The sequence below is a fragment of the Centruroides vittatus genome, unplaced genomic scaffold (genome assembly GCF_030686945.1).
Source record: "Centruroides vittatus isolate TY-2023 unplaced genomic scaffold, ASM3068694v2 contig_329, whole genome shotgun sequence".
NCBI lineage: Eukaryota > Metazoa > Arthropoda > Arachnida > Scorpiones > Buthidae > Centruroides > Centruroides vittatus.
Genome location: NW_027122113.1, coordinates 4,334,154 through 4,478,332, shown reverse-complemented (window position 1 = coordinate 4,478,332; position 144,179 = coordinate 4,334,154). Strand labels below are relative to the sequence as shown.

The 144,179-nt window shown below is 31.7% G+C and overlaps 7 protein-coding genes across 10 annotated transcripts; 3 read left to right on the top strand and 4 right to left on the bottom strand.

Annotated features, from left to right (window-relative positions):
* The first annotated feature begins 13,968 nt into the window (after window positions 1-13,968).
* On the top strand, window positions 13,969-19,635 carry LOC136973822 (cyclin-dependent kinase inhibitor 1-like). Of its 2 annotated transcripts, XR_010880556.1 has the most exons (4): window positions 13,969-14,444; window positions 15,711-15,805; window positions 15,895-16,041; window positions 19,122-19,635. XR_010880556.1 is itself a non-coding variant. In XM_067268601.1 (3 exons), the coding sequence occupies exons 1-2, from the start codon at window positions 14,102-14,104 to the stop codon at window positions 15,794-15,796; spliced, it is 429 nt and encodes a 142-aa protein (XP_067124702.1). In that variant the 5' UTR covers window positions 13,969-14,101; the 3' UTR covers window positions 15,797-15,805; window positions 15,895-17,561. The 2 variants fall into 2 exon arrangements, 1 of the variants encoding a protein (XP_067124702.1); XM_067268601.1 differs by lacking the exon at window positions 19,122-19,635 and having other exon boundaries at window positions 15,895-17,561.
* On the bottom strand, window positions 18,583-21,939 carry LOC136973821 (kielin/chordin-like protein). The gene is made up of 5 exons (XM_067268600.1): window positions 21,098-21,939; window positions 20,661-20,780; window positions 20,377-20,580; window positions 20,138-20,224; window positions 18,583-19,307 (listed from the first exon to the last, which is right to left on the bottom strand). Exons 2-5 carry the CDS (start codon window positions 20,707-20,709, stop codon window positions 19,096-19,098), a joined length of 552 nt encoding a protein of 183 aa, XP_067124701.1. The 5' UTR covers window positions 20,710-20,780; window positions 21,098-21,939; the 3' UTR covers window positions 18,583-19,095.
* A 122-nt stretch (window positions 21,940-22,061) lies between these two features.
* LOC136973820 (glycoprotein 3-alpha-L-fucosyltransferase A-like) lies at window positions 22,062-25,167 on the bottom strand. Of its 2 annotated transcripts, none has more exons than XM_067268598.1 (2): window positions 23,972-25,167; window positions 22,062-23,346 (listed from the first exon to the last, which is right to left on the bottom strand). In XM_067268598.1, the coding sequence occupies exon 2, from the start codon at window positions 23,328-23,330 to the stop codon at window positions 22,176-22,178; it is 1,155 nt and encodes a 384-aa protein (XP_067124699.1). In that variant the 5' UTR covers window positions 23,331-23,346; window positions 23,972-25,167; the 3' UTR covers window positions 22,062-22,175. The 2 variants fall into 2 exon arrangements, with proteins under 2 accessions (XP_067124699.1, XP_067124700.1); XM_067268599.1 differs by lacking the exon at window positions 23,972-25,167 and adding an exon at window positions 23,514-23,693.
* Window positions 25,168-25,440: 273 nt separating this feature from the next.
* LOC136973824 (zinc finger protein 593) lies at window positions 25,441-50,698 on the bottom strand. The gene is made up of 3 exons (XM_067268602.1): window positions 50,437-50,698; window positions 49,527-49,589; window positions 25,441-25,659 (listed from the first exon to the last, which is right to left on the bottom strand). The coding sequence occupies exons 1-3, from the start codon at window positions 50,622-50,624 to the stop codon at window positions 25,521-25,523; spliced, it is 390 nt and encodes a 129-aa protein (XP_067124703.1). The 5' UTR covers window positions 50,625-50,698; the 3' UTR covers window positions 25,441-25,520.
* Window positions 50,699-66,469: 15,771 nt separating this feature from the next.
* On the bottom strand, window positions 66,470-100,473 carry LOC136973819 (uncharacterized). Of its 2 annotated transcripts, XM_067268596.1 has the most exons (11): window positions 100,297-100,472; window positions 92,260-92,341; window positions 87,741-87,788; window positions 87,620-87,663; window positions 86,382-86,494; window positions 84,318-84,483; window positions 82,359-82,579; window positions 78,354-78,464; window positions 67,079-67,205; window positions 66,864-66,972; window positions 66,470-66,794 (listed from the first exon to the last, which is right to left on the bottom strand). In XM_067268596.1, the coding sequence occupies exons 4-11, from the start codon at window positions 87,620-87,622 to the stop codon at window positions 66,655-66,657; spliced, it is 990 nt and encodes a 329-aa protein (XP_067124697.1). In that variant the 5' UTR covers window positions 87,623-87,663; window positions 87,741-87,788; window positions 92,260-92,341; window positions 100,297-100,472; the 3' UTR covers window positions 66,470-66,654. The 2 variants fall into 2 exon arrangements, with proteins under 2 accessions (XP_067124697.1, XP_067124698.1); XM_067268597.1 differs by lacking the exon at window positions 78,354-78,464 and having other exon boundaries at window positions 100,297-100,473.
* LOC136973892 (protein GVQW3-like) lies at window positions 95,475-96,062 on the top strand. The gene has a single exon (XM_067268670.1). The coding sequence runs from the start codon at window positions 95,475-95,477 to the stop codon at window positions 96,060-96,062; it is 588 nt and encodes a 195-aa protein (XP_067124771.1).
* A 21,758-nt stretch (window positions 100,474-122,231) lies between the features above and the next one.
* LOC136973891 (neutral amino acid transporter A-like) lies at window positions 122,232-133,111 on the top strand. Its single transcript, XM_067268669.1, has 10 exons — window positions 122,232-122,261; window positions 122,761-122,959; window positions 123,085-123,295; window positions 131,596-131,638; window positions 131,717-131,828; window positions 131,929-132,055; window positions 132,127-132,360; window positions 132,439-132,633; window positions 132,710-132,850; window positions 132,941-133,111. Exons 1-10 carry the CDS (start codon window positions 122,232-122,234, stop codon window positions 133,101-133,103), a joined length of 1,455 nt encoding a protein of 484 aa, XP_067124770.1. The 3' UTR covers window positions 133,104-133,111.
* Window positions 133,112-144,179: the final 11,068 nt, after the last annotated feature.

Genomic DNA, 144,179 nt, shown 5'->3' with positions numbered 1-144,179 from the left:
CTACTTAAAAAAGAGCAAATTTCATCTAGAGACGAACGTGGAGTGGATATTAGTATGCCCTTTTATACCGTAAAGAGTGTATCGGGATGTCTTTCCTTGTTATTAAAAGCAAAAATATGACCTGATAGAAAACAAGATAGGATTTTATGACTCATTTTTTCAATATAAATCTAATTTTACTCTCGTCAACACTTCTATAACTATTAAAGAGCTGTTTCTATTAATATTTTCTAGCCCTTTAAATTCTGTAAACATTAACAACATCATTTTTTATCTTCGTGAATTAAAAAAAATGTATTTTTTAAAGTTTAGCTTTAATAAATGCCTAACAAATTATGCAAAAAATATAATTAAAAAAAATAAAAAACAGAAACACATCTGGAGCTGCAGCTTCAGCCGGGTAGAGATAAGGAAGCTGGAGAAGCAGAGATGAGATCAGATGAGAAATGCTCCGAGAGATCTCTAGTTGAGAGATGTTAAACGATGCGAAATTTATTTTGAGAGGGAAAAAAGAACATTTACGAGAAATTAATAAATTAGACTATAGCTTTAATTATTTAATTTTTAGATTTTTAAGTCAAGTAACCTAAGGATGGATTCTAAATACTTTAAAACTCTCTTCTAGCCAATTTAAAAATACTTTTATCGATTAGACCTAGTCCAGATCAAATAGTTAAAACAGATAAGAGAATAAACAAATATAAATTTTACTATCAAATTATTTAATCTTATATATAATGAACAATTTCCGGATTTGGCGGGAAAATAAATGGCAGAATAGTATCATACTCTATACACAATATCATCGTGATTTTTTTCTTCCTTTTCTCGTCGCACGTTTCTGTTTCCTCTCTTCACTTTATCAAAATAAATGAAAGACGAAAAATTTGGAAATAATAATAATCGCACCTAGTTTGTCAGGGTGTCCTTGACAGAAGAATGTCGGTAGGGAGAGATGAGTCATCAGGATATATCCTAATCGCGATACAGGAAACGCTCTGGACGCGATCCACTGACGCGATTAATCGACAAATAAAGTTGTTACACTCTTATTGACAAACAGATCCGGGTGGCACACTTCCACACTAATTTCCAACTTTCGTTCGAGAAAAACGATGGCCCTTCTGGGATTTCTATAAAAACCACGGGGAACAACTCTTAAATCATAAGAGTAACACGTGGTAACGATCTCGATTTGGTACCGGCTGTAATAGCTTAATCTCTAAATAAATAAATGCTTAAGTTTTAAATTATTATTTATATTAAAATAATAATAATAATAATAATAATAACTATTGGAAAAATCATTATACGCGTAACAGTCGAGCCGTGTTTTAACGCGTAACAGATGGGAATGCTTTTAAACATGGTAAATTTTGCTACAAGTCATAGAACTTCTCCAAATGTTAAAGTTATCACTTCTGTTTCAAATTCCACAAAGCATATTTCACTTGGCTCTGCTCGGCTTCAAAGTATAGGAGATTCACCCTCCTCTTTCTCCTCTTCTTAAATCCTCGGATATTCACTCCCGGTTGCTAAATCTCTGGGATTTGACTGGTCTAACTCGTCCTGGAACGTTTCAAACGCTAAAAATTTCACCGAGAAAAATTCAAGATCTTGCATTTAAAAATCGGTATTTGGGAAAAATGCAAGCGAAATCTTACGTAATAAATATTTAATTTTAATCGATGGAATTATTCCCCCCTCTTTTCCTAATAAGGCAATCGACTCTTAAAACAGGTGCAGATAAATGACTTCACTTTATAGGTTACTCGAAGCTTAAAAGATGATTGCAACCTTAGCGAAGAGGAAGCGTCATTCTCAGATAGCATTACAGAAATACGAGAATATAAATCTATATAAGTTTAGAAAGAAGGGGGGAATAATAATAATAATAATAATAATAATAATTCTACATTTTCCGAAACGTGTCAGAACTGGAAGCATTTCCGCGTCAGATAAAGTGGGCACGGCATACCCAGAAATGATGCAATGGCTTAGGAGTTACCAGGTGGGTACGTGAGTAAAACTTGAATTTCTAGTAGAATGACTCAATCTTTTGATAAAGAAACAAAATTCGCGTCATGCCGAAACGTCACAGGTCTCCAGTTTTCGAGTGATCCAATCCTCGAACGGTACAACTTGAACAAATTATTTTTTGGCCTATTTGATGTTTGGCGCAACGATGACCTTTAAAATGAAGAGTAGAATTTCTGTTGTTTACGACGGATGACTCAGATATCGCATGTTGCATGACTCATGCAAGATAGAATTGATCGGAGAAGAGGATATCTTGAGTAGAAAGGAAGTTGACAAAACTCTAACCGATTAACTGTGTTAAAAAAAATAATAATAAATAAATACTAATATGCATACGTCGGTGATCATTGCACCAAGAAGACATTCTTGCTCCAAATTCCTCTTTATCTTCACTCGAACTGATGCTGATGGCACGAATAAGTTTTAATAACCTCTGTCAACATTAAATTATAAAAAATAACCCTTATAAACTCGTCTATAGTAAACTTTCAATGCGTGAGGCACGCCACTCGACGTGGATATTGTACTCTATTGTGAAATCGACCCGTATAACTCTATTTTTTGAAAAGCGGAATTATATAAATACATACATATTTATATATTATGCTATCTTAAGAATCATTTAATTGTAGATTTTGCGAGGTGGGGAAATTCCTAGTTAAATTATTCCAGGGACTTTTGCAGGTCCCATTGTAAATCTTTCATCTAGGCCTACTACGTGCGTTGCACGCTAATGTCACCCGAACGAGTCTTTCTCTTTAGATATTAAACACAAATTTAAAAAAAAAAGTCACTATTAATACATTATGCAATTTTTCTGTATATAAAAGTTTTTCTATTAAATTATAGATAAGGCATGAATCACCTGTGATCTGATTCATAACGAACTTTGCTTTCTTTGTCTTTATTTTTATTATTATTATTTTTTTAAAGAAGCTTCCAGTTTTATTCAAAATAACTCCAAGTTTATCAATCTTACAGTTGTGATAAAATTTAAATTTTTATCTAAGGTAAAGTAAGGGTTTTTCCCGACTTATCGCGGATACAAAATTGCCACTGGGAGAATACAACTTGGTCGATTAGATCGCAGAATTTTACAAGTTTTTCATTTTTAAATTTAATTTTTAAAAGATAGACCTAATCGTGCTTTAGCCCTTGTTCGAGTCCAACAATAGATTTAAGTCTTGTGTTTATTAAACCAGGATGTTTACGCAGACGAAATAAAAAGTGATCTCGACCGGAGGTTCCCCATCCCTGATTTAAATTAGGAATATCTATTTTTGTGACTTTTACTTTCAAAATGTATTCGCACTAATTTATTATAGGGTCTGTTATTCTACTAATTTTTTGCTATTTTTGTCTCGTCGTTGATCTAACATACGCTTACAACGCACCGAAGCAAACGAAAACAGGAAAGTCCTCCTCGCCATCTAAAGCCTGCTAAAATTTTATTTATTTATTTATTTTAATTTTTAAGAAAGAATTTCTCTCGGAATTTATATTATAATTTACCAACCTTTCAGAGAGTAAACATAGAGCATTTGACTTGGGAAAACCAAATTTGGAACGTTAGAGTTAACCCACCTACTCGAGTTTTATCGGAGACGAAAAACAAATTAACTCGGGTTATGAGCCTTTAAGGCATTTGGAACGATGTCGTAAATTTATTTTTTCGAATTTTTAGACATGTCGAAGACTCCAAAATATTCCTACTTGTATGCGACTCCTACGCGGGTCTAACGTAGAATTATCAGTTTTAAAAACGGCCCGTAGAAGCACCCCTACGTTTCGGGCATTCATCCAGAATGTAGCGAAATCGGTGTATTGCGATACTGTTTAAGGATTTTCTGAAGCCTTCCCACGAAGAAATTTCTACATACAAAACGTTCTGCGGGTTGTAAATTACCGTGAGGGATATTTATTCTTAGAAATATGGCGACGATGATGAATAAACAAATTAATTTTCAGGGGTATTGCAGGTCGTTCATCCATTTTTGTAACGTTAGGTAATCCTCTTATTAATTGCTGACAATATAAAATGACAAATGCCCGTGGAATTAGAAAAATTTGAATTAAACGTAGAAAATTACCTTTATGTTCGTGAAAGAACGGGATTAATTGGAGGATAAACAGAGGAAGAAATTACAAAAAGTGAATCTTATTGGGCGAAAATGATGGAAAATATTCCTCATATTCCATAAAGGAAAAGTAAAATTAAATTGAATAGGAGTTTTGCAAAAAATAACATAAATCTAAGTCTTGTGGGGGGGAGTGTTTGAATCAAGTTTGGTTCGGAGTTCGTTTTGCTCGACCTCCTTTCAAAACTAATTGAGGGGCTTCGAGTTAGGATGTAGCATTTGGGCGGAGCTTAATGGTATTTTCGCCTTTTGTGCATCGTCAGAGTTCGGGCGGAGTTTAAATATTATTAAGTGGCTATCAAGGACGTGACGATTTTTATCTATCATTGGTGAATTATTTTTAAAAATTTCGTAAACAAGGCGAAAAAATAGAAGCAATCAAAATATTTCCGTTGCGTTCCCGGTTGATGATTCATAAATGACTTTATTGATATCGAAAGAGCGATAGTGATCGAAGATCGATGGCGATAAAGGTCATTCACTTGTTTTTGTCTGGCGTTACGTCTCTTTCACTCCATCGCTCGTTTTCGCGTGAACTCTACCGAAATTTGCCTCATTATCTCATTCGATTGTAGGTAATGGCTATAAATAGCTATAAAAATTACTCATTAGACGTAAAATAAAACCATTTACTACAGAAAAAAAAGTCTAAAAGTACAGCATAAAAATGCCGATAGAAGAAGGAGCGTCAATCGAATTTTCAATTTTCGTTAATTTCGAAGCGAATTAATTAATTAAAAATTACAATTTTTTAATCATTTAAATGATTTTTTCTGTTTTTTTTTCTTCTTAAAATCGCAAAATTATCCAACTTAACTCACGTGGATAGTAGCGCGAGTTGGACACTTTTAAAAGTGACGTCAAATGACTTCACTTTATAGGAATGCGGCTTGGGTCACAACGACACAATTTTGTACAGAAAGAAGAATGCGAAAGGCTCCCTCTCAACACACCTCCCGCCTGCCACAGAGGGAAGAGAGAAGAAGAAGAAAAAAAAAAAAAATTCTCGACCAAACAATTCCTCAGTAGGTCTAGGTAAGTTAATTGATGCCGTGTTAGCGTCTATAGGATGACGGTGACTTTACACCAAATTTGGCGGTTTTCTAGAAAAAAAAAAAAAACGAAATAAATTTACACATAATTCAAATATCTGGATAATTATACAGTACTACAGAACGGTGTTATTCTTACTTCAGCAGACACATTATAATATATTGAAGAAGAGTGTGGATTCCTACAGACCTACTAATAGCCTAAGGTGTATAAACTAACATAGTAGCCTAATGTTTATTACGCTATTCGGTGGATTTTATATTGACCTAAATGGACAGAAATGATATTACACTTGTCAAAATATGTCAGCGGAGGAATTAGCTTCGTAAACTCCAGACACGAGACTGGATCTATTCGGTTTTTAAATGAAATATAAAGGCAATTTTATAATCAATATTATTCAATGAATCAATATATCAATGAAGAATTTTTACAATTTTTGTCTAATGGTTTCTTCGTCAAATCTGAGGAAATAATACAGTGAAACCTCTGAACAATGGCCAATGAAGAGAAGGCAGAAATGAATGTTTTTCGGAGATGACCGTTGATTGGAGGTTATTTTGTTCAAAGAAAGAAGAAATTCATGAAAAATGGCCGCTGTTTAGAGGTTATTTTATTCAAAAAACAATTCAATAATACTCGATAAGACACGGCCGCTGTTTAGAAGTGGCCTTTATCGGAGACTCGATTGTAATAATAACTGCCGTTACTCATTCCAATTGAATTCTCATTCCTCGTCATTTTAACTTATCTATCCTTTTAAAATATTTTTTAATTACATACATCTGTCAAAATCGTAAAAGATAAGAACGAACGACAAAATCAAACTAATTGAACAGAAATTTAAATAAAAAATAGGCCTATTGTTCGCTACTAATTAACACAACTGACGTGTTTTTACCAAATAAATAGCGGGTAAATATTATAAAACAAATTATTTAACTTTATTTTTCCATTCTTACAATTAATTATAATTCATAATATTAAGTTATAATAAGCTAAATTAATTTATATATTATTGTTCTTTGTTCAACCGTACGATTAAAAATAAGCACAAGCCCGTGTCATACGATTTACTATCAAAATTCTAGTCATTTACATAATTTAACTCTGAATTTATTAATAAAAAAAATTATATTTAATTTAGTCGAGTCGAAATTTATAATTAATGGACATTAAACGAGAAAAAGTAAATTCAAGTTTTCTCGTTTCGGCTCATTAATTATGGAGAATTCTAAGAAAATAAAAGAAGAAAAAAATTATTTCTATTCACGAAACGAATTTACTTGCCCACTTTACCTTTTCTCCTCCTTTTAATTTAATCTATAATATTTTAAATCAAATTCTACGGATAAATTTCTCTCCTGTCGCCTGCAATGACGTAAGCTATGTAAAAATCCTTGGAGTAGAACGACAAAATATTTAGTTTCTGACAAGCCGAACGACAAAAAAACAAATTCCCGAATATTCCTGAATATTCTCTGGTTGAATGGCATATATTTTAATACATTAGACTAATACAAAGGAGCCAATATCTAATATTATAAGAAACCGAATCTCTTAGTACATTCTGTTATATAATAGGGCATCCATCGAGGCAGAAAGCCGAATATCCGGACATAAGATATTTAATTATTTATATATTACAATCTTCTTCGCTAGTTAAAATTCCAACGTGGGATATTAAGCGCCCGAAAATTTAGCAATTTTTATCGTTACGGTGTAAAATATTCGTCAAATCGAAATCGAATATTGTAAATTGGACAGACAATGGATTTCTTAACCTATTAAATATCTGGATATTCATATATGAAGGCTAATTTTACAGTGAGATATTCATCAGCCGAAACCGAATATCCTTAACGCTGATATATTAAAAGATATCAATCGAGTAGACGAGATAGGAAGAAAAATATTCACCAAGCTAATGAATATTTATTCTGGTTTAGGATATTCGACAAGAGAAAAGGAATATATCCTGTCATTTTAACAAACTGGTCTATTTATTAATGTAAAAAGGGCCTACTTTAACTTATTCCAGGCCTTCAATTAATGGTTTTCTTGTAAAATAACCGATAAATGTGGCTTAAAAACGAGGGCTGGTACAGAATATACGTCAGACCCAACTTAATCCGGTATTAATCTCGAGTATAAAGTCATTTAGATCTACGAAATTATTAATTACATAATTTACTTTTTTTAAAAGCTTGGAAATAAATATATCTGTGCAGACATAAACTTACTATGACTCTGTCCGTGGACATATCTTAGAGAGATAGATGGCCTCGCTTCATTAAAATCACGAGTCTAGTGACGCTAATCCATCAATAATTACGTGACTCGGTACCGATGTCACGAAAGGCACAGTCACGTGATTTTGTCCATTTTGGCGTGCTTCCAGGTAATTATAATCGGAGACGTTCTATTAGGATAGCCTGAAAAATTCCAAGGGGCCTCATACTGTTAAATTTGCAGATCGGTTCCGTTCGAGAGGCTTTCACTTTCGAATGCAGACGAGAAAATCCTATAATTTAATCCTAGACGGTCGATTATGGTCACCTCCGCAATTATATATGGCATTTAAGTCATTGCATCACTTCTAATCGTTTTCCCGAGACGTCTGCACGATTATTATTAATTCTTTTCTAGAATTTAACAGACAAAAATATCTGTAATTTACCAACGAAATTTTATAGATTTTTTATACGCCGTTTTGTCTAAATAAAAGCTAACTTTTCGGTACTTTTCTAGACCGGAACTGCCAGGATTTTCGAGATAACCTCTAACAAAAGTAGACCAATTACGTACTGTATTTATAATTAAGGATCACTATCCAGGAAGAAAAAGTTAAAGGTAGGTTACGGCTCCGTTCTCGAAACAGCTGTTGTCTACTCTTCTGTAAAGGAAGTTACGGTTGTTCCCCTATCACGACTTCACTCATACTGTTCTAATGTTTATTAAACAACGGAAACAAAGAGAAGATTTATCTGTGTTTTTTTCCCCTACAAAAGAATATTTAAAAAAATTTAAGGCCTTAAAATTATAGTTTTGCTTAATAAAAGAGTAGAAAGTTACTAAAAAAAACACAAACCCCCTTCTCATTCACAATCTAAATCCTTTCTTTTCCTCTAATTTTGTAAAGTAACAGAGCAGAACGTCCCTAATTAGTGATGAAATTTGTGAACACTCTTTGATAGTTACAACCGTCTTAAAATATGAAAGCAATTCGCCTGTCTTTGGCATCATTTTTATTGGAGTTATAAAACAATTCCACCGTTTTGTTGCTTTCGGTTAGCAAAACTATGGTGGAAAATTAGGGCTTTGTAGTTTTCTTTTAAATTTTCTAACCGTCTTTATCTCTCTGTTACGACCATAATATTCAGGCTATTTACATCTTTCCTAAATGATTTTTATAATAAACAGATATATAAAGACACGGTCGTTAGGCTAAAATACGGTCTCGTAATAGGGGACGTGGATATTATAAGGCCTTTAACCTGTCCGTCTCGCGGGGTCATAGAGGTTAAGAATGGTTTCCCGGTGTGTTACGTGGGCCTTATCTTACGAGAGCGATCCAGTTTCGAATCGAAATCACGAAGACCCCGGTGAGATACCTGCCGAGACTTTTATAATTGCGTTGGTTGGACAACAGGGTAGATTCCATCTTGCTTCTCGTTTGCTTCTTAATGTGAGATAACGAGTGTTTCCGAGATACAATTAATAAGCAAGAAGAAAGTTTCCCAGACGAGGGCTTTAAACAGTTTGTCAAGTGTGAAGCGTAGTGAGCCATTTCCTGCGCCAAGTAAGAAACCGTAAAAGCGACCAACCTGCCCTTCCTGTCGTGTCAGCGCAGACAGGATATCCCAAAACCTTACAAAATTCCACTTCTTCCCTGGCGTTTGGGTGCTTACCAAATGCTGCCTGGGTCGTGACGTACCGTAATAGCCAGAGGGGAGCAGAAGGGATTTAAATCCGCCGTTAATTGGCTTTGGGGGTAAGCATGGAGCAGGTGTTTTTTTGCCAATCGCTTTCGATCATCGACGCCGAGTCGAGCCAGTCGGAGCCATACGTTGATGACAAGAGCATTTTCGTGTTAAAATCGACAGGCGACGAGCCATCTGCCAACAGGGTAACCACAAACCATATCCTTTCTTGGCTACAATTTGACGGTCCAGATAATGTGTTGATGGAAAAGCAAACAAAGGCCCTGTATCTGTAACGTCTTTTATTTGCTTAATATTTTGATAAAATTACAAAGAAAAGTAACAAAGTGGTACCGTTCATTCGCTTCCATATTCTAATCATACTCCTTCTTGTGTAGGGACTGTTCCATATCGATCGTCATTGTTTCAGTTTAATTAAATAACTAATGTAGGCCTACCATTATTTAAGCTTCATTGCTTCGTTTCGCTAACAACACAATCAAAAATTTCGATTGTAAACAATAATTTTCAGAATTAACGTTAAAATTTCCAGTTTAAGTTTAGATTTTCACTCAATTTAGTTCTATTTATAAGCTGTTATTATCGTTTAAATTCGTGCAAACTTCATCCATCTGTGAATGAACCAAAAATAAATGGTGGCCTTTCAAACTTCTTTTTACTAAAGCTTCACTTTTAGTAACATAAATTACTCATAGGCCTTCAAAAAATAATAATTTTATTATTTTTTTGTTATAACTCTCATTAAAATACCGTACATCTACCCGAAAATCGCTTTATTTTCAAACATTTTACTTATAATATAGAATAAATTAAGGTTTTGTAGCTTGCTTTATCGTTGAAAAGCTTGTAAAGCATCATTACTTCTTAATGTAATAGTTGAGTAGGGCCTATCTTCTGACTAAGATATCTTAGTATTGCACTCATTTTTTAATCTTTACCCAAATGGAAAAGAAAGATAGGTTATATTGAGATATTGTGTTGAATATTTGGTTATATATCACAGTAAGAAATAGGCCAACCTGTATGGTCCCATTACCGTCTACTTTATGTTCATTCGGCTGCTAGATAAAAATTATTTCGAGGCCTCCTAAATAGTGATGTGTTATTTATTTATATAAAGATATATATATATATATTACATTCTACAGTGATATTAACTGATTTGACAATGTTATATATTCAAAGAAATGGATAGAAATATGCCTCATATAAACACAGGACTAAGACAGAGGTGATCAAAGATTTCTCTCTGTAACTTGTGTATTAATGTGAAAACAAGATATTTCAGCATCTAACTTATCAAAATTTCTTGAGAACAAAGGGTTAAACATGAATATGCGTTTATACTCAATTATCTTATATTTCTAGGTTTAGTCTGATTGAAATCTAATGGAATAATCAAATAAATTTTAATTTTTAATGATAATTCTCTGTGTATATTAGTGTAATATCATGTAATACATTGGCTTCTATCGTAGGCCTCAAATAATTATAGGTCCCAAGACTTGTCTTGTTTGCTTAAGCGTAAAATAGGCCTGTTTCCATATGGTTGAAGCATATATTGATATTCTGTTTTAAAATAGATTTAACAAAATAACCGAATTGAGTAATTATTCTTTCTAGGCTAAGGCCTAAGAATAATTGTCTCATTTTCTGTTTTTGTAAATTAAAATTAAATTAAGGGAAAATATTGAATGGCAATTTCTCTCCAAAGCGGCCCACAAACTGTCGGTAAATATAAAAACGTGACCAAGCAACCGACCCGCAAGGCCCGTGTACCGGCCCATTAGTCTCTCAGCCCACCGCGACTCGCCCAATTTCCGATATGTCAAGCTGTTCCCGGATGGAAGTACTAGTGCAAGCTATTTGTCACCTGAAACCACACTTAAGAATTATACATTTTCTGTGGTGTATAAATAAAATAATAAACACTATCGATCAATATTGACGCTCACATCAATGGTTTATACCCATAAAACCCATTTTTTAGTAACAGGACTCAACATTTGTGTCCTGTATAACAGGGAATATTGCCTAACTTATAAAAGTAGGCCTATATTTTATCATCTGCCTTTGTACAAGAGGGCAGATGATATTTCTATACAAGAGATATTAAAGAACAATATTCCCTGTTTGAGGAGGGATATATTATCATCTGCTTTAAAGTCACTATATGATCTAGGCCTATATTCGTAGAGTTAAGTTACATTTTTCTCGAACAGATTAACAGTAATGCAGTCTGCTTTTCACAGATGTAGAAAGCTGTTTCTAAAACGACTCATTCCCTGTTTATTTTTCTTTTATAACGTCGAAGATACTGAAAATAAAGAAATAAATTGAAAATTTAAAATGAACAAATTATCTACTCAACGTTTAACACAAAATAAATAAATTTTGAAAGATCATCTGCCCATTTTCCCATAAAACTGATATTGTCTGTCACAGTCTTTCAACTGAATTATTAAACACATTCAGTTTTATTCTGTGCAAACTATTGAATTGATAGTGTCATTTTATTTATTTATTTTTTTTATTTATAACTCTTCCGCTTGTTTTAGAATTATTTGCAGCTGCATCACTAAAGTCGATAAAATGTAAACTTAAATATCTGATTACTCTCAACCTTGTTTTTGTTTCGTCTATTGGGGGTAGGCCAATATTTTATACGTTCGACAAGAACACATTCTTTATGTATCTTCTTTTACTTCACTCAAACACATATTTCTGTGCCGTTCAAGTGAAGAATTTTAGGCCTACATTAGTTTAAATTGGATAATTCTAATTGCTATAAACCTGGCTAAGATATTACACCTACTAAAAGCCCCACTAATTAAGAAACAATTAGAAAAACACTACGACTTTCATTTAAAACTCAGAGGCCCTAATTAAAAGTAAAGATATTTTTACATCTTACTTTACTGTAACCAATCGAGGAGAGCTTTCCTGCCACATATGTCTACGAAAACCTCTAATAACGATGCTAACAAAATTAGATATTGGCAAGATTCCACCTACGCAGATTGATTCTTCGTATGTCATTTCCTGTATGGCCCTTATATGTCACTTTCTAGTTATAGGCCTACTTTTAAAACAAGCGGCTTTTGTCTGCATTAAAGAAAGAAGAAAGAATAAATACTCGAGTTTTCTTAAAAGTTTTATGCAAAGGACAAAAAGCTTCAGTTGGTTGGAACATTCTATCCGCGTGTGGCTGTCGTCACGTCTCTTACTGGGGATGCTAGAAAGATGTAGAAGAGGGACCACGCTACTAAATTTAGTATCCGACTTTCTCTTAGTAATGGGCACATTTATATTATTTTTACTTCGAAATTTTCGCCATAAATCTAGAAAATATTGCGGGAAAGCCCTCGATCAGTCGATCAATTTTCTTGCTTATGTCCTTATAGTGTAGGCCAGTGGTTCTTAACCGGTGTTCCGCCAACTTGTTTCGGTACTCGGCAAAATTATGAAAGTGCCGGGCTATTTCATGCCCATTACGAATATTATTTACTGTTTGTACGGTGTTATATCCTTTCCGAAACTCGTAAAGCATATGCCCAATATGCTTTTTATTCGAACAAAATGTTAGCAATAAAGTGTTAAATTTCGCAATTGTTATAATTAAGAATCACTGGTGTAGGCCTACTTATTATAAGTTATATGCAATGGGCTAAAAGTTAGAAGGAAATGGGAAAAATAGAAATACATTTTGACGTGAAGGCAAAGCTATGCTCAGAAGGAGACGACAAAGGATAATGACGAAGATGACACCGGAGGGTAAGATGATGATGTCCCGAGGAAAAAAAAATGGAAAAAGTGATAAGCAAATAGATAAAAAGGTAGATAAACGGTAGAAAAAAAATAAAAATATGTAATCTAAAAGAGGATATCTGGAATAAACAATGCTTCTAAGAAAAATACGTGTTTCCCGGGAAAATAGGCTACTCAGATAACAAATATAACTGAAAGGAAAACAAAAATATGTCCAACGTTCGACGAGTAGAATTAAACGTAGTTAATTCGATTGGATGGGGTTCGAACTCGTTTAGGAGAAATGTAGGAACATATTATTTTCATAAACCGATTCATTTATCTTACGAGCAAGCGATAATTAAATTGCATTATTGGAAAATTGCTCACACACACAGAGAGAGAAAATCGCCAGACTGTGACGTATTCTGCAATCTCGCCGATCGATTTTGGATAGAGAGGCGAATAAACGATGCCCGTCTTCTAGGAAAGTGAGTAGTGCAACAGTAGAGGGTGTATTTAGTTTACGAGCTACGCGTACACATGGTTACACCTGTCCCTATGGAAGTGGACGGTATAAGCGTACCGTCTACCAACGAGCATTTCTGTAATTCCGAAGAGAAAACGGATGCTAGCGGCAGACAAAGAAAGCTGCAGTTTCTGCAGAGAGAGACTGGGTAGATAGCACGAGCGAGGCCCCTCTCGGCTCGTGCCATATGGCGCGTGCCAGTCGGGGTGGGGGAGCCGGTACGTCACGTCGGCTCCTCCCAGAAAACGTTTAGGGGGCCCCCGACTAACAGCAGCATTGGGACGTCAAGGGAGGAGCCACCGAGATGGAATTTCGGCAGACGGAAAGTTTAATTTATAATTAGTCGTTGGCAACGGTTTTTTCGTGACGTTTTTCAAAAATCGGATCCTTCCAGGGACATTTAAAATATTGTATATCACATCATAGACGACGCTTAGGAGATCGTCCAATAGGAGGCGCCCGTGCTGGAAGTGGATTGGCTGCGCGTCGCCCTATGACCCGACGCTGCGTCGGGAGGAACGCCATTGGTAGATAAAAATAACGTCAGCCTGGTGAAGCGAGTCCATGTTACGACTTCGACGCAGATCGAAAAGTCGACACAGACGCGAAGGTGTTGCTAGTTTAACGTGTCCAAAGCGGGAGTTTAAAGCATGAGCACGGAGGTAGCGGGTCCCATTGGGATGGAACTGAGCAGGGTAACGGAGCTATCGGGAAGACGAAGCGTGCGACGTGTGCTGTTCGGCCCGGTCGATCACGATAAAACCAGAAGCATCCTAGATCAAGAACTGGCCAAAATCGACAGAGAACAGCAGCATCGATGGAATTTCGACTTTAAGAAGGAAAGACCTCTTCAAGGTCGTTACCAGTGGAGTAGAGTGGATTCCGAAAACGTACAAGTGACGTTACGCGTCACTAGCGTGGCGCCAACGCCGCTTAGTGACGTCTCTAGTCGTAAACAGACGTCCGGCGACCAAAACCAGGCGAAAATAACAGGTAGGTGATGATGTTATAAGCGACGCGGTGTTTACAGCCATGGCTTGACATCCGGGTATTAGCGTGATGGCGTCGCGGCCCAACCGCCACTACACGGTCGCTTTTTAAATAACGTGGCTGCACCCCGGCCGCTCGTTCGTCGCTCGGGAGGATGCTCGCAACGCGTCGCGTCGGGCCGCATCCAGGTAACAGCTGTGACGTGACTGCAAGGCCCGGGATGCGTTTCAAACAGCGCTGCGCCAGAGACGGAGACGACTATTACCTGTGACATATGTGTCGAAGAGTGGGTGCACCAGTTTGCGCGCGATTACCGCCGGCGTCCTTGGCCCAGTTGACGATTTTTTTCTCCCGTGCATTTTATTTCCAAGCTCGACAGCCGCTTTAAAAAGTGCTCTGCACTCATTTCTTCGCTCCCTTTCGCCCTTTTTAAAAATGCCAATCGCTGGTGCGTGCGCGATTTTGCAATCGGTCTGGGACGGGGAAAAAGATAAACCCACTCCACCCACCACCCTCCGTGCAAGGTTGCGCGCCGTGCAGAAAATGGCGCTGCACTTTGCTACCTCGTCGAGTCCCCCTCGACAGTTAGCGGGCTTGCGCGGCACCAGATGCATATTTATTTAGCTGCGTAATAAAGACTGCATCGAGTCGTCGGGGGATCGATCCCTCCGGGCTGGAAAAGGCCGTTAGTGGGCCAGTCCACTTGCCGTTTCGGGGGGTGGCGGCTCACGGGTAAGGCTACCACCCTCTTCCTACTGTCCTACAGACCGATACGTATCGATCCCACGACATATATATATATATATATATTTTTTTTTCTTTGTCGGGCCGGGATGAGCGCGGTAATCGTAAAAATGCAGAAATCCTACAAAAATTTCGGGACCTGCAGGAGTATTGTACTTGGAGAAAGAATACAAAGCGGAGCCAGGTGCGAGCTACGACAAACAGGTAGTGGAAGGGGCGGGTGAAACTTTCGGGGACCTAGCGTACCACCTGCCGGCCCCCGAGCAAACTGCTCTAGGTGGCCAGTCGATCCGGCAACGTCTTAGCACAACATATGGCCGAGAATAATGCAAATGCGTTTCATTTTCATGCTCGTTAGACCATGCCCGTGCCAAAAAGTGTCACAGGATTGATTAAATACGTTTCGCCCCAACGATCGTCTGCTTTTATTATGAATGCGGTTGTCGGCCCCCCGTTTACAAAATCTCAACTTTCACTCGATTTTTCTCTTTGTTGTTTTATTAATCGATGTACGTTACTTGGCAGATTATATGCGGAAAAGGAAACCCTCCACCAAACTCAGCCTTCCCCCTTCGCCCAAGCTGAAAGTAAGAAGAACGGCTCCTTCTTAATAATAACAGGTAAATGAACTAAACAACCGCCATTGTTTTACTTGGCAAAATATTGTTTTTGTTTTTCCTGTTACTTATTTTGATTTCTTGTATCTTAGGAAAGGACTTGGTCTCCCCTCCTATCAATATTTATTAGAAAAAAGAAGAGCGAATGCTTAAAAAAGTGTACAAAGTGTAAATATGGCTATTTAAAGAAGAAGAACGAGAAAGGAAACCGCTTTCTAATCTTCGAGATGTTCAATAAGGTCAGCTTACTACGATCTCATGTTTATTTATCGACTTAGCCCGTCACCCAGGGCGTCACTTCAGGTTAGGATAGAGCTTGTAAATAGAAGAGAATATATATTTCGGAGATAACAAGGATCTCTTAAAGGCCCATAACAAACCCTCCCTAGTCACGTGCGTCCCCCCTTTGGTAATAATCAAAATCCGAGTCCAGGCAGCTTCTGGACAGACGATCTAGACCCCACTAGTCCAATGATCTCAACGCTTTTTAATTATTATTAAATGTATATCCCGTCGAATACGTAGTCATTTCTCCTTTGGCAGCCTTTCGATAAAGGTAACGCTGCCCATAATTTGGCCTAATAGAGATGGCCAGCCCACACCTATTTCCTTTTAAAAGGTTCTGAACCAATGGGTCGGCTTCCTGCTATTTTCACAGGATGTTTGCAAGGTTGCACAATTTCTTTTGTTGCTTTCTGCGGATTTCCACGTTTCCACACTAAATTATTTAATAGATAGCAAGGTGGATAGGGAGAAGATCGGGCAGTCACGTGAGTGTGTGAACAGAGCAGGTGAGCAAAAGCGGTGCCTTACTCGTAGGCGGCACGACGCTGTCAAGTAAGACAGTTCCACGCTAGGCCCGCTCCACAGGATTTCTGCTCCACTGACAGTTCAACGCACAAACACCTAAAAATTTTTCCCAACTTATGCGCAATGATTCCGACCTTTTTTCTTCTCGAAAAATTAAATTCGGCACCTTAGCGGGAGGCCAACCTCTACTCCAATTAATTCTTACAAACTCATTCTGTGCTGTGGGAAAAAACCAGATGATGACACTTCTGTAATTGTTATGATATTTTTACATTGTTCGGGACAAAAAAATAAATAATAATGTTTTGCCATCAACGAACCAACTTAATTCGCACGCCAAACGAAAAACAACATTCCCGGTTTTAAAATATATAAAATAACGTTCAAGAATGTTTTGCCTTCGTTTCGGCCGGACGTATTGTTGGCGAAATCCCATTTTCTACCTTATCACTGAACACTTTAACGAGTTCAGCATCCTCGTCACCTGATTTTTCCCCACATTATACATAAATAATTAAGTAAATCTATTTATTTTCGATCAGTATCCCGTTTTAATTTACCAATTTTCCTTTCCGGATCTCTTATTGAGATGAATGTATGCTGGAAAGGAATATACAAGAACTGATGATGACTTTATGTACGATTTTATTATTATTATTATTATATAATTATAATTATTATTATTATTATGAAAATTCATTCCATCTACAGAACACGTGATTATGTGCCGGTGAAAAAGAGAAAAAAAATCAGAAATTTGTTATATAATTGTAATGTGTAGACTATTATCATAATGTTATTGGGTGCATTCTTGTCTTTGTAACTTGTATCAAACGGACTTATACCATGTGTTTAACATAGAATGGATATTTATTGATAAATATACATGTTTATTATTTATAAGTGTACAATATACCGATCAATACTAAAATTAACGTGATGAAATCTTTATGGAGTATTTTTTTTTCTTCTCCTTTGTAGCGCGTGTGTACCTCAAAGTAAACATTTTTAACACAAAAAAACCGTTAAAAAAGGAACAAAATTAAAGTATCTAACGACTCCTATAGTGGTAAATGACCTTCGGGAGCGGGGGTGAGCTCTTTCCCTTTTTTTCTGTTCTATAGAAAACCACGCAGGTTCACCACTCGGATGACAATGTAAAACATTGTTTCCCGTTACCACGCTACACTTCTGTTGTGCTGTGTTTTGTTCGATTAAAACCTGCTCCACAATGACCCCGCTGCGGTTACGAATCCACATGCAATCGTGATTTAAATGTTTTAAAATTTAATACTTAAAAAATAATAAAAGTAATCGCGATAATCTTATCTCCAACCACCGCATAATTTACGAATAACGTCATTTTATCTACGCCTTTATTTATTTAAATATTATATATATATATATATATTATAGTCGCAATCGCAATTCGAATCGAAACGCTGATAAATCTCTAAAGAGATTTAAAAAAAAAAAAAAAAAGAGAGAGAAAGTACGCGGAAATGTTTACGATACAGATTTAGTGGCATAAATTATATATAATGCACGTGTCAAGTAAACCGCGATCCTTATTGTTAAATCCGCTTAATTTCCATCGAAAAGTATGGGAAATTTATCCCGAAATGTCATTTTAACGGAAATGCAAGATCCTGTCGACAGTTAAGTTAAAACACGAGCGCCTACAGTACGTTAAAGATGGCTAGACGCGCGTCGCGTCTATTCACTCTTCGCTCATACACAATTAAACGCATTTCGCGAATAGTCAAATTTAATATTTATTCCTGGCTACAACGAATTCCGGCTTAACTGCACGAACTCCAATTTCAGTGTATTACGTCACGCGTCAGGTGCATCGAAACCCGATCATGTGACAGGACTAGATATGCCACAAAACGCGTCGCAACACGTGCGTTTGTACGGTACGACAGAAAACTTTCTATTCTCCCGGGAAATAAGAAAAAAAGAAAAAAATATGTACGCGTGACCAATGGACGCATCTTCTTCGGATCGTCAACCTCCAGTACCTCTATTGTTCCGAGTAATGAGACAAGAAAGAATTTAAGCTCAATCAGTTACGCCAAGCATTGTTAAAATATAGATTAACTTACTCAATGAGAGTCGTAATGTCGCTTATTACAAGCGAACAACAGAGAAACAATGCCGTTCTCTATTGGAAATCTTAATATATACTAATTACCGTGGCTTTACTGCTGTTTGGCGAGGATGCACCTTTCCATTATCATCGCAGACGACTTCCGGAGTTGCACGTTCATTCCACTTCCTTTACTTCCGAAAGGATTATGGGAAGGTGCGATTAATATGACGTCATTAGCGGTAATTGTTTCCGGCGGTCATTGTTCACCTCGAAGAAAATACACAATGCGATTTGGATTTACTATTAATATTATTATTATTATTATGTGTTATCTTACGTTCGGTAATAAAATAGACGATAATATATATTTTTAATGAGTACATATAAATTAATAGATGTTTCTTCTATGTCTAGCTGCCTTGATTTTGATGACGTCGGAAGACAAATGGGTCCCGGCATCCGGGGATTTGATCTCGGACGGGCAGGGACGGGACTGACACGAGATTTGACCGTTGGAACCGCAGCGACATAGAATGCACGGACCGGTGGCCGAGGAAATCACTTGGCCCTTTTTGTAGACTGTTCCGTCCACTAAACAGTCTAAAAAAATGAAATAAGAAATAAAAAAAATTAATGGATTAGGCGAGAAGAGAATAAGAAAAAATTATCTCAGTCAATTCCGTTAACATTATCTTGATTGTTGTTAAGATTGCGCATGTTCGAAGAATCATTTGGAACATGCGCAATCTTAACAGTCAGCAGAAGACGAGAGTAATATATTATTAGATGAATTATTGACTTTAATATGCATGAATTGTAGTCGAAAGCGAATGAAGAAAATAAGTTATTATAAAATTGTTTGTTAAATATCTGAAGTAGAAAAATATAATAAAAAAAAGAAAAAGAAAAGAAGTTATTTTCATCGGCAGATGGCGGCATTCGATTAATAAAGTTTACATTATTAAATACAATAAATTAACGCAAATAGATAAATATGAGAAAATAAATTGGATAATTTAAGTAATTATATAAATATTTTAGGAACGAATTGTTTTTTTCCTTCGGTAGCGCCATCTGAACGCTTGAAAACGAACCAAAATATAATTATCATTTAGCATCATTAGATACGATTCTTCCTCAATATTAATGACCCATTTATTCATTAATTCCACTAAAAATATTTTAAATATTTTTAAAATGTACAATTTTAGTGAAAACGAGTTTATATCGTATGAATTATAAGTGTATAATCTGCACTCGAAACCAAGACGCGGGAAGCGACATACATATACGTCACAGCCGATCTCATCAGCGGACAATTACCGAAATGAGTTTATACAAAAAAAAAAAAAAAAAAAAAAAAAAATATTAAAGGAAAAATGAAGAAGATTTTATAAATAATTTTCCTTTTTTCTGTATTTAATACTTACAAGAGGGTGTATCAGTAGAATCTCGAATTTGGTCAGAAGTTGCGGGTTTACCTTCAGACGAGGAATTTTTTCCGATGGAAGATATCGCTAGAATAAGAAATTGTTTCAGACTAGGATCGAAATGTTCTAAATTGAGTAATAAAATAGTGTTATTACACGGCACCGACTGCTGCATGCGTCACGTTGGCCTCACGCAGAGATGAGTGCCATATAATAAAACACCTAGATGCGGTACTCACGACATTCGTAAATAGGACAGCACACGCCTTTCAAATAAACGGGCCTACATTGAATTTTATCAGGATGTGTGGGGCAATCGGTGCTCCAACAAATGATGGAACTCTTGAAACAGAAGCAATTATCGCAAGGTGATTGAGTTTTTACAGATTCTCCATGGCGATAAATTCGATCTTCTAAAGCGCACGAACTTTCTGGACCTTTACCTATAAGTTATAATGTAATTATAAAATATTTGCATTGTGAAAAAGATCCAGCGTCCAAAAACAAATGGGTAATACCTTACCTAGAACGCATACGACGAAACTGAGTAATAAGACGACTGTTGCTGCCATCTAGCAGAGTAAAATACGTTTAACAGAGTAACGGATCTAAACGTATGGTGAAGCTGATGGAAATTTGCAACCTTTAACGAAGCAATTAAAGAAGTTAGAATGAGAATAAGATAATACGAATTGTGTCATACATAAATATTGTCAATATGACGGTTAATAGATATGATAAGCGGGTCATTGTCGGTCAGTGGGGCATCTCTTCTTCCTCATTCCTATATCCGGGAGAAAGATAAAATGTTCACAGAAATTTTCAGAAAAGTCAAAAGTTACGAAAACTTGGCAAGTGCATCTTTAAAAAAAATGCACAAGATCCAAATTTTGTCTTTTGCTGCGACAGAATGTGGACATGATCTAAGTATTTACACCTGAGATGATTTGGAAATCTTACCTTTTCGGCGGATGTTTTCGTTGTGAAGAGTTCTTGTCCCGAAGTACCTAGATTAGAAGGGGGAGTGACTCAGTCCCTCATAAAAACTTGTTTGCATCGCTTCCGAGATGGCCTTTTATAACAACAAACTAGTATTTAGACTTTCTTGTTTGCTTTAATTTTCAAATTCATCAACCCCACACAACCGAAAGGGTCTCGGCTAAAACTATAGCTTGAGGAACCTTTTCGAAATTTATTGACATTTTTCCCATGAGGTCTTTGTTTTATGAAGTCACCTCATCGTCTTCCTTTTGTCGTTTACTCCGCTTCCGCATTATTTGACTATTCGAGCGAGAAATGAACAAAAGGACATTTCCAATTCTATTGATGACGTGTGAAATGTCTTCCTAATCATTCCCTTATCATTAATTGATAAAATTATAGTTTTTCTCCAAAATTTTTCTTCATTTTAATTCAAAAAAAGGCTTTTTCGTTACAAAAATTATACTTTAGTCTAACAGACTTTCGTGCAGGAACACTTTTTTAAAATCTTATTTTTTTTTGTAAAAGTTTAACCTTACTTCCTGGAACAACTTCAGAATACAAAGATTTGTTTCTTTTTTATGTATTTTAACGACTTTCCCACTAAAAAACTGAATTCAACAATATTAAAACATCTAAGAAATTCCAATTGACTATACAAAAGTTTAAAGTTTGAAAATATTAATAAATTAAAATCAGTTCCAGTTACAGTAATCCTAGAACTGTTCATTATTACAAAATTTAAAGAATTTTTTATGTTTATTTAATTATTCATTAAAAGTTATATAACTATTCACAAAATTTAATATACATTTTTCAGAATTAAAATCATAAAATAATATTTTCATTAGTTGCTTGTTATGTTAGTAAAGATGGAAATTAAATTGTAAGTGAAGCGATCGTGATTAAAAATTTAATATATTAATATAAAAAGTATTCTAAATTACTTCGTGATAATTTAATATTAAACATAGTTACCGAAAAAGAGATAACTGCATTACAAAACCGGGTGTAGACTACCCTTTCGAGGGAAGCTGTAGCAACGAATATACACATTTCAAATTTGCCAAATTGGTGGACGGCAATCTTTTGTAGGATTCCAAAAGTCCTCTAGTTTATTATAAACTTTAGGAATTTTTTTAGGATTGTTTAAAGCTTCGCACATTCTACAAACATGCAAAGATGGAGAACCTAAGTAACCGTGTTCGTTTGAAACGCGATATTCTTTTTTCCATTCAAATAATTTATTATAAGCAGTTTCATTAGAAGACAGATATAGTAAAGTTTTGGACAATTCTAGTGGAGAAGCAAAATCGTCGACGTGCAGAAAAGAATTCGGTGGGCACAATTTCACGTAGTCCTCTTTGGGTGCACCCATAACCACAGGTACAGTATTCTTGTGATAAGCATTCCACCAGAGTTTTTCCGTGATGTATTCCCTGCAGTCTGAATTTTCGAATGCTAGATAAAATTTATAGTTTTTCATCGGTTCACAATCTTTCGTAAAATGTCCAGGGCACTTCAAATTTCCGCAGCCTCCGTATACATCTACCTGCAAGTATTTTTTTAATTCGCGGACATAATGCCACCTACGATTTTTACCTCCGCAATTACTCCCCAAAATTGACACCATGCGGTGGTTCTGCTTGAAAAAATTTGGCAACGGCGGTAAGTTTCGACGTTCTTCGTCCGTTAACCTAATCGTCCTCCCGTAAGGAGTAGGAACATCCGAATCTTCACGATAAGTCATGCTCCAGTTAAAATACCCGTTATAATCCTTCATCGAATACTTTCGAGTAAGAAGAAAGGTGTGTAATGGAGATTCGTCCGTAAAAAAAATCCATATTTGATTAGGTAATCGCAATTTAGGTAAAGTATGGGGTCCTTTTGTTTGATGCAAGTGAAACATAACAGCATCACTCCTGCTCAAGTCTTCGTGATGAATTGTCAATTCACAGTTTCTCACAGAGCAATTTAAGAAAGGATCGAGCTCAGTCTTCCCGTAAGAATAGAAAAATCTCCTCAGCATCCTCTTTCCGTGTTCCCATATCAAAATAGTATAATTTTTATTCACAGTTTCTTCTGAAGAATGGAAAGGAACATCTACCTTTTCTGACGAATATAATAGCAGATATAAAATAGAACCGATGGTTAAAAAAACGACCAAATATCTAAAATAGAACTTGCTTCTAAAGGTAGCAACTTTCATCATTTCGCCATTTTTTCACCTAAAACGAAAATAACACAAACAAAATTATTATAGGGTACAGAAAGAATTTACTCTATTAAAATAAAACACAGGAAACAACTGTCCTTCAAATATGTATTAAATACCAGTTATTTCATTGATATGTATATTTAATTATTACGTAAATTTATTTTTCTAGAACATTACGTACACGGTGTGTAAGAAGAAATGCAATACGGGATTAAAGGGGAGAGCACAATAGGCTATAGTGTTCTCTCATAAAGGACTTAATAAAAACACGTATATGTGGACCCGACCTTGTCGATAACTTTAAAAAAATTCATTTACAATTAAGTAACGTTACGGGGTAATAGTTTCCGTTTCTAATATTAAAACAAAAAGCCTCTAACAGATAAAAATCGGAACATCGCTTAGCAATTTAAGTAAAGTGATCGGAGTAATTTTTTGGTGTTACTTGCAGGTTAAATGCTAGGCTAGGAACCGAGAACAGCGAAAAGATAACGGGAAAATCGATATATATATGGCGTTGCTAACAATTCCGGGCAACTTTAACCGGCGTGTCTTATTGATCTAGTTCTGTCTACATTGTTATTTAATAATATACATATATATTTTTAGTTTTAATTTTAAAATACTTCACGTACCTGTTCGTTAAACAGCAACACAACCAGACATCATAAATTACAAGAATGGATATCAGACAACGGAAGGCCCGATGACGTCGCTGTGTATTACTGCCCAATGCGCAACTCAATTGCGCAAACGATAGTTCACACGTTTATTAACCTTTCGCGCGCCGGACGGACTTTCGTTAATTAAATATTAATTGCGTTTTTTTTAAAATTATGTTTAAATATGAAATTATAACATATTCTTAAATAAATCTTTGAATTTTTAAGAAAATAATTCGAAAAAATACATTTAAAAATATATATTTAATCATTTACTGCACGATCGTAAATCGTTTATTTTTCCAAGAAACATGACTGCTTAGACCCAGGGTCGAATGATCACGAATCATTGACAATTAAACTTAACGTCATGTCCATTTTAGTTCCGTTCTTCATTAAGGTTTTTGTTAAAGCTTAATCTTGCAGCCGAAAGAAAGAGAGAGAGAGAGAGAGAGAGAGAGAGGAAAAAAATGGTGATTAACAGGAAAGAAGCCTTTACACACAATACGTTTTTCATTTGGCTTCGGGGCATCTCTTTTATCTATCAAATTATGGTTAACTATCGAATTATACGAGGTTTTTTAAACGAATTTATATATCGTGCCGGTAGAATTTTGACTTCTTTTATGACCAGTTAAGTTTTAAAGGAAAATTTAGGTTACATTAATAAAAACACCCTTTATAAGTTCACAGGACAATGACGTTTTGGTTGGAAAAAAAGAATAATCATTCCGCTTTGCTATTTTGGTTCGGCTATTTTAACCTTTTTCTAAAACCAGGAAACTTTTAATGTTTAAAATATAACCAATTAAGGCACAATCCCTCGGAAATATTTCCGTTTTATGTTAAATGTATTATAAACCAAAAGAAATACTAAAAAATTAAAAGCATAATTCGGATAAAATGTTATAATTCTTTATTTTAATGTGAGCTGCAGTGTTTGTGTTTAAAATCATGTATTTTTTACAGTTTGAAACTGCTTTTTTAAAAGTAATTTTTATTGCTTCAAAGGCTGAGAAACAGAATTCATGTAACCATTTTACAGATGTTAAAAAAAAAAACAAAAATAAAGAGCAGTGATCTGACAAATTTATTCCTTGAATTAAAACATTATTTAAAGATACACAATTTATTTTGAAGTAGAATATTTTATGATAAAATCTATATAAAATTTCAACTTTATAATTTTTTTTTTAAATCTTAGTTAAAAAAAAAATCTAGTTTTTATATTTGACTAATGAAACATGTCTTTGGGTTAAAACTTGTCCAGGCAGTATATTTAGTTGTATTATATTCAATGATTCCTATTGTTTTTGAATTTTCGTACAAACAAGTTAGGAGTAAAGAATAAAACATATAAAAATCAATTGCTATTTGTATTATTAGATTAACTTGAAAAGAAATATACAAGTTTAAAAATTTTAGTAAAAATATAATAAATATGAGTTTTAAAATGAAAAATTTATTAAATTAGAACAGGATTGGAATTAATGTATTTATTTACAAATCAATAAATCTTTTTTTAAGTAGTACACATTGCTTCAGACTTAATGTGTGGTTGCGTTTCCACTTTTCTTGTTTTAGGCTGAACGTAATTACCCATGCCTGCAGCAGCTTCGGCTTCTTCCTGGGAATATGGTTCCACTTCTAAAGCTTTCAGCCTAAAAGAAAAAAAATGTTACAATTAAATCTGAACAATTTTTTAAATGTGGAATGACTTTGCGTGATTTATAATAATTCTAAATATCAAACATTTCTTTACAGTTTCTAAATTTATGAAAAATTTAAAATAAACAATTTGAGAATTTAAATATGATTTTATACAGAAATAAATGTAAATACCATAATATTTTTGAATATTTTATACATTTATGAAAATTTGATAAATTTAAAAACTAACTTTCTTTAGAATTTATAATATATATAAATTTTATGAACAGGGTTCCTACTCAAGTTTTTGTTTTAAATTCCCCGACACGCACATCCCTTACAGTGATGGAACATTGATAAAGTAAAATAGCATTTGACTTACTACATGCATATGCTATTGCTTCTTCAACTTTTTAATTAGTTATTTTTTCTAATTAACAGTTACATAATTTTTTATAATTGCTGAATTATTAAAAATTAAAATCAAATGTTCTATTAAATTAAAGTAGTTTATCCTGTTATTAATTCACAACCATAAATCTATGTGGCTTTGAAAAAAAAAGAAAAAGCTATTATTTCTGATTCGTTAACGAATCCTGTATAATCTAGTACTGTACAAAAGTATATATTTATTAAATTTATCCCTTAATAAATTTCCCGAACTTTATAGAATATTAATAAACTGGAAAAAAATCAGGAATTGTTTTGTTATACAATCAAAATTATTAAAATGAAGTATATATATTAGCATTTAAATTAAAATTATTTATCATTTTTTTTTATCAGTTCATTAACATTTGTTCTCAAATTGAGTGTGTAAATGATAACTGTGAGGAAGTTCAGAAAAAATTAAAATATTTCAAAAAAATTTTAATTAATGTTAGATTATTAAGAGTATTACAGACTTTTTCTCAAATTCATAATACTGCATAAGTTACATACTAAACTGGAACTCTTTAATATATATGCCAGAGGTGGGCAAGCAAGAGTTCGATGGAAGCCGAAATGTAGGTTTTTGCAAAATGCACGGGAGCCGCAGTTCTGCACTGACGTGGCGGATAGTATGGTAAGGCAGGGAAGGATAGGGTGTCCCCCATCCGGGTCGAGAACTTGTTTTAAAAGAATAGATTCAAAATGTCAATTTAATTTATTGCACCAACTCGGAAATAAATTATTAAATATTACATGTATATAATTACATATTTTCACAAAATTGTGAAAATAAAATTGTAAAAATAATAATAAAAAGCAGAAATTAACACATTCAGCAAGAGCCGCATTTGCCCATGTCTGATATATGTGCACACAGTGACACCTTTCATACTTATCCAGCAACTTTATTCAGAAATATAAACGTTTTCGGTCACCTTTAATGACTCTCAGAGAAACGTTCTGTAGGTATGATTTTTTCAAAAAACATTCTATATTAACCAATAACTGTTTCTATCCTTTAAATGATTGATAAATGGAACAGCTTGTAACCTGAACACTGTATAATTAATACAGCTGTTTTACAATTTACAAATGACAATTGATATTGCCTTATATTTGAAATAGTTTGATTGTCTGACATTTCACAATGCTCTCCTTCCTGTTACATTTTATAATAGTTCTTCACATATATAATCAATATTAGGCTTTAAAATTAATTTGCACTATCAGTAAAAGAAGTAAATGTCTTGTAATAATTGTGTGAATATTAAACAAAATAAAAAAATAAAAAATACACAAAGTGATTACAATTTTAAGGTCTGATTTTGAGTGATTTTAAAATATCATCTTACAATAGATTAATAAGCTGTAATTATTAAGTCTAAAATTGTAAAAACCTGTAAAAATTAAAATTAGCTCATTTGATATCATTGTACAAAATTTAAAGAACTGCTTAAGAACTTGGTCTTTAGGTATACTAAAAAGAAAAAAAATCAACGAATAGCACTTGTGTGTTCTTTAATTCTACTCTTATTATAAACATCCCATGCATTAAGTTAACATTTCACTATAATAGTTTTAACATTCTTATTATCAATAATGCATCTTTTTTTAAATTGTAAAAGAAAAATAATACAATTTTTGAAAAATTGGAAGAACTACATGCCTTTAACTACAAATACCCAATGGCATGCATTAAACCTAGTGTTTCTCAAACTTCATCTTCTGATAGACCTCTTTAATAAAAGAAAACTTTTGGCATACTCCCTAGTGTAGAATTTAATTAAAATATATATAAAATATTAATAAGTGTTTCTTAAAATAATGTCATTATTTTAAACATTTTAATTTAATTTACATGATTTTATATGTTTTTATTAATATTTTAAACTTTAATAACTGTATATGTTATCCTATGATGACATGACACATGCTTAAATTAAAATGTTTTTAATTTGAAATGTTTTTATGTTAATTTATGAGTTTGGTGTTGCAAGGTAAACTGTACAGTAGGCCTATTTAATTATATGTATGATTTAATTTGAATATTCCAAACTATGTAATAATAATTATTAACTTGTTCATAAATTATGGTTTTGGGAAAATTTTGTGTATGTTTGGGTGAAATTTTTTAAAATAGTCTGCACCACTTTTCATAAATTGTATTGCACCACGTTACTTCTTGTCCACAAACAGCTACACTTGGCAACCATATTGTGAGCAAAAAAAATTAACAAAGCAGCCATGGAAACAAATTCCCCGACTTTCCAAGACTTTTTTCAAACACTAATGAAAATCCCTGACTTTCCGGGTGAGTAGGAACCCTGTATAAACATATTTTAATTAGTTAATATAAAACAGCTTTTATTATTCATTTAGTGAATTAATTAGACTAAAAAGGAATAAAATCATTCGAAATCAAACATATCATTCATTAATATTAAATTTTTATAGCATCTTCAGTATTTATTTTATATATATACACAATGTATATAATAAATACCAAGAATGATATAAAATTCTTTAATTAACAAACGATACAGATCTTAATCAAATTAACTCATTAAACTGATAAATAACTTCTTTTACATTAATTAATTAGAATATATTTATAAAAACAAAATTTGATTTTAATATAAACTCCTAAATTGATATTAAATTTTAAAATTAGATAAAAAAATTAAATTTCAATTGTACAAACTATAGAAAAACTTAAACTATTAACTGATTAAACCAGCAATGGATTGCTGGACTTTCCAGTAACGTTTAAAATTTTGGTGGTGCCATCTGTTATCATATTTTATTTTAAAAACGTTTTACATTTTTAACTATTATAAAATGATAAAAACTATAATTTTGAGAGTAGAAATGAGTTTCATAAAAAATTGTAAATGCTAATAATGAGTAAAATTATCATTACCATTAACCACCCCTTGACCATTAACCACCACAATTTAATAGCATCAATTTTCTTAATAAAACATACCTCCTTGCAAAATTTCAGAAATTTTCAACAAAAAGCAGAGGAGTTATTAAGCTTCAAACAGGGTGAACAAAATCATGTCTCATCCATACATACAGAAGTTACCCTCGAATATTTTTGCATTTCTCAAAGTTTCAAGGTGTCCTAAGTAAAAAAAAAAAATGCAAAAATCTGGGGAGGGGAGCATTTTTTGTCAGATTGCCATATTTTCTCTCTGTATAACAACTGGGAAAGTAAAGATGCAGGATTATAACATCTTAATTTTGGTAATTTAACATTTGATTTCTTTTAAATAGAAAATTTCTGTAATAATTTTTTAAAGAATCACATACAAAATTTAACAGCTGTCATACTTATTGGGCTGCAATTTGAAAAAATCATAGATCTATAAATTTCCACTGTCGTCTGTCTGTCTTTCCTTAATCTCGAGAATAGAGTACTCAAACCTGTTTTTGTGCGATTTTTTATTTGTGCAATTTGTTTTGTGTGATTTTTTGTGTGCGATATATGAATTTCAATCAAATTGGTATACTGCACAAAAATAATTGCACAAAACACATTGCACGTATAAAAAATCGTACAAAAAAAGACCGCACAAAAACAGGTTTGAGTGTATGTATGAACTTTTAACACAAACCACAAGTCATGTTATTTCAATTTGAAAATTTTCTCCTGAAAGGTATTAGATAGATGATCAGCACAACGTTGCTCTTAAAGGAAAAGTATGATGTACAGGGGCAAGCCACTACTAATGAGATGGAGAGCATATTTTTAAATTAAAAAATATGATTAAAAATTTTAACCCAGCATTACCTAAAACAAGCAATTATTTATTGTGACATCATCACAATGTCATCATAATTGCTTGTTTTAGGTAAGAATTTATTAATACTTTGATTAGTGATTTAAATACATTATATCTGATTCCATACTATATTTCTATTTATGAATTAAACTAAAATTCCTATATTTTTTTCATTTTGATATCTATTATATATACTATTCATTCAGCTAAAAAAAAAAAAAAAAACTAAACTAGGGAAGTCTACAGAACTTTATCTCTTTAGGAAAAGTTTAATATAATTTGATCATGGCCGAAGTTTTCAATGTGAAAACATGAATGTTGGACATTCAAAGCCACCATCTTGTGAGCCTAGAAATTTAACAGTGTTTGGAACATCAGTGGAATCATGCTCAACGTTCCAAACATCATTGTCAAACTTCTAGGCTTACAGGATGGCGGCGCTGAATGTCCAACGTTCATGTTTTCGCATTAAAAACTTTGGCTGCAATCTTGCTAATATGCCTACCTCCATTCAAAAATATTTAATATTTAATTATTAACAGCAACACATTATAGCTTGATTTAATCCAGAAGATTATTTGGCCTTAATCAAAAAATCAAGCTAATAGATGTTTATATTTGTAAAATAATTTGAGCACTATTAGCTCAATTCTTTTTTATCGTTTCTAAATGTGAATTTTATCTTGACAAACTAATTTCTTACATCTAGTAAATGTTTTCTTATTGTGGAAATTAATTTAATAACATGATGATTGAATTTACAAATCTAATAGAAATAAAGTCTAATCCAGCAACTTCAACCTTTAAATTTCCGGTACAAACGACGAAAATTAACAGAAAAAACTAACGTTTTTGAATCTCCATCGAGATTCCATTAACGAACCTGAAGAAGATCTCGATGGAGATTCGAAAACGTTAGTTTTTTCTGTTAATTTTCGTCGTTTGTACCGGAAATTTAAAGGTTGAAGTTGCTGGATTAGACTTTATATGTACCGGTAGTCACGAGTGAAGTTTGTTTCCAATAGAAATAATTTTTATTTCATAAGAAAGTTTCTATCCACATGGATTTCTTTGTCAAGTACTAAATATTTTATATATAAAATATTATTTTACAAAGCTTTTAAAGTTGATACCGATAAGAAACTAACTTTTATTGTCAAAAATGCAAAAAAACTATAATTAAAAGAAATAATTAGCTCTTACAGAGCTATAATGTTAAAAGTAGCCTTTATGAAGACATATCTTAACATTGATAAAGTTATTAAATCATAATGTATAGCTTTAAAAATAATGCTGTAGGTAATTGTAAAATTGAAAATTAATTTATATTCTGTACACAGAGGTGTTGCTTTTAAAATTTTTTTTTCTTAAATAGCTTTGTAATTTCTGAAAATATAGTGAAAATAATATTTTCACAAATTATGAAGATAAAGTCAGAAACTGGATAGATATAAAAAAAATTATAATAAAGAAAAAAGTAATTTTCAGAATCAATTTTTTCTTCTATTCATTCAAGCATGAAGAGAAGAACATCACCATAAGACTGATCGTAATCAAGGCAACTGATAAAGCATACTATGGTAAGTTTTCTAAACATCGTGCGCTCTTCAATCAATATAATTACAAGTTACCTTTTGAACAGGTCAATAATAAAAATAAACTACTATCAATTTTTGAAATCATTCATAATTTTATTTAAATAATTCAAAAATATATTTTTTTGAACATATAATCATCTTTCCTTTTTTGAATTATAAATTATGGCTGTCTTTTCCATTAAGTATTATTTTATGCAAATCACTAGTTTTTTGTTATAATATTTCAGTGATTAAAAAATTAAATAACAATTTTATGTGTCAAAGTTTTTGATGTTTAGTGACATCAAATAATGTCATCTGTTGCAATCTGTATCATTATATAGATTAATTCATTTAACAGTTTTATTTATTAAATTCATACTTGATCAAAGATATATTCCATGATGTTAGTTATTTAGGATCACTTATCAATAGCATATATTGGAATAAAAATATAAACACAGAAAAAAGGGCAAAACTTTAAAATTATGGTTTCCAAGAAAACCTGTATGAAATTAGGTTATTAAAAATCCTGAATTTAAAAGGTGCCTTTCATGCTTAAATGATCAATATTCTTATCATAAGATAAAGAAAACCATGCTTTTATGAAACAATTATACTATTACAACAATTTCTAGTACTTTCAAGATACCTTGCTCATCATCATGGAAAAGAAAAGTCTAAATTCTGTTGCCATGAGAGCAATATATAGTGAAAGAATTGTAGTAATTAGTCCCATGATAATCCCTATGTTTCATTTTCTCATGATAAGCAAAATAGCTCAGAAGTATTAGATATTGTTGTAACAGTATGATTTTCCATTAAAGCATTGATTTTTTTTTAAATCTTATCTTAACTTGTGGAATCAAAACTATTTACTCTGTTATCACAAGCAATCTTTTGTGTATGTACTTTTTAATTAATGCAGTTATGAGCTTGTCTTTTCACAACATACTTCTCATGCTTGAATGGTCTTTACATATCTCACTTTTAATCTATCTTTTCTCTCAAATTCATTCATTTAACATCTTAGTGACAACATCCTTGCAACAGTACCCTTCTGATCTATCGCCACTAAATATTCTATACGTAGAAAACTATCAACATTTTCAATCATAGTTTAGGTTATTCAAAAATATGTCAAAACAGATTACTTGAATCATAATTATAAAATGAAATAAACAAAAAAAAAAAAAAATCTGCTTCTTCAGTTTAAAATTTTAGTCTTCTTAATGTTTTCTCACAAGCTTCTTCAACAGAGTCATATACATGTATATCTTGCTTTAAGGCACTTTTCTAATACAACACTTTCCAATTATATTCATGTTTATTTTTAGTATTTCCTTGCTCATCAGGGTGGCTTTTAGAGATTGTTTTATATATTAATTTTGCTATTTTACACTTAGTAAATGGATAGCATAAATATGATTTTAAACTTTTATATGCACTAGCAAGTGAAAAAAAGATGTGTATTAGTTTTATGGCAGTGATGTGTCTGTTTATGTACAAATCCAAAAACATTTGAATTACAAAAAATATCCTATGAGTCAGATATTAGTTTTTTATCAAATGCCAAAGACTGAAAAATATAGCATAGTGTATGTTAGACTCAAACAACTAGTCTAAAAGAGCAATCCAAAAGTTTACCATCTGAGCTAAGCCAACTTAATAGCTGCTGAAGAATTTAATACTTTAAATCAGGGGTGTCCAACCTTTCAGATTCTCTGGGCCACATTGGACGAAATCATGGATTTATGGGCCGGAGTTAGCTAAAGAGCAAAAAAAAAGTAGCAAAATTTTCTAAAAAGTAGCCCAAAAATAGCCATCTCAACAGTATATATATAAAGTTTTACGGCTTTGTGAAACTTCTTTTTTGTGGTTGATGCCGTTGAAATAAATAAATAAATAAATAAATAAATAAAATAAACTTGTCAGTTTTGTTTACACGTTCATTGGGCCGCATTGCAACTTGCGTTGGGCCGCATGCGGCCCGCGGGCCGCGGTTTGGACACCCCTGCTTTAAATGATAGCATATAACATTGATGCCTTCTCTTGTACACAACTAACATTGTGATTGTTTAATGAAAAATAATAATTAACATTTCAATTATAATACTCAATGTTTCAAGTTAATAAGCCAACAACTATTATATCAGGTTATTATTTTACAATTATTTAAAATTAATTACTAATTTGTCACTAGTGAGAGGCATTAGGCATCATCTCTTATTGGATTTAATAATCATAATTAAATTAAATAATTTACAAAATTCTGTAAAAAAGAATCGGCCTGGAGTGGCACTTGAACCTCAAAACTTATTAGTCTCATCTCAAATACAATGAATTTCTTCACCATAAATGATTTGAAAAAATAAAGATGTAATTTCTTTCCCTTCATTTACTGCTATATGCTATGTATTGTACCTCAACTCATTTTTTTCTTGTATTGTCATATTATTTTAACCAAATTATTCATCATATTTAAATACCCAAATTTCCAATCCTCAACTGATAATGAAAATGTAATTGGTGATTTACCATATCTAGCCAAAATCAATGAGAAATTTTTATACTAATTATTTTTACAATCACCCTTTTGCTTAGCTAATGTTTCTAGCTTGCCTTAAAATTTTTTTAAATATTTGCAAAGCAAAAAGCTTAAAAACAGAAGCTCTGACTAGCTTTGTCTCCAGTTCCAAAGTCATGATGACCAGGCCACAGCAGGTTAATGGCCCTTAGCTGCCAATGTCACTTTGGAATTTTGCTCTCAAGAATCAAATTGTTTGGAAGTGCAGCATAAAAACTTGGTAAATGCCACGTAAGACTAAACACAGCCATATAAACAATAGCAAACAAATACCATGCTGAATTAAACATAAAAGACATAACCTTCAAAAAACAAAACAAAAAATTCAAATTTATGCTTTTGCATGTAAATAATGTTTGCTAGATTTAACTGTTAGCAGCATGATTTTTCTTACTGTATGAGTTAGTTTAATGCAAAAACAAAAGTTATTAATGCTTTTTGTTTTTTTTTATTTTTAATTGTTATGACTCAGAATTTCTTAGAGTTCTACTTTTTTAAAATATTTTTTAATGTTTACATTATTTTGCCCTTCATGATAGAGATACAATTCATATTTCTTCAATCAGACAATGAAATTAAGTTATTAAGTAAAATGATCTTTTTTTCATATGTTTTCCTCCTTTTACACATTATAAAATTTTTGTAATACTTTTACATTACATCAAATGAATTGCAAATTTCTCAGCATGAAAGATTTCCTGTTTTCATTTTGATTCAGTTTTTTGTTTATTAATATCATGCTCTACTTGTATCTTGATTTCATAAGACTAATAATATATTATACATAATTAATAAATAATTTTAAATTATATAATTTAAATTATTATTAAAATCATCATCATTATTATTATATTTTAATACTTTTCAATTTCAATAACTTCTTAACTATAATACTGATCTTTATTACAAATTTATTAGAAAACAAACACTAAAGTTTTGATTTATTAAGGAATTTTGATTGTTGTAATAAGAAAATTAGTTCATAAAATAACTCAAATTCTTATATTTATTATTATTATTATTAAAATGAATAAGAGTTCTACATTCAATATAGTTGTTCAGAATTCTGAGATTTTAATAATTTAAATTATTCTAAAAAATTGCATCATTAAAATGTATAGAAAGTTAAACTCAGTTTGTTCATGCAAAATCTGTCATTAACTAGATAAAAAGCTGCCAGAGCATTGGATAGGACATGCATCTGAGAATAACCAACACCTGATGCTATGGATCTCAAGATCACTGGACTTCACACTGTGATTTCTATTTGTGGGGTTATGTAAAATGTATAGTGTTTGTCTCATTGTTACCACATAGGATGACTACGGATTGCAATCCAGCAGTGTTTTCAATCCAGCTGGATCCAGTGCGGATGTATTTTTGGTGCAATAAAGTGTTATCTATCTATCCAGTAATTTATGGTTTCTCTTAAAGCAATAAAACATTTTTTTTAAATACGTAAGAAACTTTTATTATTTAGACTGGTCACTATAAATCAGAAAAAACTTCTTACATGTTTGGGTAGTAAACTTAACTTTGGTTTGGTTTAACACTTGAGATAGAGATAATTAACTTTAAATGTTTAGTTATATTATAATTATAATGTAATCTTTAAGTTAAATAATAAAAAAGGTAATTCTACTAATTAATTTATATTAATATATTGTAATAATGTAAGGACGGATAATCAGTGGCTAAGTGGCTATCAGTCTTACCAGTTTTCTTGTATAGGCTGCTACATATCAGTTTGTAGTTATTTATAAGTAATTTAATTATTAGTGTTAGTAAAGTAGTGAGTAAGTAATTAGTAGTAGTCTAGTAGTTAGTTGTTGTTATCACAATCATGAATCACATACATTCATATCATCATATATCTAAGATACTGATACTCATTAATTTAATTAACTATTTAATTAACTAGGTAGTCTCAGTTTCTCACTAATTTTCACAATAAAATTGCCTAGCCTAGCCCACTAACCACTTATAGAATAAAAGTTAAAAACTCTTACTTAATAGAATTAGAGTAGAAGTTATAAAATATTAGTCTTGTCTTGAATAAAGTATTTTAAAGGATTAAATAAAATTAAATCAATCACTTCTGTTATTTTTTTGACTTTTCTGGAAGTAGGATCTCAAGAAACAAATGGTATTGATGGTGTTGTCTCCCAACCTACTTCTTAATGAACTGCATATATATCCCGCTACAGAGACGGCCCTTTCTGCCTCTACGCTAGTTGGTTTCAGGGTCATCAAATAATCATAAATCGTTCCGCCATGTGATTCATTGATGTCACAATTGACCGTAAATTAGAATTATGCACCAGGACTAGGAGAGGAATTACTTATTTTATTTAGTGTGAAGACACTTTATTTAGCGAGAGTGGAAAGTCAACTGGCAATTAGATCAGCAGAGGTAAAAGGGTGGGTGGTGCAATGTAGAGAGGGGGTGTAGCATGTGCCGCACTGACTGTCAACGTCGCTCCCACCGCCAAGTGATAACACAAGTAGCAAAGCGGCAACGCCAACAACGTAGACTTTTTGCCATTATTTAGAAAGTTAATTGTGTATTTGTGAATCCACAGTGCTGGATCCAGCAGGCCGAAGAATGCACTGTATCCAGCTGGATTGCTGGATGAGGGATCCAGCAATTGCAATCCCAAGAAATGACCAAGCTAACAAATCTAGCAATGAGAGTTGCAAAAACTTTTCCAGCTGTTATGAGTTATTAAAAAAATATTTTATATTATTCAGCAAAAAATAAAACTGTATGGAACCATCTGTTATCAGATTTTGTTATAAAAACTTTTATATTTTTGATTACTATAAAATGTCAAAAAGCTTAATTTTGAGGATACAGTGAGTTCTATAAAAAAAGTGTAAATGTTAATAACAAATAAAATCTTCATTAATTCCTACCCTTTCTCAAGATACATGACCCTCCTCTATCTCACACCTTCTCAACCTTTCACCACCAAAATTTAATAGCATCAATGCCCCTCATATAAAAGCCACCGTGCCAAATTTTGTTACTTAATCTTTACCCAATCCTGAGATATTACTATTATCATATCAATATATGCCATGTTACCCATGGTGCTCATATTGAACATTTTAAATGTTAAAAAAACTGCTTGAGTTCCTGCCCCATCCTGTCCAGTGCTGGCTTTGTTGAGGTGAATTCAGTGAATCTGAAGTGAAAACCTTCTCTTGCAGTGACCTTTGGTAACACCAAAAAGCATCATGAAACATCCTGTATAATAATAAATTTTTATGCATTTTTTGTTAATCTTACTTTTTTAATATGCATTAATTTGCTTTAAATGTTTTGATTTCATTCAATAATGTATAATTACAATTATTATATACAGAAACAGTTCATTAACAGTATTATGGAATAGCTTCTATTATTATCCCACTCAGACATTCCAACTCAATCAAGCAATCTACCAACTACATTAAACTTGACTGATAGAATAATTGGTTGAAATGTCCAATAGGCATGATTTGATATTCAAAAGTTAATTTTAAACTTTTTCAGCTATCTGAAATTACTTGTTTATTTCCTTGTAATTTTTTTTCTTTTTAAATAACTATTATTATTTTCTTACAGGGTGACAATAATTAACCCGTACAAGTTTTTTGTATCATAAATTTATTAAAGAAATGAAAATTAGCAAAACAACAGCAAATAACAGTGACAATACTTTACGTATTAATCGGATATTCAGCCAGTTTTAAAGTGGCCTACTTTTGCTTTGATGCAGAGCCCCAAACGCGTTTTGAAATTCTCAGCGATGGGCCGCGCTCTTCTGGAGACAGTTTGTCTCACTCCCAGCGCAAGGATTGCTTCAGCGACTCCAAACTTTCATGGCGCTTAGAACAGACCCTGGCCTCCAAAATGGACCACACACTGTAGTCCATTGGGTTCAGATTCGGCGAGTACGGTGGCCATTCCGCAGACGAGATGAAATCGGGAAAATGAGCCTTGCACACTCCTGAGTCTTCTTCGCCCTGTGTGTCGGCGCCGAGTCCTGCTGAAACGTCCATTTCGCACTGCCAAAATGCTGCTGAGCCCACAGAAGTACCACAGCCTCGAGAATGTCATGGTGGTACACATCTTGATTGATTTTGGCCCCTTGATCGATGAAAACAAGGGATGTCTTGCCGCTCGCACAAATTCCGCCCCAAACCATGACTGACATTGGATTTTGTGATGTTCGATGACGGCTGAGCGTCCAGGAGCCCCCGCGGACCAGTTCCTGTCGTTTTGATGGTTGTACGGAGAAAAGCTTCTCATCTGTGAAGAGAATGCACTCCCATTGTCGACCTGCGGCCGACGCTTGAGTTAACGGGATCTTTGGAGTCTCACGCACTTGTTTTCATCGGTGAAGAGCTGAATCTTTTGGAACTTGTAGGGCTTGAGTACGAGTTCCTTTTTCGCCATTAACCGCACCGATTTGTGATTGATTCTGATCTCCCGAGCAGACGAACAATTTCACATTAATGCTTTCCTTGCCGAAATAGCTCCAAAATTGCACATTTGTTCGACACCATTAAAAAAATAAAGAACTAACCCTTATTACATCAAAAGTATATCTACACGAACAGGAAATCATGGAGAATTAAACAATATTATGTAAATTGGTGACAGTAAAAAAGTTCAGGTGCAGCATTGCTACAAACTTTGTACGGGTTAATTATTGTCACCCTGTATACAGTAAAACCTTGCTAATTTGGATTTTAGCAATTATTACCTTAATCTTATACAGATGTATCAAGATGTGGTCAAGGAACAGTTAGAAAAAAATTCATTAACAAAAATTAATTTCATTTTTTAAAGCCCAAATTAGTGAATTGTTGACAATGACAACAACAATGCTACTATTTCTTTTGCATTGTTGAAGTTTATCAAACATCACTGCTAAATCTTTACTTCTGGTAAGAAATAAAAAGATTGTTCCAGATCGACTACATCAGGGCCCCGGAGACCCTAGAGCAGGGGTGGCCAACTTTTGTGCACGTAAGATCTACTTTTTATCGTAAAAATGTGTCACGATCGACTTGTTGTCATAGGCATAGTCTAAGTGGGGAGGGGGAAGTGTGAAATACATACTAAGTTTATACACTGTTTCAGTACGAAGTGCACTCACTGCTTATGAGTCGAGTCATAACTGCATGCACACAGTTGCGTTCGGTTACAAATATAATACATTAAGTCAAGACATCGCTAGCGATCGACCAAAATTGACTTGGCGATCACTGATCCGACTTGTTGGCCACCCCTGCCCTAGAGATATACAAAGCTAGCATGACGAGGAAGTGTATTAATTTCAAGGACAGTAACTCGATATTATAAGTCTGGCGATATGTATGTGAGGAGAATGGCCACCATAACCATTAATCATCGCATATTATTCTCCTGTTGATGTGGTCTCCCATTAATACACACATAAGGGTAGGTCTCTGTCTATATATGTATAATTAATTTATCATTTTGGTTTAAATCTCAGTTCTTAATTACAAACTTGTTAAAAGAATTTGTATTTAAAAACATTCAAATCCCTGCATTCCATAATTGGAACTCAAATGATCCAAAACCTGAGGCAGATCTTGATTAAGATCAAAAATGTTTGTTCATATATGTATCATTTCTTACTGGAAGTAAAGGTTTAGCTGAGGTGTTTACATGTACCGGTAATTGGTCTAGTAGTTTGCTTAAAGTTTATCAAACCATTGTATTTGCTCATTCAAAGTGCATAATAAAATTTGACTTTACATAACAATGACTTATGACTGTATATAATGCACACACACAATATAGAATGCAATGTTATGGTATATAGATAAAAGTGAATCAGATAATTTCATTTCTTGTTGACTGAGTGTTATGTTTATAATGTAATATATTTCTGTAACAATATATTATAGAGAAACAGCATGGATCTTTTAGGCAATCAGTATTTAGATTCTGACCAAATAAAGAGTTACGCATCCTAGATATCTTGGATTGGATGTAAAGACAATGTCATAAGATGCAGATATTGAGTCATTGATATATTCAAAGTTGGTCATAATGTACATTAATTTAATACAAGACTACTGTTATGTGGTACCAACAGTCAGACATTAGCAAGATAAATGACAACTTACCTTAGAGCTTTCTATAACAAATGGTTGAAGGGATAAGGCAATACAATATAAGGGTAGTCTGCTAAAAGGGCAGAGCCAGGAAGACTTTCTATTTTAAACTGGCTCCCTTGTTTAGATGTGAAGAAAATCCAGAAAAGTCCATTCTATAAAGCCAAACTATTGACAATGCATGAAATGGAAACCAACTACCAGGGTATAGTAAATTTCTCTACTTCTCTTAAATCATTGGTGGGACACCTAAATCAAATAAGTGAACAGTTTACAAGCAAGTGATATACAGAAGATGTCACAAAATAATACTTTATGTGAGACAACTTAGTTTGCATACCACTCATTCCTTGTGTTCACAAAGAGATTTGGCTAATCTGAAAGAGAAAACACTGGGACTGGAATGAAAACTAACAAGCTAATATTCTCTTCTGTAAAAACTGAGTTTTGTAGAAGGATAATTATCTCATTTATAGAGAATTCAGAATGTATTATCACCTCTCCAAAATCAAAGAAATGTACCATTACAGAAATGAAGAATTAATAATATGGAATAACATTGTCACATGGCTACATATTGCTGTATGTTTTTTTGCAGAGGCAGTCTGACAACTCATACAGATGTGGACATGCCAAACCCTCTAACTGTATTCAAGAGAGTTCTTTTCTACAATTCTTTATATGGATAACAGTATGTATCCAAACAGAGCTATGTTAATAAATATTTTTCATTAACATAAAGATATCCAATTTACTGAAACTGAATCGTGCAAAACTTATACTGTATGAACATAATGGAGAGATGACAAATTTCAGTTCACTAGCTTCCTCCCCAGAGTTACATGGAGTTCAAATCTATTCTTTCCAGACAGGATTTACTGCTATAGAATTCTCTTACAACAGTATTCAAAATAACATTAATGTGACACTTGAATCATTATAAGGTATTATTAGACACCTTACATAATCCTCTTCCACTAAAAAAATGCCTTTTTTGAAACTCTTTCATTTTCTTTGCATTGTTTATGTATATCATATGTTGAATGCTTTCTTCCTAATCATATGTTTTCACATCATATTCTATTTGCACTGCACAACTCATTTTTAGCTGTATAGTAAACACTACACAGCAAAAAATGTCCTTGCTATATTTCTCGTTTTTCACATATAAAATGCACTTAATTTTTATATACCAATTTATTTAGCATGTGCATTTATATTGAAAGAAAAGGTTGAGATCTAGATCATGCTTTACACAAACCTACTGTTTATAGCATTCAAAGATAAGGTAATTATTTTCTGTACAGGAGATGGCTTTCTAATTTGTTGTCTGTAAAAATTTTTGATCAATATTAATTTTAAATAAACATCTATCTACAAAAATCTATTAAATATATTTTTGTTAAAAATAACTGCTTAACTACAAAATTTTTGTTTACGTGTTACATATATGTTTGTTTTTCATTGAAAAATAATTAAATTTCAGAATAACAAATATAATAGAAATTGAATAAGGTTTTGAGAGCATTTGTTGGACAATTTATTAAATGTTTTTTGTTACTGGACATAAAGATTCTTCAAGAGTTGTCATTAGCACAAGTAATTAAGTTGAAAGATATCTTTATAATAGAAATTTTCATATAGTTATTTGTGTTTGGAATGCATTATATTGCAATATAAAAGTACATTTCTCTCATATTTTAGATACAATTATGTATGTTGTTATATTTTTAACTATAAATAATATTTCACATTTATAATTTTCTCATAATTAACTTTTATTATATAAGCAAAAATATTCAATATTCACAATAGTGAAAGTTTTCATAGTGATGTGATCGTTTTTACTTTTTATTAAAATATCAAATTACGAAAACAAAGATACCATATTACCAGATCAAATTTCAAAGCTTGTTATTTTTTTCTTTAAAACATCTGCATGTAAGTTTGAAAATAAAAACTAAATTAATTTTCTATGAAAATATACCAGATTTTTTAATAAAGTAAGAAAAAAAAATAAAAGAAAAAGAAATTATAAATATAAAAATAAAAATACTGCTTTACAGATAAGCTATTCACAGTGTTGTGAAGAAGTATTGAAAAAATTGACAAGTATGCTGTTAATTAAGCATACTTCACTTCCAAAATCCAATAAAAGTGTTTACATTATTTGATTCTCTCAGAACATGTAATAAATCTAAGAATTTAACTTAAAATCAAACAGTAGAGCGTTGTTTATCCGAAAGCCGATCAACCGAAATGTCGGTTAACCGAAAGCTTTCCAGTCGGACTGTGTCATGCTGAATCGAATGTTTTTGATACTAGATTAACTTCTAAAGTATAATTTTTTTGTTCTTATTTTTTTCAATATATTTATTTTGTTTGTACAAAATAAAGAAATGATTTTTAACGGTACAATAGCCACGATTATTATTATAAAAGTTTTTGTTAGGCTTAAAATCGAAGAAAATTCAACACAAAGCGACATGCAACGGAGAAAAATTTCAACATGGGATAGGTTAATATATTTTTTCGTACATAATTGGTTATCCAAAAAATAAGTTATCCGAACAACTCCAGTCCCCAACTGATTTGGATAAAGATGCTCTACTGTACTTCTTTCAAAACAAATAGTTTCAAAAATTTTAACCAGAAATAAATTCACAAAAACGATGTGATGTCCATTTTATATATTATTTCATTAAATATAAAATCAAACAGATAAAGCTGCACTCCAAAAATCTGAACAGTAACATTTAGTTTCAATTATTTTTATATTTCAAATAAAGTATAAAAATATGTAAAAAAATTCAATTATTAATAAAAAAATCAATTAAAATTACATAAAGCTAACAAAATATGACAACTTTACTGACAAATTTGTTAAATTATTAATTACTAAAACAGCACAAAAATAGTCTAGTAAAATATGGTAATCTATAACATTTCCCGGAATGAGAATGAAGTTGATATGCTGGACCTTGAATATGTATAACATAGCTAACCTTCAAAAATTCAAACACCATGTCATATGACATTGTATGACTTATTTTGTTTTTTATTCATTTCCAGTACATTACAACAGTTTAAACATATCTTATAATTTTCTAATGTTCATAATAAACCAGGGCTATGGAATTGTGTAAAAATATTCTGACTCAGACTCCAACTTTGCCTTACCATCTGACTGACCAGGGGTGAACTTGTTACCAAATTATGCCTGGGAATTCCGTCATCACGTGATCTCAGAATAAAAGCTCCAATAAATAGAATTCTAATAAAGATAGAATGTAGAAACTTTTTATTTCAAAGCTAAAAGACTCCTCTAAGTAATGACAGTCAATATATAAATATGTATTCAATAATTTTTACCTTCCTAGCTGTTATATATAACAGTGGAAAAATGTAGTGATCGGTCAAAAATGACTCCCCAAATTTTTACATTTTTGGACTCAGGACTCCTTGAAATGTTGAGATATGCAAACAATTCAGATGTGGGGGGGGACAATTTTGTTCACCCTGTTTACAGCTTAATAACTTCTCTGGTTTTTGAATCAGAGTCGGAAGGTTCAAAACCGGTGTTATTAAGCTTCAAAATGGTTGGATTAAATCGTGTCCCCCCCACACATTTTAAACATCTGTGCATACAGAAAAAACACAAAGGGCATTCACGCATACCTGTACCCCTGATACATTGGTCATGGAATTAAGACATATAGAACAGGTAGCCAGGGCACGTGGTTACACCAACGTTATACAAAGATTGTGTAAGCATCACTGACATGCATAGACAGGCTCCACCCTCCAAACGGACCAGTCAATAGATAAACAAGAGGAGACACTGGAAAAGATTCCTCTTATAAAATTGATGAAAACTAGTAAACAATGACTCCATATTCATTATAAAACACAACATCAACCTTACTCAAGGAAACTAAATACATTTATTTCCGAAATGTTTTGGGGAGAAATTTCCTCCTAGCTTCAACAGAATTGTGCAAATACAACTTAAAGCAATGACAGCAACTACAAACTTTCAAATTTTCAGTTTTTTTTTTCAGATACTTTAACATCCAAATTCAATTATTCTACAGTAATGTAAAATTCAAATTCTCCAGTAAATCACAGCATACCATATCTATATCTGCTCATTATCACATTGCTGTTTTCTTATAACTCTCATCCATCTTAAATCATTCTTCTTACTCATTCCTTTACCTTGCATCTTAATTCTATCATCATTACTTCTTTACTTTTATTAAATCACTACTATCCATCTATCCAATAAGATATCTGAAGTGGTGATTAAAAAGAAAGAAATGATGAGAAAGTTAAGATTAAAATTAAGGAATAAGGAAGAAGAATGATATATGATGGATGACAGTTATAAGAAAATAGTAATAATGTGCTAAGGAACAGATGCAGATATGATGAACAATAACTGGTTGGAGAATTAGAATTTTTCTTTAATATAGAAAAATCAAATTTGAGCATTAATGTTCAAAAGAACTGAAAATTTGAAAGTTTGTAATTGTAGCTGTTACTTTTTGTGTTTGTTTGATTTCACTGAAGATGGGAGAGAATAACTCCTAAAAAACATTTCAGAAATTACAATTTAACCCAATTATAACATCATCGGATGTAACAACAATAATGTCAATTTTTATTGGTCCCACGATTTTACTATACAGTAATACCTTGGTTTTCATTGACTTCGGTTATCGTCGATTTTGGTTTTGGTCAATTCTTTCCTCGAAAAATTTGTATTGGTTTTCGTTGGTTGCCTTGGATTTCATCATGCCCACATGCCCTCGCTGCTAATTTTGTGAAAACAAGAGGTGACCCATGCATTTTCTGCTCAGTGTGGCATTGTTTCTCGTTGTATGAACATTACCTCACGTGTCTAGCCAAACAATTCCATTGCTTCTCTTCCTTTTAGTTTCATCATGGACCAAAGAAAGTTTCCAGAGCCAGTAGCCCTTTGAAGAAGAAAGCCAGGAACAGTTGAAGGAAATCATTGAAAAATACAAGAGTGGAATTAAGATTGCTGAAATTGGCCGCACGAATGGGAAGTCGCCATTCACAATAAGTTCCATTGTGGCGAAAAAGGAAGAAATAAAGGAGGCTAATGTAGCAAAAGGCGTGAATGTGCTACGAAACAGATCGCAAACAACTGAAGATGTCGAACAGTTATTATTAATTTGGATCAATCAAAAGCAGTTAGATGGCAATTCTGTTTCGAAAGCCATCGTATTAGTCTATTATATTCATTTTATATTAATTTCTTATTGTTTTTAATATTAAACACTATATTTATTCTCTATAAAATGTGTTTTTGGTTTGTATTTTGGAGTGTCTAGAACAAATTAATTGGATTTGCATTGAATTCAAGTGGAAATAATTGCCTTGGTTTTTGTCTGTTTTGGATGGATTATTGATGAAAACCAAGGTATCACTAATGTTAAAATACCCACTTGTTGATAATGTTAAAAAACCCACTTGTAACGACAAAAAACCCTGTTTTAACATCATATTTAAAGCTTTCCCAAATTTACAAAATTAGATTACAAATTTTATTTAACAAAGAAAATACTAAGTATTGAGTCCCTAGGGTCAGTCCAATTCCTAGAACGACTATAAGTGGTACTCTCACCACCTGACTTTGGTGGGGTGAGATTCGCCACCCCTTTAAATGATGTGATGATCAGTTAGTCTGCATAGTTACTTGTGTTGTAGTTTAGCATCAAATCAGATGAAATGACTAGCTTAAAAGGAAAGCTTTAATGCTAGACTGCATCAGAAATAATGAACAAAGTGTATGATTTAGAAAATGACACTGATAAACAATTTTTAGGTGAAAAATGCCTACAATCTAAAATAACTGACTTTTTAAAGTGAATATTGTTATTGTCTTTTAATTGGCATACATTAGTTTAACCTTTTGTTACCTTTTTATTGACATTATTCTCAAAACCGAAAGTGCTGCCATTATTGAAACTTAAGACAAATAGAAATTTCTCATAAAAAGAATTTTTTAAAATTTTTAATTACATCAATGTAAACTTAGACATAATAATGTAAATGAGGTTGATTTAAACATTTAGTTTGCACTTTTATACATACAATAATAAATTATTATTACTATTAAGAAATAATTTTACAATAATACATATGATGTTAAATTAGAATGGATTTTATAATAGATTCTTAAACACACTTGGTACTTTTTATGGGACTGAAATTATGATCCTGCAGATAACGACACTTGGTTATAACGTCAAAAAATTGCCGGTTTCATAGATGATGTTATAATCAGGTTAAACTGTAAATGTATTTAAATTCCTTGAATGGAATTCAATCTATATTTTATAAAATTGATTGTTTTTCAAAAATTCATCTTATTGACTTTCACATTTTTTCTTCACAAGAAAAGTTCCAATTTTTATTATTTAAATTCCTTCCTTCCATTTATAAGTCATTTCCACATTGTACAATGTGGAAATGACTTATAAATGGATCAAGGCTTTGGAACCAGAGCCAGTCAGAGCTTCCAGTTTTTGTTGGAGTTATATACTCTTTAAAAAATTATTGGCTCCAGCTCTCCAGCTCCAAATCTACTTTTTGTTTTGGAGACGATTTTTTAATGCGAATTTTTAATTTGTGCGGTATAGTTGGCGACTAGTCTCGTGCGATTCGTCATGTCTTACGTTGACTTATTATAGCTAAATAAACTTATTATAGCATAAATGCACTTATTATAGTAATATTATTGCATGAATATGCGAAAAATGAAATAATTTACTTTTAAGTCAACAAAACACCACCTGGACAAAAATATGTAAAACAGACGATAGACCAGACGATGCAGTCAAGTGCTGACATCTATTGTCAATAAATTCTATTTCGTACGGTTTTGAGTTATTTTCTATGTGAGACTTTTTTTATGCGGTCCCTGTTGACCGCATAAAAAAATTATTTTTTAATTGTGTTGCGAAAACTATTATTTACAGCCATTCGTGAAGTTTCGTGAGATTTTTTTAATGCGTTTTTTTAATGCGGTCCCTATCCCCCGCATAAAAACAGGTTTGACTGTATACTCTTTAAAAAATTATTGGCTCCAGCTCTCCAGCTCCAAATCTACTTTTTGTTTTGGAGACATGTTAATTTCTTTAGCTACTCACCAGAAAGTTTTGAGCTTCACAATTAGGAAATATTTTAAAAAATTTTATAAATCTAACTAAAAGTTCTCTAACAATTTACTTTTCTAACATACTACCAAGGATATATTCCTGACATATCTGTTTATTTTTTCAGAAAATTTTAAAATTAACTGTAATCAATAACACCATAAAATGGATAATATTTTAGAACTTTCAAATAATAATTAAAATGTTATATTAATTTTGTTTACATGTTATAACCTTTCTAATATAAGCTAGCAATTGTAAAAGTAGACTGAACTATTCTCATTCAGGTAGAGTAATGATAGTGAATTAATGGTAAATAATAGTTATTAGTTAATTGTTTATTGGTATCTCATACTCTTTTCTATAATTTCCTCTCCTTTAATTATAGTATAATGGTAAATAATGGTAAAATTACATATTGTTATACGTAATCAAAAGAACTATACTTCACTCTAAAGCCTTATATTATTTTCCAGTAACAGTTAATTTGGAACATTTTTTTCAACTAACGTTTTCAATCTTCAATTGGAGATCTTCTTTAGGTCTTGATTCTATATTTGTTGACGGAATGCTTAAATCGAACAGTAATTTTTTTTGAAAAATTTTAAATTATTTTTAAATGCAGGAGATTCTCGGGATATATAAAATAGAAATAAAAGTAATGATAAATATATAAAATCACAAAGTACACAATTAAAATCAACATTTAAAGACCATATAACAAAACTGAGAACTTTTCGTTATATTGAACTACATCATTATTTGGTCATGTAGTCAAAAACTATCAAAATGCCATGCGTATGATAGTTTTTTGTCTCTAAAATTTATGCAATGTACCTTTTTAAAGATTTAAAAATTTCTGATGCCTCTAGTATCTTGATGGTGTTGGCATGTCTTGATATTTTGATGATGATGGCCTTGTCATGGAAGTCTTACATTTCATTATCTGGTGCATATGTGGCTAGGGCAGTGTTTAGTTTCTTTTTGTCGATATCGTATTTATGTTCTGCTAATCTTATTTTGAGTGATCTTGTGGTCAAACCAATATATTCAAGTTTATAGCCAAATCTGTTGTCTTTCAAAGGAACTTTTATACCCCTAGTACCCTAAGATTATCAGTCTTAACTTTTCTATTCTTAAGGATGTTAAAGATGGTAGCAACATCTCTGAAAGTTATTTTTACTTCTTTTAAGTTCACTATTTCTTTATAGCAAACCTAAGTGTAAGGTTCTTAGTTTTGTTATATGGTCTTTAAATGTTGATTTTAATTGTGTACTTTGTGATTTTATATATTTATAATTACTTTTATTTCTATTTTATATATCTTGAGAATATCTTGCTTAAAAATTATTTAAAATTTTTCAAAAAACATCACTGTTTGATTTAAGCATTCCATCAACGAATATAAAATCAAAACCTAAAGATCTCCAATTGAAGATCAAAAACATTAGTCAAAAAAACTGTTACTGGAAAATAATTTAAGGCTTTAGAGTGAAGTACAGTATTTTACTATATCATTCAAGTCCAATAAGTGGTGTTTTATCTCAAAAGATCTATTTCTATTGTTTATATAAAATGATATAAATAAATTAACAAAAGTAAATGGTTTGAATAATGTATTTCTATCTCAAACAATTGTACTTAAAAATTGAATGTTTGACTGGAGGCCAAAAGATTCATGTGGAGTGGAACCAAAGCCAGAGCCATAATCAGAACTTTTGTTGAAAAGCCTTTCTATACATTTTTAAGTTTGAATCTTTACCTATACTCTAATTTCAAAAGATCTAGTATGGTATAGTGCAGAAGTGGGCAAGCGTTCAGTGGGGGTCGAAATGTAGGTTTTGCAAAATGCATGGGAGCCACAGTTCTGTACTGTTGTGGCGGATAGTATGGTAAGGCTGGGAAGGATAGCACTTTCAGCAAAAGCTGCATGTAACTCAAAAAGAGCCACATTTGCCCACGCCTGGTATAGTGTATGTTTATTTATTACATGCTCCAGTAAAAGCAGAGTTTTCTTCACTTGAAAACTTGAAGTTTTATTTAAATGTCAAGTGTTTTATTGTGACTAAAGGAATTTAATAATCATTGTTATTCTTCAAAAATGTAATATTTCTTTAATCTCAAAACATAGATTTTATGTTAAATATAATTGCATAGAAAAGATCTTACCTTCTTTTATGCACTTTTGAACGAAAATGCTTGGTAAGTGTTTCATTGTCAATAAAATATCTCCTAAAATATTAAATCATATATGAGTTTAAATTATATTACAGAAATATAAGTACTACCAATTAAAAACAAAATAACATATAGAAAGTGTATATCAATTGTATAAGAAACTGATTTAAGACTATTAAGTTAGCAACATTCACTAAGTAGATTAAGAATAAAAAAATTTATTTCATTATTATTTTAGATATACTAAAATTCTGAAATTTTGAAACTATCCATCAAAAATTAGATATAAGGTCAAGATTTGTAACCTTATAGTGCAAGTTATAAGCAATTGCATATTTTAACTCAAACATGGCATTGAAATAGTAGTATGTGCATATTGAAATAGTAGTTAAAATGCATATTGACATCTTTTATAAAAAAGTTTCTAAATACTATTAATATTAATTAATAAGACTATCATATATCATCATCATCCTTTATCAATCCACTGCTGAAAGGCTCTTCAAGGTTTCTCTAACTTCTGTGATCAGTTACCTTTCTTTTTCAAATTATCCCTACCTAAAACATAAAACGGTTCAACCGTAATCTAGAAACCATACTACATAACAAACCAGATATATGCAAGACGGCAACGCTACGTTAACTACGAAAACACCCGTGAGTCCCGGAATTGCCGATAGGATAAGTAATCTATAGTACACCCGTAAAATCTTTTAAATACCCGTCTTTTTTGGGTTCTATTTCAAGGACAACTGTATCTTTGGTTATACATTCTATTTTGAATGGCATCATTTAGATTTTACATGTATCGATTATCTTTAAAAATACAGGCGTATTAGCCCTATTGGAAAATTATAATAACTGCTTTCAAAGATATGGATTATATTCAAAGTATACGTACGCACAGTGAAGACAGTAAAATTGGGCATTTCCAACTTGATCGTGATCAATCTCCTGTTTTAACATTTTCGCGGCATTTTTCATGTCGCTATGGATTTCATCCAGATCCTTCTTTCTTCTTTTTGTCTTACACTTTTTATGAAAAGCAGTATAACCTCGATTGTTCTTTTTCCTAGCGTAACGCCCCATAACCAAAGCTTGTAATCAAGTAAATTATTGTCACTAACAAACACGAAATACTTCAAGATGAATTCCACATGCAGGACGAGGTTTAATGAAGTGTTGCCAACCACCAAACATTCACAAAATAATTATATAAAAATTTAAAACGCATACAAGAAATTTTAAAATTTTATAGCTACGTATCATGTTTTACAGTAGACTATAAAGAATTAATGGATTGATGAGATTTTATTTTTATTCTTTCCTCCTTTTATCGAGCCTTTCGTGGGTTCGGCCAGGCCCACGATTCGGCGGCCGAGTGTTGAAGGACGAGGCCCGACTTATTCGAGATGGACAACCTCCTGAAAAATTCTTACGCTTTTGAACAATACTGTGAAGTGATTATGCTTTCCGGAGAAACAATACTATGAAACCACCTATACTATTCTAAACTAATGACCTATACTATGGCCGAACCCATAACGGACTTGCTAAAAGAGGCCCTCTTAGTGCTGTTAGCCGAGTATATGAAATAACAAGACCCTGAGAGTCGTCGGCTTGATGCAATTCAGTGATAGTCAGAGGCTACGGTTTAGGTCATCCATATCTTCAAGACATCGAAGTATTTACATACTTCCCTGGATATAAACATACAGACACGGTCATCTAAGCGAAGGTCTCTGGAAACTGCAACTGGCACAATACGCTGGAGATAACGCACAGCGGAGATAACGACTGGTTCAACATAATGCTAAAGAACAACGAGGCCTTGTCCCAAACATACCTATGTAAAACGGGTTCGGTGTATTTGCCTGAATCTTTGATGGTTTGTAACTCTAGTGGCCCTGATCAAAACTCTCCGTAGATAAAAACTCGAAGAATGGGCAGTTACCGAGTGTCTAAGATGTGCTGTATACAAAGGAGACTTTTGGTCGGGACCATCAAAACTACAAAATATCCACCCAAATCCATCCGGACCCATTTCTTGTAAGATCTGTTACTCTAGGTCGAACCATAACCGCTCGATCACATTTTATGAATTGACGAGGCACTTTTTTCCCCCGAAATAAAGTGTGTAACTGTCATAATGTGCACCATCAGGCGCAGTGTGCTCCACGATGCACACGAAATACTCGACACCGGATGCATTTTAAATAAGCTAACCAGATTTTGGTACCGTACATTTTAATGGTAAGCGGCAATTCGAAAAACCACTATGCAATTTTATTTTTATTAATTATTATTAATTTTGTTTTGCTGACAACAGCCTGCCCGATTACAAAGCAAAATACGCGCCTCCAACAAGGAGCAGGATGCTTAAAAGTTACGGCCTCACCTCTATATTTGTATCAGTAGTAGCTAATAAACTAGCATCTGTTTATTTTTTTTTTTAACTCTTTCCGCCCTGTGGGCACTAAGAGGGCCTCTTTTAGTAGGCCCATTATGGGTTCGGCCAGGCCCACAATGGGGCGACCGGGTGGTGAGGGACGGGGCCCGACATATCCGAACGAACCACCCCCCGAAAAATTCCTGGGGATTATTCGACCCGTTCGGATTCGATTCCGGGTCCCCCAGAGCGGTAGGCTGCCACCTTTACCGCTCGGCCATCCGGCCGTCGCATCTGTTTATTTGGATATGAAGGCTTTCAAAATGAACCGGGATTTTAAACAAAGAATTCCGGATTCCCAAAGAGAATTCTTTGAAATACAGGATATTTTTTGGGGAAATCTGAAATACTGGACATTTCCTAAAATAGGACAACGAGGCCTTGTTCCATGGAAACCATATTAGTCAGCGGGCCGTCGAGAGCTTGATGAAGCCCGGGAGAGCAGGCCCACTTTCCTCCTAGAGGACCCATTTTCTCGTTATTTTTGAACAAATGAAATACCGCACGATATTTCTATTTTAATAAAAAGAAATATTGTATTTTATTTTTGCTAGTAAAAATAACATTAATATATAGGAGTAGAAAGCACTACGGGTTCCCAAAGTTTTCTCCTGGCTCGGAGATAAATCATCAGCTCCCTTCTCTAGACGGCTCTGTTCGCCAGACTTGACCACACTGTTTTTTTTCTGTAGGTAATCACTTAAAAAGACCAGCGTATGTATGACACGTTCCCGGAACTCCGCATATTGACGAGCTGGAGAGGCAAAGACGAGAAACGTGTGGGACGGTGACATCAGGTATGCTAAGTGCCACTCTGAACCGTTTGCACCAGCGGTTCTCAAACTGTTTTCACTGGCGTACCATCTGAGCCTTCCTACGTATAGACTTATAGCACTAACAGGTTCTTAAGGTACCCCCGGCGGTACGTGTACCACTGCTCGAGAACTACTGGTCTACACCTTTATATTGCCTGTGAAAGTGGTCGTTTTAAGCATGTACTGTAGCAAAATAAAGATAACTGTTTTTGTATTAATTTAATTTAAGTAATATTGGTTTTTATCTTATACAACTGGAGATCCTTTATACGTTATGTTAATGTTATATCAGTAGTAGTAGTTTGGGTCATACTGATCACAAATCTTACTGTTAATTAAATTAACAATAAGTTTAATGTATTCCGTATAATTATTAAATGTTAAATTAATTTCTTTTCTAAGATACTAGGTTTTCTAACTTAAAATCGGTTGATTTTTATTATAAAATTAAGTTGCGGTAATATTTTTTTAAAATAAAAATGTTATAATATCAGAGTAAATTAAAACACAATAATCTAAATGATTTAAACTATAAATCCAACTGTCGCCGTCTGTCCGCCTGTCTTCCATTAATCTCGAGAACGGACTTAGATAGACGAAAGACGAGATCAGATAAGAAAACTTCAGGGGCAGGAGGCCCCGATTAAATATATACGAACTACCGATGTAAACCGGAAGTCACTTTATTTCAATTAAAAGATTTTCCCCGTTCTATTCTATTGTTAAAGGAAACCAGATCCTTAAGTGTTAAGTAACATTTCCATTGTTACTTAACACTTCCATTGTTGATGGAAGTGTTAAGCCTTAATCCTGTCCCTTTCCCCCGTGGGGAGGAATTTTGAAAACTCTATTCTATTCTATTGTTAAAGGAAACAAACTCTAACTCTATTGTTAAAGGAAAAGTATGATGTACAGGGACAAGCCACTGCTAATTTCAGGCGGAGAGCACATATTTTAAATTAAATAAATTTTAAATATAATTAAAAATTGCAGCCCGGCAGTTAACATTTTTCGACATCCCTCTTTAGTCTATAAACGATAAAATTGTTTTGTAGTTTACAGTTAAGCATTTTTTAAAACAAAGATATAAAATGTTAAAATAACTTAAAGGTACAATCTCCGGCATCAATGGCGGTCGCGTAACATTGTTCTTTTATTTTTATACATGACGTGCTTCCATACATCATCTATTAACAATCCGCTATTCAAATTAATTAAGTTATCATTATTTTTAAACGCTACATATTCTGTAAATTTGTTGGGAACCGCTGCTTTAGGAGAGCGGCGCTATTTAGAAGGAGGCTATATCAATTGTATCCTTGTCGTTCAGAAATATTGAAAAAAAGGTTTATCTTCTTAGAGCTACGAAAATACATAATTTCTTCTCGTTTGTGATTATTTCTCTCGGTTAATGTTACCTATGGTAGCCAAGATGGCGACGGGGAAATTCTAGAGGCCGACGGGTGAGTGTTAAAATATTTTAAATGTCCTTGTGAAGGTATAAAACGAAATTTCTAAAATTAATTAAGTTCTGCGCACAACAGGTAACAATTGTTGACGCGCGCCAACAATCTTTCTTTTTCGATTATTTCGAAGCGCTTACGTTTGTTGGAGAGTTTTCTTGCGATTTTTGAGAATGAGTAAAAAGAGGAAGTTTTTGGAGGTGGATTGGAAGGATCTTCGGACGAAGACATCCAAGTGAAGAAAAGGTTGAGGAGAGAGAGGAAGAGGCTAATGGTCCTCTTCCGGACGAGGAAGTCAGTGAGCTTCCGCCGGAATCTTCGGAATATCCGAAGGTTCCAGAAGATGGAGGACTTTCGTCAAAGTCCTCGGAGTGTCAGAAGGATCCAGGCGTCAGTGGGCCGTCTTCAGAGTCTTCTTCCGAGTCTTGGGAGTCTTTCGAACCTACAGAGCGGGAGAATCCCGAGATTTATTGGGACAAAGCCAAGTTAGCAAGACTCAAACAGGCTTTTGTGGAGTACGAAAAAGAGCTGGAAATCAAAGCCAATTTCCAGCGCGCAATGTCCAGAGGTCCGCCTGAAAGCAAAGAGAAGTCCAAATTAAACTCGAACTTCTCTTTCTGTTGTTTTGGCAGAGGCGAGAAATCCAATGCTGACGTTTATCCAAACAACTTTCAGCAATATTGCAACCAGGGATACGATAGCCAATATCTGGGTAAGTGCACGTTTTGGCAGATTGCGCGTTCTCTTCATTCGATTCTTTCTTTGACGAAATATTTAATTTTGGATTTAATTTTGCAGACATTGCAGAGTAATTTGACAAGAAAATGGCATATATTTTGAGAGAAAGAGATCTTCTGGCACAGTACCTCCGCAGACGCCGGTCAAGTGGATAGAATTTTATCGATTTGTGACAGACTCCCGGATTGGACATTTAACCCAAACTTGACATTAACACCCCGATTTGACAAATAACCTGAATGCGACAGTTTCCCTCCGATAGATGACGTTAAAATCCCGGATGTGACGTAAATGGATATTCGAATATAACAGCAATCACTTCTGATGTTTATTGTTTAAAGACGAAGGATGGACGGTTCTCTGTCGTCATTTTACATCAGCCAATGAATTGATTTGATAACGCTTCAAATAGACTGTAAAGTCATAAATTTCGAAATTCGTATATAATTGTACATAGATGTACAGTACATACAGTATAATAAAAAAAAGAAATTCTGTATTTCTGCATTCTGTGTAATTTTTAATCCAAATTTAAAGTATTCAGAAGGAAATTATTAATCATCGGGGAGTATGCAATTTTGAAGAATTTTGTCTATATTTTTGATACTACTACATAAAAATTTCATTTAATAGCAATCAAGTGAATCGATAGACCAAATTCATGTTCATTTGTTGTAAACAGATTTTAAGTAGCGCTTATTTGGCGATGTAAAATTTTCTACAGGCTATAATAATTTTATTCTCGAGGATCCTTTTTCTTTGGTTTCGATGCCCTCTTTTTAGTCACGTTACTAATTCCGACCAATAGTGGATATTTGTTGTTAGTTCCTGGTGACACATTCGATGTCCCCAGGACATCGAGTCACCTTACGTTTTAAATCGAATTAAACCTATATGGAATCGTTTTAAACCTATATGATTGTTTTCGATTTTTTCATTTTAAACGTCAAGCGCGGGGTACCGTGCAAGTGTCCCGATTTCCTGGCTCTGACGGCGGTATTGTATATATAAATACATATACTGGTACATTACCGCCGGGCATCATATTACCATTTTATGATACTGTAAGTATATATATACCTACAATATCATAAAAAGGTATGGAGTAATTTTCGAATTTAAATTCAAAACTATTTACGGTTGAAATTGAAATTTCAACCGTATCGAAAGCGAAATTTCAATTTCCGAACGTTAAATTTGCGAGAAAATCGGTTAGAAATCGTTTAACAGTCGATACCAAACTTAACGAATTTCATTTGTAATTTTGTGCGAAAGCTTTAAGAAGACGAAAATGATGCTAATCGAGGGAAATGGTGTAAAGGTTTTAAAGAGTGCAAAAAGATAGAAAAAGGTATAAAATAGGGATTAAAAATTCTATTTAAATGGATCTGGAGATCATTTTCTGATGGTTATGGTTCCATCGAAATAAGATTTGCATTAACCTGTAAGTATTGATTTGCAGTCCCTGGGATAGCTTGTTTTTAAAATTCCGTTTCCTTTCTTTCTTGATATACGGAAAAGGCCAACATCTCAGTAGCTTCAAGTCATGTCGAAAGTACCTACGACATTCCATACAGTTAGTGTTTCAGAAGAGATTAGATTTTTCTTTATGATAGACACGATCCTAGAGACCGCACGTAGGTGTTGACGTAACTTGACCCCGATATAGGTTTGTGCACGCATGTTTTATTATGAGTCAGTTATGCATTTTGTTCCAGATCAAGTGACAAAAAAGCAAAATGTTATGCCAAAATTGTAACCAACCTAAGCGCGAGGAAGACAGAGTATTTATATGTGGAGTATGGACAAACTATCAGCAAAATGATCCCACTACCATTAGAGGCATATTTGCACCGATTATACATATGATATAGTATATTTAATATGTATTTAATATATCTAGTTTAATATCACAATTATAACTGTAATATCAAACTAGATTTAATAATCTAGTTATCTAATTATCATGGGGTCACAGAAATCCCAGTGTGTGTTCCATTTAAGAGAAAAATTGTATGTGTTGCGAAGGTTAAATAATACGAAAGTTAGAATTAAATTGAATTGTTACAAATTTAATTCTAATCGAAAGTTTTATTACACACAAAAAATTTCACTCGGCTACCATAGAACTATTTTCATTATAAATTACATGGACAACAGTTATGGGTCAATATAAATTATATTAATACTGCTGTAATTTATGTAACATTGGATAATGTACATTTCTATGTCAGTTGGACTTCACTCATTTCTGACGACAGACGTTGAAATGTACATCATCCTGTAGAATGGATGTATTTTTAATGCTGACCTAAAATTATCTATAGAAGAGCTACGCGACAGAACAATCCCAAAAACTAAAATTCTTTAATGAAACAAGAAATCGTAGAATCTGCCAAGGTATTGATGGAGGCGTACGGTCCATTCCGCTAATCGGAAATTAATAAACTTCGCGTCACCCACGAAACATAAGTTTGGCAGACTTTGAATCCTGAAATCATTATTTACAGGTGGAAGTAAAAGTATATTTTGACGTAGATTACCGGAAAAGTAGAACTGAAATTCAAGTAACTATGAACAGATTGACAAGCGTCGAACTTCTGGGGCATTATAGAGACCCCGGATTTGGCCCAAATTTAAATTTCGATATTCTTACTACAGTAATGATTTTATAAAAGATTGGTTTGGGCCCTCGTGAAAAGGAGTCGAAACCAATTTCTTATTAACTCATTACTGTAGTAAGTATTAGCAATTTCCCTTTCTGCCCAGAAGAACGAGCCACTGGATTTTAATCACACAAAGACGTTGTAAACAACACACCAATTTTAAGATGCGCCTGTAATTCAATTACATTAAAATTGGGTAAAGCATCATCCAATTTTAATTTCGAAGATGTAAAAATGTACATTACACCTTCAATTTCAATTACAGTACGTAATTTCCCAATATAAATACCTGTACAATAAAAATATTTATACGTATATTTAGATAAGGGCAACAACAAATTCAGGTCGTAAAATTAATTTATCATTTACATAATTTTAAAATATATTTAATTTATGACAATTTATACTTTGGAAAAATACCATTTCATAAATAAGTGTCATTCAGTATCTAGCATTTCCTGGTAACAAACATTAAACTTTCATCCTCAAACGCATTATTCAAACGGGTAAATTATACTTTTGGATATTTATAAAAGTAATTTTTCTCCGTCATAATTTAAAATTTTTAATGTTTTAAACAATTTTATATTTTATATCTTTTCTTAAAATATTAATCGAATTATCAGAGTCAAAAGATATTTTTAGATATTAACTATGAAATTATTTTGATACGTTTTGATCGATGAAAATCTACTTTAATAGATTTAATAAACCATGAACCATGATGCCAAAGAGGTGCCGTCGAGATAACTTTCAATGGGGAAACTAGTCTCTGTTAAGATGTTAGACCATAAAACATCACGAGCTCGAAAAACACTTGGCCAACCCGTCAGGTGCCAATCCATTGTTCATTGGTGTTATCCACTCGGCTACTGGTAGGCCCAATGAAGAAAATTGGAAAACGTCTAGTCTAATAGTCGAGATTTAATACGTTAAGACCCTTCCCATTGTCTATTAGGGCGGCCCATCTGTATAAAACTTAAAAAAATGAAACCATATTTTTACTAAAGATATTAAACTTTTAAAACTAATAAAACAAAATTCACTTCTCCCACTAAAATCAGCTAATGAATGGGACTCGTTTCTCGTTATAAAATAGAATAAAATTCGAAATAATAAGCAAAATTTAAATTTATCGAATTACAAATCTTTCTCATAGATTCGCCTTTTCAAAAGTCTCCGGGAACTCTAAAAGAAAGTCGAATCTATGAGAACTGCGCCAGTGGCGCGTTATGGCTTTATGGGGCCTAGTAAAATTTGAATTAGGAAGCACCATATACAGTCTTTACTTCAGACATTATTCTTCGAGAGAATTTTTTGGGAATATTTTTTTTTACAAAAGATTGGTTTGTGGGCTTTGTCGGTGTCGGCCCAGGCATTTGCCTGTTTGCCCATAGGATAACGCGCCACTGATATTTGAGGATATGAAGTATTTTTTATATGCGGGCTGTTGCATTGCCCTCTCATAAAACTTATGAGAGTTTTATGAGAGGGCACTACTTATTGTGACCATGTCACAATAAATAATCGCTCGTTTTAAAATGCTTTTTGTGTGTAATTAAATAAACAGGTTTTTTTCAAATCAGAGTCACGGCACTTAAATTCACGCCATAACGGAAGCGTCTTGATATATCATCATACGAAGTCGACTAAATCATTTTTTTTTTTTTTGTAATTTTGTGAAATTTAATTTTTTTTCCTTTTTAAAAATTTTATCTGTTTGTTTAGTTAAATACAAAACTTAGGATTCAAATTGAAAATTGTGAGGAAGGGGACAGGTAAATATAATAAAAATGTAATTATGTTTTTATTTAAAACTAAGCATCGAGTGCCATGACGTCGCCAAAGCCCTCAACGCAGAATCCGAATATTTTTTATAGTGTATCCGCCATAATTATTTTTTTCGCGTACCTCGAGGATACGCGGACCCTAGTTGTGGACCGCTGCTTTAGGAGAGCGGCGCTATTTAGAAGGAGGCTATATCAATTGTATCCTTGTCCTTCAGAGATATTGAAAAACAGGTTTATGTTCTTAAAGCTATGAAAATACACAATTTCTTCTCGTTTGTGATTATTTCTCTCAAAATACATTACTATTTTCTTTTTGAAATTGTTGGAAAAAATTTGTTAATTTATGTTAAAAAATTTTAAATGTCGTGCATGTCCTTGTGAAAGTACAAAACGGAATTTCTAAAATTAATTAAGTTCTGCGCACAACAGGTAACAATTGTTGACGCGCGCCAACAATCTTTCTTTTTCGATTATTTCGAAGCGCTTACGTTTGTTGGAGAGTTTTCTTGCGATTTTTGAGAATGAGTAAAAAGAGGAGTTTTTGGAGGTGGATTGGAAGGATCTTCGGACGAAGACATCCAAGTGAAGAAAAGGTTGAGGAGAGAGAGGAAGAGGCTAATGGTCCTCTTCCGGACGAGGAAGTCAGTGAGCTTCCGCCGGAATCTTCGGAATATCCGAAGGTTCCAGAAGATGGAGGACTTTCGTCAAAGTCCTCGGAGTGTCAGAAGGATCCAGGCGTCAGTGGGCCTTCTTCAGAGTCTTCTTCAGAGTCTTGGGAGTCTTTCGAACCTACAGAGCGGGAGAATCCCGAGATTTATTGGGACAAAGCCAAGCTAGCAAGACTCAAACAGGCTTTCGTGGAGTACGAAAAGGAGCTGGAAATCAAAGCCAATTTCCAGCGCGCAATGTCCAGAGGTCCGCCTGAAAGTAAAGAGAAGTCCAAGATAGGCTGGAACTTCTCTTTCTGTTGTTTCGGCAGAGGCGAGAAATCCAATGCTGACGTTTATCCAAACAACTTTCAGGAATATTGCAACCAGGGATACGATAGCCAATATCTGGGTAAGTGCACGTTTTGGCAGATTGCGCGTTCTCTTCATTCGATTCTTTCTTTGACGAAATATTTAATTTTGGATTTAATTTTGCAGACATTGCGGAGTAATTCGTGAAATAAATTGGCGTATCTTATGAGAGAGGGGAAAGAGATCCTCTGGCCCAATACCTCCTTAGGGCAGACTTCGGTCGTTAGATTAAGAAGAGGATCATTTTATCGAATTGTGTCAAACTCTCGGACTGGACATTTTAACCCAAACTTGACAGAAAACCCGAATGTGACAGCTTACTCCCGATATATGACGTTAAATCCCGGATGTGACAGATGGATGACACGTAAACGGATATTCAAATATAACACTTCTACTATTTGTTGTTTAAAGACGAATGATGGATAGTTCTGTCTCTGTTCTGTAATTCTACATCAGCCAATGAACTAATTTTGACAACTTTAAATAGATTTTACAATCATAAATTTCGAATCTCTTATATAACTGTATTTATAGATGAATATACAGTATAATAAAAAATAAATTTTGTATTATCTGCATTCTGTGTAATTTTTAATTCAAATTTAAAGTATCCGGAAGGAAATTATTAATCATCATTGTGGAATATGCAATTTTAAATAATTTTGTTTTCTGTTTTTCATATTCCGACTTAAAAGTTTCATTTAACAGCAATCAAGTGAATCGATAGACCAAATTCGTGTTAATTTGTTGTGAACTCGATTTTAAGCTTTTATTTAGCGACTTTTTATACAATTTTATTCCTGAATTACTTGTAAATATAACTTTTATATCTATTAAAATTTTTCAGCGTGTTATGTTTGAGTTACATATCAATTGGTGTGTTGTTTGTATACGGGAACGCGAAACGTGGGCGATCTGCCGAGGGGATTACTTCTCGGAGACTTTCTCGGATTCTTTGGGAAACTGCCCCTATTTAAGTGCTACAAACGTGAAGAAAACCCGGAGAATTGCATGTAGGCTGGTCACGTAGTTTCGCTGATTTTGTCAAAGCATGAACCCATGACCAACTAACTACCAAGTGGTTTTATCCACTTGTCCACTGTTGGACACGTTTTCGATTTCTTTGAATACAACAGGAATTTTGTACAAATTTCATTTGCTGAAAATTTTGATTTTAAAAATTTATTTTTTCTAAAATTTTTAAACATGATTAATCTATTGATTCCTTTAACAGTGACATTACTAAACTTAAATCAGTGTCAATTTTTTGCATGTTTATTGCAACGTATTAATATTATCATTAATTACTTTAATGTTTAGTTTTTTTAAATCTTTAAAAATGAAAAACACTTGGTCAATTGATTGAAAATGTGCACAATTAATTATCAAATCATTGTAACATTTTTTGCAACCTTTGGGGTGTACTATAGATTACCCCCTATAGAATTTCAGGACTTTGATTATATATTGAAACTCAGGGGACCGAGACGAGTTCAACGGTACCCTATTTTTGGACCGGAGACGAAAAATAAAAAAAGTTATCATACTTTTTCACTTACCATACTTTTTTAATGCTCTCATGAAGACGGCACCATAGTTGCTAGTACTGCCATCTTGCGGTAAAGTCTGCAAACCATGACGTCGGACTACGGTCATCTCCCGGAGGGTTAAACACGCGATACGAGAGCGGAGAGAGCGACGCGACTTCCGATCATCGCGCGATCGCCATTTCGGTTAATGTTACTTATGGCAGCGAACATGGCGGCCCGACTGAACTCTCGTATGGGCGCCACCACACGCCGCCATGTGCTAAACTAGTGATCGATTCACGGTAGTTCTTGAACAAAGTAAAAAACGGGGGGAAACGTCTACTAAAGGCAATTTTAACGGCAAGCGACGGGACTCCCGATTGCGATAGCGAGGCCGACTTAGCGGAGAGCGACGCGACTCCCTATTATCGCGCGATCGCCGAAAAAAGTATGATAACTTTTTTATTTTTCGTCTCCGGTCCAAAAGTAGGGTATCGTTGAACTCGTCTCGGTCCCCTCAGCTCAGATATATACTCAAAGTCCCGAAATTCCATAGGGGGTAATCTATAGTATCCCCAATCTTTGTGCTAATACACTGATTGTCTACTGATTCCAATTCATTATTTATTATATTAGGAATGTTATTTTTTCAATAATATTTGGCGATTTTGTTCGTTTTTCTAATTCATTCAGGTTTGTACCTGACAAATTAAGAAATTTTTACTTTAATAAACTTTTTATTAAATGAGTCATATCATACATTAAAAAATCTTGGATCCATTCCTTAATTATACGAGTACTTTCTATTTGCAAAATTTCCTCAACCTTAACATAAAATAAGAAAAAGTGAACTTTTAAGAAATTTGCGGGATTTCCCGGTTTTTTTTTTTTTTTTTTTTTTTAACTCTTTCCGCCCTGTGGGCACTAAGAGGGCCACTTTTAGTAGGCCCATTATGGGTTCGGCCAGGCCCACAATGGAGCGACCGGGTGGTGAGGGACGGGGCCCGACATATCCGAACGGACCACCCCCCGAAAAATTCTTGGGGATTATTCGACCCGTTCGGATTCGATCCCGGGTCCCCCAGAGCGGTAGGCTGCCACCTTTAACATAAAATAAGAAAAAGTGAACTTTTAAGAAATTTGCGGGATTTCCCGGGTTAAAAAACACCCAGGATCCCGTTTGAGAAACCCTAGTCCTAACTCACACAATGAAAATATTTATAATTTCCTCTGAAAACTTCAAATTCAAACTCACCTTATTATTTGTATACTATCTAAACTAATGGATGCAATATTACAACAACTAGTAATAATGAAAGAAAGAAGCCCACTAAGATGTCAGGTTGTAATAAAACGCACGTTAGGGCCACAAAATTTACTTCAAACTCATATTGAACTTCAATGAATAAAAGCAAAAATACTCGCCCTGCGCGAAATTCAATAAGGCTGAGACACAGAAAGCCTTCTCTGCGTTTCTACGGCGTCTCCTGTTTTCACCCGAACAGACCTTAAAGCTCCGAGATACAGAGAGTGCTTTTCGCCTCCGTACATTACTGAAGTTTACTTAATTAATCACAATTTTCCCGGAAAATCTCAAAGAGGAAATACGCGGAATTTTCGAACAAATTTACGCTTAACAATGGTCACCTAAAATAGAAAAAGCGAATAATACGTTGTAACAATTCGTTAGGTATTGTTAGAATATATGTTTAACAACGCGTGACGTATTACGATCACATCGTGTTTTTACGTCACGTCTTATGTAAATATATTAATTGGTTTGAAATATTTCAGAAAGGATTATTTTATTAAAATAATATTCATTAGACGGAACGGCAGGGATTTTTCCCCCCCCCCGTATATTGCACGCGGCGACCGCGAAATTTTTTCTTTCTACCGTACATTTAAACGGCGACGTGAAGGTTATTTCTACCCGACGGTCTATATTAAGAATACTAAAAAACACGAACGAAAAAACAAGAGCACTTACTTTGTTACTGAGCCTTTCCTCTTTTTCTTCGCTTCCCGTCGACTGAACTTGATTCTCCGGCATGAGAAGAGGATCTCTTTTGCGCTTTTCTTTTAACAATGTTCTCGTTTTTTTCCACCTTTTTCTTCTTGGCAATAGGTGCGGGAGCGGCCGGAATGGTCTCCGGTTCTTTCCAACTAGGTACTTTTCCGCGACCGGGAAATATCATTCTGACGTGTTTGATAAAGGTGTGGAATTTTTCGCCGGGATTTTTTAACGTCCAATTGTGATACTTCTTATACATGAATGCGTACATATACGAATCCGACAAATCTTCTGTGTAATGTTTCGGCAAATTCTTCTTGTTTTTTAAGTGACCCCACAATCTTTCGATATTCTGAGTATGAACGCCTGTAATCGGGTTGACAAAATTTTCAGAGTGGTTTACTGTTTTATGAGAAATTTCTATACCTTCTAAATCGTCGATGTGGTTATATCCCTTCCATTCGTCTGTGAACACTGAGCTGCCGGAGTTAACGTATTTCGAAATGATCCAATTGAGAGTTATTTCAGATCTGTCATTAACCTGGCATATAAAACAAGTCTTGTCCTCCCGGCACAAACCTCCGACGACCCATTTAGTGCTTTTCATCTTTCTTCCTTTCTCGTATTTTCGTTTACATATCACTGTTTCGTCTATTTCCACTGTTTTGCCGACGCCTCCTATTTTAAACGATGTCAGATTGTGTAAGGACACTAACATAACGAAACGTACGTGGTTAGCCCAGTCTATTCCTGCCTTTTTAGAAACGCCCGAGGAAATTGCCGAATTACTCGTCGTGCACTCCAAACCAATATAGTGCCATATGAATGCCAACAGCTTGGCCCACGAAACATTGCCGCATTTCCCTTTGAACGTTCCATCGAAAGCCGAACTATTCCGCCTGCATTTTCGGCAACGCATCGCGCAAGAATTCCGGTCGCTGCGATAAATCAATTTGCATGTTTGGCCGCATTCCTCGCAAACTTCCTCGGCGTGTTGGAGGCCTAATTTCACGGCGAATTTCAGTCCGCCATCAATTCTTTCGTCTAATCCCAACTCGGAATACTCCGCTTCGATTAACTGATAAAAACGTCGTCCAGTACACTGTTTCCAAAATCCGTCCGATTCTAAATCACAATCCGCCATGACTCGGTTGCGAAATATCTATTCCAAAAATCACAGAAAACGCTTAGCCTACTTTTCAATATAAACAACTTTTCCAACAGCCTAAATTCGCAAATAAAATTAAGAACATTACAAATTACCTCGTAATAGAAAAATTCCAGAAGTAAGAAAAACCCAACGAAATCTCTCGGCACGACAAGACGCCCACTCATACTCGGAGGAAAAATTTGCATAATTCCGATAACACGCAATTCGAAGAATCAAAGCGCCCTCTACGGATATCTTCAGTTGATGACGAAATCATGACGTAATCGCGGTCGCAATCTCGAACGGAGAGTGAAAAAATTTCCCCACCGCGGTCTAGAATTTCCCCGTCGGCCTCTAGAATTTCCCCGTCGCCATCTTGGCTACCATAGGTAACATTAACCATGTAAATATATTAATCGGTTTGAAATATTTCAGAAAGGATTATTTTATTAAAATAATATTCATTAGAAACAGGATTATTTTAACTTTGTAAAAATAATGCTTTTTTCTAATAAATAAAATTATAAAAATGAAATTTACAGATGTCCAATTATTCGTTTATTCTAAAGTAATATTATCAAACATTTCATTCTAGACATATATTTTAATAATTCAAACACACTACTAGTGTGACACTAGTAAGTGGTCAATTTGTAAGTGGACATTTGTGATCAATATGGCCCAAACCACTTGTAGTGGTTTGGGCCATATTGATCACAAATGTTAATTAATTTTTCAAAAAAGATTTCCATGAATCTTTAAATAGAAAAAGTGCTGTCCTACTCTAAAGATTTGAACAGAGAGAATTTTAATTAACTCTATCTGTCATTCTAAACTACATTATCAATATAAACCCCCAGGCAGTAAAAGTACTACAAAGTACTTTTATTACCTGGGTTTATTTGAATAGCAGGTGTAATTGAGAAAATATGGCATTTCTAAATTATGCTTTATTTTTAAATTCTTTTTGAAAATTAATATGAATATTTGGCAATAAAATCCTAAAGTTAAAATGGTTATTTATACAGCAATACTTGTGTTCTTTTAGTACAAATTAATGTAATATTTATATAATACTAAAAAAAATCTGATGTTCTTTATGATAAATTGAAAAAATAAAGTATTTTTAAAATAGATTTTAATGCAGATCATGAATTAATACACATTTTACGAATTTTGAATGATTCACTGTATAAAGTCCAGTATTAAAATCTTATAAATACACAATTTGTTATAAATAAATGCATTGTTATAAGTCAATGCATTTATCTCTAACAATATTAATAACTACACAAATCACTAATTCATACTTCTTTACTGATTCATAAATAAATCTTAAATTTCTTAAGAGTATCATAACAAAATAGCTGACTCATATAAACAAAAATAACAAGTTTGACAAGAAAAAAAGGACACTCCATTAAAAATCTATTATTCACAACATTGAAGTACGACGTAATAAAATGGAACTTTACAATTCAATTTAATTGAAAAACTCCACCACTTCGCCCAATTCTCTTTTCTTTGCTTCGTGATGTGCCCAGCGAGCTTCCGCTAGTTGAGGAGTTACCTTCCACTTTTCGTGATATATTCTTTGTTTGCAACCGGGACACTTTTTCCCTCCTGTGGTCATAAATTCATTTTCATCACTTTTCACAGAATATTTTTAAACAATAACTTTCAAGTGAATACCTTGAAATGGTGGCGTTTTCATAAAACGATTGAGACACCCATTATGAAAAAGATGATCACAGTACACCCTTTCTATATGCAAGTCGTTAGTTACTTCTGTCATAATATCCTGTAATAAAAATAATTTACCCCATATTAAAATTCAAAATACTCTATGCTAAGGGAAGAAATGTTTTTACACATTAATTTATAGCAATCATATAAATCATGTCTACCTTAGGATCATGTGGAAAACATCTCTTCTTGCATAATTGGCAATTTTCAAGAGGATAATATTTGACTCTACTTATTAAAAAGCTAACTACTGGCCATAAAGATGGCTTGGGTTCAAATGGTGGGCTTCTGCAGAAAAAATAAGTTACATGTAATTTTTATAGAAAATATTTTTACTTTACTTAAAAATTTATTAAACAAAAAAAGAAGTACTAAATCTTCCAACACCAACAAAACCTTCAAAAATATATCAGCAAATATAATTTAATACCGTCATAGAAAATTTATATTAAATGCACAAGCATCATTGACACATTGCAAGAATTAAAACATATTGAAGAAATAGCAACAGCACATGGTTACCCTAGAACAGTGGTGCAAATATTAGCAGAGAACTATATTAAGGGAATGAATGATCACACTATTTCCTATCTTAACAAGGGTGATAGTAAAGATTTAGAGTGTACAGACAAACATATACTAATTGATTATTACCAGGAATTACAGGCTTTATACAAAGAAATTGCTACTAATAGAGGGTGGGCAATAACACACAGATGTAACCCATCTGTTTATTCATTATTAAGAAACAGCAAAGACATCATTAACACTTACAATGCACCAGGGTATATAGTGCACTTGTGAGAGATGACAGATTTCACAGAGATCTTATGTACAGCACATTGGTTTGACTAAGAGGTCCCCTAAAAACGGTTGGCAGAACATAAATATGATATACAAAACAAAAAGCAGACACCGCCCTAGCAATACATGCTTCTGAAATGTGTGAAAGCTAAACTACAGCAAGCCAGTGTAATTAGATGCACCCTTCACACTGATCAGATCAAAATTTTGGAAGCTCTTAAAATTTGTAAAGTCGAACTAAAGGGGGAATGTATCAATTTTAAAGAGGAGGCAAACATCTCATATGCTTTGCAGTCCTCTCTTGACAATCCTGACAACATTAATAAGAAATAAAAATCAATTAATTCTGTTAAGATTTGTAACAAATATATTCATTAAATTTTTACATTAATTTTATTGTTAACACATAAATATAGAACAAGTATAAAAATCACATCTAATTGTTCCAGCAATTTTAAAAATTTTAATTTTATCTTTTAGCATTCTAATTCTATCAAACATTTTGACCTAAAGCAGATCCTATTCAAATCCAAAACGTTTGTCATAGCATATTTATATTAAATTATATTTGCTGGTTTATTGTTGGTGTTATTTATTGAAAAAAACGTAATGAATATTATTAAATTTACTAACGTTTTGAAAATGATTAATAGCAGTTTATTTGAGATTATCATCAAATTATCTATAAATTTTTTAGGTTAATGCTACCCTAGGTATACAAAATGGCGGTTCGTCTCCGACTCCAGCATACAGAAGCGAGGAAACAGTGGGGATGCATGTTTTCTAAACCTAACGTATTCTAATAATTTAGTTGCTAATACCCTTTTGATAATTTATTAGAATAGGTTAGGTTTAGAAAACTTGTGTCCCCACTGTTTCCTCGCTTCTGTATGCTGGAGTCAGAGACAAGCCGCCATTTTGTATACCTAGGGTAACAGTAACCTTTTTTTTTTTTTTTTTTTTTATAGCTATATAAAACTACAGAACTTCTCTAAAACAGATCCCACACAAAGTAGAGACCTATCTAATGCAGAAACAAAAGAGTTTTTGCATATCAACTGCAAAATGTAAGCTAAGTAAAGTAGAATTTTTCAGCATATCAGTGGCTAAATTCTAAATCATAGCCAATACTGTAAGTTGTGGCAGCCTGCAGTAATGGATTATATCTTCTTTCATTTTTTCAGTTTATTTCTGAAAAATAGCTGTGACAATATAATGCTGCTGTTTCTCCTCAACTCTCTTAAAAGTTAAATGATAAGAGTTAAATGATTTTCTGGGAGTAATGACTAGTTAAAAAATACAAACTGTTTTTGGAAAAAAGTCAAATGAAAAAAAATGCTAAAAAGCTAAAAATGTATTTGCTAAAAACACAATTTTCAATCTATTATTATTTTTTGTACATAAAAGTTATCAAATAATTATGACAAATAATAATTATAAAATGTTTTAGGATGTAATGCTTCTCATTTTCCATGCTAGCTACAGTAGCCAGTTACTGGCAAAAATTTTTAAAACTAGTGGAAAATCAGTATAATATTACTGACATGAGAAATAAAAACAAATTAAATCTTTTTGAGAAACTAATCTTATAGACAATGTAAAAGTCATTTTTAAAGTTCATTTTTAAATTTTCAAAAATCTATTTTAGTCTAATATGACAACAGTTCATTCATTAAATTCTGACTAGCAAGTAGTATATTGTAGAGTAGGCTTGACCAAGTCAATTGTAACTTCATTTTTTTTAAATCAAATGTGGAAAGTATGGCTTGTAAAAATGAGAAAAACATTTGTAATTTTTATGAGAATATAAATTCCAATTACCAAGTTGTTAATGCTGTGCTGTAGAAATAACAAGTGATCATCTTATTTCTGATTGTGGCAGGGGGAAGAGAGCATGCACAGATACTGAACAAGATATAAAATGTAATGGAATATGCAATGTTGACTATCTTGTGTTTATTTTAGAAATTGCTTTGCTGTACCCTAAACAATTTCAGTTATGTGCAAAGTGAGTGTGCCAAAGAGAATCTGAACTTATCAATTGTTACACAAATGACAATAAAACTGCTTTGTTATGGTGAATAATAAATACTGCTGTTTAGTTTATACCTGTGTCTTCACTCAAAAGACGTAACCTAGAATGTCAATTACTGTAAATATATAATTATATTTAGCAGCATAATTTTATAAAAATGGGTTAATAAACTTTTATAAAAATTTATATTAACTCTATATATCACTACTTTACTTATGAAAGTTGAAGGTCACTATATAACGGACAAGCTTGTACTAGAGAACAAAACAATTAAAATATGTTCTTCAAGTACTGGGTTTTTACATAGATTTTTTTCCTCTCTGTGTATCACAAACAATTTCAACACTTTAAACACCTCTGAAACATAAGATACTTACATTGGAGGAATAGCAGCTCTAAATATTTATTAACTTTTCTGTATTCATAAAAACAATTTTCTATAAAATAGAAAATTTTGGTCTGGATCATTGCATGCCTATACATCTTAAGTTTTATTATATTAGGTTATAATCTGTTTAGATGATTGAGTGACAACAAAACTTTGTGCATCAGCAAAACAAGTTTATTAAACTGAAAAAAGTAATGTTTCAGTTTAATAAACTTGTTTTGTAATAAACTGTTAAATAATAATGCTTCAGTTCATATTTAATGACAGTCATCAAGATGATGTTCCAAAAATCATGCTGCTGCCTAAGGTTGTGACCTTGGGCAGCAGCATGTGTAGTTGATTAAGTGATTCACTACTGAAGCAGTTACTTTATGAATTATAGATACTTATGTATCTGAAAACCCAAACATAAGTTTGTAGTTGTAAACAATTCCTGTTATAATCTATTTTGTATATGAACAATACAGCCATCTAGAGTTTTACTAATTTATACAAATCAGTTGATTATAAATTCCTCATCTTAACTTAATGTCTGTAAAATATGCAACGTCAAAATCAAAATAAATTTATTACAGAACTCAAATTTAAGTCTTAAACATTATTTACCAGAGAAAATAAATAAAATTCCTATTATTATTATTATTATTATTATTATGTTGGGTTAAGTGAGATATACTCGGTTAACACCGGTGGCTGTGTACTATGCCAGACCAAAGTCAAGGCATAGTAACCAAAACAGAAATTAAAGAAGTGTATCAGTGTGTGTGTCTATATTCAGGAATTTTCTCACAATATGACATGTATTCAATATAGTGGCCTTCTGTAGTGTGATGTATGTGTTTCTATTCAATTGTAATGTGCCCAGGCTTTTGTGTAGTGTGTGTGGTATCACACCTGTAGAGGAGAGAACAACAGGTACAATAAGCACCCTATCCATCCTCCACAGATGCCTTATTTCCTGGGCGAGTTCTGTGTACTTGCTAATTTTTTTCAGTGCATGCGTTTTGTATATTGTGAGTGTTTGGAATGGATATGTCTATAATGTATGTGATTTTATTGTGTTTGTCAATGAGTGTGATGTCTGGTCTGTTGTGGTAAATTGTTTTATCTGTGATTATGGCTCTGTCGTAGTACATTTTGTGCGTGTTGTTTCCAATACTGTTTGTGGAATGAATTTGTAGTATGGTTCATGGATGCCTACTAATTTGTGTTTCTTTGCAACCTCTTGATGTATTATATTTGCTACTTGATTATGTCTGTGTAAATAATCTGTCTGTGCCAAGAGCTTGCAACCAGAGGTGATGTGTTGTATAGTTTCTGGCATGATTAGATTTTATAAATAATAATAATAATAATAATCTATTTAATTTAACAGCTAATTTAAATGAATTTAAATTAGCTGTTAAATTAAATAGATTAAATAATAAAAATTATACAAATAATATTGAAATTTAGTGGTACCATGATTGTAAGGTCTTAAATTAAGAGATTAATTATAATAAATCATTTTAAAATTTACATAAGGTTTCTATTCTTTCATAATTTTTCTTCTTGAACCTTACCAACATTTTATAAACATTATTTTATCAGAAGACTTTCAACAAAGTATATATTATGTCATTATATTCAATTTTTCTACAATGTGCACATGTAAAACTGGTCCCATTTGCAAACTGAATAAAATGGGCCACCTTAAGTTGCTGGCTATGCAAATTTCCATGTTTTGTGAATAAAACTAAGTTTTCAGAGTTTCTTTATCTAATTTTGTTTTGTCTCATTTCTTCCTTTTTTCTGAATACAAAGATTACAATAATTTACTCAATCAATGAACAGGGCTAGTTTTATGAGGGGGCATTCTATACTATAAGAAAAGTTAGAGCTCTGAGCAGAAAAGAGGTCTACGATATATTGTTAGTTTGTATTAACTAGTCCCATAGTAGGCTCATAAAATTATACTAGTCCCTGTTGTAGGGCTCATAAAGTTATGTGTATTTGAAATCTGTATTACTTTTATTGAGCATGTTATGTTAGGGGAGTGCATGATTCATACTTACCATTGATGTGAAAACAAATAAAGATTACTAGAAAATGATAGCATGTTAGTAGGTAACTAAACCTAACTTTTTCTGGTTTGTCTAAAGCTGTACAGAAATGGAAAACAGCAATAGATAAATCACTGATAAATGGCTCCAACAATTTTGAAGAAGTGCCACAATTTTGACAAATTAATAAAAATAATAGGGAAATGTTGACAAAATTCAATTTTATGGGGACACTGGCACGACTGCCAAGGACATAAGGACCATGTATGACAATAAAAAAAGTTATTTGGTATCTTTTAGAAACTATCTACTAACTGAAATATCTAAGCCTCCTTGATTCCAATCACCTCAGTTTCCCTAGATGTAGACATGTATACTAAATCTTAATTTACCAAAATTTAAGGATAAGAAATAATATTAAATTTATAAATCATATGTTATTAATTGGTAATTTCATTTCACATGTGGAAGTTACAAGGATTTAAATCTATTTATAATTATTTTAGATCACATGTTACATACATGTTAACTAGCATAAGGCCACAAAGGGAGTAGAACCTTTACAGCCTTTACCTTTTCTAGCCATGTATGAAGAAGAATAGACATGTAACATGTGAGTAGAACAAAAGTTGATAAATGCAGTAGGTGCAGCTAAATTAGCTAAACCATGTACTATTGGATACCGTGAGTTAAAGCCAAGGGAGGCAAGATGAAACAGGCCTGTTGCAGACTGCTGATAGCAATACCAGAGTACAACCTGCCACTGCTGATCATCTCAGGCATCAAGTCCAGCTTTAAAGTGTACTTAGGCTTTTATCTGGAAAAAAAAGGCCAAAGCATGACACTAGAGTGGCTCACCAGATAAACCACACACCTGGAAAACCAACTGGACAATGAGTCATTTGGCAATAACTAATCTCAGTTATGCCTGGAAATACTGGCCTGAAGAAAGGCAACCCCATCAATTCTATTTGCATGCAAGATGCAGAAGAAGTAGATAAGAGATAGAAAACATCTAGTAAAAATGAAAAATAAAAGAAGTTGAATACAGAGTAGAGATGGGAGAAAATGAAGCAATAAGAGTTAGAATGAACCAATCATACTACCAGTTATAACATTGGTGGCATTGTTATCTTGAAGTCCTGAGGTTCAGACAAATCAATTGCCCAAAGTGGAGAAACAAAAAATTTGAAATGGGTAAGAAAGCAAGAAATAGATGATGCACAAAACACTCACCAAAATGACTATGTGAGTATCAAGTGCATGAAGAACACTACATCCTGTACTGGGAATCCTGTAGTGATCTGTTGAAGTGAGTCAATGTCTATAGATCAGTAGCTAATACTTATTAGCTACTAAATTTATATACATGGGTTGTTCAAAAAGTTTGGGAACTTGAATAGTGCATCTCCAGTTGGTTATTTTTTAATCTGCTTGGAGGTGTTGTGTCCACAGAAACCTTCTGATATGCTTGTTGATATTTTGTTTTGATAATTAGTTGTGGCCATTTATGTGAAGTGATGTTTGTGGGGTTCAGCAAAAAATCAGATCCGTTGAAATGAGCTCTTTGAAGGAGCAGTGTTGTTCTGTGAAATTCAGTATGAAACTCAGGAAATCCTTCACAGAAACTTTTGAGTTGATTACCAAGGCTTATGGTGAGGGGGGGTGAAATATCCCTCGCTCCAAAAAAGCTCGACAAGTTTGCTCAAATGTTAAGGTGATGTGGACTGTTTTTTTCGATGCAAAGGAGTTGTGCATTACAAATACCTACTTACAGGCCAGACAGTCAACACGGAGTACTACCTAGGGGTTATGAAATGCCTAAGAAACAGAATCAGGCAAAAACAGCCCGAACTTTGGAGGAGCAGTGAGTGGTTTTATTCACCACGACAATGTGCTGGCTGATTCGTCCCTCAGAACTTGCGAGTTTTTGGCCAAAAACAAGACCGCTGTGCTTCCCCACCCACCCTACTCACCTAACCTGGCCCCATGCGACTTTTTCCTGTTCCTCGAACTAAAAAACACACTCAAAGGAAAAAGATTTACCACCATTCCAAAGATAAAAAAAAACGATGGAGGAGCTTATGAGCATTCTGGAGAAAGCATTCCAGGACTGTCTCAAAAAGTGGAAGCACCATTGGAATAAGTGTATATGTTGGGGAGGAGACTACTTTGAAGAGGACCCTGACAAATAAATTGTAAGTGAAGTATTTTTTTTGTAATAAATAAAGTTTGGGAACTTTTTGAACAACCCTTGTATGTTAATAATTCTTGTCAGGTGTGATAAGATTTAGCCTTACAATCCACGGGATTTTGGGCTAGGTCCAGTGTTGGATTTTCCATTATGCTCATTAGGCAAGGGTTTAGGGATGGAAAAGTTTGGATTTGCAAAAATTCAAAATTATAATAATAATTTTGCTCCTTTGATATTTAAAAATAAAATTATTGCAAATTAAAATTATAAAATAGAATTATTCAATGTAAAAATGGCAGTATTAGTTTGAGAGGTGTCTGCATATGATGGGCCTAGAGGTACTATCTTTGTAAATTTACAACTGGCCAGACCTTGTATGAGTGTGGTTAATTATATTGTTTAACTAGGAATAACTAGTCAAACAATACAAATAGGAATAAACTAGGACATCGCCCAACTTTGTCGTATCTTAATAGAAGTGAGGTGGAGCTAGATATTGTGTAAGGAAAAATCAATTTAAATATGCTGCAAAATCTTGTTAACTCTAGGAAAGATGTGGTCTACAATGTTGTTTTGAAAAATGACAGTTTCACTGGCTATAAATGCCACTGGCCTTATATTTTTGCAACACCATTATTTTTGATTTTTTGAATAAAAAAAATTATATTTTTATTTTTGATTGTAAATAGAACAAGTAATTCTTTTACATCTATATTTATTCCTGTTGCTAATTTTTTGTTTAAGTGTAATAAAAATTTATATTTTTGCAACACATCTTATTAAATAAAAACATTTGCCAAGATTGAAATAAGCTGCAATTAGTAAAATAAATTATAAATTATAATTGAGTAAAATCAGGAACAATCTCAGGAACAATTTGGGCTGAAAGCAATTTACTGTCAAAAGATGGTAGATCATGTACAAAATTTTAATTTGTATACAGGCTTTAAATGCTCATGAAAGTGATTACGTATTAGTTTTAGCTGATAATGTAATAATTTGCTGGCTGCAAAAAGAATGATGCTATTTGTGATGTGGATATGGTTTGGCTAGACCACCAGGACTTAAACTCCACAGACAGGTGAGGGCATCCAAGGTAGTCTATCAAAGGTACAGACTATATTGTAATTAAACAGTTATTAATTACTATTAAAATTTTTACACATTATGTTCTACTGTATATATAACATAATGCATAAAAATTATATATATATATATATATATATATGTATATACTGTATATATGCAGCTGACTCTTGCTTACTAAAAATAGAAGGAATAGAGAAAAATTTTAGAGTTAACAAAATTTCATTGAAGAAATTATTATTTAAATGAAAATGTAAATATTGCAATACAAATATAAGATATATTCAAATATATTATATGTTTATTATTTCTTAGGTACATGCACACAAAATAATATATTGATAGCATTAGTGAAGTTTGACATTGATGATCTATTGCTTCCAGCTCAACAATGGTATATTTAACTGCCTCAAAAACATCATCTTTTACTTAAGATGTGGCTTCTTGAGTCTTTTTTAAATACAAGAGTGTGCTATCTGTAAGATTTAGTTAGCCAATCTGTATTTAAAAATAAATTCATTAATGATTATTGCTGATTTGTTTTGAAACCGTGTTGTATTGTCTTAGAAGTGTTGAACACAAGATCGTGTTAATAACAATCGGGCCTTGTTGCCGATTGTTATTACAATGTTAATAACAATTCGGGCCTTGTTGCCATGTTATACAATGAATAACAATTCGGGCCTTGTGCCCTCATCAGTTTTCCCCAGTGGGGAAGACTGATGAGGGGCACAAGGCCCGAAACGTGTACCGTATCAACTAAATAAAGGTGGAAAAAGCAATGTGATTGTTATTAACACGATCTTGTGTTCAACACTTATAAATTCATTATTTTAAGAACAAAACAAGCTTAGCCACAACACAAAATACTTTTGTGTTGTGGCTTTAGAGATGCTAACATGTCAATTAGCTTTGTATGTCTCTTCAAAGGTACATAATTAAACCTGTTTTTATTTCAAATTTGTCTTAATGTGTCCACTCCTTAAATATCCAACAGAAAACATACAAAATTAGATATAAAATAAATTCACCAAAACCCTAAATTTTGAGCTAGCAAAAGATGCATGCAACTGTTTGGACTTAACAGCACACAAATGAATTGAGTCAAAGTAAAAATAAACTTTGACTTATCAAGAACCAATTGTATGTGGTATATATTGTATAATATCAACTTTCTATATAAATAAACGCTAGTTTCTAAATTTGAATTTCTATAGAAGTTAATGGATCTAAGAAGTTTTAGGATATTTTACATATTTCTCTGTTTACATATCGTAAGTAACATGAAGAATAAATTTGATCTACTGTAAACTAATCAGTTTTAATTCTAAAAAAGTGAATTTTATACACTGAATTTACAAATGGAAAAATATAAAAAACTATCAGTTTTCATCAAAAAATAATATTAAGTAAATACAGTTTACAATATTCATGCCTATAGTGAAGAAGCAATTAAACTGTAACTGGTTACTTAATATATCAAAATAATATCTTAATATAAGAAACGTATGCAAGAATATCTTAAATATGTTACTGCAATATCTGAAATTTCATAAAATTGAAAAAAATAATAACTAATATTAAGTATAATCATTTTGCTCAAATAATGTACACTATTACATCAATTTGACATAAAAATATATGCTGTTTAGATGAAATGAGTAACCTACTGTAAGAAAAATTTTATTTTTTAGGCTTAATAAATTCAAGTGAATATAATAAAAATTAAGCTTTTTATTAAAATCTTAAATGAAAAGCCTTAAATGATGCATGATATTATGATTACTTATTCTAAAAATAAGAAAACAAATAAAAACTTTGTTATATATGTATTAATAATGCAAACTAGAATCAATGAATTATTAGGATTGATCAAATGAAACCCATTCGTGCGATGTCATGTGGTTTGGCACAAGGGGAGAGGAATGATACCACTGTGACATGATAAGCATACACTAATGAACAAGAGGGAATAAGATTAGTCATCTTGCATGTTTTCTTTTTGGCATAGAGTAGTGAAAACATGGCCAGAGTTATTCAGAATCCATCCAAGATCAAAACATGGTGCCACCACTTTGAGGCAACCAGTACACAAGTGAGCATGCAATGGAAATACCGTGGCTCACCAATATGCAAAAAATTCAAGTCAGGCCTCTGCCTGTAAGGTTATGATGACCATATTTTTTGACATTACAAGGCCTTTACTGGTAGACTTTAAAGACCCTCGTGTGAGCATCAATGCCAACCACTACAATGCAACACTGGACAAGCTGCATAAAACGATAAAGAATAAGCAATCAGGCATGCTATCAAGTGGTGTGATTTTGTTGCATGACAATGCTCATCCACATGTTGCAAACATTGTGCAGGATGCTTTAGCACAAGAAAGTTAAGAGGTTCTGCACAACCCTTCCTAGAGCCTTGATCTATCGTCATGTGACTTTCACTTGTTCAGACCTTTAAAAAAGCTCTTAAGAGACAACTTTAACTCTGATGTGGTAGTCAAGGAAGCAGTCACCCAATGGTTCAAGGACCAACCAACAATGTTTTTCACACATAATAGTTATCATCTCCCTGAGCAGTGGGATGTGTGTCTAAATACCTATGGTGACTTTTTAATGAACAAAAGTGCATTCCGGCTTCATATATTGCTTTGTTTAATTATGCCATACCAATGGATATACTGTTTTGTTTGTCTTAGTAAATTTACTCAAATGGGTTTCATTTGATCAATTGTTGTATATATAGATGTTTTTTATAAACATAAAATGTCATCAGTCATAATAATTAAATTATTATTAACTTATGATTGATAATTATTTATTAGAAATTAAATATATTTTATTCCAAAACTTTAAATATTTAATATTAAATTACAAAAACTAACTTTGAATCTTTCTTCAAAGGTGGTTGTACACACTGTCTTGATATTTCTTTGGCTTGAGCCATAAGATACTTTTTAAAAATCGCAGGAAAATTACAATCTTTGTATTCTAATCTAACAATAAGATAATATGAATATCTATAAATTGCTCTATTAAATTTTATAAATCTTAGAAAATATTTTAATTTTTTTATTTTCAAATAAACAATACTAGAATATAACTACATATTCCAAAAGCTCATATTTCATTAATATTCAATTATACATTTCAGTAGGATATATAAATAAAATTTGAAAATAAAAAAAATCAACATTTTTCTATGAAGAATATTGATTTTATTATTCTATAACATTCTGAAAGTAAATAAATTTTAGAAATGATAATTATAATATTAATTGAATAAATAAATTAACAAAACTTGACAATGTAATACAGTGTGCTACAGTGTAGTAGTGCTATGATATATTGTGTGCAGATTACTATAACTAAATACTATAAATATAATTTAAATCCATTAAATATTTGAAAATTTCCAAGATATTATTGAGTTTTAATTCCTGATAATAGATATAATTATAACTATGACTTCAATAACGTTGACAATGTAATACAGTCTTGCTAATCTGGCCATTCCTTGCACAGAGATGTATCAGATTATTTAGAGTGTACAGCCTAAAGCCTACCTAAAGACAATGAATGACTTGACTTATCATCATCCTTTGGACTGGTTATTTTTTGGAGGTAAGTGTGCAAATAGTACAGTCTGCTGACATGCAATTTTATAAACAGAAATAAAATCCAAGAGAAAAGAAAAACAGGATCTATGACTTAACTAACATTTTCATAAAAATGGAGGTGAATAGGCAGTGTAATCACGTTGGGGATACCAGTGTGATTGCCTATGCCAAATTATTAAGGGCTAGATCCACAAGAATGTACTATACATTGATGTATACAATATTCACACCTAGTCTGTCAAAATGAATTAACTTTTCCCTTTATCATTAGGAATCTGAAAATTTTATAAACTTCACAAATATACTTGTTTTATATACTCTAAGAGCGTAAAATATTATATATTATTAAGTTGTAATGTTTGATTTAAAAAAAAGGCTAATAAATGATTAATTAAATGATGATAAATTGGATTTATTTAAAATTAGAACATTATTTCACTTGGACTTCTATTCCTATAACAACTTTCATTGAGATGTACTTTCAGTAAGAATATGATGAATTATTATTTATTACAACAATAATATTTATTTCCAATTTTAAAATGAATGTAATGATTACTTTTCTTACAAAACAATTATAATCATAAATACGTTTAACAAATTTTGTTTACAGATTTGGATTAAAAAAGTTACTATAAAAAGGATAAAAGAAAACTACTTTGCTTATAAAATGAAAAGCTGGTAACTATGTTTATCAATGTATAAAAATGTAGTATGCATTAAAAAGGTAGTTAAGCTTTCTATAAAATGATAACTATCATTTGGAATTGCAATTTTAGATAAAGATTAATTGTTGTTAAAATAACTTCACTGTATTTTAAAGTTTAAAATATTATCAACATTTAATAGGATTATTAACAACCCATAGAATCTTTTGTAAAATAATATCTTTTGCAGCTTATATTATGAGAGAAAATAAAAAAGTTGAGTTTATCATTTTTCAGATTTTTACAATAGATTCCTAGAAAAAAGGACATTCCAGGTTCCTCATTGACATGTATGAAATGTATTATTGAAAGTTAAAACATAATAATTTAGAAAGTAACTTTACAATATAACAGTAAATGTTAAAATAAATATTTACTTACATTTTATGTACCAAGGATTATAGAATGATTAAATGGATAACACTTAAATTCAAAGGATACCAAACAATTAAAAATATGACATTAACATCAAATTCTTAGAATATTACTAATTATAAAAGTAGCAAGACATTACTTTAAGTTGCTGAATTATGATAAATAGCAATTATTATTTAATAAATGAATATCATGATTTTACTAAAGGAAGTAAGAAATGTTGTAAAAACTTTATTCTGTTTTGATAGGTTATTGTAGTAATGACAACTGCAGCAAGAAGTAATGTAATAAAAAAAAAATGAAGCAACAGCCATAACAATTGTAAAATAACAAAGTAAAAATACTAAATAAAAAGAAAAAAATAAAAGAATATCCATCGCTGCTGTTGACAAAAACTCAAATGTATATATACAGAGTGGTGTACCAGATGTTGAAACATTTGTTTCTCGTTGTATGGCCATACTATTAGAATTAGATATTTCAAACTTCACATGTAAATGCTGTGGTTTATAGAAAGTCTACTATGGTTCAGTACAGATCGATTGGTAAGATGGCTGACAAGAGATGTCTTACCATTGAACAAGGAGTTGGTGCTTTTTTTATGCCAGATCAAAGAGTGTAATTATTACAGAGACATATTTCTATCAAGATTTCAACATAAGGTGGGCTCCCACTAAAAACACAATCTATAGATTGTTATAGCAATTTGAAAAGAAAGGAACAATGTTAGAACTAAAATGGCATGTTTCTTAAGTCTTAGCATTGGAGAATGTGGAAACCATTACTGGCAATACAATGCAGCCCTGGCAAGTCAACAAGAAGGGTCACAGCTCAACTTGGAATTTCTGATCGCTCTATTCAGCAGATTTTCCATTCACACTTTCATTTAGTCTCTTACAAAATGACAGTGCTGCATTCTCTAGCCAAGCAGGACAAAGAACAAATGCTTCATTTGGCAACTTGGATAATACAAATGGTAAGCATCTACACAACACCTGCTTCTCAGATGAGGGTTATTTTCATGTGAATGGCATACTAAATAAACAGAATATCAGGTTTTCGGCCGAAGAATATCCATAGAACTTTCGTGAAAGGGGCAATTACAGCATATTCTGCACCACTCATCTATCTGTGTCAATGAGTGGTGAAGAATGTAACGTTTGTCTTGAAGAGTTTGTGTGACAAAACAGTGGCTACATTGAACACATTTTCCATTAATAACAAAATTTCCATGTTTTTATATTTCAAAGTGTACGTAGTTTGTAAATTTATTTGGCATAATAGTGAATTAAACCTAGATATAAATGGTCAACATCTCATATGCCATCCTGTATAAATAATCATCATAGAGAGTATTGACAAGTAAATTTAGATTTGTATTAAAAAGGGAATTTCTGAATATTGACAAGAAACAGTTCATAACATATCAACAAATGCAATAAAGTATTGTAATTTCAATATATTGGTGAAATTTAATATCATCTATCAAACATTGACATTCATCTACTTAGATATATATATTTGATTCTTGCTTATGCCCATAAGACATTTTCTTTGACATGCAGGAAATAGTGAACAAGCCGTTTTCTTGCTTTGTAACAATCAAAGGCAACATTTCACTCTGAATTCAAGGAAATTTCTTCATCACAAACAGTAAATTTACTATGAATATTAACTTTGATACAAAGAATTACTATATAACAAATAAAATTAGCAATATTGAAATAACACTTGCATAAAATACAATGCCAAATATCAATGATATTTTTGAGTTATATTTTCTCTTGAAATATTCATTAGCATCCTTTTTAGAATTTTGGAATATGATTTACTTTCTTTGTTTGCAAATATAGCAGTTTTTAATATCGAGTTGCTATCTTTCATTATGAAATGCAAACCAATAACATTGATTATGTTTTTGGGATTAACAGGGAGAAACTTTAGATAAATTTTTCTACAAAGCAAGATAAAAATATAAAACTTCATTATATTATTTCTTTTTCTTCAAAGCATTGTTTCACTTTAATTGTACTATATTGAAAACCACTCTGTATATAGTATATAAGCACCCAGAGAGTTTTATTCATTTATTTAATGCCAGGAAAAACTATAATAGCTGGTTGCAGTTTGGTTCAAAAGCCACATATGAAAATATAATAAATTCTTCAATGTAAAAATCAATACTTACTCTATTTGTTTCAATGGATAATTTTCTGGTATTGTGATTTTGATAGCTAAAAAATATAAGTCCTGAAATACTCTTAAAGAAATAGAAGAATTTTTTTGCTTTAGTTTCAGTTCATCTTGTTTATCAATTAGTTCTTTTTTGATATTTGTAATTTCTTCACTGCAAACACACAATGGATTATCATCAATAAAGTTTCTGATAAATTTTAAAATCTTCAATATCTGTAAAGTAAAAGATTTTCGTAGAAAAATTTGGATTAACAGAAATTTAAATTATATATTCATAAATTTAGCATATATTTTTCAAGAATATATGCTAAAACATAACAGAAATGAAATTAATTTATGACAAATTAATTTTTTAGTTCATTTCAGCCTTTGATGCAAAAAAATTAAATTAAAAATTTTTGATTATTGAAAAAAAATTACAAAAATTCACTAACAAAACATTATTAATATTAAAATATGCTTAAATATATTTTAATAATTATTAAATAAAAAGTGCTTGCAAAGTCTAAAATTTTATCAATGCATTTTATAATTCTGTTTTAACCTATGGTAGACACAATAACAATGACTACATCTTAAAGTAAATCCAATAATGTAATTACAGTATAACATCATTTAAAAGAAATTTTTATCAAAAAATTAGGCAATTTACTTGAAAATCCTATTAAATCATATTTATTAAGCCTAATTGAAGTGTTTTCTCATTACTTTTCTATATATTTTTAATGTGGATATTTATGTTTTTGATAGCATTTAAAATTTCTGAACTGCATAAAAATTGACAAACCAAATATCTAAAAAAAAGTGAGCAATAATCGTTAAGCACATTTCATAATTATTTTTTATAATTTATTTGTTATCTTTTATTGTTATTCATATTTTGTAAACCTGTTAAATAGCCCTTATATTTATTTAATTTTTAATTTAAATATAGTGTTAAATTGAATTTAATGTATGATATCTGCTATGTAACCATTCACTTTTATTTTTCATTCTCTGCCGCAACACTGATGAAATAAGATGATGATTGTTTATTCTTTATTACAAGCCATGCATTTTTATGTATTCTAAGAAATTATATGTAAAATAAATTTGCTCACAGGTGTTGATGTCTGTTTAATAATAATAATAGGTTAGTGGCATTACATAATTCTATTAATAGTATCATATCATATGTTTTTGAGGGGAATAACATTTTGGTGTGTTGTGTTAAGTCATGGGTGTGTCGCAAGTAGAAAAAGGTTGCAGAACACTGATCTAGATCACCTAATTCATATATATACCAGTTTTATTATGTTTTAAATTTATGAATATTTATATTAGTAAACTGAAAAAAATATCAGTTTAAAATAGTGGAACAGTATTTTCTTAAAATACTTAAAAGATATAAAAACAATCTTGTATAATGGTGATCTATTAGATCCATAGTTCTTATACTCATTTAATACATTGGCTTTGGATTTTGAACTAGGAACCATTACAAGATTCAAACTTTATAAACTGATATTGTGAGTTTCTCTAAAGTAGATATTTTGGTTTCATTTCATCATAAAAGTATTAAATTTTATAATAATAATCACATGTTTTAATGATAAATTTATATACATTAGTAAAAACACACTAGAATTTTAAATGATTTAAGCTTCAATTAAATATTTGTATAAACTAGTGACTGAATCAATTTCTGTCTTTTCTTTGAAACAAAAAAATTGTTGTTTTCTATTATGTAAAAAAAAAAATAAGTTTCTTAAGTTTCTCTACATCCATTTGAATTTGAATTTCTTGTGAAATGGCTATCTTATAATTTTATTTTAAGGAGAGAATACTTTTATTGCAATAATTATTAACTATATTATAAAATAATTAATTATCATTCAGTAAATTTTTAACAGCAACAATTAATTGATAATAAATGCAAAACACTTTTATTATAAATAAAAATTATCAATACCTGTGGTTTCTCTATATATTTTTTGCATTCTTCATCACATATTTTTGTTAAACGATCTAAAAGTCTTTCTGAAAGATATTTACTTTTAAGTTCAATAAGCAATGGCTGCATAGGATATTTTTCAGGAAACTGGATACAAACAGTTATTTGTTTATGTTCTGTACATCTGAAAAAAATTAACTTTGTAAGTTTCAAATATAAATCATTTCAAAAATGCAAATTTCAAAATACAGTGATACCTCGGTTTTTGTCGATAATCCGTCCGAAAACAATCGGCAAAATCCGAAACTGACGAAAACCGAGGCAATTATTTCCATATGAATCAATGTAAATCCAATTAATTTGTTCTAAACACTCCAAAATACATACCAAAAACACATTTTATAGAGAATTAATATAGTGTTAAATACAATAAGAAATTAATATAAAAGACTAATCTAAAAGAAAGTGATGGAATTGTTTGGCTAGATGCACAGGGTAGAAGCTAGTTGGACATGAGCTTCTAGCCTATATCACACCGTGGTAGAGTGTGACGTAATTGTCATGTAATAGTAGTTGTATGCGTTTATGATAGTCGTATCAAGGGGAATAATGCTTTCCAGGAAATCCGTTTAAAGGTAACTGGCCCCTATTCAGGCATTACAGACATAAAGAAAACCCGGGAAACTCCACGCAGCCAGTCTGTCGTGGCAAAGTGCAAACCCACAACTGAACTCCCAGTATTCAGGGAACAGAAACTTTGGCCAATGATGAACCGTCGTGGGGTAATGCTCACACAACGAGAAATAACGTCATACTAAACCAGAAAACGCCCTTTGTTTTTGCAAAATACCACATTCATAAGTTTAGTTTAAAAAATGTTCAGCATATTATAACATTTACTATTATTGCTATTGATATTTTTGAAGTTGGATGTGTTTTAAAATCTTCAATTTTATTATTTTTATTACTATTACATAATAAAAATTTATGATAGCCATAAAAGATATAAATATGTTTGTTAAAATAAATCAGTGTATTTAGAATATAATTTTAATATATAGTATTTTATTTTTATTTATATAATTGATATAACTATAAATATAGATTTTTAGGACAATATGTTTAACATGTTCATTTTTAAAAATATATAACAATATATTAATTCTTATCTTTTTTCTTTTTTGAAAGTAAATTAAAACAATTCTGTAGTAAAAAAATAAAACAGAATGTAGCAAAACATTTTAAAAATTAATGGTTAATAGTCTCCCTACAACTGTGTTGGTTTGTCATCATTTGATTATGCAATTAATGAAATTACCATACTGAATTTTTGATGATTTTTGTGATGAAAATGCCAGCAATCTTGTAAAAAGTAGTTTACAACAAGAAAACATGCCAATATCAATAAAGTATTTTCCATTTTGCAAAGTCAAATAAATTTGTAATCCCAGATAATATAATATACAGTACAACTGATTATTTTTTCTTTATGACAGACAAAATTTTAAAAAAGATAATGAAGATAAAATTGATAATAAAGAAGTCAAATATTTATGCAGAATAATTATGTCAACAAAAGGAAAGTTTTGTATATCTTAATGGACACCCATAATAATGTCTAAGTTGAAAATATTTTCTATATTGATTTTATCCATAGAATAATATGAACAAATATAATGCAGGATTATTAGAAGAAAGACTACTTATTCAATCATTTGTCTTTTTCTAACTAAATAAATCTTGAAAGATAATGCAATGTATAAATTTTGTAAAAAAAATTCAATATAAAAATCCTAAACCTGCTAAGTGACTTTTTAAAATTAGAGCTACACAATTAAGTGATATAATTGGAATATTATACACTCATCAATATTTATTTATTTGATAAAATGTCCAGGACAGTAAGTATAAACTTAGAAAATTTATAAAAAATTCTTAAAAAAGACAATCCAAGTGTCTTCATCTTGTCCTTTATCACATCTCAGGAAATAACAGATATTCAGATTTTAGGAAATAAACATGAGACTAAGTTTACCCAATGCATACTTTAAATTGTCTTCTTATTTCACAGTTAATACTTACATAATATCTACTCTAACCATTGCTCTTACACTTGAAATCACTTTGCTGCCTTTTATTACATCTTCACAATGATGTTTAATATCATTTAATTCTTCATCAATTACATCCATTGTCTAAAATAAAAAGATATATAGATATTTTATATATAATTTTCTGAACAGCATTAAAAAGTTATAAACAAACTTTCATTAAAAACTTAAATTTTATAAAAAAAAAATCTATTCCCAAATAGTAGTAATGGTAAAATCTATTGACAAAACTAAGAATTTATTATTAAATTTTATAATATATTTAAAATAAGTTTAAAAGAAATTTTCTTAATCAAATTATTAATAGCAAGAACATAACTTATGAAAATATTCAATAACTGAGATATTAATGGTGACATTAAAAATTAAATCATTTATTTTATTCAAAGCTAAGTATTTTTAGTAATATGAAGGATAAAAAAGTGTTGTTATTTCTTTGAAAGGTGACAGATGATATTACTCAAAATATATTAATAAGAAGTAAATATAGTGCAATTATTATATACATAGAAATACATTTTTGTAGCATATATATAAACAAAGATTCATAAAAATTAAGATAATTCCATCAAATTACATGAGTTTGAAAGGATATGTTCTGTGAACGAGTAAATATTTACAAATAGAACAATTTTTCAACTTCTTTTATGTGCTGTACATAAATTGAAATAATGATTTTTTAAAATAATTAATAAAAGAAAATTAATTGAAATTTGTACAGAAAATGTATATATACAGTGTAAGAAAAAAATATTTTCTTACAACAAATTAACTGAACTATATTACAAAAGTAATGAAAGTTAAAGACCAATATACTGAACTTTTTTGACCCTGAATGAATATATAGAAAACAATTTTAATTTTTATCTATTTATTAAGATTTATTTACTTTTTATTAATATAAGATTACTTTATTTCAAAATCATATAATAGAGGACCTTTTTAAGCCATAATCGCATTGTAAATATCATCTTTTAAACAGGAATTTGACAGAGAAGCAAATTCAATAAATATTTTTCAATTTTCTTGCATAAAATATAATGTTCATAGAAATATACTGATTATAACAAAACAACAAATGTAAAAATATTTGTATACAATACAGAATTTCATTATCAAATATAATAAAATTCAAAATAGGTTATTAATTAAATATCATAAAAAATATTCATAGATAAATAATTAGGATAATTATAAAAATAACCATACCATGATAAAATGCTGTATTGTTTCAAGTCTGCAAAAGCATGAATCTGAAATACATTCAAATTATAACAGTATGAAATTAAATCAAATGATGATAATCTGATATTAAATAAAAGTACTTTACCTATTTGACAGAACCAGTTCAAGAATTATGATTTCTAAATAGTTGTGTCTATAATACATTTAAAATTGTTTGATTATTCTTAAATAAAAATAACAATTTAAATTAGTTTTTTTAAAATAATTTTTATTAGTCATAAAAACAGAAATTTTAATTTGTACAATTATGCAGTGTACATCATTTGTAGTTATTTAAAATATCATAATCCTCATTTATAGATATATCAAATAAAATTATTATGGCATTTCTTTGAATAATTAATTTCTTAATAAAGTCTCAAAAAACAAAAAGCCATTTGAAATCATTTGCTAATTAGGTTAGGTTAAATTAGATTAGGGTTTGTTAGCTTTAGTCGTCTGGTTAAGTTTGTCCTAGGTTATGGTAGATTAGTTTAGTTAGTAAGCTAATGTTTAAAAAAAAAATAAATAAATAAATACCGTATTTTCCGGCATATAAGACGACTTTTTAACCCAGGAAAATCTTCTCAAAAGTCGGGGGTCGTCTTATAGGGCGAGTATATCCCAAACTCTATATTTTAACTGTAAAAGTCGGGGGTCATCTTATATGCCAGAAAATACGGTAAATAAAAGAAAAAACTAAAATAATAATAATAATAATATTTTGTCTCTGCCGGTCTGTTTGTCTTGTCTAATTTGTCATTGTGTTCGTTTGCTTTTCACGCTGTTTGTCTAGCTGTTAAGTAGTATTAAGATTCATGATCATGCTCAGTTTTATTAGTATTAAGTAGATATAAGTCTTCCTACTAACAGCCAGTTGGCATTAACTTCTACATTTAGCTTTTTGTGGCAGCACTCAATTATTGGTGTTTGCTACACTCAGGTTTTCTTTTAGACCCTTCGGGGGACTACAGCCTTGCAGCCTAAACTGCATGCCAACATCAAACATAGAGGGTACTGTAGCATGTACTCCTTTCAGAGGAATATTACCTTTCTCTACTGTCTATCTCCTCTTCCTCCTCCTTCCCCTCCCCTTTCCCTTACCCTCTTTTCTGCCAGCACAAAAACACTTCATGTATGACCGATGTCTTTCTTGTACGTATGTATGTATTGGAATGCTTTTTTCCCAAATGTTTCTGAAACTATTTGTTTTCATATTAAATAGAGGAGAAATGACATTGTGCTTAGAAAACTAGTTTAACTTTTAAAACTATTTTCATGGTATGTTAAATAGTCTAAGTTTAAAATTATCTCCTTGTTTCTATGACTTTCATAATTATAATCTCAATGATAAAATTATTACAATTCTCCTATAACAACATATGATGAATATAAAATATTTTCTTTATGAAATATTTAATTTGTCTTTTATAATAAATAATAAAATTTAAATTCAGTCTCCATTTGATCTTATATAATCTTGATTTCAATCTTCTTTAGATGATTCAAGTTCACAGAAAAGTCAACTTTAATACCCAAAGGCATTTCAAAACTATTATGAATAGAATCTAATGTTTATGGTAGAAAATGGATGATGACTAGGAAACAAATCTCTTTATATACATTCCATTTTACAAATATCAAATTTTTTAAGAATAATATCATTTGTAATTTAAAAATTATTTTCATTCAGCAATCAAAAATTATGCTGAAAAGAACCAAATTTATCATTAATGTCATTAATTTAGAAAAAATGCAAGAATATTTCGAGAGAAACTTCAAAAGTTTCTCCCAAAATATTCTTGCATTTTTTCTAAATTACAGCCATTAATGCTAGTGTCATATTTCATTAATGATAGTGTCAAATTTATTTTAAAATATTTTATATACAGAATGAGAGATAGATAGATATGAATCTATTTAAAAATAGATTCATATCTATTTATCTCTCATTCTTCCACTTATGCTTTATCATCTTTATTTTCAGTTTTATTTCATATTAATGAGGTCAATGCAAATATCTCTAGACTTAACATATGCACCTGACCCTGATCAAATTCCCATTGTTCTTTTTATAAAAATGTACAACCAGCTGTTTCATTCTTTTTGTCATATTTGTTTAGCTTTTTTTTTTATAATTAATAGTTATCTTCTTTTCCCCAAAAAACTACCCAATTCTTATACCCCTATATCCAATTCTTCTTCTGTAGCCTACTTGCTTTTCATTTTTTTTTTTGTAAATACAACATATATTTAGATGGATGAAAAATTTTAATATTTCTTCCTGATCTAATAAATTTATCAATAAATATATCAGTTTCTATATTCCATGTTTAATTCAGTGGCATAGCACTATTGAAGTTACGGAAGCTTCACCCTGGAAATATTGTAATGTGTACAGATTATTGAACTGATATTCTAATATTAACTGTCCATAGTCTGTGGATATGTTGTAAAAATTCTGGCAAGATTATAATTTATTAATTCTACTGTGAAACTTGCCATTTGGAAATGCTTTTAGAATATGCAGCCATTACCTAAAAATGAATTAGTCTAAGTTAGCAGTCCTGAATCACATATGCGTGAGTAAAACTAGCTACCTGTACATCCCAAGATTTCCTTAGTGACTTAACCATTCATTCTCTGATTTGACATAAAATGTTAGCGTATTTATGTATAAATAAATAATTCTGCCATTATTCATTCATTTTATCCAGTACCCTTTCCTTTAAAAGTTTACCAAATAGCTCTAAATTTAAAAATTTTTCCAACGATATTGTCTTTTGGGGTAACTACCGCTATACTCACTGCTGATGCTGCTCAATCTATGAATGGGAAAATACCTGTTCCTATTTCTTGTCCTCTATATCTTCACCTTCATAAAAAATGATACTATGCCAATGGTTTAATTCAATATTTAATTAAATATTCCCACACTTATAAGAAAATAGATCAACAAATATATTTTTACTACTCAGACACCTTATACCTCTGAGAAATTATTAATTTAATTATGCAAACGTTTTCCACCTGTTCCACAGGTCATCTTCAAGCAATTTCTTACTTCTGGAATGTTATCTTGTGCAGGTTTGAATATATATGCGCACGATATTTCAAAATTTTTACCAAAAAAAAAAAAAAAAAAAACCGTTGGAACATTCCATGTAAAATATAAAATATAAACAATAATAAAAACATTAATAAAATTGATTAAATAAACATATTGATCCGCTAAATAATAATTTAAGGGACGTAAACTAACATAATATATATCTATATTTTTATACGGGATGAGGATATGCTGTATGCTTGATTAAATGGGGTGTTTGTCAATTATGAATTTCCACGCAGTTGGCAAATTCGTTGCGTCTTTATAGTTCAAACATCTACCTGTTGTCCCTGATTTGTATATTTCAAATTTTTCCATGGTTAATGCTAACGATGGTGAGCGTACTTGTTGAATAACTTACAAACTATCGGCGTTTAGGGCCATTATTAGAAGAGCATTTGCCTATTGCTCCAATGTGTATGACAGAATACAAGAGTTGAATAGAATTAGAACCATTGAAACAACCCTAGGATTTAAAAAGTCAATAGTCGAAAACCTAATAAAGTCTTACATAACACCTAATAAAAAGAAACCGAAAGGGAATGCAAACGGGGAAATAACTAAATTCACGTACAGAGAAGGATTGTCCACGATAATGAAGGAAATAGCCAAATGTAAGAATGCAAAGCTGATTTATAAGCACGCACCCACCATCTACAGTGCCCTCAGGAACGACAAAGATAGCACAAAAGCGGATGAATGCTCTGGGGTCTATAAAATCCCATACGAAAATGATCAATTGGACCTGAATAAAGAATACATAGGAGTCACTAACAGAGGCTTAAACAAAAGACTAAAAGAACATATGTATGACATCAGTAAAGGGCACTGCACTACCACCTTATCAAGAATGGCACAAACGGAGGGATCAGTAATTAATTGGAATGAAGCCAAAGTTATCCAACAAGTACGCTCACCATCGTTAGCATTAACCATGGAAAAATTTGAAATATACAAATCAGGGACAACAGGTAGATGTTTGAACTATAAAGACGCAACGAATTTGCCAACTGCGTGGAAATTCATGATTGACAAACACCCCATTTAATCAAGCATACAGCATATCCTCATCCCGTATAAAAATATAGATATATATTATGTTAGTTTACGTCCCTTAAATTATTATTTAGCGGATCAATATGTTTATTTAATCAATTTTATTAATGTTTTTATTATTGTTTATATTTTATATTTTACATGGAATGTTCCAACGGTTTTTTTTTAAAATTTTGAAATATCGTGCGCATATATATTCGAACCTGCACGAGATAACATTCCAGAAGTAAGAAATTGCTTGAAGATGACCTGTGGAACAGGTGGAAAACGTTTGCATAATTAAATTAATAATTTCTCAGAGGTATAAGGTGTCTGAGTAGTAATGTTTTAAAACTCTGAGCATTTTATTCGAGTATAAATATATTTTTAGAATATATTTTATTTAATGTTAAAACTTTACTCTTAAATAGTTATTATGAATAATTATTATTTTACTAAAAATAATAAATAAAAATTATACCTGGAAAATATCCTGAACAGGAAAGTAAGGAAATTATCTTTGAAGGCTTGCATCTACTACAATTTCCCCATTAATATAATTTCTGACAAAGAATGATAAAAATCTTAAAATAAATATTCAGCAAACAAGAATTTGTTAAATTATAAAATTATAATCATCAATAATTTAATAATTAAACTTCGATAGATTAATTTTACAATAACTTAGAAAAGCAGATATAAAAATTGATTTTATAATATTATTGGATAAAATAATTATTATTTAATAAAAATATTAACTCCTTGATAAAAATTTGAATTTAAATATTTACTTAGTCATAAAATCATAAACTGTTAACATTTAATGATTAGTAATTATAAGTAACAAACTGAAAAATTCATTTGAGCTAAGCATTTTTATTTCAATGAAACAAAATATCAAAATATCAGTCATTGCTAAAAATTGTTATGTACCAGAGGCATTGCAATCAATGAAACATTATTAGTATAAATGTAATTATGATGATAATAGGTGATTAAAATATCATAACAATGGGACAACTATCTGTGGAACAATGATAAAATTTAAAACAATCTTTAGTACTGTACCTTGTATGACCTTCCCTTCCTCTGCATACTTGTGGCAATAGTTGGATATGGAGGCATACAGGCACTTTACATTCTTCTCTAACATATTTGTCCACAGATGTTGCAAGTCTCTCTCTATGCCTACAAATGGCTGAAGATTATCCTATCTGTTTTAAAAATGCTTGTTAGGCAACAAATCTGAAGACTAGGCATGCCGAGCACATTTGGCAATATGATGGAGATATTCCTGGGAATCCCTAGCTGCAGGCCCCTAGAATATTATCTTGCTGGAAAAAAGGCTGTTTGGATCCTTGCCATATAACACGAGGACAAAATTTCCCAAACATACAACTGTACTATCAATGTCCCTCATAACACTACTAAGGATAATCATTGTCTTACAAGATGGCTCCTTCAGACTAGCACTCCAGCAGTGGAGACATTGTGTCACTCAACAGTACAGATAGAAATGAAGCAATTATCAGTGGTCCTCTACACTAACACAGTGGTCATCCATTTTCAAACAGAATCTAGATTCATTGCTAATGAAGATATATTGTCACTCCATAGCACTGCAAGCGCCTCTGTCATGAAACACTGCAAATGAAGTTTTTGAGGACAGGACATGTTGTGGTTGCCTTGCATGCAAATTTGTCTCTGTTAGTTATCTGCCAATGGTACGGAAACAGATAAGGTTCTATAGGGAGGCTTCCACCTGTCTTTGAATGGTGCTGCTGTAACTATTCATGCTTATCTTACAATCAGATGATTAAGATGATCTTTTCTGGTGATCTATCTGGGACAGATAGCTTGCTTGCTATGTAAGTATTTTTGTATATTCATGCCCCAGGCAATTTGAGCAGGTGTTGACCTGCTCAAATTGTCTGCCATCAGATCAAAATGACCAAATAGCAGGCAATTTTGTGAAATGGTTGTCCTGCTTCTTTGTCCCAAAGATGAGGTCTTTCTCAAACTTTGTCAGTTGTGTGTAATGTCTTGAACTGCATCTAAAGGCTTACCTAGTACCAGTATAGTTAAGTTTACATAGCTAACTACAATTTCATTCATTATGGCTTATTCTAAAAAGAAATTGGCTGGATGGTGGAGTCAGTAAAGGTATCAGCCTCTGCTCTGGGAGACAAAAGATCAAATCCAGCTAGCGTTGCCACCTGTCCGGTTTTCACCTGGACAGTCCGGTTTTTAATTCATTGTCTGGGTTAACAATTAATTTTGCCTGGGATTTCATAGAAATTGTGAAATTATGATGAAACAAAGTACTAGCAAATATTTTTATACATATACTTTATTTTAACAGTGAAAGACTTCACACTCTCACCGAAAGTTAATTCGCCATCTTACACAGACATACATCACAACCTGTCGACCTTTTTTTTTTTTTTTTTTTTTTTTTTTTTTTGCTTAGCTCTTTAAAGCTAAGTTATTTCATCAATTTAAGTTGCTCCTACACAAGTCCCAAGTCCCTAACTGGTTTAGAACTGGCGTGCACATTATTCTTCACATGGTAAAATAACATTGTACATGCATCAGGGACTTCTGTTTGAACAAACCTGACCTGCAGTCTGGATCAGCAATTTTGAAAAGGTGACAACGCTAAATCAGGCCAAGAATCCTAAAAATTTTTCATGAACAGTCTGTCCTGGATATGTAGGGCTCCACCATCCAGGTGTCCCATTGTGGGCCTGAAAAAAAACAGGATAGAATGAGAGAAAAATTTAAAAAAAAAAGAAACCCACAGGAGACAGTGCCCACAGGACAAAATGAGAGAAAAATTAAAAAAGAAGCCTGAGAGGAAAAAAATTTTACAATTTAATATAAAATCAGCTTCTTTAGTTTTAAAAAGAACAAAATTAAAATGTAACCCAAAAACTTTTAAATATAGGACTACATATATTTTAAACATTTATAATATTTTCTTTAAAAGTGTGTTTTAATGTTTACAATTCTATATATTAAGTAACAAGAAAAGCATATTTAAAAAGATTAAATAATTGGAATGCATGAAGTATCAATTAAAAAAAAAAAGTTAAATAAAGTTAGCAAAATGTTACAAAGTTTTTATTTAATTGAATAATTTTTTTAATTTAACATTTTGATATGATTTTGTTTTTATACTTATAATTATATGTAGCTATCATTATATTTAACAAACATGGAACAACTTAATTCAATACTTAGAATTTTCTTTTTAGATTTATAAAATTCGATACTTATTGAATTTTAGAAATCTAAATAGAAACAGATAACACAGTCCCAAATATATTCAAATTAACATTAAGCCATATTAAGATATGTGATATTCTAAGAAATAGATCAGTGTATATTAACACAAGAAAAATTTAAATTTTTTATAAAATATTTTATTTTGTGGTTAAAATATTCGTGCACAAACCTATTACCGTAGTAACAACAATTCTTAACCGAAGACAAATTCTGGTTTCTATGGTAATACAAGGGCTGTTCGGAAAGTTCGCGGTTTTGCCTATATGCGGCACTGCAATCAATTTAATTTTTGGCGGGAATTATTCAGCCATCTTTGCTAAAGATACGATACCAATTTCCGCTTGATTTGTCGTAAAGTTTTGCCACGACAGCTTAGCAGATAGTTAGTGTGCAAGTGCTTTGTCAAAAATGGAGAAGACTGAGACTCGTGCAGTCATAAAATACCTGACAAAAAAAGGGCTGACCCCATCTCAAATCAAAGCTGACATGGATAAAGTTTTGGGAGAGTCTGCTCCTTCGTACACCACCGTGAAAAAATGGACAGCCCTTTTTAAATGTGGCAGAGAGAGTGTGGAAGATGACCCTCGCAGCGGATGGCCGTCAACTGCTGTCACTGAAGAAAATATCGACAAAGTTCACGATTTTATGTTAGCAGATCGCCGTTTGAAAACGTGTGAGATAGCTGAGACAACAGGCATCTCTGTCGACCGAGTGCACCACATCTTAACCGAAAATTTGGGTATGATGAAGGTCTCAGCAAGGTTGTTGCCGCATCTGCTGACCGCCGAGCAAAATTCTGTTCGCACTTTGATGTCAAAAGAGTGTTTGGACTTCTACCAGAAAAATCCACAGGATTTCTTGCATTGGTTTGTGACTACTAATGAAATGTGGATCTATTACTACACTCCTGAAACAAAAGAACAGTCAAAGCAGTGGAAACACCACAGTTCGCCACCACCAAAGAAGGCAAAGACAGTTCCATCAGCAGGAAAGTGATAGCTTCAGTTTTTTGGGATGCTAAAGGCATCATCTTTATTGAATACCTAGAAAGAGGAAAGACCATCAATGCTGTCTATTACTGTGAACTTTTGGAAAAACTGAAGAAAGAAATTGAAGAAAAGAGGCAACACTTGAAGAAGAAAAAGGGTTCCGTTCCACCATGATAATGCACCTGCATATTCCGCCAGAATCTCCGAACAAAAGATAAACGAACTTCGCTTCCAATTAGTTCCACATCCACCGTACTCACCTGATTTGGCCCCCAGTGACTTCCACCTCTTTCCAAACCTAAAAAAATTTTTGGCTGGAAAGAGATTCCACTCAAATGACAAAGTCATCTCTGAAGTGAATGAGTATTTTGCACACCTTGACAAATCGACCTATTGTGATGGCATAAAAAAGCTAGAACATCGCTGGAATAAGTGCATTGCTAATAAAGGAAACTATATTGAAAAATAAAAAAGTTTTAACATTATTTTGTTTGTTGTTCTATTTGAGGCCACGAATTTTCCGAACAGCCCTTGTAGTTCTATAGCAATACTTGCATATATTGTATTTGTCATAGCAACTAAACTTTCAGGAGAAATTTTTGCTTATTCCGAATTGCTTTCTACAAATGTTTTTGGTAACTTCGAAACAGTTAGGAAATAGAAGTTAAAAAGCTTTAGATGCATTAAATATTTCAAACATTCCTGCTTCATAACTTTTGTAAAACACTAAATAATATATTTCTCTTATATTATTTATTACAACATTACTTTGCAAGTAAAAAATTATATATCCATCTATAATCATCTATATTTTGCATTGAAAGACTGAAATTGAATCACAGTGAATATAAAGACATTATTTAAATTTACATATGAAAGTTTTTGGAAATGCATTTCATTCAGAAAAAAAAAAAATACTTGTTATTAGAGTAGTGTGTATATCAAATATTTATATTTTAAACATTAAATGCATACTTTTATATAAAGCATTTTGGATTATTAAACAGAATTATTTTGTCTTTATTCTTTAATATGCTTATAAATTATATTATAAAAATGTAAACAATTTTAGTAATAATAAACTAACCTGATTGAAAGAAAAATGACAAAAGTTAATGATCTGCACAATCAACTTTTACTCTTTACTACAATTAACTGTATAATTGATAATTGGCAGATATAATACTTAAAGTAAGATAAATTTTCTAGGAATTTAAAAAAATAATACAATTTATCACTGTTATTAAATTAGTCAATTCCAAAAAGAAATATAACTGTACTGTACACACATTGAATGTGACAATGATTTATGTATATAAAATTTTATTTTATATCAGTGACATTACTTTTCAAATCCAAGAGAAAGTAAAATATTGCACACTAATTGTACATTGAACTTTTTGAGAACAAAAACACTTTCAAGCATTATAGTGTCATGACTTTCTATGAATGATACAAGTGTCTAGCAACATAATAATACATAATAGTATATTATTTCAAATGCAGACATTCCAGCTGGAGATGTAATCTTTCATAATAACTTTTTGCTAGTTTTATATTAAACTTTCTTATGAGTCATATTCTTCTTATGATTTACATATTCTATTATTATTTAAGATAATGTATCTGTACAGAAACACAGAAATATATAACTAAATATTTGAAATTTATTTTTGGATCAACTGTGGATCAATTGTGTTAATTACATCTGGATACAATAAAGAAAATAAAACAATAATGATCGCACTTCTGCATTTACAGCATATTGCCAGTACTTTTATGGAATTTTATATTATATAACAACTAAAACCATGCTCAAAGAATAATTTATCACTTACATCTTTGGCTGCTGAGAAACATTTATTTGCTTATACACTAATGTTTTCAATCTAATGCATAGGCTATCCTCAGGTGACTGATTTTATATATAAATTTATAATCCAGTATAATAGAATCATCTAATATTATTCAAAATAAACAAAATTTATATGTCTCTGTGATGAAAACGTTATTATCATCATGATTTAATTTCTTATCATAAGAACTTAGCAAGGTAATGATGATTAATTAATTACAAAATATTGTCAAAAATCACTGAATTATAATTAGACTAATTGGAATGCTCATCTGTAGCATAAATTCTTTAGTCATTAAATCTCTTAATTAGTCCAAATAACTTAATGATCTTTAGAATTTTTAATAATTAATTTATCATCTTACATTTTTCAATTATTTTTCTACAGGTTATGACAAAGAAATGTTATAGTATTCATGTAATGTTATACCTCTTTTTTTTTTATGTTTTTGCTTTTGTATATGAAGTATACCTAAAAAAAAAAAGGGAGCATTGTCAATCATTAAATATAAGTTTCAAAGATAAAATAGGTAAGTTTTCAATTTCAAGGAATAGAAAAGTTAAAATTTTAAATTATAATATTCATGTCTACTGTTAATGCTAAGAAATAAGCAAACATCTAAATTAGCAGGTATAAGAAATAAATTTAAAATATCATAATAAATCTATGAATTAAATTGAGCTTCAATAATTGAATAAAATCATATAAAGAAAACAATATTTTGGAAACAAAGTTCTACACAAAACTTCTCTATATTTGGCCTAAAACAAGATAAAGATATAGGAGACCGAAGATGACATAATTCATAATTTGCTATAAAAATGACAGTATAAATCAAGCAGTAAAGAAAAAGGAATTAAAATGGACAGGCCATGCAATCCACACAGAGCATTACAGACATCTTCAACAAATATTAACTGGAACTCCTGTAGGGGAGAATACAATCTAGTAGACCTCACTTCAGATGGGAAGACTCAATCACGACTGACTTCAGACAAACCACGGAGAAATTACTGATTAGAGAAACCAAGCTCTTAACAGAGAGGAACAGAATATTTGAACAAGGCGGTTATGGACACTCATAGCCCAATCACTAATAAATAAATAAATAGAAGGTCTATTAAAAAATGATTGAAGGTTGAATATATGAAAAGTATAAAGTAATAATATAATAGAAATCTAATTATACTAATTGTCAATCATCATCAAATATTTCATAATTAATCAATTATCTCAGAATATATTATTATTATTATTATTATTACAGTAGCCCTTTGTCATATCAGCATATTGGGATATAAACCAAATGAGCACTATATCAGATGGCACAATATAGCTGATGTATCTATCAATGTGTTTTGTCTATTTTGATCTCTGTGCCAACTTGCCTTTTTGTAGGTTGTATTTCATACAATAGTAGTTTCAATGCCATTGACTGGAATAAAATAATATTTCATTTCTTTGCCAGTAGAAATTCGACGGCAGCCAATTTTTAAAAAATTATTGGCTAAAGCACTTTTATATTTGGAAGACAAAAACAGTGCGATATATCCAAACAAGGGATATTGTGAGGCGCAATATTTACCTTCTAGAACCCGATCAAATAATTGTTTTCTCCTCGTCGGTCAAATATTTTTGGCAATCTATTCAAAGCTATTTATACAAATTTAAATTATTTCAAATTATTAAAAACACCAATAAAATTTATTTGTAACGTATTACATAAAATAATAACGGACAGAATTAAAATAAGACAATTTTATAGATAAAAATTTTCAATAAATTATCAACGAAACATTAATCATCGTCGTAGGTATTACACGACGATAAATTTTAATAATTTGTGCAATCGTTAAACAATATATAAGTAATATATCGAATTTTACCCGGTAATATTTTATAACATTTCTTAACTTTAACTCCACATGTTACGTAATTAACGACTTTATACAATAAATACACAAAATCCATACAAATTTTGCTGATTATTATTTACTTTGAAATTAATTAATTTTCAAACTTATTATAATTATGTATATTTATTTGTTTACTTATAATAACCTACAAGAAATTTCATCATTATTTATACATTTTTGAAAAATATATGATATAAAATTCAATAAATAGAGAAATTAATGCAAGTTCTCTTCTTCTGACACTTCTATAAGTTGGTAAATGTTTTTATGATTAGGTAAATCTCAAAAAATGATTAATGAATTAATTATAATCTGTAAAAATCTCATTAATTTCAATTAATTATTCCATAAAGATATTGTGCATGGGTTAGGCGAGTTTATGTAATAGATTAATTGCCGCGAACGGTAAAAATGTCCATTTCAGATACGTCAGGATGTGGAAGTAAGCAAACTGTCAATATCAACTTACTGCTTATATCGGAGGCTGGAAAACATTCACCTGAAGTTAAAGCACCGATCCACAACATCCATATTTACCAAATAGCGAGTGACATCTGTTTTTAAAAAACAAACTTCCTTCTCTTACAGATATTCTTTCGGAAGTTCTCTAAATATCTGTTCGTCTACATTTAGCATCTACATGCGTTAATATAATTATTTCGCATTTTTTTTAATATTAAATTATATATTTTTAAAATTAATAAGTAAAGATTATGTAGTGTAAATGATTAGAAAACTGAATTAATGAATAAAAACATTGTGTAGCATTAATAATTAATATTATAATGAATTTTTTTTCGGTATAATATGATAAAATATGTAGTATGCCTTCTTTTCTTCTTTTTCTTATTAATGCGAATGGTCTGGGTTTTGAATCCCGACATCGTTGCGTGATTCAAACTAAGATCCTTCGATTCAAGTTTCCATTTTATATCTTTTTTTTAGCGATGAATGACTCCAATATGGGCCGAAATGTGCAAAAAACTGATTATAGTGGTCTTTGTTTGTTTGGACACCGGCAGAGCGACACGTGAGCGATGTCGCTTTGCAGTATACAAACCTGGAGGTTTTCTACGAGGAAACTGGCCCCTATCTAGGTGTTACAAACGTCAGGATATATGTATTGTGAAACCAACCCGCTGGCCAGGCACGAACCCACTACCAATTATTACCAGTGTTCGGTGGTTTTATCCACTCGACCACTGATGGACGATTATGGTATTCCGAAACCGACAGTCAGATGGCCGAGGCGGTTAAGCTTCAGTCTGCCGCTCTGGGGACCCGGGATCGAATCCGGAAAAGCTATCGAAAGAATTTTTCTTAGGGATGAGCAGTGCCGTAACTAGGGCGGTGCCAGCGGTGCCCAGGCACAGGGCGTAGACCCTGGGGGGCGCAGAAATAACCTAGACCAAGTTTTGGGTGATAGTTTTGGGGCGTAGTTACAGATGCTCGCACCGGGCGTATAAAAGACTAGTTACGACGCTGGGGATGAGCCCTATATATGTTGAAGAGATCCTTTGCATCCGGATGTCTCCATCGTGGACCTGGCCGAACCCATGATGAAACCTAGAGCCTATAGAAAAAGATTTTAGAATCGTAGTGCTTATAGGGCGGAAAGAGTTACAAAGGAAAATGAGGGTGTTCTGAACCAAAGAAAAAAAAAAAAAAACTCAATTAAATTTGAATATTACTTACTTAAGACATCAGAAATAATTAATTTCTAAAGCTATTTGTTCCTTGTTTCTTAGGCAGAATGAGCATCTCCCAGATGAAATGTTCTCAAAGGATAAGGATGTAAGATAATGATAATTATTTTCAATAGTGGCTAGTCCTCTAAATTCTATAATAAGAGAGTTTTAGTTTCCTGTGATTATTAAAAATAACATTGCATTGGTGATTTTTGTATTTCTATTATCATAAAAAAAACTTAAAAGTTTTCATCTAAAGTGTGAATCTACTTAAAAGAAGATATATGTGATTAGAAAGCTTTGAATTCAACATAGAAGGGAATTCGTTAGAAGCATGTTCGTAGCAGAGAAACATAAAGCAGTTTGAATCTGTGAATGACGCAGTAAATGTAGGTGAATCGTCACAGTAGAGTGAAGACAGTCAATGATTTCTGTACCGTATTCTGGCTCGCCTGCTTGAAAGGTCGTTTGGAACCTTAAGTTTTCAAGAATGTTATTTTAAAAAGTTGGGGGAATCATTTTTTTGACCGATGACCATACTTTCCCTATGTTATATACAGAGAGGTTTCATGTCGATATCACGAGTGACGTCATGAGCATGCGCAATTATCCAGCGCCATCTTTGTGACTCTTTGTGACTTGTTTACGTTTTGTGTGTGTTCACATGCGCTTTAACTGGAGTTTTTGTGTTGTTTTTTTCGTCGCGTATATCACTATGGTGATTTGTTGTGTAATTGGGTGTGATGCTAGTTCACTCAAGAACAAAAAAACATCATTTTTTAAAATTCCCGGCATTATTTGTCATCAAGGATCCCAAACTGAGCTTTCACGACGAAGGCAAACTGCAAGGCTCTCGGGAATTAACCGGAAAAATTTCGATACGAATAAAGTGAATATCAATACAAGAATTTGTCAGAAACATTTCATTTCAATATTTACATTAATAAACACTAACAAGTTATAAGTAAGTTATATTAGTAGTAAGTTATATTTTAAAACCTAAAAGAGTTTACTGATTTGCTTATATTAATTTATTTCGGTATAGTGCATTTATAAATGAATAACTAATGTAATTTCAAGCTTTAGCTAGTGCAAACTTATAAACGTTACACGTTAAAACTAAAAGCAAGTAGGCTTATTATATGCTAATTTCAACTAGAAAATCAAGGAACAATTTGAATTAAAAAAATTGCCACAGCTGGTTTTAATTAGACTTTTTTACTTTCAGCAGGGCCGGATTTTAGGCGATTGGAGCGATTCGTGCCGATCGGGCCCCGCGCTTGAAAGGGCCCCGCATCACGTCAAAATTTATATATTTAAAAATAGTACATGTTACAAAAATAAATATCTAGGTATATTATTATTAAAAATAAAACAACATATTTCAATATGTAAATTAACAGTTAATTAATTTTGTTATTTAAAGTTTGAGGAGCCCGCAAAAAAAAATTCAATAGGGCCTCGCACTTATTGAATCCGGTGCTGACTTTCAGACATAAATTCTTAGTTAAGAAATACGTAAAAACACGAGTTTTACGTACAAACAAAAGAAAACATATTTTTCCAAGCAATATTATTTTGCTGTTTTTCATTACTTTTACTTTTATATCAGGAGAAACCCAGCCCCTTGTTAAATAGTTATGGGCCTCTAAAGATTTATAAGCTTTCATTTGTGACAAGGTGTAGAAATTTGTTGTCAAAACCAAATAGTTTATATCACTAAATTCTACTTTCGGCCACAACTCTTGATCTACGACTTGGTCTGATAAACTGGCTTCGTATGGATCGCCTTGACATAACGAAATTTTCTCTTCGTATAGAGCTGCATCTCGTCCTGTTAGACTGCTAGAATAGCTTGCAAGAAAAGAATATTTTTTAACTTAATCCATGATAATAGAACTGCAGTATTTTTGTACGTTTAAACTAAAAAAAGACGTCGAACAACAAACCACGTGCAAGCTAAGAGAGCGAAAACTACCACAAAAATGGCGAATGGGCGGAGCAAACGTGTGTTTTATCACGTGACATGCGACCTTCAAACCTCTCTATAACAGAGCAGGGGAAGTAAAATGAATTTTTTCCGAATGTTTAAATAATAATTGTTATAATGCAGGCATGGGCAAATGCGGCTCTTTTTGAGTTACATGCGGCTCTTGCTAAAAGTTAATTTCTGTTTATTATTATTATTTTTACAATTTTATTTTTATAATTTTGTGAAAATATGTTTATTAAAAAAATTCAATATTTGTTATATATTATATTTATATTATAAAATAAAATCGCGCGCCTTCCCATACTATCCGCCCCGACAGTACAGAACTGCGACTCCCATTCATTTTGCATGACCTACATTTCGGCTCCCACTGAACTCTTGCTTGCCCACCCCTGTTATAATGTATGAAAAATGGGTTTTCTCACATCTGGTCCCTTTTGAAAATTGTAACCGCACGCCACTGTTTTCAATATCTGTTCAATAAGGGCTCGAATTGAGGAGTGCAAAGTTGGCTGCTTTAGAGACAAAGTGTTGTAAGTTTCAGAAATTTCTAAGGAAGACTTTTCAAAAATGGATCTCTGCCCTTAAGCGATTTCTTACTTTGGTTTTTGAATTCCTCACTAAGATTAAGTAGTTCATCTCGCTAATGTCAAATAAGTATAGAACAATCTCAAAAGTTGTCATGTCATTCAGAAGCTGGTAAGCAAGTGACAAAACTAATCTACTGTGTCCGCACCTTTCACTGTAGTATAAAATTTACCCATTTCCAGAAGTATGACTAAATTGCGTTTACTCTCTTCTAGATGCATCACAGAACGAACTAATTCAAGTTTCTTTTGGGGGAATGGTACAGGTACACTAATTTCAATGCGTTACAGCGTTAAAACAATATACATGATCTCAATTATCAACGGGAAATTTTATTAGACACGGATAATTTATTAAATGATTATAAATGTCTGGCCGATCTATCTTAGGCCATATAATAGGTTCATTTCTCCATACACATCTTGGAAAACGACACGAACAGCCACTTAAATTATATCAATAGATCTGAAGACAGGGATCTAAGCAAACAGGACCCGAACAGACAGGAAAAATGATTTACAAAAGATCATTCAGATTTTAGTTTAGTTTTAAGCACGAATATCACATAATTTAACTATGTTAATTGATTAGATTAATAACGAAATGGAAGTTTCTTATTGTGGAATCCAGGATCGAATCCGATCTTTAGCAAAGTAATGTGCCGTAATTATAAATGATCCTTCAACATCTATGAAATCGGATAAATTTAAATTCTAATTGTGAATTTTTACAAGCAATTCATACAAAGTGGAAACATATATTTATTAAATAACAGACTTACAAAAAGTATTCAGAGTATTTATTACGAATATAGTCAGACTCCCGCTATAACTCAGAGATCATTAACAGAAATGAGAATGGCATCTATATCGTAATACTCATTTTAAAACATTTTAATCTAATATAAAAATTGTAAATTGTCTAATTTTACATGGAAATAATACTTTTTAACGTAAGATTTATTATAAAATCTTACATATTAAAAATTAACAGTAAAAAAGCAGAAACTTTTAACGAAAATAATTTTTTATCAAATATATATTTATTTCTAAAAATGACCACCAGATGGCTCTATGTTACATTTAAAGAAATTTAATTTTTATATTTTTACACCATTGTATTGTTTTAATAAATTATAATCCTACAGTATTTAGCGAAAAAATCTTATATATTTTATATTTTTTACGTCAAGAAATTGATTAAAATAAAAGTTAGTTAAAGTATTACTTTCATTAATTTTTATTTTTTTTCAATTTCTTGGTTTTTAAATTTTGCATTGAAAAATTTTAAGCAATGTTTTACTCTTTTTCCCCAAAGAAAAAAAAAACCTTACTAAAAATAACCAAATAGAATAATCTGCTATAAATATCAATAGAGAATGACTATGACTAACTCTGAATCATTAGAAAATACTATAAGTAATTATACATTAAAAAAAAAAATTAAATAGTGAAGTTTATATTTAAATTTACGCTTATTGATTATACAATGTCATTCAGATATGATCTGCCAACGAATCAAATTTCGAGAAAAATGGATCGAATGTTTAAATTCGGCACCCTCGAAAACAACTTAAATAGTATTTTGTGCTGGCCGGTAACCTCGTATTATGTAATTTTCCTATTCGAATGACATCATACCGGTGGGTTCGATAGAAAGAAGGGCTGTTGCAGAAAACAATTCCAGTTAATTCGATTCGACCAGTTAAGTTGTCCTCCTCTTGAGAGAGAGGACGATCAACCACTACTACTTAATATCGATCTACTATTAATATTTGAAAAGTGATCCGTGTTGGATGGGTTGTAATGGCCCCGCACGTGATCGAAGTTCCTAATTTTAACGTCCGAAAGACTTCATTCGTACTAACTCACACTTGAATAACATCTATTTAATGTTAATGATTCTTCGTCTTCCTTTCGCAATTCCGTCCAAAGACCAACGTTTGCCTGAGAGATTTTAGAGAAAATTGTCCCAGAAATGTTCCAAATTTACCTCCGAGCGTGCCGACTTCTGCTCAACGATTCTTCGTCTTCTCTTCGCAATTCCGTATTTTCTCCGCCAACAAAACGGCGTCAACGACGGAATAATCCAATTCCAACAATTGGTTATTTTCGACAAATACGTGACGCGTTACGTCATAACACTAATCGAGTTGAATTATTTCACTTTGAAAATTAATTTTTCTTTAATTTTCTAATAAACAGAATTATAAAAATGAATTCATTTATTCTAATGTTATCGTTTTCTTTTAGAAAGTTCAAACAGGAATTCATGTTACAAAACCACACGTGAAATCTTACCTTTTTCTGACTTTTTTGGGTTCAGAGGCTCTGAAAACGTGGAAATTTGCAAATAACTCGAAAAGTCAAATTTGACAAGACTAACATTTTCCCTTGTTATGTATACATGAAACACATTAGTGGAAATAAAAGGCATTTTCAACCCATGAGTAAAAATTTTCACCATTAAAAAGCAAACAATATGCAAAACTTAAAAATATAATCGTAGATTTTAATGCCATACCAATAATTTCACTATTTTAAAATAAAAACTGGCCTCAGTAAGTCACCACGTGACCCAACTCGTATGTTTGAGACACTCTCTAGATCAGCGTTTCTCAAAGTGGGCGATAACGCCCCCTTGTGTGTACTGGAGGCTTTCAGGGGGGCAGTAGAAGGCTCAAAGGAAATTAGGGGGCATTAAGGAAATCTAGAGGGGCGATGGCAGACAAATTCTATCTATAAAAATCTGACTATAATATATATAAAATGCTGACAATCTATATATTTTTTAATTTTTATTGAAGATCACAACCTAAATATTTCTAACACGTTGACTTATATTATAGCGTGAATGAACTTATTATAGTAACATTATTGCATAAATATGCTAAAAATGAAAGTTCAAGAATGAAATGAAAGTACCAAGAATTTTGGCTGCAGAAGCAAATCTCTCAACTGTACCCTGAGTTATGGTCAGTTGTTCAACGATTTCTGATAGCATTCCCATCGTCGTATTTGTGTGAACGTGGATTTAGTGCTGTAGCAACGTTGCTAACTAAAAACAGAAATCGGCTGCAAGTTACTGAACGCGGCGACTTACGACTGATTTTAAGTGAATTCGAGCCTGATATTAACAAACTGGTCGAAATACATCAGATTCATCCTTCACATTAGATAAGTTTTAAATTCAAAGCCTTATTTTAATGTTAATAAAAATACTTCTAAATATGATTAAGTATGAGTTTTATTTTCTCTCATTGAAACATTCTTTGATCTCAGAAATAGGATATAGATCACGCCCTATCTATCCTATCCATATAATAATGTGAGCTTTCCGACTGGGGGCTGACTATGTCAAGAGGGTCGAGCGGTCGCGAAGGGTCGTATGTGGGCGATCGGCACTGAGACAGACTCTACGGTTACAAGAAACCGTTTATTTGACACGAAAGAAGCTTACAAGATTTCCGCGATCTTGGAAGTTCTAGGTCGGCAGCAGCCTCTGGGTCTTCCTCTCCTTTCGAATATAGTCTCATTTTGAAGGAGTGTCCCTAGGTCGCGAATGGCTAGTTCCCTCGACGACTCCGCGACTCCAGGACGATGCGGTCGACTTCCGTTGATGGAAAGATGTCGATCCGAGGTCGGGAGACGGAGACGAAGATGGGCACCAGACACACACACAACAATAGATCCGTCACTTGGAACTTTCGGGAGAAGAAGCCCTCGCGTCCTTGAATTCTCAGGTTTTATCTGTTTTCCTCCGATTACGCTTTCCGATTGGTCTCTTCTCGTCACCTGGTGACAATTCGAAACCTTTCGGGGGCGCGGAAGAGGTCAAAATCGAAGTTTAATTCGATTCCCACTCGGAGATAGACGATCTACGTTTCCCCATTGTTCTATTGTTTAAAAGTTCGCGTCGTTTTCTTTAAGAAAAACTATTTCTAACTTCTATTTTTTTTCCTCTAAAAAAAGAATTCATTTTCCTAAAAATAAATGATTTTAACGCGAATTTCAGTGAGGTTCGGACCTATCCAGAGCCTCACAATAATGCATGTTTAAACATTATATTTGCAACTGTTTTTAAGATACGCAACAGATGGTAATGTAAAAAGCCAAGTTAAAAAATATGGGGGCACTAGGAATTTTTTAATCTCAAAGTGGGCGGTGGTCGAAATAAGTTTGAGAACCAGTGCTCTAGATGGTCAACGTAGACATTGGCTCATCAAAGCTTTGGTTGTCAAGTGAAATTTTATTTTTTTTCTTACATTTTTCTTTGAGCATTGAGCACAAGACCGTGTTATTTATCAAACACCTGGCTTTTTCTACCTTTATTAGTTGAGACGAGATCTTATTTACGGGTACATTTTTCTGTTAATTTCCCTACTAATTGCATGATGGTAGAGGCTTATACAAATTGCATTAGAACAGGCCACTTGTATAAATGTTGTGCTTAAGGTGACACCTTCCAACTGCAGAAGACCCGAGAACGAGTTCAGATGGGTCGTAAACCCTAAGAATTTTCCGAGTTGTTGTCCGTTTGAATTTGTTAGACTCACGACATGCTTGGCTAAATATAATCGTCTTAGTCCTCACACGGTTAGACGGCCGGATGGCCGAGCGGTAAAGGTGCAGCCTACCGCTCTGGGGGACCCGGGATCGAATCCGAACGGGTCGAATAATCCCCAGGAATTTTTCGGGGGGGGGGTCCGTTCGGATATGTCGGGCCCCGTCCCTCACCACCCGGTCGTCCCATTGTGGGCCTGGCCGAACCCATAATGGGCCTACTAAAAGAGGCCCTCTTAGTGCCCACAGGGCGGAAAGAGTTAAAAAAAAAAAAAAAGTCCTCACACGGCTGACAGTTAAAAAAAAATATATATATGTAGCTTTAATCATTATAAGTAAAAGAATAATTAATATTAATTTAAATATAATAGTAACGTATAGAATACAATAATCTGTATGCGATGCAATAATTAACAGAGTTTTAATGTTATCAATATTAATGGCTATCAAAGAGAGCACCCACTAAGAAAACCATAAAATATTTTATTGGCCATGAATGAACTAGAAGTCACAAAAAACTATATAAGATACATCCCTCTTAAAATGCCCCTAAATTTCCCAAAATCTACACACAAATTCCCTAAATCTAGGGAAAATCTGGTGTCGACTCCAGACATAGAAATCGTAAGAGAAAGAGGACCGGATTAACTATATATGAACTTCCGATTTGTACCGCAAGTCACATTATTTCAATTCAAAAATTTTGTTCCGAACGGAATTAGATACAAAACCGGCATGACTCTATTTTTAACAGGAAAAGTATGATGTACTGTACGGGGGTAAAACACTACTACACTTCAGGCAGACAAGCGCTATGTGCTACCTGTCACAGTAATGGCGCATCTATCTCGTAGTATATCATTGTCGCAATAATTCGGTGAATATAATATACATTTTTTAAAAATTATATTCTTTTTTGTTAGAATCATATTTAATTAATTTTTTTGTTAATTTTTTTCCAATAGAATGGAAAGACATACATGTAAAGACAGCAATCGAATGTAGACAGAAATTAATCGATACATACAAATCTAATCGATAATTTGGGGTGAGATGTAAGACATCTAAATTGGAAGTATTTGAACGTAACTGCCGAGTTTCGTAGTAATTCGTCGAACGGCATAGGCGTGCATAGCGAACAAACAAACAAACGTCCTCATTTATATAGATAAATTAAAATGAAAATCCGTATCAGATTTATTCATTTTTTTCCTACTTAAAAAAACCGATTTAATCTAATATCCGATACCAGATGAGTTTAAAAATTCCAATACAGGAAGTTTGTTTCGAATTTCAAAGGATATAAATAAATATTCTTATTTGAATAAATTTTAAAAGTACTGTATATCTATTGTAAATATATCATACGAAAAATTTAATCAAAGTGTGCCAAAATAGTTTCTATTCAGAGGAACTGAATCTCAGTATCGAAATTTAATATATTATATTTTAAAAATTCAAAAACAAATACCTGTATTTCAAAAATTTTTTCATCGAATACAATACTTTTTCTTTTGTAGAATTCTTATAAAAATAAACTGATACTTTATATTAAAATATAACATTTACAATATATATATATTGTTACCGGCAAAACCCGATTTTACGCCAAACTAGTTTTGCCTAGGCCAAACTAGTTTGGCGTAAGCGTGTCAGGCCAAACTAGTTTAGAATTATTATTCAAGTCTATTAATGGTTAAATATATTAAATGATTAAAATAAAATTAAAAAGCAATCAATTAGATGAACAATATTTATTCAAACATAGTCTACTTAATTATAAAAAACGGGGTTAATGTTACCCTAGGTATCGAAGATGGCGGCTCGTCTCCGATTCCAGCAATCAGAAGACAGAGAACAGTGGGGACGCGCGTTCTAACCTAACCTAACCTATTCTAATAAATGACCATAATTATTACAACCAAATTATTAGAATAGGTTAGAACGTGCGTCCCCACTGTTCCCTGTCTTCTGATCGCTGGAATCGGAGACGAGCCGCCATCTTCGATACCTTGGGTAACATTAACCAAACACGGTATTGATTAGAAGTGACACAACACTTGTACAAAACTATAAAGTAAAAATAAGCTAATCAGTACTTATCAGTTTGTATTTTTTTAAATTAAGCCATGCACTTTTAAAGGTAATTAACTTTCGAAAATATTTTCAAAAATTCAAACGAAATAATAAAAATAACTTTTAAAATCAAACTAAAATTAAAAATGAACTTATTTGTGTTTTATGATGAACTTAAATTAACCATTAATATATTTAACCATTAATATACTTAAATTCTAAACTAGTTTGGCCTGACTCGCTTACGCCAAACTAGTTTGGCCTAGGCAAAACTAGTTTGGCGTAAAATCGGGTTTTGCCGGTAACATATAAATATATATATATATATATATATAATTTTTAAACAAGAATCTGGCTATTAATACACTTTTTAATTAATAAAATTTATTTTAAAATCTTTATTTATTTAATTTCCACATTCTTTTTACTTAGTTTTTACTATTTCGAGTGAAATAATAAAATAACAATCGTTATTATGAATAATTGTAGTTTAGATCTTGGATCTGTTCGGTTTAAACTCAACCTACTTTTGAAACGATCCGTCCTTCTTTCCATGAAATAACCTATAAATTCGTATAACATATTCAAACATTAAATTCGTTGTTCGTTTTAATCAGTCAGTCTTTCCCTTTTATGTATTACATGATTTAATATGACTCACTCGATTATCTTCTTTCCGTTATCTACATCCATATCTGTACTAATTTAGTAAAGCGTAATATCGACTTTAAAAAATCAATACGAACGACTAAATTTTTGTATATCTGTTTGATCACAAACCAAACTTCATTGCCGTAAGAGAAGACAGCTTTAAAGATCATAAAAGAATGGCCATTTGTTATCCAAAGTGGCGTTTGATTATTCATTGATATTGTTATATTCTATATTTATATATTTGCTTATCTTTATTGCAGGTATTCTTGCTGTAGATTCTCATTGCTAGGGTTTCTAAACTGTCATATCTGTATTTTTATCATTAAAATTCAAACTATTTTATGTGCCGATGATCAACTTTCAGTTAACCTGCAGGAAATATCCAATGTACTAAATAAAAAGTCAAAGATTTTGATAGGCAATCTTCAGATACCAAATTTGTGTGAAAACATCTTAACAGTCAAAAGAGGAATTAATGGGAAAATAATTGAAGAAAGATCCAAATTTAAATAGTTAGATAATGTAATACATGATAATGTAAATAATGTAATCGCATGAAAATAAAGACATTAACAAAAAATTTGTAGAAATTTAACAAAATCAGTGAATTTAAATTAGATCAGTAACAAAATGTAAATATTAGAAGACAACTGACAGTAGACAATAAAGTAAATCAATTAAATGAAAAGATTAATTGATTAAATAGGTGGAGATACCAAGAAAATCTTCAGTTTGAACCAAACAGATCTTAAGATCTAAATCAGAGTTGTTCATAATGATGGTTATTTTATTACTAGGAATAAACTAATAAAATAAAAAAAATAAGCCGCATACCAAAATTAAATAATATTTTATTGATTAAAATATCAAATTTAAACGAATAAAAATAAAAAATATATATATATTTTAAAACTATAAAATACAAATACAGTACAGCCATTAAGAACAGCAATAGACATTTTGATTGTAAATAAATAAATTGCTACTTTATGTTATTTTATTACTGGCTAATAATAGCTTATTACAATAATTATTTCCCCAATGTTTTTTTTTTCTTTTACGTTTTCAACAAGATATTTAAAGATATTGGATTTTCCAACTATTTAAAATTTCACAGAAAAATACGGAAAAAATTTAGTTAATGTAGTTTAAGTATTTTAATATTGTTTATTTTTAATGGATTTATTAATACATTTTTTATTCATGTTTAATATGGACGTTTTATATATAACACTTCATTCTATATAAATTATTAAATCCCGTAATAGTTTCAATGTTTTAATAAGTTGATAATAAGCCCTAACGTAATGAAAAAGTTTATAAAATGCTAAATATATGGAAAATAATTTAATTGTGGAGTTAACTACTGACTTATTAATTTATATATGTTTGTTATAATTCATTATATAAGTATTAAAAGCGAAAATTTATTAAAAATGTGAAATGATTCATAGTTAAATTCAACTTGGTCCACTCCTTTACATGGAATCTTTACTGTCTCAATATAAAAGACGTAAGATTAATGAAAAATAAATAAATAATAATTATAATTAATAATAATATACGATCTAATTCGAAACAAATAAACATTTTTTGGAAAATACATTTTAATTGTATTTAATTAAACAAATAAATAATGTTCTTAATAGCGGTGACTTTTAAATTTGAAAAAAAAAATCAAGCAATGAGTTGCTTAACTTTTCTGGCAACATTTAAAACTGTGTGTGGGGGCACCATTTGCTATATTTTATTTTAAAACTTTTTAATTTTTAATTATTATAAAATGGTAAAAAGCTTAATTTTGAGGGTAGGGATGGATTTTATAAAAAAAAATGTAAATGCTAATACGAGTAAATCGTCCTTAAGTCCAACCTTACTGGAGATATGACACACGATCCCCTTTATTTCCCCACCCCTTCGACCTTTAACCACCAAAATTTAAAAGCATCGACCCTCCTAATAAACAAACCTCCCTGCAAAATTTCAGAAATTTTTGACAAAAAGTACAGGAGTTATTAAGCTTTAAAGAAAGTGAACTAAATCGTGCCCCCTCACACACAAACATCCATGCATACAGAAAAAATCCCCCGAATTTTTTTTTTTTTTTTTTTTGCATTTTTTCAGTACAGATATTACATTAAGAAATAATAGCAAAAATTATTTGTTTTGTTTAATTATTCTTAGAATTTTATAAAATATCTGTAGTCAAATTTAATAAATTATTTAAATTGTGAAATACAGTATTAAAATCAATATAGTATCACAAATAACTTACAATTAAGTGTATAATTTCAAGTTTTGATAACTCAATTACTGTATTTGTGTGTCCAAAAACTTGATTTACATTGTATATATTTGTTTCATTACGATATAGAGCTTATTCTATAAAATGTAACTTGTGATTTCAATATTTTTTGATCGATTGTTAGAAATCATATGCCAGGTACTCTCGTTATCGTCAAATATCGGTTAGTATCGCCAGTTTTTGATGTTCTTGCAGAAAATCTATACTTTAACCTATACATAACCCCGCTTAGCAGTTACCATGTAACGTCCCTTCCACTTATCTTCCATAATTAATATTATTGCTTACATAAACTATTGGAAATTTCAGAATTTTCGAAGAGATTTTTGGTTATCTTTCAAGAAAATTTTAAAAATTTCATCTGGAAATACACATATTATATGAAAGTACTATTTGTATAGTTGTATTAAGAACATTTTATTTTTAAAATGTTAAAATCTAAATGAATAAGTACGTACAAGTAATGAGAATTAATGAAGTCACAGTGAAGTTGATGACTAAGAATATGATACAGGAGTTCCTATTTCAAAAGTTGCACCTTTTTTTCTTCTGTAAACTTCGTCGATTCATTCAAATCGAAGAAAATTCTGAATACACATCGAATAATTACTTTAATAAATTACACGAAAACATTGGCAAAATCGTAACCAAGAAAAAAATTATTCATAACAATTGACCCTATTTTTTATGACTGACATCCTTCTTGTACGTATTTAATAATCACTCCGACATTTTCCAGTATAATGAAATATACAGTATACGTGAAGTATTACCACTCTACGAGAGCCAAACTTTCAACTTTGACACCAAAATTGTCGACTTGCAGGCAGTCTATAGGAGTGACACTAGAATCTACCGCTTAAGAATAATATACAACTTCGTAGTAAAGCAATTATTTTTGTTAAAAATAAAATGACATAGTTCAATGATACAGTTTTTAAATTTTACTCGAATTACCTTACGTATGGAAATTCAAGACATACCAACACAAATTATGTATTCGGGTGCAATTAATTATTTCTAAGAAATCATTTATAGATGAATAAGTTCTTTTCCGGTTTACATGAAACAGTCGTTCTAATTTTTAAACAAATGTATTATTAGACTATAAAATTTTATTAACGAAAATAATCATTTTACTAAGAATTTTTACGCTATCGAGTACATTTAACTTTAAACATTCAATTTCTACAGTATTTCAGAAATTTTCGACAAAAAGCACAGGAATTATTAAGCTTCAAAGTGGAGCGAATTTAATTCGCTCCACACGTACTAACAGAAGAAAAACCCTGTAAAATTTTTGCATTTCTCGACGTTTCAAGATCCTCCGAGTCCAAGAATGTAAAAATCCTGAGGAGTCGAAAAACGATCCTCCAAGATTTTTACGTTTTTGGCTTGGATATAACAGAAGGAAAGTAATAAATACAAGTAGACTTATGCATTAATAAGACTTGTTCGTCACGAAAGATGGACAACTGCCTTATAACATATCTATAATTACAGTTTTAACGAATTTTAATATAAAAACATAAAACAAAACTAAAAGTTAAAAGCCGAAAATAGGGGTCTACTAAAATATATCTTTTACAGTTTCGGAACCACCAGTCTATAGCGTTATAACATAAAGAATTTTATTTTTAAGGTAATATTAACCTTTTACTAAAATAAAATAAATGAAGTAAATATCAAAATTCTTTACAGTAACTATTTTTACTGTCCCTGCTGTTATATATAACGGAGGATAGTGTGTGTGAGGAGCACAATTTTGTTCACCTTGTTTGAAGCTTAATAATAATAACTCTTGTCTTTTTGTCGAAAATTTCTGAAATTTTGCAGGAAGATGAGTGTATTAGGAAAATTGATGCTATTAAATTTTGGTGGTTAAAGGTCGAGGGGGTGGGGAGATAATGGGGTCGTGTGTATCTCCAATGGTGTTGGACTTAATGACGATTTTACTTGTTATTAGCATTTACAATTTCTTTTATAAAATCTATCCCTATCCTGAAAATCAAGCTCTTTGCCATTTTATAATAGTAAAAAATATAAAAACTTTTTATATTTTGACAACAGATGGCGTCACCAAATGATGCTGGAGAAAGTTAAGCAACTCGTTGCTGGATTTTTTATGTTTGTGAATATATTAATGAAATGCTGTCTTGGTTTTGCTTTTGTCTTAATGCCTGTTAGAAAGTTCTGAAATATTTTATTGGAGTATGTGTACAAAAACACATACAGTACTTCAATAAAAAGAACAGAGACAAAACTCTGTAGGTCTGTCGCTGGATTTTTTGGTTTTGTTTCGAAAAATTGTTTTCTAGTTATTTTATAATAAATGATAGGCCTAATTCTAAACGATTGCAGAATTTTCTGGAAAACTTGGTACAATAATTGAATTTTAATGTTTGCTTTAATAAAACAATGATCTATAAGCTATTCAAATTATGATTTTCGGAAATCCGGTTCATTCTGATACGGATAAAACGGGAACAATAAAACTTTAATAAAAAATAAATAAAAGTTTTGTTAAGAGCCAGATTCACGAACATCTTGTAAATACGACGTGCTATTTCATAAAGATACCAAGAATTTACGTTATCTTATCTCTTCCATTTGTTAAATCGATTGTAACATTTATCTGAAAACAATTATAATTAACAAGGATGTTGATTATATCTGATGGCACCACTGTGTGTTTCTAAATAGCAAGCTGCTAAGTAAGCAAACCAATAGCATAATTCGTTTCATTTGAAGCAGATAATGCCACCACTTAGTATTTGGTGTCGACATCTGCATTCACCAACCATCACATGAAATGCAATATTATGATTTCTCGTCTATTCTATGTCCAATAATGTTTGGTATTTTTGTATACATGTTTCACTGTGAATATGTATTTATTTATAGGGGTAAATAAATACATATTCAGAGTGAAACATAAATACTCACCTGTGGCCGAGTGTGGTTATTAATTTCCGTTTAAAAATGATTATTGTATAATAATTTACATAGGAATAAACTTATGAGTAATATATTACACATGTATTAGTAATGTTAAGCAACATAATCCTTTATAAACTGAGAGTTAATTGAGGAAGTAGGGAAGGGCCAGTGGGGTGATCTATGGGGTAGTCAGTCACACATATTTTTACTTCGACGGAGACTGTTTTCTGGAGAATATTGGAACTTTTTACCGAAATAATGAGGGTTTTCGTGAAAAAAGGAAAGCCTTTAAATAGCCAGGCTGCGAAATAGTATGCAATGTGCATAGATTTATGGATGATTAGAATAGAGAACTAGTGTCGAAATTTAGGTACGTTCGGATTTTGTGTCCGATTTAATATTTTATGTAATAGTTTCATTGATTAAAAACAGCCCTAGTCTATAAGTGAAGATTGTTTTTTTCCGGTCTTTCACTAATGATTGTGAAACGACAGATTTGTGAAGATAAAAATATTTTATATTCTTCAGTAATCTTGTTAGTTTTTAAGAGAACAAGATAATAATATTAAAAAAATTTTTTTTAAAGTCAATTCCTACTTAGGTCAACAAAGAAAAATTTTATTTTAGTTACTTTTTATTAAATAATTACAAAGTTCGCTTTTTTCTCCTCGCGCCCTCTATCGGTCCGAATCGGCATATTGCTGACGGGCGCTACAGTTTAAATTTAATTAATTAATGAATTAATATTTGAAAAAAACTGTATTAACATCAAGTGTCATCCACTACAAGCTTTAAAAAAATGTATTTGAACTTGAGTGGATGAATAAAAAGTATTTTATTAACGATTGAAAATTTGAACAAGATATATATACGGGGAGAGTGTGAACTAATAGTAGAAATTTAAAAAAAGGCAGGTTTGAGGACTTTAACCAAAGTTGTCAGCTCGGTTTCCAGGTGCAGGTGACTGTATTAACCAATGATAAAATTAATCTGTCTGTTTAGTCTTGGAATGATATCAATACTAATCGAGCCTATACTGCGGCATCCACATAGCCTCGAAAAGGCTGTTCTTAACGACTATGTGCTCCACTGTTTAGCCAGTTCATCAATAACGAATTGGTTTGACTTTTTCCAGAAGTTCAAGTTTCAGAAATCCATTGTCACATGCTACACCATGATTTCGAAGCCACTCGATGATTTTTGATTTCTTGTTTTGGCTGGTGTGTACCCTGTCGATTTGAACGGAATGATAAGATGCATTGTCCATCACAATAAATGAATTTTTAGGTATGTTTAGGTTTTTTAAGAAGCTTTTCTACAAACCAGCGTTGAAAATAAAATGAGTTTCTGCTGAAATAAAAGATGTATAAAAATATAAAAAATTTCAAGCAGAATAATATGTAATATAAAAAAAAATTATTAATGTTTGTATAATAAATTAATTATCCAGATGAGTTAAATGGCGATTTTAAAAAATCGATTTAGGGGCCGTCCATAAATTACGTAAGGTATTTTGGGGTGGGTGAGGGTCAAGGATTTCTTACGATTTTTTACTCAGGGGTAGGGGAGTAATAGACCTCGTCTTACGTAATATTCTTATTTTTATTTTTTAATCTCGTTGAGTAATAGAATTTTGAATTTGGCTTTAATTTGGCGGTTTCTATTAAGAAACTAACGTACTAACGCCATCTCGTGTGACGTGATAGAATAATAAGGCTAGCAGACTCACGCTCTACACTTTTTTTATCATGGGAGAAAGACCGTGTAGGGATTTCTCTCTGTTTTTTTATATTAGAATAAGTGCACCACTCCTATGGGTGTATAACACTAAGAATACGTAAACCAAAATACATGATACAAAGTAAATATAAAATTAGTATTCGGCTTTTAGTGAAAACTAAAATGTAAAACTAGAAATTAAAAATTATAGTCTTTTCTTCCATATAATTTGAACATAATTCTAAAAAGCATCAAACAATGGCTACCGAACAAGCTTATCGAGTGGATATGGCCACCTGAAACCAAGCGTAAAGATTTCTAATTTCAGAATAGGTCTATCTTGATCGTAAGTTGGACAATGATAGATCATATGGTCGACGGTGTCTAGGTTTTCTGTAGAGCAAAAGCATGTCTGCATGGTTATCCGTGGAGGAAGGAGATGACACCAAATGTACCTTGGGGATAACCTTGTTTTCAAGGTGATGATCAGAGATAGTAGGGTAATTGCAATTTGGTAGCATTTATATTGCAATTATATTGTAAATTGTAAAATTTTAACTAGTACAGAAACGATCTGGATTATGAGGGTCTAGTATATTATATTTTAAATAGCCGTAGATAGAAGTAGAGCCCGTTGTCGGGCCTTTGATGTTTGTAGTTCTGATGTAGTAGTTTAGAACCTTTTCTACAATACATAGTGGCAAAGGAAGGAGCTCTGCTAGTATCAGAGGGGCATTAGTACAAACAGTTCTGCAGCACTTTGAAATTCTGATGGCAAACTGTCTTTGAAGAGAGAGTAATTTACTTGTTACTGAATTTTTACTAGTTACATGATCCCAGCTAGAGGCCGCTTAAGTAGCATTGGTTGTATTGTCCCATTATATAACTTGATTTAATAGAGTTGGAATTGGATTTAATTATATAGAGTTTTACAAGCTTTATGATTAGTCCCTAGCACATTTTATCAGCATGTAGTTTATTTTTTTAATCTTACTTAAGATGTATTCAATATGGCAATGGAATGTGGTTTCTCTCTATTCTCTCTTGTTTTATTTCGTATGTCGTTTTTGTTTACACGTGCACTAACTATCTGTTAAAGTTTTTTCCGTCCTTCTGTGAAAATTAAAATTAATATAAAAATGAATATTATGACGCTGATTAATGATGATTATAATAAAAAGATTGTTAATAATTAAAAATAAAGTTCTTAAAATAAATTGCTCATTTGAATTCATTAAATTTTTATATTTTTAAATTTTTTCACATAGTCTTTTATAAATAATAGTACATATTAATTAACTAATTAATAATTATATATTTTGGACTTAAGGTTTTTAGGGTTTTATAAAAAAATTTTTTTTGTTAAAATCTTTCTATAAAATCATGCCTAAATATTACGTAAGATAGGGAAGGGGAGATCAAAGAAAATATTACGGTTTCTTACACAGGGGTGAAAATCGCCCTTACGTAATTTATGGACGGCCCCTTATCTAATTTTTATTCTTCCGGATCTGTTATATAACAGAGGGAAAGTATGGTCATCGATGAAAAAAATTATCCCTCAAGATTTTTAAATTTTTGGCTCGGGGATCTTGAAACGTCGAGAAATGCAAAAAAATTGGGGGTTTTCTGTATGTATAGATGTTAGTGTGTGTGGGGCGGCACGGTTTTGTTCACCCTCTTTGAAGCTTAATAACTCGTGTGGCTTTAGTCGAAAATATCTGAAATTTTGTAGGGAGGTTTGTGTATTAATTAACACAAACCTCCCTACAAAATTTCAGATATTTTCGACTAAAGCCACACGAGGTTTGTGTATTAATTAACACAAACCTCCCTAAGAGACAAACGACGTTAGATATAAAGGGGATTGATACTATTAAATGCTAGTGGTTAAAGATTGAAGGGTTCATGTGTCATATTTCGAGTTGAGTCGGACTTAATGAAGAGTTTATTGGGCTGCAATTTGTAAAAATTGTAGATCTATTGTAAAATTGTAAATTCTCACTGTTGTCCGTCTGTCTTCCTTTAATCGCGAGAACGGGGTTAGATAGACGAAAAGCAAGGCCAGATGCGGAAAGACTATGACAGAGACCCTGATTAACTACATGAGAATTTCCGATACAAACTTGAAGTCACGTTATTTCAATTCAAAATTTTCCCCTGAAAGGAGTTAGATAGATGACCGGCACGACTCTATTGCTAACAGAAAAGTATGATGTACGGAAGCAAGACTACTAATTTGAGGTGGAGAGAATATATTTTAAATCAAATAAATTATGTAAGAATTACCTTCTTGTAATTTGGAAAATATATTTTTAAGCATTTTCAAAATTCTATAGTACAGCATTCTATACAGTACGACCTTTAAACAGGTGACTTTCTAAATGCTATTTCACTACTAAATTGGAGAATGATAATTAATTTCATTTTGAGTAGAGATATTGACTATAACTTTTTCACAGTTAAAATAACAGAAAGAAGTTTATTTATTAATTGGTTTTGTTTTTAATCTGCACATCATACGTAACTTTTCAGATTCAAAACCTTACCATTTCATAAGAAAAAAAAAATTTTTTAAATCTCTTAAATCAAAGTTTTAGCATTCCATATTTTAAGAGAATGTCAGATTAAAATAATAAATAAAATAATTTGCCACATTGTGTTATATTTTCCAAAGTTTTAAAATGAATGAAGAGGTGAAAATAGAGACCTACAAAATGTTAATTGCTTCAGTAGGTAAAATACAAAATTACATTTTCTTTCAAGGTAGAACGACAAAACATTTATTAATTTAAACAAAAGTTCAAGGTAACTCATTAAAATTCCATGCGACTGTTTCTGTTATTAAGATTTCGAATAGTAACGTCACAGTTTTGTTATTTTCATATCATTTAATTAATAAATATTTACTTTAAATTTTATAAAAATTGTACTATTATTTATATAATATGGTATATAAAGTATTTATCTTTAATAATAAAGATATTTAATATAATTATTCGTATAAATACTTTTATTATTTACATGTTATAGATTAAGCGTTTCTGCAGAATTTTTCAATTTATTAATGGTTTCGGTATGAAAATTATTAAATATTTTAAATTTTTAAAATTTGAAATTGTTTTTTAAACAAAAATGCACACAAAATAACCTCCAAACAACGGCCATTTTTATATTCCCTTCAGTGGCCGTTCTTCGGAGGTTTAACTGTATGCGATTATACAATTATAATATTAAATTTATTCGTATTTTAAAATAGATTTTCATATTGTGCATTGTTATAAAACAGATTAAAAATAGAACTTTATTAAAACCGCAGTTCAATTTATAAAAAGAAGGGGGAAAGAAAATCGACGTGAATTTATAGAAAACACCAAAATCAAGGTTATTAATTCCAAAGTATCATATTTAAATACAGTCTGGAAATAATGATATCATAAAGTATGGATAACAGATAAGTTATATCATTATTAGTAATTGTTTTCCAGTTATAAGGCATATCAGAAAATATAAACAATGATTAATCGTGTTAACCGGTTCTTAGATGTATATGAAAATTTTTCGTGGAATACCAAAGGGAAAACGTTTTTAGGAAATGGGCGAAAAATACAGAAGAAAATTTACGTTTTGAGGGTCAAAATACGTATAATGACTTTCCTCGTCTCGAATGAATAAATTAGGTGAAATCGTCATCTTTCTCTCCGTTTTGTTTCAAACTTCACAAGCGTTACAACCATTCAATCGAATTTCTGTATAGGAAATATCATATACTACGAGAACAATATTACTCATCTCAATTTCCTTAGTCAATATAACCAGTTATTCACGTGATCTCGGTTATAAAAGCAAAAAAATTCAAGATATTAATTTAATAGTAAAATGAAGAGTGATCAAAAATGTTGTCTCAAGGTGAGCTTTTTATATAGTTTAATATATTTTATCAATTATTACCAATAAGACCTATGTGTTTCTTACTTTATCAATCGAAAAAATAATTAAATTATAAATTTTTGCGTTTTTTTCAAAAATTACTTTTAAATAATGCTTTTAAATTTAAAAAAAATAATAGCAACAAATATATACTTTTATTTACAAAATTTTAAGCTAATTTTTTAAAGTTAAATTTGTAATGAAATGCCTAGCGCACGAATTTTTTGGGATTATAATGAAATATAAAATAATTATAGATGACGAAATTCTTTACATTTATTTACATTTTAACTGAATAAAACGTATTTGATCCGAATTTAAAAGAATTTTTTTAGTTCGATTCACTTTGAAAACACGTGCAGCTGTACTAAGAAAAATAGTAATTTTAATGCATACATACTATTTTTATTCTTGACATTCATTCATTTATCCATTCATTCAATGCACCTTTTCTTTTTTTTTCTTTGAAATTTCCTAGAAAGTGGAATGCTTGAAGCAGAATTGGATATCCGTTTTAATAATTGTAACAACAATTTCCGGATTCGCTCTTGGCCTGGTTTTCCGTCAGTTTAACTTAAACGAGCAAGAAAAGCAATTAATCGGTTTTCCGGGAATGTTAGTGATTAGAGCTTTTCGTATGATCATTTTGCCCATGCTTCCTTGCAGTATTATTCTAGGTAAGTTATTATTTAGCTCAGAAGTATTAACTACTACCAATCCTAACTATCTACATATCTACTTACAATTGCCTACCTACCTCCCAGTAAAGGAGATGTTTCATGCAACCTTGTCGTTATTTCAGGTATCACTTCTTTGGGTAAATCGGAAAATAGAAAATTAATTTCTTACACCGTTTTGTTCATCGTCTTACTCTCGCTCCTTGCTAGTGTTTTGGGATTAACTTTAGCTCATCTTCTCAAGCCCGGAGAAAAAGCTCTGGATAAACCAAAAAGTCGAGTGGAAGATGCTGGAAAGAAAAGTCAGATCTTAGATTCCTTCTTGGATATGCTGAGGTTTGTCACATTTCTCTGAATATTTATTGTTAAATATATAAATCATTTCATTATTTATTAATTGGATGAGATCACGAAGAAAAACTTTTAATTATAGTAAAATAGTCATATTATAAGTGTTTTGGAAAAAGTCGCCATTTTATACAGATGCTTCAAATGTGTGAAAATTATATTTAAAAATTCTTGTTTGGATTTTCTTTGCCTTTCATTTAGGAATGGTTATTTCTTAACGATATAATAATGGGAAATGCTTTACTGATAAAATCTACAAGATATATATATATATATATATATATATATTGTTAAAATACGTATGTTTGTTAGGTAAAGGGTAAATACTGTTCGATATATCCGCACTAAGTTTGATATGAATATTCTTCGGCATCCCAGAAAAAGTATTGTGGTGATCTCCACTCCCAATCACCTCTAAATCCCACTCCTCTTAACTTAAACCCGAGCAATTTTTGTGTTTTGTAATTTCATTATCGTAAATAATAAATCAATACAGGTACAGTACATTTTACTATTTTACTTACTAAAACCATTGTTTTTATCATCCTATATCAACCCAATCTCACCAATCCTCCAGCCCTTAAAAGTTCGAGCACCGCTAAGTACACGCAGCTAGTATTTTTATAAAATAAAACATTTCTTAAAAGTCCAATTTTTTAAAAAAATTTTAATAATTACATAATATTCATTCTCATTTTCTCATTAAATTTTTATATGCTTAAGTGATATATGCAATAAATGTTTTTTGTTTAATATTAATTGAAAATGCATTATGTCAAATAAACATTTGTGATAAATTAAATCAGGAGACTATCTTTGCCCAATTGAAAAATATTTTCTGCTCATATTAACCAAAAACCCTTATTTTTCCCCCCAAAAAAACGAGGGATTTAAGTATAAAGGAGTAAAAACTTGGCTAAATAAAAGATGTTAAATGTTTTTAGCTGTCCTCCTTAATCGTCAGTTCTAAATTCCACTGAACACATTTAATTTCAATTAAAAAAGAATTCAAAAGTTAGATAATAGGCCCAGGAAAGTATTAACCTTTGGGGTTTATCCAATTAGCGCCCGTCAGTGGATAAAACCTTTGCACGTTGGTTTCGGATTCATGCATGAGCAATGAATGGACTGGCCACGTGGAGTTTTCTGAGTTTTCTTCACGTATCAAACACCTACATAGGACCACGTAGAAAGTCTTCCCTGAAAGCATCCCTTTGGTAAATATTGCAGATAACTCATGTGTTGCGTTGCTTTATTTTATCAATCTATATGTAGAACAGAATATTAGAAATGTGCAGTAAGATTAAGGAGCCTCGCCTTCTTAAGGACTTAATCTTCTGTATATTTGTATAGTGCTCTACATTTTCCTGCATTTATAATCGAAAATATGCTTTCATACTAAATAATTTTGTAATTTTTCAAGTTTCATTATTGAGTTAATGGCTTTACTTGCTTAATTTGTTTTAAATACAAGAATATTCATTTATATACAGGCATTTCATATTGTTACTTTAGACTAATTAAATTAAATTTTTGAAAATTTGTAAACGAAATTACATATGTTTATGTGTAGTCTAAACACATAAATATATACGTAATTTCCTTTATAAAATATCCAAGTCTAAGATTGAATTGAATAAATTATTTTACGAGTTTTCAAATTATATAAATCAATATTTGTACACTAAAAATTTGTATCTATATTACTTAAAAATATATTAATTCGTTCGAATGTCTGTACATATTTGCAAATATTAAAGATTTAATTTGATTTTTCAACTCATTATTATTATTATTATTATTTTAATTGAGTGACTTTCAAACAATTCACTTCGATGTCTAAAATATTTCCTGTATTTTCATTAAATAGAAATTTTTCACTCGAGTGTTTTCAATACTGTTGTTTTGAATCTCATTTGACTTTTCCTGCCATTAATTACAAGCATAGAATGGGTTGATTCTTCATGACTTGGAATAAATCCCGTCTCATTTGTCAATTTAAACCTCTGGAAATCAGACAGGATGACAATTACTTTAGCCTTTTAATCAATCGATACAATAGGTTAAAATAGAAATTTTATCTTAAAAATTTACTAAAAAATTTTGTAAATTGTTATTGCTAAAATATCTTTTCCTATAACAATTGGCAGTGACCCAAAAAAATATAAAAACAGTGCTATAAATAACAATACAATAACACTAAATAGATCCTCCTTAACCCAATTATTTTATTTTATTTTTTGTAAATATTACAGGACAAAATATATTTTTATTATATACATTTATTTGCATGAATAAGTTTTAATATTGATAAGGATAAAGTTGATAAAACGAACAGCATTAAATGAAAATAAGTTCACGTTATTCCACTGTTATGTACAAAATATATCTACATTATGCTCAGAAAACGTATAATTTGATAGAAAATTTCAAATCTTTTTTTTATAATAAATAATTTATAATTAATTATAAATTAATTTTTAAGTTAAGTGTGTGGAACAATATATGGAACTCCATTTAAAATCAAGCACATTGAAAAAATTGAAACCATGCAACATAAAAATGAGTATTACATAATTTATAGTGATTAGATTTGAACTAATGCAGTATTAACTACTCAGAATCATAGTTTAACTAGTGTTCATGAAAGGAACACGGATTAAATCCAGTCTAGACCTTAAAAATCTATGAAAATTCCTTAATTTTCATAGGTTTTCATGTTTATAACCGCATATGTATCCTAGCTTCTACAGTATCACTCAGAAATGCAATTTATTTGCCACATGTATTATTTAACTAGAAGATTCTATAGTTTAATTACAAATAATCCATAGTATTTGACATAAATTCCCATAACATTAGCAAAGTACGGCAAGTTTTGCAAATTAAAATTCGAGCGAAAAATCAACTTCCAGACTAAAGAATGGAAGATCCGATTTACTGTCCACCCTTATGAGCCTTTACTATTGTTCTATTTTGATTCATTCGGTTAATCTAAATAAGTATTATTTTATGCATGCAATTTCTATCCAGATATGCATAAAACATAGGTTTCGAAATTCGTGTAAATGATGGATATTTTATTTTCAAATAAGAGCTAAAATATAGACAATAAACCACTTACAAAATTTTAAAATATAGATTACAGTTGATTTCTGATAAAGATAATCTTTTCTGGGAATGTCGTCCATTTTAAATATTAAAAAATAAATAAATAAATAAAATAAAATATTGCAACATAGGATTTTGTATGCAATTCAAATTGTCTAAACTCGTTTTTCAATTTAATGTTTTAGTTTCTTCGTGACATGGACATTGTTCTCTCTTAACTATTTTTTTTTTTTCTTTTTGCATTTAAATAACTTAAAACACACTAATATTAAATGTTTGCGAATGTTTATGAATCCAAAAATTTTATCATCTAAAAAAAAAAAATCGGTTAATGTTACCTATGGTTCCAAAATGGCGGCTCGTCTCTGATTCTAGCAAATAGAAGAAAGGAAACAATGGGGACGCATGTTCTAACCTAATCTAATCTATTCTAATAAATTACCATAATTATTACCAACAAAATTATTAGAATAGGTTAGGTTAGGTTAGAACGTACGTCACTGTTTCCTTTCTTCTATTTGCTGGAATCAGAGACGAGCCGCCATTTTGGAACCATAGGTAACATTAATCCAAAAAATCATTAGTGTATTATGTTCCTCGAAAACCAAACCTCAATTTTATTGTAAAACCCTTTACGAAATTCTTTTTTTTTTTTTTTTTACATAAAAAAGACAATAAAATCTCTAAATAACAGCAATTTTTTCTTTATAATATACACTTGTTAAACGTTCACTAAATTTTAGATAATACCTTTTTGCTATCTAATTTTAGTGGCCCCTCGAAGCGACTAGGCCCTAAGCGCGCGCCCAGTGTGCCTATTGGGTAATCGTTCACTGAAAAAAATGTATTCAAAAGTAATAATTTTGCATCGAAACTTGCTTGTTTAATTCAAATTCACATTAGATAATTAAAGAAGGAAATCAAAATACTTCCAGCAATTAAGTTTGTTTCTCTCGTTTTGGATAAACTATAGATTTTTAAAAATTCTAGTGAATCAATTATTTAAATAGGGAAATGATAAATTTAAATTTTAACCCTCAATTAAACTTTAAAAAAATTTTTTTTTATTCCGTCCTGCGGATGACCTTTCTCATACTCATTATGGGTTTGGCAAGGCCCGTGATGAGGAAGGCTCGATGTTAAAGTATAACCTCCCTCATATCCGGGTCAACTCCATAAAAATTTCTGAGGTGACCTCGACTCGAATCCGGGTCCTCCAGAGCAACGAAGCTTGGAAGCAGAATTAGTTCGATTATAGAGAAATCGCATTGTAAATTACGCAAGATAATGCGAATTACGTCGGTGTGAAGAAACTGACGAAATCATTTCCAGTTTGTAAAAGACGAGATAATACTTCTTAATCATTAAGGAAAGATGTTGTTGCCAAGTATTTTAATATTCATTATTTCTCAAATTGTTTAAGAAAATGCTGTCTCATCATTTTAAAAGCGGAAATGACTTAAAAACTGGGATGAGTTGGCTATTTGTGTTTGCATTTAACGTTTGTTCGGACGTATCGTAACTGATAACGTTTATTAATTAGAAATACGATCGATCCTCATTCTCTCTCAGCTAGTTGCAAACATCATGCGCAGGCTAGAATCTACAATTCTAGAAATTAAGTAGGTTCAGTGGGTTCATAAATTAATTCAGATTCAATTCAAGCTCTGAATTATACGTTTGGGAACTTAACAAAGCTGTAGAGCATACTCGTAGGAACAAAAAAGTCAAAGGAACCATACCTCTATATGTGACCCTTCGCGAGATATAGCCCCCTAAAATTACTTTATGTGACATATTCCTATGCTTTTTTTCCTATCACGGATGTGTGTGCTTTTTAAATAGGGCCTATCAGAAAGTACGGTATGTTAGAAAACCAATTCTTAGTAGATCAAAACTTTATAAAAAGTCTATTTAATACCTTTATAAAATGTTATATTCTACACAAATTTTGAAAGTTTAAATATTTTATTTTTTGGCAATTTCAAAATTAATTTAACGTTTAAGATTTACTTTGATGGGATAAAGTAACGCAACTCAAGGGCGATCTGCAATGCATATGGGAAGCATTGCAGACTGCAACCATAATAAACATTAACCTGATATTCGTGACGAAGAACATTCAACATTCACTCGAGTAGTGAAAAGATGAGAATAAAACATACATTACTGGTTTGCATGCCATTAGAATATATGGTGGAAAATTATAGATAAAAGTCAAAGATTATAACAAAATTTCATACAGTATTAATTTATTATTTATTACTTTTTATTATGATTTTATGTTCCTAAAGAAAAAAAAAAACTCATTTTTCGGTTTGGGATGGATTGATGGAATAAGATAACGTAACACTTGAGCGATCTGCCAAAGAGGGATACCTTCTGGGATAATTTTCTATGGGAAACTAGTTCCTATTTGAGTGTTAGACACGTGAAGAAAACTCCACGTGGCCAGTCCATTGATCAGTTAAAAACCCTTAAACAATTAACACTCAACCACTGGTAGACTTTTCGGTTTGGGTGTATTGATGTCTAGATCTTTAAATTGTTTCGTAATAAAAATTCGAATTAGCAAAATTCTTCAAAATTCGAAAATATATTAGGATATAAAGTTATTTCATTATTTTCGTTGTCGTATAATTGGAATAATCCCAAACGTGGTGAATCAGAATAGAGAAACCAGTTTGTTGTTTATGTTTACTTAAGAATAAAATCAGCGTACAATATTTTCATCGTAATAAGCAGGAAATGCAAGATTTAATGGACAACCTTGTTTGTTGATTACTGTATGAAATGATAAAATATAGGCCTGTATTTTGCATATTATTTAAAGACGTATTAAAATGCATCGATTTTATTACAATATTTTATACTTCATGTAAACATTGTAAGATTTTGTGATTGAATTCTTCTTACTGATACGTAATATTTATTTAAGATACGTTAGATTAAAATATAACTGAATTTTACAATTTTTCTAAAGCATTAGTGATGATGCATTCGCTATCAAGAGAAATTTAATGTACAGTTTTTTTACACTTTTAGTAAAGATTATTAATAACATTAAAATTTTTAGATCAGATCTTAAATATTAAGTCGGTTAACATGTCAGCCTACCGTTCTGGGTCCAATGGGAACTCCCCAGATATATAATATTTTATACAGTTTGTACTGTACCAAACCCACAATTGGTATGAAAAAAGTCTTCTTAGTGCACGCAAAAGCGAAAAAAGCCAAAAGTGAAAAAATATATACCTGGATAGGTCTACAGGATATCCTAGCTAAAAGTTGGGATTTTAATTCTCAATATCTGCTGAACAAATCAAGCTAAACAATACCAGGTTTTTTTTATAAATCAAAGCTCTATAAATTCAGATTTAATCCATACAACTTATTTACAAATATATAAAATGTTAACACATGAAGTGTTCAATAGTGAAATACCAATTCGCGTAATCACACACAAATTTTTGATAATACAATTGCATATTTCTGGTATAATAGTCTGAAAAACTTGAATTATGCGAACTCAAGTCTTAAGCTTACCAGTGCTCGAGAGGATAAAACCACCGAACACTGATAGTTTGGTCGTGAGTTTGCGCCTCGCCAACCGGCCGGCCATGTGGAGTTTTCTGGGCTTTCTTTACGTTAGTAACACCCAAATAGGGGCCAGTTTTTCATAGAAAGTCCTCCCGGCACGCATCTCCCCTCAGCAGATCGCCCACGAGTTGTGTTGCCGTAACCAAATAAACCTCGAGTCTTAAAGGCCCGTTACGTGATATCTGAATACTTCATCTTTTAAGAACCACCACAAAGAATAATCGTATGGATTAGCCTGACGTCTGGAGACATAACCAACATTGTAGTTTTCTGGATAGCAATGAGAACTTAAAAATTGGATTGGACTAGGCCAATGGTATTCAAACATTTTAACAGTGCGACCCCAAGGTAATTTTCCGCGACCCCAAATGGGGTCGCGACCCATGGATTGAATACCACTAGACTAGGCGATCCACCAAGGAAGAGGCGAGTGCCTCCATCAAGCTAATCCAATGAAGTGTTCTAATTAAATTCCAATTTAATAATCCAATAAAAATGTTGAAATAAATTTGAATTTTTTATATAAATATACTTTATTACTGTTATATTGTTTATCTAATATTTTATTAACAAACTGAGAATATTTATTTAAAACAATAATGTATAAACACTATGCAAATAAAGATATTAAATTTCTTACACATCTTTTCTATACATTTCTGAATGTTTATTTCTTCTTTATGAATTTTGATATTATGTTGGACAAGTGTGTCGAAAGTATGTATTTTATAAAATACATGCTTTCGACACATTATGAAGATACAATAGACAAATATAGCAACAAAGTAACGTGTAAACAAAAGTAGAGACACTATCATTGGAGGCAGCATTCGTGACGTCAGATATTACCTAACCGATTACCCTCACATTATTGGAGAGGCTAGATAATACTTGACATCAGGTATAATACATACAAATCGATGACGCTATGAATACGAATGACGTTTTAAAACGTCGTCACGAATTACGCCGATGATTTCTATATATGATTATAATTAGTGACGTAATATGTGAGTATAATATGAGATATGTAAAATTCATGACGTGTATTACGTAAGTAACGAGTAATTTCGAGCACTTAACGTCTTTCAAATTAATACAATAATTGTATTTCTCACGCAACGTAGGATATTCAACTATTTACTAATAATTTAAAAATTTCATTATGTGAATTACGTAGAAGTTGAGAATATATTTGAGAATTTAACTGCTTGATAGAAAATTATGTTAACAAATGGGATTTTGTACGCAGATTAAATTTAGTTTATTGTATTAATTTATTATATTTATTAATAAAGTAAATTAAAAAATAATTATTCTTTATTAAAAATTAAAAATGATTAGTTTTTTTATGATCAATTCTAGAATTAAATAATAGTATTTGAGCAGTAAAGCGGAATTCTTTGCTTCTGTTTTAAATTTCAGTTCTATTGTTGTATATTTATTTATAATTTTATTCCTATAAGTAATTTCATTATACTAGAATAGTTAGTGATTGTATAATCAGACAGAAATTAGAATAAATATTCCAAAAAGTTAAGCAAATCACTAATACAATGTAAAACCTTTTAATTTAGAAATGCCATCCCTGACAATATTATCAAAGCAACTTTTTCTCAAGTTAGTATTTTCTTCATAGTTAGTTTTATATTCATTTTTAAAAGTTTTAACGTAATCGAATATTATATTTTTTCTTAGGAGTACACAGCCACAGCCGAGTTAGTTTCAAATGGCATAAATTCTTCATCTACAAACAGGAGCATTTCTACCAGTAAAAGTCTTCAAGTGAAAGAACAAACAAATTTTATTGGTAAACTTCTACGACACCCCTTAGAATTTTTAATTATTATTTAATTAATTTAAATTAACATTTTATCAATTAACTAGAATGATCAAACTATAAATTTTAGGTTTATTGATTGTGTCTTTAATAATGGGATTGGCAATGGTCTCGCTTAAAGATGAAGTGGCCCAATTCAGATCTATAGTTGAACAGTTTACATCAATTATAATGAAGATAGTACAATATTTTGTCAAGTAAGATTCTAAAAGATAGGAAACTTTTTATAAACATCTCAAAAATTTCAAATATAAATACTTATTTTCAGAATTCTTCCAATTGGAATGTTTTTCTTGATGTTTCAAGAAGGACTGAAGACAGAATCAGTTTTGAATTTAATATACCAATTAGGATGGCTTATATTAACTGAAATCATGGGTTTAGTCATTCATCAATTTATTTTCTTACCCTTTTTATATATTCTAATAGTGAGGCGGAATCCATTTTTATTCATCTCCAGCATTCTTCCAGTTTTCCTGACATCATTTGGTACTGCTTCTAGGTAAATTAGTATATTCAATTCGTAAAGCATTTAAAGAACCTAAGTATGAATGTACAATATTTTAATTTTCTTTTCCAGTTTAGCCACATTTCCCATCACTCTTCGTTGTATGGAAGAAGATAACAAATTGAATCAAAATATCTCTAGATTCATCCTTCCTTTAGGAATGGTTGTAAACATGCAGGGCGTGTGCATCGACCTAACAATCGTGACAATATTTCTTGCACAAATAGAAGGTGTTTCAGTTAATGGCGTCAGTTCTTTGGTGCTTTGGTAATATTGGCTTTATCTTTCTCTCATCTAAAATATTTATATATAACGTATATAAATATACTTTAATTTTATCCAGTTTGACGGTAGTATTGTTAGCTATTGCATCTCCAGCCATGCCAGCAACGGGGAGCCCTGTGTTTATTTTAACATGTCTAGCAGTAGTGAACGTGGAATCTACAAGCGATCTCTCATTAATATTATCAATATTTTGGATTACGTAAGTAGCTTTGTCTAAACTAATTTGACTAATAATTCTAAAGGTTTCACGATTACTATAATTTTCTCTCTCTTTTTTCTTTTTGTACAGGGATCGATTATCAACAATTGGTAACGCGGTAGGCGACTGCTACGTTGCAGCATTCGTATCAAAATTGTGCGATGATAAAAATGTTCCTATTACCTCTGTAATAGTAGAAAATAATAATCTACCTCCCAAAGATGAAGAAGAAATGCAAAATGTAAAATTATAAAATAATAGCCGCGGAAAAATACTTTATTTAATGTAAAATAGAAAATAAAATTATTATTTAATTATGTTCAAATATTTAATTACAATAATTTTTTTCATAAAACATGCATTTATTCGCTTCTAAATGATATCTAAATGTCTAAACAATCCACCAGTGGCCTAGTGGATAAAACCACTGATCTTGGATTCGCGCCTGGCCAACGTTTTCCGGATTTTCTTCACGTTTGTAACACCTAAATATGTGCCAATTTCCCATAAAAGTGAATTTAATCATAAATGGCGTAAATATGTTCTCAATGTACAAATAATACGCATGCAATAGCTTTAAAAATATTTATTCTAGTTACGTTTTAATATGAATGATTTGTCTCACATTGAAGTGATAAAAGGTAATAGAAACAAATCGTTTTGGAATAAGTGTTATCGTTTTAAACTTTCTTTTATGAATTACTGTAAAAGAAAATTATGTGTATTCAGGTTCGTCCCAGATAATACGGCACGTCAGTTAATAGGAACTGGGATAATCGGGGTTCTACTATAGTTTGTGCTAGTCACAGACTTCCAGAAAGATCTTAAGTACTATTTCTAGATAACAGATTTTATGCATATTGATGAACGAAAACACTAGTAAAAAATATTTTATATAGTACTGTGCTAGTGATATGGTACGAAATTATAGTGCAGCATTTACTTTAACAATAGCCGACAGAGTCATAAGCAGTCTAATAATATCCACCATCTGTGAATTATAATGTAGAATTATCTAACTTTACCATGTCTAAAAGACTATAGAAAGAGGTTGTTTTGTTTAAGCATTAAAACTATAGTAGAAGATTCTGTTTATATCTTAGACATCGTGCTGATGTACAACGCATTATCTATTGGGTTACAATGTTTTTTTTTTTTTTTTTATATTTTAAAATATTGGGTGATCGTAATTAAAGTACTCCTATTCAACGCTATGTAGAGAAATATTTAGCAATTTAAATTTAACAAAATTTGATATAGTGAAATATCAAGATATACGGAAGACATTTAAGACGGTTAAGAAACCATTGTATCAAAACTCACCAGCGGCTCTTTTGGAGCTGTAAGCAACGAAAAAGCAGCATGCTGCATAAGCAAATGTGTTGCAACCTAAGTTCTGGGTATAAAAGTGACCAAAACTACTGATGTTCATATCATCTACGATGGCCTTCACTTTGCTGGAACACGCATTTCTTGTGAAGCTGTTGCATGATAAAAACGACAACGCTGCAGCGCACTTCGAGAATTTCACCTTCGAAGAAATTTACGCCGAGCACCGTTGACTCCATAAACTCTCAGAAGAATGATGTCTGAGAGTCCAGTTTTCTTGGTCTAGGACAAACCAATTAAGCCTACTTCATAAATCGTTGAAGACGTTACCACAGGTGTTGTTGAACAGTCAATAAATAATGTTGCAGGTTTCAGTAGTGCACGTCCAGTGACGTGGCAGTGATGTGTACCCTGAGAAAGTTAATGTATTGTTACAGTCTAGTGTGCATTCAGAGTCACATTATCCTTGGACAGTCGTCCATTAGACCAAGCTCATCGGGATCTATCTTCGAAGAAGCTAGGTCCAAATGAGCTTGTCATATCCCAACTTCAACAATGACAATGCCTTTCATGACTTTGCACTTTCATGCAAGATCTTGCATGAAAGTGGTTGACTTAAGGCATCGTCTCAATACACAGGACGCTGCTTACTAGTTATTCATACGTTTCCTACCGCCTGGCCATCTCTTTATTCAGATCTACGCGTCATTTTGCTTGCAGGGATATTTATAAAGTATGGTTTATTGAGGACATGTTACAAATTTGACAGCCTTGAAAGGTAGCATCACACTGCTTGCGAGAAGCATCAGAGGACGAAATAAGATCATCGCCTTCAGATTTTACACCTTCAGAATGGAGACAACATTAAACAGTATCCCTCGCATTGCTAAGGTCTGTATAACAATGGCTGGGAAACTGCTGTCTATAAGAGAATTTTCTGTGGAGAGCAATTAGAGAATATTAATATTCTCTAATTGAATCGAAATGTATTCGACCCAATTTCTTTAAATCCATTTCTCTCATTCTTATTTACGAAAGAATATTGTCCGAAATATGCATTTTCATATTATAAAGCATGTTCGTAATACATCCGATATTTTCTTAAATTCAATCATTGTAACATTTTTTGTGCATCTTTGAAACAATCCAATTTATTTTTAAATAGAGGAATATGGAAACGATTTTCCCGATATTTATTCAAATGTAAAAATAAAATGCTACCATTCAAACTTTACTACAACGAATGATTCTTAAGATATAGAGCGTGAAAACTACGGAAATTGTGTAGAGCTTATACTAGCTTTCTCGTAAAATTACCGTAAATAAAATAAAATAAAACACTTTCGTTCCTTCTGATGTTTAAATATAAAATTTATTGTTTTTATATTTTAGTTTCGTGTATATTTTTCGCATTTTTATTGCTTTACATTTATTTAAATATAACTTATATACAGATAACGTTGATAAAGTACTGTTCACTACATGCAATAGTTCCTACAGCAAAATAAAGTATATATAGGCTATATATGCTTTTTAAGTGGTTGTATTTTATAAAATTATGAATGAATAAAATTTAAAAATATATTAATGATTTTTTTAAATTTTACTTCAAGAAAAACCCAACATGTCGTTATTTATTCGCAAAATAAAAAAAAAATATTGGAAAATATAAATGTATGATTTTCCTATGAAAAATGTCTTCTAATATTCTAAATATCCTAAATAATCAGCCTTGATTAATTATTTAATCTACACAAATAAAAACAAATATAGTGTTTGTCTTGTAGAGTATAGAGTCCGAAAAATGAACCATTATTCATATTTTACATGGATACATGGATGCTCTCACAACAACATAGTTTTATAAAAATCCTCATGTCAGGTGCTGCAAAATTAATTGTTTCGAAAAAGATATGGAACTAGGCTATATTTCATAAGTAGTGAATTAAAAGATATTTAAAGTGGTAAGAAAAATCGGACATGTAACAAACAGGAAACCCGACGAACAACGTGGATTTTCAGGGTTTTTTTAAAAATGTTTCTAACACCTAAATAGGAACAATTTCATACAGAAAGTCCTTGCGAGAGGCACTCCTCGTTTGGCAGGTCGCTCATGTGTTGCGTTGCCTTGCCTTATACCGTTACTCCTACAATCTTTCTGCCCTAAGAGAGCCTTTTTCATATCCATTTTGGATTCGGACAGACCAAATTTACAATAGCAGTGGCCGGGTTTTTTTTTTAACTCTTTCCACCGTGCGGGCACTAAGAGGGCCTCTTTTACCAAGCCCATTATGGGTTTTGCCAGGCACACATACTGGTGAGGGGCAATGCACCCGACATACGGCTCATAAAAATAATTTTTAATTCAAATCTTTACCACCAGATGGGGCGACATTAAACCATTTGTCGAACCCTGTAAAACATATTTTTCTTTCATAAACAGGATGCCCGACTTGTTTTCTATCCGATATAATTTATTTAAGATTATTAAAATTAAAAATATCCGAAAAATAACGTAAAAATCTAAAAAATTCTCCTATAAAAAGTGAAAATAAAACCTAAATTTAGACTTTGAGAACGAAATTCCGGCTGGAAGATACTCTGAGATAGAACGAAAAATAGTTGTACCAAAAAAAAAAAAAAACATAATAAAAGTGAAATTATTATAATTTTTTATCATTTATAAGGACGAAAGCGTATCTAAATAGCATATTAAATGGCAAGACTTATAAGTTTTCGAGATTGCAAAGAAAGTGAGATACAGTCCCCGGCATGATATGTAAACAAGATGGAAGGAATGTGGACGGGTAACTCTGAGCTCTTTGTTTATGGTCAGTGACGTAGAAGTCGGCTTGTGGGAGGATGTTTGATAGGAAGCCGTATCCCGGACCATCTAAGAAACCGGAAAGTTACTCTTGGATGGGTTTATTCTCATGGGAATCGCAATAGTTTATATAAAGAAGATAATGTCTCAATCTTCACTTTTATTGCGCTCACTCCTTAAATTTTACAACTCTTCATCAAAAATTCAAGCACGCCGCTTTCGTGTATAAATTGAAGACATTATTAGATTTGTTTTTTTTTTTTTTTAAATCCGTCTGATATTTAAATAACTGCGAATATTTTACTTAAACGTATAATTTAATATGGAAATTTCGAAAATTTCTGTGTAAATAAAATGATCTGATGGCTAAGATCACGCGTAAATTATATTTTTAGATTATAAATAGCCAGAAAAGCCCGTTACATATTCGGTTTAATAGGAATATGTCGCAAATTTTGAATGGCATTCACGCCAAATAAAATCTCTACGTATTTTCATGAATGCAATTCATCTCTTCTTTCTTAAATTCACAAAATTCGCCTATGAAAAGGATAAACATTTTCGAAATTATTTTCAAAATCAGCTTATAATTTTTATATATTACTTTTCGAATATCACACTGAATACAGTATCCTTAATAGAAAATTTATTTCACAAAAAATATTCACAAAAATGGATGTTTTTGTGAATATTTTTATATATTTAAAATATTTTACTCTGTTACAAAGTATGTTCATGCCCGTTTGATCGGTTTCTTTCTATTATATATGATTTTGGATCAAATGATGCTTATAACAGTGGGGTTTCAACAAACTTCTTACATTTTGTTGGAGAAGTTTCTGTCGTCTTGAAGAAGATTTTCTTCCCTATGCTTTCTTCCATTTTCTCAAAATTATTATTAATGATAATAAGCATTATCCTTGCTGATTATCCAAAATATATTTCAGACCGCTTCACTTTTAGAAGAGTGAAAGTTTATTTTGAATCTTCTGTTTAATTTCTTACCAAATCCATTTTATTGATTTTAACATCTCCTTTTTACACATTTTTTGGATCAGATGGTCGCACAGTAACGCATTTTCTTATCGCAAAGAAGAATCGAGGTTCGAATCTGAATATTCCTAACTTTTCGAGTGAATAATTTAAGTAAAATTCCGAATTATTCTTAAAATGTTGCGTTCTTTAACCATGCTGATCAATTCTTCATAGATCACGCTCATTCGACTGATCATAACTGAGGCTGGCCATGTACTGTTGTGTTTAAATACCAAGCGAAAAAAATCCAAATCTGAATTCTTGTACTTCCATTTCAACAATCTTTATGCAAATTCTTTTTAAAATTGCAATTATACACGAGTATATTGTGTAAAAGAAAAGGAGAAATGATTGGCATTTAGGAGGAGTTTATCGGATTTTCTTCTGATAAGATTGGCATACGGATTTCATCCTCCTCCTTTTAGAAACAAGATTCTGTACGATTAATGAAGATAAAAAAATAAAATGCTGACTGTTTGTTTTCTGACATGTCTGGAACTTGGAAATTCATGTTTAACTTGGAGATTTCGAAGTTAAACATGAATCGGAATTTAAACTAACGATAGAAAAACTAGCTGTTAAGTTTCTAAATGCTAACAGAATGGTAATTAAGTAAATTAGTGAGATTCGAATCCGAGGTTGCATATTACGTGAAATATAACTCTCAGTCATTGATAACCACTTCATATCAAATTGCCAGGAGGTTAACGTGTCCACCTTGTAGTTGTTAGGTCCTGGGAAATTATCAATCTTCCGAACTAGCCATCACTCGTGGGATGATGTTCTGCATGGCTAATGAAAACTTGTTTTTTTCCTATTATCTTGGAGAAATTTAAAGAAGGTAAGTCGGAAAATACACACGTTTATATTAACAATCAAAAGCCAAATATTAAAATAATAAGTCCAAAATATAAATTCTTGGAATCATTTTTGGATTTTCATCACGTTTATATTAACAATCAAAAGCCAAATATTAAAATAATAAGTCCAAAATATAAATTCTTGGAATCATTTTTGGATTTGTACTCTTTTTTTTAATGAGTTTTTATTTGCAAAAAGTTACTTCATTAGAAAGCGTCATTTTTCAAAGAGAAAATTCTTGTTAAGAAGGCAATCGGCCATGTTTCTAGAATGTGACATTTTAAAAATACAGCCAAGGGCCTTGCAAATGTCAAAAGAGTCCAGAAAATGCTTCTATACTTATCCCTCTGGCTCCTTCCTCGTTCCTTAACAAGATTTAGGGCTCTTGTATAAATAAGGCCAGCATGGAAGGAATTGGGATTTTTACGGTACAGCTGGGCTCCAACTTCCTCGTGTTTGATTTCTACTTTAATGTCATAACTTTTACTGAAATAATATAATAATAAATTTTTCCCCATCTCTCGCTTTTATTTATACTAAGTTAGCTTATGCCACGTGACTGGTCTTTATTCACTCCTAGTTAATTCATTCGCGTGTCCAGCCTTTGACGTCTTTATGGAGTCTCAATGTGCCATATGAGGCCACGATCGGTAGAATGCAAAATATGAGGCATTTACCAATGGCTCGTAAATATGCGCTTTAGGAGTATTTCCGAATGCCAAGGTTCAGCATGATTGATAATAGGAGGGAGTTTGTACATTTGTCACAGCAGTTACGGGGTGGGTCACCTTGACACATCACTCCTACCAATCACAGGCGCTTGACGCGAACGAGTGTCAACTGTGGACATCGTCCTTATCGTCCTTATCTTGTCTCTGTAGGTCCTATTGCTACCGAACGAATTATAGTAAGTCCTTTGAGACTTTAATTAATTAAGTTGAAATACTCGTTCTTCTCGTCGATTTTTTTATTTTTTATAATATTTATCATTTACTATTTCGCTTACTCATTATCGTCAGGGAACTGTTAGACCTATCCCAAACTCTCCGTCAAATTAATATAGTATAATCAACAAATCTTTAAAGAATAACTGGTATATTTGTGGGTGTATTCGAGATTGTCTTGTGCAGCTGAGTCTTAAATCGAGCCGGATAACTTCATAAATTTGTTTTGAAGGAGAGTACGTTGTCCTTTAAAGATTACACAAAACAAACTGGTACCTTTTCTGTTTGTTGGTTTTCACCATTTATTAACCTGGACAGAAATTAATGACCACTTGAATATCTACCCTACAGCATACCTATGCACCTATCTATTAAGACTAAAAAATGCCCCGGGATTAAAAACAATGCCACACTCGGACCACACTCGGGGATTTTCTTTTCATTCCTATTCAAAGGAAGATAAATCCTTTAAAGTCTTTCCTAAATATGAAGAATCGCGCTCAAATGATAATTTTCCCTCCCGTTATTGGACATTCCTTTAGATCTTATCCTATTGAAAAGGATCTAGTGAAAGATCTGTATCCCATAATCATATGATCCGTTAATGTCTTCAAATGTTAATGAATGAATTAAATCCTCTTTAACAAACCATACCTTCGAAGTTTTTTTTAAAAACGAAATGGCATTCGTGCTGACGACTTCTTTTAAAATAAATGAAGGCAAAATATTCCTTTGCATAATGTTGATAATTAAATTTAAATAAAATAATCATAATCTTCTTATTAGAAAGACTTCCCCACAAGAAAATTTTGTTAGATTTATAAGCATTTTCGGTACCGAAAAATATAATATAGGCCAGATTGCGGAGATCCCCATCCGAACCCCTTTACTGGAAACCGGCCTCGCCTATAGGCGTGTATTATCATGTTAATAGGCATTAGAAATGTTGAATTAATATAAATAGTTTTGTGAATAGCATTAAAATTTTAATGGCAAAAGGCTACGCGGATGGACCCTTGAGTACTCTTCTGTTGCACTTCCTGTAAAATGAGAAGCTGGAGCCGTAGCATCTTAACGTCATACCTGTTACTCTAGCCAGGCACCTTGTGTTAGAATAACACGTCATTACCCATCTGGCTTTGCGTTTCCGGGGCCAATGCCTCCTCTTTCGTGTCTTAAGGGAACTCAAAGCGTGCAGTTAAGAGGAAATTAGCTTTGGTAATTTTACGCTTTTATTAATTTGTGTTTAACTTTTATAACTACATCCTATTAATACAAATTGGTGGTGAAAATATTGGGGTTACACAGGGAAAGAATGGAGAATCTTTCTAAAAACCTTACTAAAGACAAGCCACGATAAAATACTTAACCATGAAATTTTTTAGAATATCAAGAGGGCTTTTACCCATCTTTTTACACGAAAGAGAAAAACATCTCGAAGCTATATTTTGAGAGAATTTATGAAAGGAAAGAATATCTTCAGGCCATAAATATATAATAATTAAAAACAAGAGATAAATCACTAAAGTGGAAAACGTAAATGAATTGCACGAACAGTAAAAGAATAAATAATTTATTTACAGTCCAAGCTGGCATCTTAACTCAGAGCTTAAAAAAAGAAAGAAATAATGTGTCTTTAACATGAGTATTCGTATCTAATTTATTTCGCTAATAAAAATATACATTGAGAAGCATGAAATAAAGCAATCAAAGTGAATAAAAAATGTAAATGAAAAGCGCAGTATTAAATTTTAAATTAACATAATTAATTTTACCAACGAGAAAAACAATATCATAATTTACAATAACATAATTAATTTTTCATCACTGTAGTGATGAAATATTAATTATGTTATTATGACGTGATTTTTTTATCACTTTACCGATGAAAAATCACTCTTAATAACCTTAAAGCAGCTAAAATTAGCGAGAGAATAGCGAAGGAATAATCTCGATAATTGTGTAAATTTCGCTAATTTGTGAACACGATTAGTTACAATTTAAAAAAGAAAAAAAAATTCATTCTGGGTGGTCCGTTTTATGACGTCATCCGGACGAAGATTTGCTGCAAATCCGTACAAATCGTTTAACCTTGAAACATTACATTTACGAACGAAGATTATAAACAGTAAGCGGCGAAGAAAGTTGGACACGCATTGTTTTTGTCTTTTGGTGGGATTTTATTCGGAATGTGAGTACTGACGTCTGATAGAACAAGTCGGACCGTACACCCCACTGTGAAACAAACTCTACCAAGATCAACTGTCGCGAATGGAAGATGGATGGGAGTGCTTTGCTAATTCCCCACGCCGGGAAAACACTGGGGTGGTATTGTTATCTCGTCCATGTCTATTGCCACAGAGATCTACTGTGACGTGACATTGTTGAGCATCTATTATAAAATACAATCTATTCCAGTGTGGGAGAGTTAAGAGGAACTTTGGTCAGTGCCAGCTCTAAAACGTATAACCCAAACGAAAATAAAAGACTACAAATCTAATCTGGAATGCTTTTCCAGTGCTGACGACCCTTACTTTAAACAAATCTTTATTCTAAATGAAGTAACACCTATCAACGAAGTGCACGCTAATAAATTTGACATTAAATGCGCTAACAATCTCATTTTAACCCTTTAAAGCGAGGTGATACAATGTGGAACCACCTTTCACCTTATGATGGGGTGGTACAATGTTTCACCCAGAATGAGAATAAACCAGTCTGCCGGACTATGAGACTGCACATGATTTTTTTGTTTTTTAGCTTCGAGTGCTAATGCACGCTCGTGATACTAAATTTAGCACAAAATAATCAATAAGTTCAATCGACTTTAGGGAAAATATGCAAATAAAACAATAAAAAATTAATCGGTTCTTTGTTCTAAAGTGTTGCCAAAATTTCAAACATTTACGGATTAATTAATTTACAAAGCGTTAGTTGCATTTTATACGTAATTTTCTGAAGGGTATGTACGAGTGTGAATCGACTTTTTCGCCATCTTAACAAGTAAAGCCCACATTTAGCCGGAACCCGGTAACCTCTTAGGCCCCTAATGAATTTTAAAGCTAAGTAGCGGAGTTAAACAAGAGTATCAAAAGAAGAAAAGAAAAAACATCGATATTTAAACCCGGGGACATTATTTTTGTATTTGCAGACGTGGGATCGTTAACAGCCTGTAATAACAACCTCCTAATCACTAGCTATTACAAGTCGAGTAATCATAGAGTAAGTTAAGTGGATGCGATTCGTCCAGCCAAAATCTGTCCCCGGATTCAATTACTGACGATTGCTTTATTTTGCGACTACTCACAGCAACAATAAAGGTCTCGAGGGTCGTGCGTGATCTGAATGGGATTTTATTTCTTAAGAGAAAAATCTCACTGGGTTTATTATACGAATGACTATTTTTCAACCGCCAATCCCGAGTCTAGACGATTGTGACAAAGTCTACAGTGCAAACGCTACGGCTAACATCTTTATGAACACAATAACTTTCATAATGTTAACAGGACGGTTCGGAGGGTTGTTAGATTGGACATGGAACAGTTACCTTTGTACCCGCCCAAAGTTTTATGACCTAGGTGGCGAATGGCCGAAAGCTAAACTCGAGTTGTGAACTCGGCCCGTGTGGGAACATCCTTAGCCCCTCGCACCGAAAACATCATTCCGTTTAGATCGGTTTTAAAACCTAAAACTTGACGCCACGCTGATCTTTTGTTACGAAATACTAGAGTGGTCAATAGATATTTTGTCGTATGCACTCGACAGAAAGATAAGGTTATTCGAGTAATTTTACGAATTCCTCTTTTTTTAACACGCGCGTGTTGCAGATAAAACTTCCGAGACAAGGCGAGGGTGACTTTAATCGACTAGACGAACCACTGGAATAAACTGTTGACAAAAATACGACAAAAATTATACCGATCTTTGTGAAAACTGTGGATTGAGGTCACAGGTCAAAATGGGGTGTGTCATACAGAAAACGGATATGACCATATAATGGTTGGGAGGGGTCGAACAAAGCAACTCGAGTCTGAGAGAGCAGAATCTTCCCCAGCGACTTTCAGTTATACTGACAGATTTAATGGTGTATCAAAAAAGTTTTTTGGGGTTCTTAACAAGTAAAAATGTTTATTTTTCGAGGAACTTTTAACAACAATACAATAAACCCTTTAGTAATTTAATATTAAACTTAGGGAGAATAAGGAGAGAGAAAAATGTAGATTAATCGCAGCACATAAAAGCAGGTGTTAAATTCTTTAAACGAATTTAATATAGAGAAAATAATTCTAGAACTTTACAATAGAAAATTCTGATTCAATTGAACAGATTAAATATC

Excerpts from the sequence above, each read along its gene's own strand:
- LOC136973822 (XM_067268601.1), top strand. The coding sequence starts at position 14,102 with ATGAGCACGGAGGTAGCGGGTCCCATTGGGATGGAACTGAGCAGGGTA. Across the intron at positions 14,445-15,710 it reads AAACCAGGCGAAAATAACAG|ATTATATGCGGAAAAGGAAA; the intron begins GTAGGTGATGAT and ends GTTACTTGGCAG.
- LOC136973821 (XM_067268600.1), bottom strand. The coding sequence starts at position 20,709 with ATGGCAGCAACAGTCGTCTTATTACTCAGTTTCGTCGTATGCGTTCTA. Across the intron at positions 20,581-20,660 it reads TTTCGTCGTATGCGTTCTAG|GTAAAGGTCCAGAAAGTTCG; the intron begins GTAAGGTATTAC and ends TATAACTTATAG. Across the intron at positions 20,225-20,376 it reads CTGTCCTATTTACGAATGTC|CGATATCTTCCATCGGAAAA; the intron begins GTGAGTACCGCA and ends TTCTTATTCTAG.
- LOC136973820 (XM_067268598.1), bottom strand. The coding sequence starts at position 23,330 with ATGATGAAAGTTGCTACCTTTAGAAGCAAGTTCTATTTTAGATATTTG.
- LOC136973824 (XM_067268602.1), bottom strand. The coding sequence starts at position 50,624 with ATGGGGCGTTACGCTAGGAAAAAGAACAATCGAGGTTATACTGCTTTT. Across the intron at positions 49,590-50,436 it reads TTTTACTGTCTTCACTGTGC|GAGATATTTTATTGACAATG; the intron begins GTACGTATACTT and ends TTAATATTTTAG. Across the intron at positions 25,660-49,526 it reads TCAAAAGTGCATAAAAGAAG|GCTGAAAGCTTTAGAAGTGG; the intron begins GTAAGATCTTTT and ends TTTTTCTTTTAG.
- LOC136973819 (XM_067268596.1), bottom strand. Across the intron at positions 84,484-86,381 it reads ATGGTTAGAGTAGATATTAT|ATGTACAGAACATAAACAAA; the intron begins GTAAGTATTAAC and ends AATTTTTTTCAG. Across the intron at positions 66,795-66,863 it reads GAAAACGCCACCATTTCAAG|GAGGGAAAAAGTGTCCCGGT; the intron begins GTATTCACTTGA and ends TTATGACCACAG.
- LOC136973892 (XM_067268670.1), top strand. The coding sequence starts at position 95,475 with ATGGAGAAGACTGAGACTCGTGCAGTCATAAAATACCTGACAAAAAAA.
- LOC136973891 (XM_067268669.1), top strand. The coding sequence starts at position 122,232 with ATGAAGAGTGATCAAAAATGTTGTCTCAAG. Across the intron at positions 132,056-132,126 it reads ATAGTACAATATTTTGTCAA|AATTCTTCCAATTGGAATGT; the intron begins GTAAGATTCTAA and ends ACTTATTTTCAG. Across the intron at positions 132,361-132,438 it reads TCATTTGGTACTGCTTCTAG|TTTAGCCACATTTCCCATCA; the intron begins GTAAATTAGTAT and ends TTTCTTTTCCAG.